The following is a 126,110-nucleotide window of genomic DNA, read 5'->3' as shown; positions in this document are numbered from 1 at the left end:
AAAAAATCTTTTTATTTCTGTATTTTGAAAAAAAAAAATCAAAATTTCTAATTTTTCTGAAAGCCAAATAAAATGTAGGAACACTGATTGAATTAGTTAATCAAGTTCTCACATATCACATTTCGAATTATCCCAGCCAACTAATCACATAAATGTTTTTTTTAAAGCTCTATCTGACACTTAAATTCTTTGCTAAAGTACCAAGGAAAACAAAATAATTCATTATATTGTTGGTTCTAAATTATGAAGTTTTTAAGCAGCATCAGATTTGCGTCAGTTTTGCCACGTTGAAGTGTGAAAATAAACTCGTTTGTTAAATTTGAAAACACTGTTGTCAAGATTCAAACATAAACAATTTCTCAACTCCCCAAGACAACTGCACCTACAGAGAAATCTACATCTTCTTAAGCTGTTTGTGGCCATATGTTTTTAGGCTTTATCTAGGCTGATTTTTCACTCATGTTTCCTTTTTTTAATTTAGTACCCACTACTATCAAAAATGCATATGAAGATTTTCTTCATTAGAAACTGAATTCCCAATTATTGCATATTATTTAAGATAACAACTGTGAAATTTTTTCACGGTTGCGGAAGTTTTCACTTCACCAACAAACAATCATATTTCATTTGCACTGGTCATGGTCCTTTGAGTTTTGATTGTGAAAAAACTCAATTGTTTCTAACTATTTCTAAGCTTCGTTCCTAATAAAGGGTGCTACAAAAAGCAAGAAATTTCTAGCTATCCAAAAGAACCAAGAGTGATAGAAGAGAAACTCTTTATTTGCAGCCTCTGAAAAGCTAAAATCGGCAATTTTAGTTGAATATATACTCCTTGATTTGGATATTATAAATGTACACAGATAACAGAGGTATCTACGCAGAGAGTACTTAGTTTTATTGAATTGTTAAAAAGTCCCTTTTTGCGTCACTCTTTAAAAGTCAGACATTTTTACTTTGACTGTTGTTTGTAATCTGTTTGTAATTGTATGTTTGTAATTGTGTGATTGTAATTGTGTAATTGTAATTGTGTAATTGTAATTGTTATCTTTAATTGTGTAATTGTTGTTTGTAATTGTGTAATTTTAATTGATTTTTGTATTTGTGTAATTTTAATTGCTGTTTGTAATTGTGTAATTGCAATTGTGTAATTGTTGTTTGTAATTGTGCAATTTTAATTGTTGTTTGTAATTGTGTAATTGTTGTTTGTAATTGTGTAATTTTTATTGTTGTTTGTAATTGTGTAATTGTAATTGTTGTTTGTAATTGTGTAATTTTAATTGTTGTTTGTAATTGTGTAATTGTTGTTTGTAATTGTGTAGTTTTAATTGTTGTTTGTAATTGTGTAATTGTAATTGTTGTTTGTAATTGTGGATCTTTGGACTGCTTCGCGTTCCGTCGAAAAAAAAGTCCCCGGAAGAATCCCGAAATATTTATGTTTTGACTTAAATTTATATTCCCTGTCAAACAGTTTGTGGTAACGAACTGTAAGTAAGGAGCGACCCGGCTCAATGGTAACCAAAACTCTAAAAAACGGAATTATGCATAAAAAAAGTCAGATTTTAATTCTGATTTCAAATATATAAGTTTCATCAAGTTTAATATTAACCATCAAAAGTTAAGCGCCTGAGAAAATTTGGCTGATTTTCGAAAAAAGGGGGAAAGACCCCCTAAAAGTTATAGGACCTTAACGAAATTCACACCATCATATTGAGCGTATCAGAGAACCCTACTGTAAAGGTTTCAAGCTCCTATCTACAAAAATGTGGAATTTTGCATTTTTTGCAAGAAGAAAGATGCGTGTTCATTTGTTTGTTTTTTTTTTTTTCCCAGGGGTAATTGTACTGAACTAGTGGTGCTGGAATATCGTAGGAGGGCTCATTGGAATTAAAACTAAAATTTCTATTGCCATTTTTAAGTGACCAAAAAAAATGGAGGGCAACTAGGCCCCCTCCCACGCTTATTTTTTTCCCAAAGTCACCCGATAGAAATTTTGAGATAGCCATTTTGTTCAGCATAGTCGAAAATCTAAAAAATATGTCTTTTACGATGACTTATTCCCCCAAACTTCCCAAGGGAAGGGCTGCAAGTTATGAACTTTGCCCATTGCTTACATATTGTATTGTTTATTGGGAAGTACCAATATATTTTCAGGAAGAATTTTCTTCGGGTGGGGGGGCTAGAGGAGGGGGCTACTCGGGAGAATCTTTCCGTGGAGGGGGTTTCTTTGGGGCAAGGGACATTTCTATGAAGGGGGCGCCAGATTTCCAAGCATTATTTAAAAAACGATCAGAAATTAAGTTAAAAAAAACCAGTTTTTTCAACTGAAAGTAAGAAGCAACATTAGAACTTAAAATGAACATAAATTATTACGTATATGAGGGGGTTCTCCCCCAAGTCAATACCACGCTCTTTACGCTACAGTTTTTTTTAGTACTTTCAAAAGAGCTATATATTCTAATTAAACGGCCTTTGTGATTAAGGGGTTTGTGAATTAAATTTTTTTAAACTTTTAACGTAAAGAGCGTGGTATTGACTAAGGGGAGAACCCCATCATATACGTAATATATAAAATATTCGTAATAAAAAAAAAACAATAAAAAAAACAAGTGATATGGCTCAATAGTAATCGGAACTTTTAAAAACGGAACTTTGATGTCAATAAATGTATCAAAAGAATGGGCTTATAATACTGATTATAAATACAGGAATTGTATTAAGTTTAGTATTGCTCATCAAAGGTTACGAGCCTGAGAAAATTTACCTTATTTTTTAAAGAGGGGGGAAACATCCCCTAAAAGTGGAAAATATTCAAAGAAAATCACACTGTCAGATTCAGCGTGTCAGAAAACCCTATAACATAGGTTTCAAGCTCATATCTGCAAAAATCTGCAACTGTGTATTTTTTGCCAGAAGAAAAATATACGAATATAGAAGTTCGTTACGTAAGTTAATTTCTAAATTACGTCAGAACCAAATTTAGAGACAGCCATTTAGCAAAAAAAAAGTAAATTTTTTATGCAAATTTTGTTTACTTATTCAATGCCGGCGAGCCAAAATAAAAGCTGCATTAACTAAAAAACGATCAGAAATTAAATAAAAAAAACAAGCTTTTTAAACTGAAAGTAAGGAGCGACATTAAAACTTAAAACGAACAGAAATTATACCGTATATGAAAGGGGCTGTGCCCTCCTCAACGCCTCGCTCTTTACGCTAAAGTTTTTATTGTTTAAAAAAAAGAGTTGTGAGAAAGTCAAACTTTAGCGTGAAGAGCGAGGCGTTGAGGAGGGCACAGCCCCTTTCATATATGGAATAATTTCTGTTCGTTTTAAGTTTTAATGTCGCTCCTTACTTTCAGTTTAAAAAACTTGTTTTTTTTATTTAATCTGAATAAAAAGACAATATTTTCTTATTTTTCCTTTACAATTATGAGCTGACAGTTGGTTTTAGATATTACAAATAGATAAGAAAATGCCTCCGTACTGAGTTTTAATGATTATGATTACAATTCTTGTAAGTTTACGAACATACAATGAATTTTTTCTAATTAAGTTGTACGCATTATGTTCTTTAAGTACCAAGGGCAGTGACAACAGAATCTGATTGCTTGCATTGGTTAAGCGAAGACTTAACCAGAAATTAGGAAAAATGGGAAATCCGATTTTTCTGATGACCAATCGGAAATCCGTTTTCAAGGAGGCACACTTGTGCCTCTATAAAGAGGCGACCCACCATAATGTTAAGCGATTTCAGGTCCTAGAGGTCGCAGAGAGACGGGGGTAATCGCATTTTGTGGCCCAAGCTCAAACTAAGAAACTTGCATAATTTCATCCTCCTCCGACTTTATCTTCATGGGTTAAACTGGGCCAGAAGTTTGTACCCTCCCACCATAGCCCCCCTTTAACGTTGACTGATAGGGCTGAAATATATAAGTTAAGCTTTACTAGAGCCCGAGAGCTTATCCTCGAAATTTCAGCTCAATCCGATCACTCCTTCCCTGTTTTCAAAAAACCAAATATAGGCACTTAAAATTCATTTCTTTTTTTTTCTTAGCCACGCCTACAGGGCACAGTTGGCAACGGATCCGGTTGAATGAGGGCTCATTCGAAGCAGAATTCGACCTGTTAGGGCCTTTTGATATTTTCAGACCTAAAAAATCATCCCCCGAATTTACATTTACGAAAAACCTTGTTTTCCCATATTAGCCCATGTTAATTTTTCCCACCACAACCCCCCTTTAACGTCGTCTGATCGGGCTGAAATTTAGAGGATAATCTTTCCTGGGGCCTGGAAGCTTATCCTCGAAATTTCAGCTCAATCTAATCACTCCTTCCCTGTTTTCCAAAAACCAAATATCAAGTTTTGCTTGCGTCAAAAAGATTCATCAAGTTACTAAAAAACAATTTCAATTATGTCTCTTTAGTGTAGCGGTGAGACTCGGCGCTGTCAGGCGGAAAACCCGAGTTCGATTCATCTTTAGATCAAACTTTTTATATACTGAATTTAAATTAAAAAAAAAAATCAGTTTCTTTTTTAAATTATTTGAAAAAAATTATGTTTTCTAAAGAGTTAAAGAGGCTGAGTTACAAGGTCGACCCTTAAAACACCCTCTCGAGAAAGAAAAGAATAATACACAATCATCTAACAGTTAGTCTAGCAATAGTAAGTAATAAACTGTACAAAAACGTGCAGAAATTATTTGAAAAAAACTACGTTTTCTAAAGAGTTAAAGAGGCTGAGTTACAAGGTCGAACCTTAAAACGTACAGGGATTAGGAGGCACAGTTGGGGGCTGCCGCCCCCTAACCCCCGCTTTTGCAGCCTTTAAATAAAAAAAGTTTTTTAAACTGAAAGTAAGGAGCGACATTAAATCTTAAAACGAACAGAAATTATTCCGTATATGAAAGAGGCTGTGCCCTCCTCAACGCCTCGCTCTTTACGCTAAAGTTTGACTTTCTCACAACTCTTTTTTTAAACAATAAAAACTTTAGCGTAAAGAGCGAGGCGTTGAGGACGGCACAGCCTCTTTCATATACGAAATAATTTCTGTTCGTTTTAAGATTTAATGTCGCTCCTTACTTTCAGTTTAAAAAACTTTTTTTTTTATTTAAAGGCTGCGAAAGCGGGGGTTTGGGGGCGGCAGCCCCCCAACTGTGCCTCCTAATCCCTGTACGTTTTAAGGTTCGACCTTGTAACTCAGCCTCTTTAACTCTTTAGAAAACGTAGTTTTTTTCAAATAATTTAATGAAAAGGACCCCAATTGACGCTTGCGGCAGTAGTTGGCTCCAAATTAAAAAAAAAAAAAAAAAGAAAAAAAAACTTGGGTAGAAAATCAGCAGAAATAGGATAAAAAAATATGGCACCAAACAGCGCAAGAAGGTGTAGCCTCCTTTTGAAGATATAGTTGCATTTACGAATTAATCAATTTGACTAATTCCACTAATTTGTTTGGCTGATTTTTGTGCACAGTTTAACGTGGCAACAGTGACGAAAATACGGTGCTACCCTTAAATTTAATAATTTGAAACAACCCAAAGGCAAATCTTAGAGAACCGTTGTTTTCAGGTAAGAATTTTTCGGGGATTGGGGAGGGGGGGATAATAGAAAAAGCTTATTATATTCTACAGTTTAATTAAGAAGTGCCTTGAAATTCAATATTTCCGAGAGGATTTGTGGACTAAGCGATCTAGTCGCTTAGCGCACAAAATAGGATGGTTCGTGCAAATTTGGAAGAAAGTATGAAACTTGGTCCACATATTCAGTTTGATATGCTCTTTCGAATGAGACTGGGACACAATCGATCCGACCACCCTAAGAGGGGAAACAGGGGGTAAAAGTCACCCAAGGGGGGAAAATGCGAAAAAGTTCCTTTTTGTCTATTTCAGCTTGGTATTTGGTGAGTATGTTCACTATTAGATTAAAACTGAAGGAAATTCCCGAAGAAAGTGTTTGGACTGTTCTACCGCCCTGGGGGGGGGGTTGAAATTGAACCAGCAGGGGAAACTGGGAAATGTTTGATTTTGCCATTTTTAACTCGGCATTCGGTTTTTATTCTCGGGTATTAGAAAAAAGAAGAAGAAAGTAATGGAAAGTTCTCGGAGTGCCCTAGTAACTTACGGCGGGATGGGGTGTAAGGGGGATGAAAATGGTCACGAAGGGCTTCAATTTTTATCTTTTTCTTAAAAAATTTTAAGATAGACGAACCATCCATCACTGGAGAGCAGCCTGTGGACGTAGAAGAAGATTGGTTGAATCATGTTGAAGTAGCGGAGAAACCGAACGGAAGTGCTTCTTTGCCGGTCTCGTGGGCTGCATTCCACTCCAATAGGCAATCGACGGTGGACAAGCCAAAAAGCATGATTGCACTGTTACCTATTTTTAAGGATCAAGCGCATTCAGGAGCGATGATACTTCACAATATGAATTTGGTTCAAACAGTTGTCTCGTATCTGAACCCAGGTCAGACTCCAGTTTTGACAGCTGATTAGCCATTCTATGCGCTGGCCAAACTGATACAGCGGAAATTTCAAGAAATACATCCGGAAGATTCATTTATCATCGTTTTCGGCGGCCTGTGCATAGAAATGGATATCCTGAAAGTGCTAGGAGACTGGATGAATGGATTTGAACGCGACGAGTATCTCGTCGAAGGTGATGTCACAGCAACAGGAAGCACTGATGCCATTTTTAAAGGGTCACAGGTCACTAGATCCCGTGATGTTGACTATGTAACTGCTTCAGTCCTTCATATCCTTAGGCACCGAGCATATGATGAGTATGCTGCGGAGAATAAAGAGAGCGACAATGAGGTGATATCTTTCAATGAGTGGTGTGAATCAAGAAAAGAATTCAGCGCTCAGTTTAGTTACTGGTCAACTGTACTTGATATTGAACTGATTTTGTTGATGTTCGTAAGATCCATCCGCCAGGCATATTTTATGCTTTATGTCGATGCTCTGCGAAAGATTCTGCCGTGGACCACACGAACTGTGCCAGATGGCTGTCGGTGCACGTTTGAGACATGATTGCCCTCAGTACACAGAACCCAGCGGTGTTTTTTGAGTTTAGGAAAAGAAACTTCAACGTTCGAAAGACATAACATACTTTTTCTTCCATGGCAACGGATCAAGCGCATGAAGAGATGAACGAGAAAATGAAAGGAACAGATGGTTTGATTGGACTCACCAAAACCTAGATGCTATGCTTCGATGGATCACATCAGGTCCTGATGTTCGAAGGGCCGTTGAGTAGACCCCGAAGCCGCGCCGAAAATCGGCGGCGCGCCTCCGAAAAAAACGGCGGCGTGCTGCCGAGCTTGCATCAGCGCGCTGACGCCGCCGCTGATTCTATCGGCGGTGGCGTCACTAAAACGCCACCGTTTTTTTTCTCTTTTTTGTTATCGATATCGACCTCCGGGCGTCAACTGTCATCCCGGCTAATCTGATTCTTAAAAATAAATACTGTCATCTTGGGCTCGCCATGTATATCGGTTCATAGGAAGGAGAAGAAGAAATTTTTCTTGAAACATAAATTCTACCTTCCACTTTAAAATTCTGTTCATTTTTCTTTCTGATTTTTCGGATGAAAAGAGTTAGGTAAAAGAGCATTAGGCAATTCAGGATGTTGTCATAGGCAGCGCAATTGAGATGTCTAAGTAAAGAACAATGTTGGCACAATGTATTATTTTTTTTTTTTTTTTCCATACCAGGGCAATTCGTATTGAAGGAGTTGTCGTCGAAACTTCAAAAAGGGCTCATTCGATTGGAAATTGGAATAACTTGTGCCCTTTTTAATAGTCGAAAGTGATTGGAAGGCAGGTAACATCCCTTTCACGCCCACCATTTCCCCAAACACATCCAATCAAAATTTTAAGATAGCCATTGTGTTCAGAGTAACTGATTTCCAGAAAGGAAATATTTTTTTTTGAGGAGGTTACTCCCCCACAACCCATAGGGCAAGGGTTTTGTAGTTATGCCCTGGAGGTATATAAGAACTATGTTGGCACAATGTATTATTTATTATTTTTTCCTTTAGACCAGGGCACTTCATATCGGAGAAGTTGTCGTAGAAACTTCGAAACGGGCTCATTCAATTAGAGATTGGAGTGGCTCGTGCCCATTCTAATGTTCAAAAGTGATTTGAAGGCAACTAACACCCCATTCACACCCACCATTTCCCGAAACACATACAATAAAAAATTTGAGATAGCCAGTTTGTTTAACGTAGTTGAAAGTTATGGAACTTAGGTCTTAGAGGATGACAACCACCCTTACAGCCCTTAGGGTAAGGGTTGTAATTTATGCCCTGGGGGCATATACGGTGTTTATAGAACGCGTTGTCGAAGAAACTCAAAAAGGGATCATTAGTTTGGAAATCGAAAAGCCTAGTGCCCTTTTTAATAGTCGAAAGTGATTGGAAGGCTTCACATTTTTATAGTAAAGATCGATGTGGGTATAATGTATCATTTTTTTGTTGTTGTTGTTGTTTAGACCAGGGCACTTCGTATCGAAGGAGTTGTCGTAGGAACTTCGAAAAGGGCTCATTCGATTGAAAATAGAAAGGGATGATGCCCTTTTTAATAGTCGAAAGTAATTGGAGGGAAAATAATCCCCCAACCCAGCCCCACCAACCCTTTGGCGTTTTGTTTTAAAATTAAAAGCTGCCGTAAGATTAAATAAAAATTCACAGTGTTTATGCTAATTCCCAATAAGGCATCTCAGTAGTATCCCAAGAACGACTTAGGGTATTATGTTCAAACTTTCAGGGCTTCTTCTGATCATAAATTTGACCAAATCAAAATAGCGTAAGTGTATCCAAGCTGTCAAAGAAAGTAAACAAATTTGTTTGCGAATGTTATCAAGTTTTCCATTTCAGGTCAATTAGAGGAGGTATGAAACTAAATTAAACACTATTATTTGTGTCCAGATTTTTATATGGGTCTATGTTGTTAAATTTTGCTGAAAATTGTTTTCCAGCATACAAATAGCAGGCAAAACTATAAATTCTTAAATAAACGAAAAGATTTAAAGTATGATTTTCTTTTTCCCTGAAAAGACTATGTCAATATAAAACGAACAGAAATTAATTAAAAAAACTGTTTCCAAAAAATAAGTTTTTTCAAAGAAAAGTAAAGAGCTCCATTAAACCAAAAATGAGCAAATTAAAGTCAAATAATCTACCAAGCGTGAAACTAACACAAATCAGCATCGATAAATAAATGAAACCCAAAACGAACAGAAATTACAATAGATAACCGAGTCAAACTCAAAACGAGCAGAAATTAACATAAGTTGGGCTCAAAACTCCTGTGCCTTCCCAAGGCCAGAACATAATTTGTACTTTACTGACAAAAATACAAATGAATATGCATTGTCAGTTTAATATACATATACTGATATTTAGTAATCAAAATGTTAACATTATTTGATTTATTAAAGTTATAAAAGTAAAAACATGTATATTTTTTCAGTAAAGTGCAAATTAAGTTCTGGCCTTGGGATGGCATAGGGGTTTTGAGCACAACTTGTGTTAATTTATGCTCGTTTCGAGTTTGACTCAGTGATTTACTGTAATTTTTGTTCATTTTGGGTTTCATTTATTTATCGATGCTGATTTGCAGTAGTTTCCCGCTTGGTAGATTATCTAGAGCTAGTATAGAAATATATCTATAGAAATGAATTACATTTTTTTGCACAGTTAGCAGAGCACACTGAAGTTGAAGTAGCCTTAAACTTTGACTTGAAACGTTATATACTAACCACTTCTTTCAGAATAGAATTTCGGAGGGTTATTCCGTGTTGATAAGAAAAGAGGGTAAAGGTGCAGTTTAGTTCCTCCATTAGTGTAGTGCGCAGGAGCCCTATGGTGAAGGTGCAAGTTTGTTCTCCCTTATAAAACAACTTATTTCAGCAGATACAAAGAAGAAGCCCATTTGCGGCATTCTGTGGGACCCCAAGGTCCAGTACTAGTCTCAGATCCCGCGAGTGGCAGTTTACGCTCGTCAAGTTCTGGCTGTATCGGCCACATGTGCCCCGGCTAACCGGCTTTTTAGCACGACAGGACTGATAGTGACTGCAAAAAGATCAATGGCTCCAGGCAGAGTGAACAAACTGACTTCTTCTACATCAATTGTAACTGAAGTGATATAACCGCTGATTTAAAAATTGTTGGAGTTGTTAAGCCATGGTATCTGATTTGTATACTGTGTTTTTTCGATGTTGTTAGTTGTTGTTTTTTTTTCACTTCCTTTACGTATGTATTTGATGAACAGGAGATGTTTGAACTTCAGACTTTGAAAGTTACACAGATCTTATCCCAAATAATTAATAAGCAGGAAATGACTGAGCGAAGTATTTTAAAGTGGCAATGCGATCATCAACATAAACACAATATTGGTTTCCCTAGGCCTAGTGATTAAAAACGAGAATTTTACTAGATCTGAATAAAAGTGAACATGAACACTTTCCGCACGGCCCAAAAAATTCCTTTTTTGTCATATTGTTCTTGTATGTTTTTAGCCAACCATTTAAAAATCCTTACTAAAATCGAGGTTGAACGTGCTTGGTGAAGTGGAATTTTTATTATTATTTTCAATAAGAAAAATCGGCGCGCCGTGGCGCGCCGCCCGTATAAAATCGGCGGCGCGCCGCCAAAAGAATTTAGGGGCGCCTGGCGGCACGCCGCCGCCGATACTGAATCACACATTCGCCGCCGTCATTTCGGCGTGGCACGGCTTCGGGGACTACCGTTGAGGAGTATGAAGACGAGAACCAGCCCACTCCCCCTGCACTGAACGACAGCGGATCCCTTAGGAAAACTGCAAAATCTGACCTATCAACTTGTTTAGAAGCATTGCTGGACATACCAACTACTATTCCTCAAGTCAGTGCAAAAGTATTCGATGAATCAGCCTTGGTTCATGCTTGCACCCAGCTCCTGCAAATGTTTCAAAGATTACGCGGAGAAGTTTTCTACCTTATATTCATAGCAAAAGAGCGACTGTCCGTAATATCTATATGATACGTGACAGGTGCATCAAAACTAACTTAGAGAATGGAGAAAGAGAAATGAGAGGTTTCGGAGAGGAATTCAACCTAAAAGAATTAACTCCTATCCCTCGGAACTGGGCTGATTTCCTCCGTACCAAAGAAAACCAAGAGCAACTGTTCTTTCTGTTAGCAGACCGCTTGGCAAGCATGAATTTGTTGAGAAAAGAAGTTTATAGCACAAAGGATTCTGATGTTGTGCCTTCGGTGTCAGCTGCTCGAGATGATTTGGTCCCTTGTGATCATGAAGAGACAGATACACGAATTATCCTCCACGTTCGCCACTGCTACCTATCTTGTCACGAACAAGTTATGATACGAACCGTAGATACAGATGTGCTCGTGTTAGCTGTGGCCGCTTGCTCACGCGTCCCACTTTTTGAGCTCGGGGCGGACTTTGGTGTGAAGCAGCAGCGCAGAACCATTCCAGCTCACAAAATTCATCATACGCTTGGCCCCCAAAAGTCAAAAGCTTTATCTGGTTTCCACGCGTTTACACACTGCGATACAGTATCTTCCTTTTCTGGCATTGGAAAGAAGAAAGTTTTTGATATCTGGAGAAGTTATCCCGATGCAGCTGACGCGTTCTTGGATTTGTCGTCTGTGTCGACTGCTACGAGACCGCGAACGTAAGGGCTACTGGAAAGATTTGTAGTTTTATGCTATGAATGGACAAGCGAAGTCCAGGGTGTTGACAAAGCGAGAAAAGTGCTTTTTGCCAAGGGACGGCAGATTGACTGCATCCCACCAACATCCGACGCCCTTCTTCAGCACACCAGACGTGCACACTTTCAGGCTGGCCGAATTTGGGCAGGAGCAGCTGACCCCATTCAGAATCCTCATTCCCTCTCTGAATTTGGATGGAAGCTCGTAAATGATGAGTGGCATCTTGTCTGGACGATGCTACCCGAGGCTTCCAAGGCGTGCAAAGAACTGGTCAAATGTGGCTGCAAAAAAACCTGCCAGCCACCATGCAAGTGCATGAAAGTTTCACTACTGTGCACTGATCTGTTTGCCTGTAATGGAGCGTGCTATAGATCTGACGTCAGCAACGAACAGGCTGCTGAACCAGGGCACCAACTGCGTACTACTTTTCTTCTTTTTTTTCTTATTTTTACCTCTTTTTCATTTCTTCCTTCAGTGATTAAAGTCATATCTTTGAATGAAAGTTATAGTAGTGCATTTGACTCTTAAAGGAGAGAAAACGAGGGGAGGGGGAGGCAGTCATAGTTTTGCATGTCACAGTTGTCATCCCCAGTTTCCTTTGTCCAGTGTTTGCCACCTACTCCTAGTAGAGTCAGCATGACCGCCACAGCCAAAATTGAAAAGAAACTCAGTTTGGCATTTTCCCCTGCCCTCTCCCCCTTTCAGTTTCCCCTCTTTCCCCTATCCAGAATTTAGAATGTAATACTGTACCACTCGATCTTAAGAATGCCTCCTGAAATGGCGAGAACAAACTTAGAAACAGCAGACCATAAATTTCCCTTCTTTAGTATTTCCCCCGGGGGAAATATTTACCCCTGTCACCCTCCTCCCGGAACACCCTCTGCACTTTCGCCATGGCATTAAATCAGTGACTATATAAGATCGAATAAATAAACCGAATACCAATTTGAAATAGGCAAAAACAAATATTTCCTGTTTCTCCCCTTTTAGGTGAATTCCTCCCCCACCCCACCCCTCCCTTTGATTGTGGGACACTCCAAGCACCTTTTCCATCACTTTGCTTCAATTTCTGTCTCATACCGAGTATACACACCGAATATCAAGCTGAAATAGTGAAAAAGAATTTTATTTTGCTTTTCCCGATTTTGGGTGACGTTTACCCCCTGTTTCCGCCTCTTAAGGTGGCTGGATCGCTTATGTTCCAGTCTTATTCGAAAGATCACATCAAACTGCCCCTGTGGACCAACTTTCACACTTTTCCAAATTTATACGAACCTTTGACTAAGTAACTAGAGTATAATCCAGGGGGCCAAAAACGTTTCTATTTTTATGGCCTTTGTACTTTATATGTTTTTTTTTTATTTATTAAGACCGCTATTTAAAATTAAGCAGAAGAATAGCAGCAAATAACATGTGGGGATAAGAAAGAAGAAGAAGAAAAAGGCATCATTATCAGCAGGTTATTAAAATAACGGTATTAACTACAATTTCAGATGACATGTTTCATACCAAATGATGTAGAGACACAAATGGTGCTAATTTCTCATGACATTGGAAGGGAAAAAAGCACAAGGAATACAGAGAACATCTAATTATTTTTTCATCTAAAATATTTTTGGTTTGATGTTGCGGTTCACAACCAAATATGAAAATTGTAGAATATATATTAAAAAAAAAAAAAAAAAAAAAACGGAATTCATGACATAAATGTTCGATTTTAAAATGTCATATGTTGATAATTTATTGATATTTCTAGCCTCTAGAAACCCAATAGTCTTGGCCTACAGGCTGGGGCACGTAACTAGGAATTTATAGCAACGATGAACGGTGGATGAATAACGACAATTACATTAAAGTATATAAAGATTTGTCCGCTCAGCTGGCTTGAAAATTACCCATGTTTCTTTATTTGCAACAAGTTCACGAATTTACCTTAAACTATAGTTCCACCAAAGCCATTGATGACACAGGGCAGAGAGGCTACAGAGCCTCTCCACTCTCCACTAAGCAGTGCCGCAGCGGCAACGTCTTTCCACTCCAGTACTATGGACGCCTCAGCCGTCCTTGGATCTTGGTCATTAGTTTGCCGTAAGATGTTTTTGGACGGTCTCGTCTTCCTTGGTTCTCTGGTATACGATCATAAGATCTCTAGGTAAGGCATTTTTGTTGCATACGAAGGACTTTTTACATTTTGCCTGGGACACGCGCATTTAACTACCTATAGACACATGAGCACACAAACAAAGAAGCCTGTGGCACCAGACATAAAAATGAGAAAATATTTGCATGAAGAGTCACTTTAATAATAGAAGCAGCAAATATAAAACTTAAAAAATTAGAAGAATAGCCTTCAAAATAGAGAGATCACACAATAGTTTTCCAATCACAAAGTTATCATAGGTGTAGTCCAATCTCACCAATGACACAAGATTTTTCATGACAGGCACGCACACACTATTTTGATAGGTGGCATGTAGCCACAGAGCCCCCCTCCTCCTAGTACATGCTCGTAAAAAAAATTTTTGGTTAGTTCATTACTTTTATTTTTTGACATTAACATATTTTTATAAACATGAGTATATTCTAGAAGTTCAGAAAATTCTGATAACAATCGCTACAGTTGGATAACTGGTTGTTGGAGCTCCGTAGGGGGGGGGGCTGAAAATTGAGGCTTTGAACATATTAGGTGGATGAGGAGTTTGCGCAGCTGTGCTGGCCTAAGGCAGTTTGGTGCTGCAATGAATTGTAAGCAGCAGTAGAAGTAGCTAAGCAGTTTACTTAGATGGGGTTTCTAAGAGTATTTTAAATTCACTAAGGGACAAATATTATTCTAAATGACTGCTAAAAAAAAAAAGCTGATCGATGGATTACTTCCTGAAAATCAGAGTGATGTGAAATATCAGAAACACATTTCCGGGTTATATTTCTTAAAATTTTGAGAGTAAGGAGGGAATAATAAGATAATTGGGGGTGCCCCCCCTCCTTCCCTCTCTAAGCAGCTAATCATATGAATACAATTTTCTATTTCCTATTTATAATACTCACTCACTAAATGGGGAGCTATCCACCGAACCTCCCCAACCACTTTTGCTCCACAGGACCCCAGATTCCCCAGCCCCATGTACTTAATAAGTTTAATGTGTTTATTACTTGTAAGCCTTCCACCATTTAGAATAATTTAAATTTACCCACAAATTAAATTATCTTGTTTTTGAGGGTAGGGGATTGCTTTTTTACAATAAACACCATAAAGATCTTACAGCCCTCCCCCTCCTTCTACTTATAAGGATTAAATGCTCAAGCGGAGACCTATTAACATAGGAAAAGAGAAAACCAACAGGTTCGGCGAAATCCTCCCGGATCGCAAGCTTTGGGTAGGCCAAAGGACTCAGGTCCAAGGACTAAAGCAAATCCTAAACAAAAATTTGAATTTTTTTAAATCAAGAATCATATTAGGAATACAAGATTCTTTGTATATCTGATATATTGTCTCGTACTCCCATACTAGTGGAAATTATTTTGAACGTCCCTCCTTGGTTTATTTTCTCAAGATAGAAGATAATTGCGTAAAATTGAGGAAAGAGGAGGGGGAGAGGTTTACTACAGAGGGCTTGAAAGCTTATTTTGGGGCAATTCAAAGTGCCAATTTGTTTATCATACATAATAGAAAGTAGGGCTCTGTGAAATAGGTGTTTCATGCTTAGCAGAGTCACTGAAGAGAAATTCAGGTCTATTTTTCACAATTTCCAGATTTGACAAACTTGCTCAGATCGGCAGTGTTGCCAAAAAGGAAGAATAAAATATTATTTAACCAAATGCACAAAATGCACATTGCGTACCAAAAAAAGTCATTCACATTCAAACTGTAGAGCGTTCGGGCCTTGAATTATAGTTGAACTACAGTCAAAAGCGATTTTACCTTCCCAAGTCACTACTGTGGTCGCTGTACCCTATTGTCTTGTGGTCCTTGACCAGCTCCTTTCACTGAGTGCATTCAGTGCATAGCCACATAATAGTAACATGTTTTTTCTTAATAGTAAAAACCTTTTTCTTAACAGTAACAACTTGTTTTTTAATAGTTACAAGTTTTTTCTTAATATTAACAAGTTTTTTCTTAATGGTAACAATGTTTTTTTTAATAATAACAAGTGTATTCTTAATAGTAACAATTTTTTTTATAATAACCAGTTTTTTTTAATATTAAAAAATTTTTTCTTAATGGTAACAATGTTTTTCTTAATAGAAAATTTTTTCTTAAAAGTAACAAGTTTTTTCTTAATAATAACAGTCTTTTCCTTAATAGTATGAAGTCTTTGTTAATAGTAACAAGTTTTTTCCTAATAGTATTAACTTTTTTTTAATAGTAACAAGTTTTTTCTTAATAGTAATAAGTTTTTCTTAATAGCAACAAGTTGTTCTTAATATCTTGGAAACTTCGCTTGTGAATTTTAGATTTTTTGACGCAAGTGGTCTCAGGGGACTTAAAAAGGACGCCAGGTAATTATTTCCCACTGGAGATTTTGCCTGGCAATTGCCTTACCTACAAAGGAGTAAGCATTCAACGTTCGGACCTTGCCAGAACTACAGTTGACTTGAGTGCATTCAAGTCAACTAATAATAAATTGTCAAGTTTCAGGGTCTGGATGCACTCAGTGAGAATATACTAATTGTTACCAGCACTACAAACTAAATAAGGTCACGAGAGAAAATGTTTAAAGTTCATCACTTCTAGATGAGGGATTTTTTAGATTCTGAGGCTTCTGGGGGAAAGCCCAAAATCCACTTGGGATTCCCTTAATGTCCCTTTCACGTTTTGCAAAGGCGGAAAATGAGGAAATACAATTTGCTATGAAGTAGTTGGCTCTGCCAAGTATGGCCAAATCCACTTGAGGAACAGGGTTGGGCATCCTGTGGACGGATACCTGAAAGTAGAGTAATAATAATAAAAAAAAAGTAAAATATCCCATTTTCTAGGACTATAGAAAAAAATTATTATTTTAAACACATGGAAAACTACAAAATTAAAGAAACTAGAATTAAAATGAAATACTGGCTTTTTGTTTAAGAGGGAACATTTGGCACTAAATTTGGTCACGAGGCGCCATTTAATTAATAATTTTTGACTTTCATCGTCAAATCCTTAAAATTCAGGATTTACTAAAGAGTAACGTTAGGCTTTTTAAGTGTCAAAAATAATTGTGGGGCTCAAACCTATTAAACCTTTTGTTCCCTACGTGGCAGTAAAATTATGTTTTGATACAATCTTTCGGGCGTCTAAGTGCCGCAGAATCAAGCATCTGTGGCCAGATGCCTAAAAATAGGATAATAATAAAAACACATCTCCTTTTCTACGACAAAATAAAAAAGAAAGATCAAGACTGCTAGGACAAGTTTTATAGGTGAGGTACGAATGTCTACATATATTCAATCTTTTCGGCTATCCACGTCGAACCAAATTAAATGCAAGATATCCTCGAATTGGGTTGTAAAATCAAAAGTACCCTGACACGAAAGAATAAACTTTCAAATGGGAATAAATCCATTTATTTAGGCAGTGTTAAAAAGGTACAAAAGTCCAGATATTTTGATCACATATACAGCGACCATCTTCAGTAGAAATACTAGAATAGTAAAATTGAAACTAGCATATTTATTTGCAACAAAATAAATAAATTTTCGGGTCATTCACAAAATAATATACTTCCGGATTATTCACTAGATTATTTTCAGAGAGAATTCATTGACAAAGTTCATTCAAAGTTCTTGATGTAAATTTTCTTCTTTAATCTTGCCCAAACGTAAAACAAATTTCCAATGAAAGTGTCAAAGCCTTCCGTGTCTTCTAATTGCAAACCAAATGTTGAGTTTATTGTTGTTTACTGGGTTGGTCTGATTTCCCCATATATACAACGTATTTTCGATGTAACACCTTTAATTGAGTGTTGTTTTCTTAGACCACACTGCCGTTCTATGACGAGCAAATAAACTTTCAAATGGGGATAAATCCATTTCTTTAGACAGTGAAAAAAGAGGTAGAAAAGTCCAGATTTTGTGAACGACCCGAGTAGTTATTTATTTTGTTGTATATAAATATGCTAGTTTATTTTTATTATTTTAGTATTTCTACTGAAGACGATCGCTTTATATGTGATCGAAATATCTGAACTTTTGTACCAGTTTTTTCACTGTGTAAATAAATGGATTTATCCCCATTTGAACGTTTATTTGTTCGTCTTAGAACGGCAGTGTGGTCCAAGAAAACAACACCTAATTTAAAGGTGTTACGTGGAAAATACCCTGACACAGATTGCATGAACCGATTCTGATCTATTAGTCGGATCTTAGCAGTGAATGTCTGTTACTCCAATAATGATAAGCAATACGTTGATGGACCTCATTCCTTACAGTTTACTCTTACTCATCAAAAGTTACGAGCCTGAAAAAATTTGCCTTATTTTCGAAAAAAAGGGGGGACATCCTAAAAGTGACAGAATCTTAATGAAAATCGCACTATCCAATTCAGCGTATCAGAAAACCATACTGTGGAGGTTTCAAGCTCCTATCTGTAAAAATGTGGAATTTTGTATTTTTTGCCAGAAGAAAGATCATGGATGCCTGTTTATTTGTTTTTTTTTGTTTGTTCGTTTTTTTTCCATGGGTGATCGTATCGACCTAGTGGTCCAAGAATATGGTGAGAGGGCTCATTCGAACGGAATTTAAAAGTCCTAATGCCCTTTTTAAGTGACAAAAAAAAATCGGAGGGCAACTAGGCACCCTCCCACGCTCATTTTTTTCTTGAGGTCACCTGCTCAAAATTTTGAGATTGCAATTTTTTTCAGCACAGTCGAAAATCTAATAACTATGTCTTTGAGGATGGCTTCGTCCTCCACGGTTCCCGGGGAAAGAGCTGCAAGTTATGAACTTTGCCCATTGTTTACGTATAGTACTGGTCATCGGGAAGTATACAGACGTTTTCAGGAGGATTTTCTCAGATGTGTGTGTGTGGGGGGGGGGGGGGGTGAAAGAGCGGGTTACGTGGGAAGATTTTTCCATGGAGGATGTTTTCATGAGGGAAGGAAAAATTTCTATAAAGGGGACGCCGGATTTCCCAGCATTATTTAAAAAATTATCAGAAATTGAATAAAAAAAACAAGTTTTTTCAACTGAAAGTAACAAGCGACGATAAAACTTAAAAAGAAACAGAAATGATGATGTATATAAGGTGGTTCACCTCCTAGTCAATACCTCACTCTTTACGCTAAAGATATTTTTAATACTTCCAAAAAGGCTATCTATCCTAATTAAACGGCCTTTGTGATTCAGGGGTTTGTGATTCGAACTTTAGCGTAAAGAGCGAGGTGTTGACTAGGTGGCGAACCCCATATACGTAATAATTTCTGTTCGTTTTAAGTTTTAATGTTGCTCCTTAGTCTCAGTTGAAAAAACTTGTTTTTTTCTAATTTAAGCAAAAATTAAATTCTCGGTTTCTTCTCATTCTTCAAGATATACATGGTTTTGAAATTTTTCCTTTAACCAATTTAAACAAATAGATGTCGTTTTCACCATCGAAGGTACTTTATACAAGAAGAAACATTTTCCTCTTACTTATATCATTTGGAAGCGATAATTGTTCCACAATGATAAGCGGGGAAAATGGTTTTGGTTTTCAAAGAACTTCCTCTGAATAAAGTTCCCTAAGAGTTTCTAATTGGATACATCTGGCACTCACTAGCACTCTGCGTAGAGATATAGCTAGCGTATTCCTATTTGGAGGAATTTCTTAAAAATGAGTTCCTATTTTTCTTCGGAGTGATAAAGACAAAGATCCTTTATGCATATGAATATGATTAATTTAATTAATAAATTAATTCGACTAGATTAAATTGATATTTAAAATTATAAACTAAAAAAAAAACAGTTAGTCCAGGAATTTTCACACTTTAAATTGGAGGAACTTAAATCTATGTAGCCCAATGTAGCCCAATTCTTCGGACTTAACAAGCTTAGTCCATTAAAAATAGCTTTGTGACCTTATAACTTAGACGCAAAATCAACACGCATACATCTATTGAGAATCAGCATAGATGACAATCGATGTGTTTGATAGAAAACAAAAAATACCCCTACGGACTTGAGTTACGGACAAGAGCTACGGACGTGAAATGTCATTCCGACTTTCACCGTCACGTTTTCCTCCCTACGAAGACAGCTTACAAGCTAAATAGTATATTAGACTAACTAAAAAGAATACCAGTAAAACTTCACTTAGGCTACAGAAATATATCATAATTCCTGGTGCAGTATTTCATTCGTCATGTGAACCACTGATTTTATTCATTTACTTTAATTACTAAATTAATTAGATTCCCTCAGCTCAATCAATAAAATTAATCAATCAATTTAAATCAACTGAGTCGGTCAATGTCAGCCAAAAAGACATCATAACTCCTTTGTGCAGTATTTCATTCTTCCTCTGAGCCACTGATTTCATTTCATTTAATTGATAAATTAATTAGATTTGCTAAATCTAATCAATTAAGTTAATCAATCAATTTGAATTAATCATAAATACATCATAACTCCTTTGTGCATTATTTCATTAGTCATCTGAACCAATAATTTTATTCGTCAAATTAAATCGATAAAAACAAATATTAGTCTTTTTTTTTAGCGAAAATTTAGCGATAAATACCTTGGATTATCTGAAACTTCCCTTTTCCCCCCGTTAATCAATTAATATCGAGAAGAAAAAAAGCTAATAGCCCGATAATTGTCAAGGACGTTTACTGAGATTGAAGATGGATTAAAAATAATTTTAATGACTCTATTTTATAGTTTTGGTCTATAAGACTTCGGGAAACAAGACACCCAAAAAGTCTAGACAATAGTAATAAAATACATAATAATTGGACAGATAATAGTACGTAATAACAGAAGTCTACATCTAAAAGTCTACTTAGTTATACTTTAATATCTTAACTTACTAAATGTTTTCACAATCAGAGTTTTTTTTATACTTTATTAAGCTTTAACCAGATTTCCTCAAAATAGATGTTTAGTTGTAATGGAATCAAGTTACTTAACTTCATCCTTTTAAATTATTTTCTCAATTTTCATAATTATGACGAGAAAGACGTCATTCAGTTTTAGGAAATTAAAGAGAGGAATTCTTTTCCAACTCAACATTTCGACTTAGCATGGCCTATTTCTTTCTATTTCTTTTTGTCTTCTGCAAAACGTGCAAAAGTATACTGACAATGTTTTGATCCGTTAAATTATTAACCACCGTCAAACACCGAGTTTCATTTTATTAAGTTTGACGAAAAGTATGTCATTCATTTTTAGTAATTGAAGGGAAAACTTTCCCTCAACTCATATTTTTGACTTACGTTTTATTTATTTTTTTTCTATTTTTTTTTCTGTCTTCCTCAAAAAGTCCAAAAGTACGTTGGCCATGTTTTAATGCTTCTAGTTGAGGAACCTTACAATCAGAAGAGTTTATTTTCGTGAAAGCACAGAATAAAATAAAAATGAAGTGAAAATATAAAATAAAATAAAAAATTTATATACACAAAATAATACACACACAATATATATATATATATATATATATATATATATATATATATATATATATATATATATATATATATATATATATATATATATATATATATATATATATATATATATATATATATATATATATATATATATATATATATATATATATATATATATATATATATATATATATATATATATATATATATATATATATATATATATACACATATATATATATTTAGAGAAATTTATATCACCATAATCATATTTAGTACGTTAATATTTGAATTTGTTTTCTATTCATGTGTTAATTTTATTTTTTCTTTCTTTACTCCGTCTTATCATATTATGTAAACAATTAGTGTTCGATAAACAAATAAAAAAAATAGATCAAGTTTCAACTATACTTAATTAATCTAGATTTTAATTAAAATTTAATGTTAAAATTAAAAACCAATAAATGTTTAATTCAAGAAGATATTAATTTGTATGGGTATCATGTTACTTACATTCATCCTTTTAAATTCTTTTTTCAACTTGTCTATCATATGATCTGAGTCAGATGCAACAAAAACACTTCTTGCGCTATAATCTTTAACAGCTTTTCGTGTTTGTTGCAAAATCGTCTCGTGAGATGGCAAGCACATTTCTTGCGTGGCTCTTCCGTATTCATTTCGATATCCTAAACACTGTGGAGCAGCGAATAAACTTGGAGTCGAATCAATATGTTCACAGGCACGCTCCTGAAAAAATACAAAAATGAAGCTCTAAGGACATTAAAATAGGAATATTTTTGCCCCCCCCCCTGGACCCATCTTAGGTTTATTCATTCCTGAAAATTGGGACTATAGCTGAAGCTCTAAGGACATAAAAATGGGCATATGTTTGCCCTCTCCTGGGCCGATCTTAGGTCGATTCATTCTTGAAAACCGGGATATCCAAAGAGTTTTCTTTTGGTTGTCTCAAAATCCTAAGGTCTTTGTGGGGAGTAATAAATTCTCGTCAGTATTGCCAAATCAAATCGTAAAAGTAAATAAACCAAGTCGAATCAATATGTTCACAGATGAAGAACAGGAAAATAGTAAATATCAATGTTGTATACATCTTACACGGGGGGAAAGGGGGGGGGGGAGAAACTCATCACAGCACAAAGTCGCCAGAGGTCAATATGGTAGCACAAAGCTGTGTTAGTTTTATGGCTATGTTTATCACCACTTCTTGAGCACCTAGTACCAGGTAGGTTTGAGCCGCATTTCTAAGTTTCTAGGCCCAATTTCATCCTAATCAATTAGATTTAAATAGACTTAAACCGGGCATAAAAACAGGAATCAGATAGGAAAGAAATATACCATTCTATTCCCCATTCAACGATTTTTTTAAAATAATAATCACGCCATTTCAATTACGCTGCACGAAGGTATGTTGTGTATCTTATTAGGCTTGTTAAAGATATATTAGCATAGAGATAGTTCCAAGGGGTTCTAGGGACGACTTTATCCATAACGCAGTTAGATGGAGGGGGAGATTGAGAATTAAACTTTGGATTGGGGGCCTTTTAATTAGGTGTAGATTTTGCTGAAATTTATACGAGTGTTTCGACTATCAACCTTACTTCCTTTAGGTGCACCTCCCTACTTTATTTAGGTGTACCTCCCTTACTCCCTTACGTAAGGGAGGGTGACCTCCCTTACTTCCTTTAGGCGCAGTTTCTGCGCCTGCACCTCCCTACTTTATTTAGGTGTACCTCCCTTACTCCCTTACGTAAGGGAGGGTGACCTCCCTTACTTCCTTTAGGCGCAGTTTCTACTTACGTTAATATGAATCTGTTCATCAAAAAAATTAGAAGCAATAAAAATTCAGTTCAATTCGACAAACTTATCAAGCAAAAAAGAGGAAAGGAAAACTGTCATCAAAATACAAGCCAGTCCCCTTGTTTCTCACAACTATAAGAAACAATTTCGGAATAATATCCTGATAACAACCAGATCACCCAGGAGAATATTTCACCGGAATTGGAAGACTACGGTCGGGACGGCCGGACCGTCGGAACAATACGGTCGGAGGCCTTAATTCCTGAAAATTAAGAAGAAAATAGGAAGTAATTAATAGAGGATCTTTAAGCATGACCCAAAGAGAGGGTCAAGACTCTGTACAAAATAAAGTTTTAGACTGAAACGTCATGATTTCAAGTAATTTCAAGGCTGTTTCTTGAGACATTTCTCAACGTTGCCACAAATTATTTCCACGGAAAACCTCTGAAAGTCTCTAAATACCTCCGCGGATTAATAAACTATCTTTATATCTAAACCAGGGGGGGGGGGCCCAAACTTCTTAGAATGGGGCCCAAATCCCACTCATTCAGAAGAAGAGAATTATTGTTGGACAAAAGTAAGTTTTAGGATGAAAAATGCAAAATGAGAATAGTTTCAATTTGGATTCCAGTAAAACGGTCCAATGCAGCCTCTAAATGCCTTCGGAGAAGAGAAAGGTCTGAAGTCTTCTGAGTCTTCACACCTTTTGAACATCCTAGTTAGATATAGACCCATTAAGTAAAACATATATGAGTCAGATATAGCAGGTAAGCTTAGGATAATTTTTTTTCTTTTTTTTTTACTAAACATTAGATGTTTTTAGATTCCCCCAAAGACAGTTAAAAAAAAGCGAAAAAAAAATTACTGGGACAAGATAAATTTTTATGATAAGAGAAATCTTTACGATATGATCGATCTATTAATAATACATCACTAACATCATTTTTCAATAACCACCAGAGAAACCCACAGGATTGAAATGACAGAATATTTTCAAAACTTTTGTTTCTTACAGAACGGGATACTTTACTTCTCAGGTCACGAAATATTCTAACGCCTTTGAAATTTATGCTAATCATGAAGATGAGTCACATTTTATTTTATTTTAAAATAATATTAGGCCACCTTTAACTCAACTAATGTGGCTGCTACTGTTCAAAAAATGACTAATTTTCTTTCGATAATGATCAATTTAATTGAAATCCAATATCAGTTGGAATTTTCTAAGCATTTCTTTTCTCAATTTCAAAACGATTTATGGTTCTTCTTGAACAGGACGGACAGATCAAGGTATGATTTATCCCAAATCGATAATTTATGCAAAGATCTAATCAACTCTTGGGTCGCGCTTAACTTTCTGTCTCTCTGTCTCTTACTCACTCACACACAAAGCCTAAGGAATAGCATGGTTGTTCAAGACTATTTCCTGATACCAAAACAATATACACTACCCAGTCTGGCCCATTGCGTAAATGAATCCCAATAAAAGCTCCTTTCGGGAGCGCATTTCGAATAAACTCTTCAGCTCTTTGATCAATGTCGTCACTCCATTCTAAATATCGGTGGAGCCTCCGGTTTTCTTCTTGCACAGGGAAGCTAGCAGGAGCTCCAGTAAAAGCCAAAACTAAAAATACAAAACCATACTGTTTACTTAAGATGGATTAAGCTTAAGATGGATTAGAATATTTGAATGACAAACGTAAGAGGGGGGGGGGGGGCTGGTACAAAGAGAATGATTAACTGAATAGAAGTGGATCTTCGAGGCTTGAACATGGTTGGAAAAATAATTAAAACGAAAAAAAAATCCAGAGTAATACATTATAGTAACTGGCGTAGTCTATGAAAATAACAAACATCGGGAGGATATAGCCAATTGGACAGGTCCGAATAGAAGTCTGGTGTAAACCAGAATTATATCTCTTCCGCCTTTATATGAGATTATTTTATCAGATTTTACTTTACGGATTTTACGTTGCAAATTATTGCAACGAAAAGTTGAACTGATATCCGGCTTAAACTATGCAAACGACGCTTGATTTATTAGAAACAGTTGAGGTATGTTACCGTGTTGATGACAGTCCTGCAAAGGTACATAACGATGTCTTGAAACAAACGAAATGGTCTCAAAGGACGAGCTGTCAATGGGATGAGCACTGTAGGGTGACGTTGGCAGATATAATAGCTAAAGTATAAGGTGTCTTCACTCAACTTAAACACGTTTGGTACAGCAAATAGATCGTGTGCAAGGTTAAGACTTGGGCATTGAGGCAACGGCAGTGGCGTCGTTTGGGAGGATCAAAAGGGCCTTGGAGGGTCAAAGAGGGTCAAGAGTAAAAGTTTGGGTGGGGGCAGCTGTCCCCGCCCAATAATTTGAAAAACCTGTGATTTATTAAGTAACTTTAAAAATGTTGCTCGTTTTAAGTTCAAGCTTCACTCTTTACTTCGAGATGTTTTTTTTTTTTTTAATTAACCCATGCTTGTTTTTTATATAAAAAGAAAAGAAAACGAGAAAAACTGGAATCCATTACGCTTCCTAATATTTTACAAACTAACATTTACTAACATTTACTTTGGAACAACTCAACGACAGCTAAAAAACAACTAGCATCATATCCAGTATTTATCTGGGTATGTATAAGGTGTAGCAGGTTTTATCCAGTATAATTACAAAAGAAGAATAAAAAAAAAACTACGACCAACAACATCAGCAATTAAAAAACGTATACAGCTTTAGAAGCAATAGATAACCACTTTATATCTTTCCAAAAGAATACTTTATGGTCTTGCGCTTCTAAGATAACTACTTTCAGAGGTAGCAGTCTAGCGTTGTCTATACAGTAGTAATAACCCATATGGAGTCATATGGCTTCATATAATTTTTTTTTCTTTTTCCCAGAGCCGCTTCATATAAAAGGAGTGGTCGTAGACAATTTGGATAGGGCTCACCATTGGAAATCGAAGGTTTTAGTGCCCCTTTTAAGTGTCAAAAAGTACCGAAGGACAACCAGCCCCCTCCATGCCCTGTTTAACTGCCCTCTCCGAAAAGACGTCTGATAACTATAAGACATCTGAAAACTTGAAAAGTCCAATAAATATACCTCTGGGGAAAATACCTCTTCGTGCTTTTGTTGCTTGATACCTCTGGGGATGACCTGCCCCCGCCCCGAAAAAAACCTTGGAAAAAGGGCTGTAACTTATGCAATTCGACCATTATTTACATATATCTTTTGTTATTGGGAAATTTTTCAGAGGGACTTTTCTTCGGGGGGGGGGGGAGGAGTCCTTTCATTATTTGAAAGACCGTCAGATGTTAAATCAAAAAAAAATTCCACTGAAAGCTAGGAGCAACATTAAAATTAAAACGAACAGAAATTATTCCGTATACGAGGAGGCTGCCTCTTCCTCCTCCCTCTCTCTATACGCTAAAGCTTGACCTTTGTAGGAAATAAGGTGAATAACAAATCAATTAAAAACTAACTATTGTTGCACTACTTTTTTTGTTTTTAATATGGCATTTTTATAGAGGCTTTAGCCTGAATTCTGAAGGAAGCAAATTACTTAGTAATATGATACTTTTTTTAGACTTAGCGATGGTGTAGGTAAAGTTTTGAGAGATGAACAGTGTGGTTTTAGGAAGTGCAGAGGATGCATCAACCAAACTTTCACTCTTAGATTAATAATTGAGAAGTTCCAGAGTCATCAACCACAATTGGTCTTCAGTTTTGTAGATTATGAGCAAGTGTTTGATTCAGCTGATAGAAGAGCTTTGGCGAAGGACCTATCCTCGTATACCAGACAAATAAATTAATGCGATTAGAGATTTGTAAGATAATAACACTGCTGCGGTTAAGGTAGGAAATGAGGTTAGTAGCTGGTTTCGTAATAAATTTATATGGATCATTTTGATGGATTTTGTCCAAAGGACTAGGAATAAGAGAAGGTGAAAAGGTGATGTTGGGAAACGAGAAGATCGATCAAGTGGACAGCATCACCTACCTAGGTAAATTTATTAGTAAAGACGGTGGGTGCAGTGAAGATGTTAAAGGTGAATAGTCTCATGGTATTTTTTCATAGTTGAAAAAAGCTTGGAAGATGGTCAAGTATGTTTCTGAAGCGTAGCCACTCTGAAAATGGAGAAAGATTTGCTAGATGTTTCGAAGAGAAACTGGCTGGCTATGGATTGTTTTCGGTACCTGGCTGACTGACCGTATCTCAAACAGTAAGCTGTACGAAAAATGTTGTTCAATTCTGCTTTCTAGGACTATAATGAGAGAAAGGTTGAGATTACTATGGCAAGTTTTTCGGATGAAAGAAGACAGGTTCCCAAAGATGGTGCTTGTCAGCCAACTATCTAGGACCAAACAAAAAGCAGGTCGAGAGGAAAAATTTAAGAAAATGGGAACTTTTTCGGAGGGTGTAAAGAGGGAGGCTTTGAATAGATTGGGATGAAAGAGAAGCGTGTGTAACTGGGTTGGCCTCGGACGGCTTGGTGCTGCAGTGAGTTTTAGTCGCAGCAGTAGATAGACAGTAATACGTATTATAAAGTAACAATATTAAAATAGTGAGTAATGTTTCATAGTTTATTTTTTAAGGAGTAACATTAATTTCAAGGAGTCAAACAAGCAATATTTTTGAGTCGACTCAGGTAAGGTGTTCCAAATAATAGGACAAAAAGTCAAGGGATTAAAATCGGATCTTATTTACAGAATGAGAGCCTTTTGAACAAAAATAATTTGAATAAGAAAAATGGTAAGTAGATTGATCAGTGACCAAAAATGAAGGACCTCTAAGGGCTTTTGATGATGTGGAGCTAAGGGAAGATTGATGCGGAGCTAAAGAATAGTGAAAGATGGACATGAAACAATAGAAACTGTTTCTAGATCGTATGTTCTTTCAAACATCTCATCATAACCAACGTCAAAGTACTGCGGGCAGATTCCTTATAACAATTATCTCATTTAATGTCAAGAAAAGATCCTTTTTAAATTTCTTTTTTGGGAAGATTACCATTGAGCTGAAAGGGAAATGAAGTATGGACATGAAATTATATAGACTTAATTCCTTTCAGATGTCTCATCTTAGCCTGCTTCAATGCCAACCGACAAATCAATTTATTTTTATTGTAAGCTCATCGCGCATAACAATTAGAATAAATTTAATGCATTTGGCTTATTTTAATTTTTCAAAGCCTGTGGTGGCCCAGTGCGTTGAGCTTTGATTGTCATTACAGAACTCAGGGTTCAATCCCAGCTACTACAAGCTTGAGCGACAGCAAGGCCGTATCCGGGGGGGTTACCCGATTTGACCCCCCCCCCACCCGAAATTTTTGACCGAGTCGAAAGTTAGTCTAAAAAATACCTGTAAATGTATTTTTACAGGTAAATACCTGTTAAAATCGGGTAACCCCCCCCCCGAACAAAATCCTGGATCCGCTCTTGAGCGACAGACTTCTAAATGTCCTTGTAAAAAAGACCCGGCAACTGAAATGCCAAAAATCGTGAAAACTCTATGCGCCATCAATGGCTTTGGTGAATCTTTATCCATCCTTTTTAAGTTTTCAATGAATATTTGTCACTTAAGATAAGAGTAGCCTACCTGGGTATTCTTCACTGGAGTATTTGTTCTTCCATGCATCGCCCATATTGTGATGTATGACATCATAGTTTAGCGGACCATAGAAGACTGACCGATCAAAATCCACATCAAATGTATCCCAAAATGGCCCAAAAGGATTGCCCTCCTTGGCATTGCAACTATCACTATCTGGATTGCCTCTAGGCATATAGCAAAATACTAAAAAAAAGTTAATAACTCAAAGATTATGCGAAAACGTCTCCATACTAACCCAGACAACAAGAGGAAGTTACTCAAAGACTATAGTAGTTAAAACTACTACTAGCAATGCTTTTCACTGTTTGCAAGGATCTCTGATGAAGAACGGTTCACCCTCATAATATCAATATGTAAATTCTAAGTAAGATGGTAAGTTACTATAATCGTCAGAACCTTATTTTTACCTTTAAGTACCAAGGACAGTGAAAATGAAATCTGAATGTTTTAATCCATTAAGTGGAAACTTGCACAACCATTTCTATGTTAAAAAATTAGGAAAACTTAGAATTCAATTTTCATCAATAAAAACATATGCAGCCATACATTTTTGGGTAGAAGCGAGTGCCAAATTAAAAAAAGAAACATGAGTAAAAAATTGGCAGAAAAAGCTAAAAACATAAGCCACCAAATAGCTTAAAAAGGTAAAGCTTTCCTCTTAAGGTGTAGTTATCTTTGTAAATTAAGAGGTTGTTAATGTTTGAATGTTTACTAACGAAGAGCGTTGTCATTATTAACTAATTAATTTTGTTTATTTGATTTCACGGTTCAAGATGGCAGCACTTGCTGAAATGTGGAACTGCCCTAAAGACTTCATAATTTCAAACAACCAACCGGACAATCTTAGAAAAATGCAGTGTTCAGTTCTGAATAGACCGACGATGGGTCCATGGGGTAAAAATATTTTGTTTTTGTGTCCCTCTTGCTTGAATTGAAACATGTCCTTGGTACTTGAATTCTTTGGATATGTATTAGACCCAAGGTTTTGCTCCGTCCATTAAACATTATTATGCTTGGACTTTTCTATTTCGCTCCCAATCAAAACAGAATTTCATAGAAAAAATAAACGGCAGCATTGATCGAATTCAACTAAAATATCCTTACGCCGGAATCATTTTATTAGGGGATAAAAATGGTTTACCTTTAGACTCAACTTGCCGTAATTTTAATCTCAAACAAATGGTAGATTTCCCAACGACGAAGGGAGGCACCCAACTAGATGTTATTTACACTAATATATAACAATTCTATAAAAAAAAAACAACTCTGCTTCCTGCACTCGGTGGTAGCTACCATTATTCAATTAAAATTATCCCAGATTTTGAGGCCAAACACAATTATAAGGTTACCGAAATTTGCTCCAGACCAGTAACAGATAAAGGCTTCTTGGAATTCGGAAATTGGATAACAAGCGAGACTTGGAGCGAAATTATAAATGCAGAAGATGTTAGTGACAGAGTCTTACGGCTCCATGGACTCCTAACTAAACACTACATTGGATCATTCCCGGTAGAAAAGACCAAAAAGTGTTCCACCGACAAACCGTTCTTCAATCATAACCTTAAAAAAATAATTCTGGAAAAAATTAAATGCCTTAAAGAAAGAAAAATTGTAGAGGCCAACAAATTAAGGAAAAGTTTAAAGAAGCAGCTTCGTAGGCTGCATCAAATTTCTACAAAATAAATCACTTACACAGTACCAATCCAAAAAATGGTGTGAGGAAATAAAACTTATTTGTGGCAAAGAACCTATACAACTAAACTTTACCCTAAATGAGCCTCCCATAAAAATTGCGAACAACTTAAACCGCCACCTTAGTTTGATTTCCCAACGTTATCTACCCCTGAATCCGGAAAGAGTTTCCTCCCAAACCTCTGAAGATAATTTACCAATAATCACAAAATCTGAGATTACAAATAAAATCCAAAAATTAAAAAGAACCAGTATCTGCCCCGTAGATATTCTGATCGCACTGGTAAAAGCTTTCTCCAATGAAATCTCAGAGCCACTAGTAGATATTGTCAACAAGGTCACAAAAACAGTCGAATTCCTAGTTCCTTGGAGACAAGGCTATTTAACACCAGTTCCTAAGAAGGTTACCGTGGTTTATTTTGACAGTTACACCCATAACATTAACACAACTTTTTCAAAGTTGTATGAGTCATTTTTGTCTGACTGGCTCAGGGTCTCCATTGCAGAAGGTATTGAAATCTGACAATTTAGAAACATCCCAAAAGTGTCAATGTCCCACTACCTAGTACATATGTATGACACAATACTGAAAAACCTAGAGACACCAAATACCTGGGCTAATCTCATCCCAGTTGACCTGGAAAGGCTTTCGATTATGTTGACTATTATGTTTTAGTTGATAAACTTCCCCCTGAATTCCAAATCGACCCCTCTCTGTTAAAAAATATCTCATCATTTTTAAGCCAACGATCTCAAGTGGTCAAATACATGAATACTTATTCAGAACCTCTACCAGTCTCTAACGGAATACCTCAAGGTAGTATAACTGGACCAATCCTATTCAGCGTTATGGTAAACAATTTGGCGGAAGATATCCCCTTACGATGGAAATTTGTGGATGATATGACTCTACTAGAGGTCGCCAGGAAAAATATAAAAAGTAGTCCACTAGAAATCCTTGAAGATGTTGCAACAGATGCCCTCAAAAACAAATGCATGTAAACCCATTGAAATCTACAATCCTAACAATCAATTTTCTAAGCACAACCCCCTCATTTACGTCTATTATTCCAAGTGAACTTATGACACAAAAAATAAAACTTCTAGGTGTAACTATAATTTCCGATCTTAAATGGGAAACCCAAATTTCAAACAAAACCAAGGTAGCCAATATTTCCCTAGTTTTCCTTAAGCAATTGGCAAAATATCAATGCCCTGCTTCTCATATTCTGAAATTTTACTTATCTTTCATTCGTCCAACTCTCGAATATGCTTGCCCTCTATGGCACTTCTCACTAAATAAAAATCAAACCAAAAGGTTGGACTCCTTCCAGAAAAGGGATTTAAAAATAATCGCACGGGAAGGGAAGTTGCATTACTCCTACCTCTTACAAAAGTTTAAAATCAAAACCCTGGAAAATAGACGACACGATCTGTTCCTCCGTTTCGGTGGTAATGCGAGAACCAACATCCTAACTGAAGACCTTTTCCCGCCATCCCATAATCCTGAACGGAAGCCTCTCCCGAGAGAGGCAAAAAATCCCATCCCCATTCTAGAACCTGTAAAAACTAAAAAAAAAAGATATTTATATAGCTTTATACCTTCACAAAAATCCTTAACACCTCCAATACCTCTTAATGAATCCTTTTTTTAACTCTTTTGACACTCTTGTTTTTTTTTGTTTTTTTATGACTTATTTTATTGTATGCCGTTTTATGACTAAATTTTTACCTTTAATGTAGGACCTGTTTGATATGACATTATTCTAGTTACTTTAATATTTTTCTTAATTGTTTAATTTCTATTTGTCTGTATTTTGTCGGTTTATATTTCTTAATGTTTTGTTGTCCCTGAACCTAATTTCATTGAAGTGCTTGTGATGGTTGTTGTTTGCTTCATTTTTTTTACACGAACTTATTTTCGGCGATGTATCGCGTGTGAAAAGTTTTAAAAATAAAGCCTTATTCTATTCTATTCTACTTGGAGATGCATTTTGTTGTTGAACTCCTGGGCAGTTTCTTTTAACAAAGCAAGTTATTAATTATAAGAATTTTTACTTGTTATATGCTTACTTCATATCGTAATAAGCGGCTGCTAGACAACTAAGTATGAACTATTCAAATTATTACACAAAATTATCGCAAATATCATTCTTATTAGAATTATACCAATGCATCCATTTACATATAGATCTATAGTAGGACAAAGGCCCGTAAACTTTTGGTTAGCGAGACTATCGCGCTTATCCAATCGTTTTAGATTTCCTGAATGCTTAGCCACTAACGCTAAAACCCTAAATTTTGACAAGCTATGGTACTATACAAGTATCAATGAACCACAAGTGAATGAATATCTATCAACAAGTGAAATGACATCAAATATTTTTGCAATTACCAGTTTTTTGCTGGTAATTGACCAAAGTGGGAAGAGATTTTGATTGCCATTCGTGATAAAACATAAAATCGCGAAGAAAGGAAGAAAACGAGGATAATTAACAGCCAGTGAAAAAATTGAAAAATTATGGAAATATTTCGGTCAAGACCTCCGCTTGACCGTCCTCTGAGCAAAATAATACTAATAAAAATATAAAAACCAAACCTTAAAATAAAAACACAAAGCTAAAATTGGACGACCCTTTCTTAGTAACGATGAAAGGGTTACTCTTTATATTTTTGTTTCACTGTCTAATAAAAGGACCTATCCCTATTTGGAATTCTTATTGATTTCGTCATAGAAAAGGCAGTGTGGTCATGCAGAAAAATACTGACGTCGTATATATGGGGATGACAGACTAACTTTAGAATCAGCAACATTTCATTTGCTATTAGAAGAACAAGAAGGTAAATATTGCACCTTCAGCATTATTTCATTTTAGATTAGAAGAATATTCAACGCAGTATTACAGAACTCAAGAACAGTTAGTGAACTTTCTAAGTCAGTGGACCGGTAACCTGCTTTGACCTAAAATTTTGAAGAAAATTGTACCACCTTTATTCAACGCAGCCTTAAAAAACTCAAGTACAGTTAGTGAACATTTTAAGTCAATAGACGGGTAACTTGCTTTGATCTTGATGTGATTATTTCATTTAGTATAAATACAGCTTGTTTTAATTTTGATATGTTAGTAACTCTACTGATGACGATGACGATCATCGAGATATTGAAAAAAAAATTCACTGTCTAATAAAAGGACCTATCCCTATTTGAAACTCTTATTAATTCCATTAATCAAACAGTTGAGGTTTAATTTAATATTTGAGTTAATAGGTGACATGGACTTTTGAGTTAATAGGTGACATGGACTTATAGTGACATGGACTTTCGCGCGACCACAAACCCTCAGAGGTTTTCTTCACGCGAAAGTGTTGTTTAGTTTATTTATTTATTTGTGAATGCGAAATAATTAAACTTATGAACTATTTATGTATTTTTATCAAAAAAAGGCTCGAGAATATTTTCTGAAAACCAGCACACTGACTTTTTCCGGCCTGAAAAAAAAAACGATCTAGATAGGTCACAACTATGTGAAATGCTGTCTAGCGCCTTAATTAAAACATTTTTCATGTAAATGACGTCACATCCATATGCATAAAAGAGGAATTTACATCATTTTTCACAGGGTGATTATATCGCTTTTGGTATCTATGACGCATGCAATATTATACAGCATGACGAATGAAGAAAAACAGCTAAAACAAAATGATGGAAAAAATGCCTGAAGTAATGAAGAACAAAAATAAAGCACAACGAAATATGTGCCTACAAGATATGTGACAACGAGCACCATAACAAATCACAAATAAAATCGCGAAAGAAAATTATGCACAACGAAACCTGCTGTTAGAAGACAAATTAAATTACAATGGAATGAAAAAACGCGTTATTTTAGCGTGACTAAAAAAAGAAGAAAGTAAAATTAATGTCGTTTGCGTCCCAGAAGAATATAAATCCTGTAAAAGCTATGATTTTGTGAAGGATAAACAAGAAGGAGGAACTAAATTCACGCAAGAATTTCGTTATTCAATTGAAATTATTGATTTCCTACCCTATGACTTAAAACTAAAGAATAACACAATAATTGTGATAATAAATAATTTAGATTTTTCAAAAGGTGTGTGCAATGGACCGTGCCTGATAGTTAGTGAATTATATAACAGCGCAACTAAAATAAAAATAATTACTAGGGATAAGACGAAAATTAAGTTTTTTGGTATCTATGATGTCATGCGAAATTATAGAAGATAATGGATGAATTCGAATAGCTAAAGCAAAAGGCATGGGAAAAATGTCTGTGGTAATGACGAAAGAAAATGAAGCACATGAAGCACAAAAAAAAATCTGCGGTTAGAAGACAGGCAACGACAAGCATTGCACCGAACTATTAAGGAAAATGACGCAGAACGAAATCTGTGGTTAGAAGACAAGCAACAGCAAGAATCACATCGAATCGCAAACAAAAATGACACGCAACGAAATCTACGGTTAGAGGGGAAACAACAGTGAGACTCACAAAAAATGAAAAATGAAAATGATGCACATTAAATTTATGCTTTAGAAGACTTGCAACAGCGAGCATCACAACGAGCCGCAACAAAAATATATATATATATATATATATATATATATATATATATATATATATATATATATATATATATATATATATATATATATATATATATATATATATATATATATATATATTTATTTTTTTTTTTATATATATTTATATATATATATATATATATATATATATATATATATATATATATATATATATATATATATATATATATATATATATATATATATATATATATATATATATATATATATATATATATATATATATATATATATATATATATATATATATATATATATATATATATATATATATGATTGTTTTCAAACACTAAATAAAAGTAAAATAGCTACAGCATCCGAATACCAAAGACACAATATGTGAGAGGGCACGCCCTCTAAGTATAAAAATTAATTGAAATGTACTACTTAGGGGAAAGGTAGCAAAAACAGGGTTTTTACGCAGTCCCACGAGCAAAGTTCCTGGTTCTCGGCAACCTCCCCCCCACCCTCTTCAAGAAAGAAAACGTAATCAAACACTTCTGAAGAATTAAGTTTTCACCTAATGATTCTATTACACAAGGCCGTAGAGCTATTCACACTAGGACAAGTTAAGAGTTTATATTGCATTTTGTAATCTTAGAGAGCTAATTTTGTCCATAACGTAATCGGTGTGAACTCGACCTCTGCTTAGAATTTTACGGTATGTTCATTTTACATTGTAAAAAGCAAGTAACGAAATTTCTGGATGAGCGATTAATAAATTTTGAAGATAAATTAATAAATTTTTGCTAGAAAGCCTTTCGCGCTTGATCAGAATTTGGATCTACATTTTCATTCAGATTCTTAGTTTTAAATAGTTTGCTTATTGTGATTGCTATTAATTTCGACGATGATTATGATGGTTTTACCATCATAATCATCATTTAAGACATACTGCGTCATTCATAATCCTGGCGTAAAAAGACTTGTTTAAGTGTGAAAGGGTATAACTAACACAACGTAACTTAACCACTTAGCATAAGAAATTACGTATTAAGTGTGACAGCCGTTTAAACCTTTAGCAAATCTACCCACCAGTTCTGTTCCCAGGGGGCCAAACTGTAGGCGCTATTTGCTCCATAAAATCTTCCATTGGCATAACCTTGTGGAAAGTTTCCAATGGCTCTATTTTGAAGTATGTTGTGAACGGAACTTGAACCTAGAAAAGATAGACACATATAGCTATATAGGAACGTATACTAATAATACCTATATTAATAAGATAGTGAGATGGGGAGTCAAATTTTGTCAAATTCAAATTCAAATTTTGTCAAATCAAAATTTGACAAAATTTGACAAAATTTGACAAAATTATATCTCGATGCACTCAATCGCAATTACGCAATATAACAACGCATAAAAGTTAATACGATTGGCTTCAAAAACTAGTTCTTTCCAGTTCAGAGACTGAATTGGTATATATATCTATATATATATATATATATATATATATATATATATATATATATATATATATATATATATATATATATATATATATATATATATATATATATATATATATATATATATATATATATATATATATACATATATATATATATACGGAAGTTTGACACAAAGTCAAATTTTGATTAAATTAATTAAAGGAAAATGAAGAGAATTCTAATAAATTTAATGTAATCTAGTTATATCAAATTTCATTTCAACATTTAGTTTCAGCCTTGTTGCTATTTATCCAATTGATCTGTTGGTTTTTGTTTATTTTAATTAAAAAAAACTTTTTCCACAAAATAAGTTTTTCAAAGAAAAGTAAAGAACTCCATTAAACCAAAAATGAGCAAAAATAAAATAAAATAATCTACCAAGCGTGAAACTACCACAAATCAGCATCAATAAATAAATGAAACCCAAAACGAACAGAAATCAGAGGCAACGCTGAAGCGTTGCCTATAGTAAAGGCCATACGGCTCCAATGTTTTATTATTTTTTTTTCCCAGAGGCACTTGATATGGAAGGGGTCGTCGTAGAAAATTCAAAGGGGGCTAATTCGATTTGAAATCGAGATTTCTAGTGCCCTTTTTAATAGTCAAAAATGATTGGAGGGCAACAAGCCCCCCCCCCCCCACGCCCATCATTCTCCCAAACACATCCAATCAAAATTTTGAGATACCCATTTTGTTCAGCGTAGTTGATTTCCAAATAGAAAATGCATTTTTGAGGAGGATACTCCCCCACAACCCTCAGGGCATAGGTTTAAAGTTATGCCCTGGGGGCATATAAGGTTTTTATAGAAGGAGTTGTCGTAGAAACTTCAAAACCGGCTCATTCGATTGGAAATTAAAGGACTAGTGCCCTTTTTAATAGTCGAAAGTGATTGGAGTGTAAGTAGCCCCCTCCCCCCCCACACACCGATCATTTCCCCAAACACATCCAATCAAAATTTTTAAATAGCCATTTTGTTCAGCGTAGTTGCAGATAGAAAATATATTTTTGAGGAGGACACTTCCCCACAACCCTCAGGGAAAGGGTTTTAAGTTATGCCCTGGGGGCATATAAGGTTTTTATAGAAGGCGTTGTCATAGAAACTTCAGAACAGGCTCATTCGATTGGAAATTAAAGGGCTAGTGCCCTTTTTAATAGTCGAAAGTGATTGGAGTGCAACTACCCCCCCCCCCCTCCCGACGCCCATCATTTCCCCAAACACATCCAATCAAAATTTTGAGATAGCCATTTTGTTCAGCGTAGTTGATTTCCAGATGGAAAATATGTTATTGAGGAGGACACTTCCCCAAAACCTTCAGGGCAAGAGTTTTAAGATATGACCTGGGGCTATATAAGGTTTTTATAGAAGGCGTTGTCGTAGAAACTTCAAAAAAGGCTCATTCGATTGGAAATTCAAACGGATAGTGCCCTTTTTAATAGTCGAAAGTGATTGGAGGGCAACTAGTCCCCCCCATGCCCATCATTCCCCCAAACACATCCAATCAAAATTTTTAGATAGCCATTTCGCTCAGCATAGTCGATTTCCAGATAGAAAATATATTTTTGAGGAGGACAATCCCCCACAACCCTCAGGGCAATGGTTGTAAGTTATGCGCTGGGGGCATATAAGATTTTTATAGAAGGCAATGTAGGAGAAAATTCAAAAATGGCTCAATTGATTAGAAATTCAAAGGGCTAGTGCTCTTTTTAATAGTAGGAAGTGATTGGATGGCAAATAACCCCCCCTCTCACGCCCACCTTTTCCCCAAACACATCCAATCTAAATTTTGAGAGAGCCATTTTATTAAACGTAGTTTTAAGTTCAGGAAATTAGGTCTTTGAGGATGACAACTCCCCCAGAGCCCTCAGGGCAAGAGTTGCAATTTAAGGATTCTCCGAATCCTTCCCCTTATTTCTTATGGAAGGGATGCTCGTATAAACTTTGAAGAGGTCTCATTTGACTGAAAATTGAAAGTTCTTCTTCACTTTTTAAGAGTCAAAAGAGACTGGAGGGTGACTATCCCCCCCCCCTCCTCAACACCCTTGCATCAGATAAAAATTTTGAGATAGACATTTTGTTAAAATAGTTCATAGTTCTGATAACGAAAAACTCCGGTGTCGACACAGCCCACCAGGGCCCGGGGGTTGGCGTTGTAAGTTATGCCCTGGGGCATAACTTGTTAAAAGGGGTTTATAACTTATGGGAAGGAGTTTTGTATGGGAAGAACACATAGGAAACCTATTATAATTATCCAATTATAAGGTTAAAATACATACTCTGAGATTGATGTAAAATTTCTTTGGCACACAAAATCCTTTTAAGGTCAATTCCAAACAGCCATGGTCCCTTCGTGTCAGGAAGTTAAATGGTCTAAACCCCCTTATTGGAGCTATTTTTTCAATCCATTCATTGTTGTCAATCGCTGTCCACAAGCTATACAAGCCGTCTATTGTTCATATATAAGGTTTTTATCAAAGAGGTAATCGTATAGACTATAAAAAAAGCCTCATTCGATTTAAATTGAAAGTTCTAGATCCGTTTTTTAAAGTCAAGAATAATTGGACAGTAAGCAACCTCCCCCCCATGCCATAAAAACTTGAAACCTTTTTCAATCAAAAACGAACAAAAATTGATTTTGAAAAAAATTCCGAAAATACGTTTTTCAAAGAAAAGTAAAGGCCATTTTAAACTTAAGCTCAGGAGATACGAATAACTATTAAAATTCAAACTCAAAACGACCAGAAATTACTATTAAAGAATAAATGAAACCCAAAATGAACAAAAGTTAAATAAACAATGATAGCAAAAAACATAAAACAAGTAATAATATAAATGAATAAATAGATCTTAAAGTGAGTAATCCTTAGATCGAATATGAAAATCAAGCTTAAAACGAAAACAAATATTTTGCTATTAAAGTATAAATGAAACTTAAAACGAACAGAAATAAAATAAACAATCAATGCGAACAAATATACAATATATATTAATGTAAATGAATAAATAAATCTTAAAACGAGTGAAACTTAAATTGAATATGCAAATCAAGTTTGAATCGAATAAAAATAACTACAAACCAGAGATTGGGTATCGCCTCACAGCAGAAGCCTAAAACCTATTGCGTCATTGGCGCTTTCTTGTACTTAAGGTTTTCTTTTGTACTTAATATTGAAAATAAATATTAAAATTACAGTAAAATATTGAAATGATGAGCCTTTAGCAATTAATATCATTATTCATCAAATATTCAGTCTAATTTATTAGTTCTTTTCAAGATTGGGCAAGACAAATATAGTTTTACTACAAACAAAATTTGTATACTGCCCCCTTCTTTAACTGTAAAAACCTAAAGCCTTCTGTGTCATTGGTGCTTCACTGAAAACGAATTACTCGTATATTACAAATTTATTATTTTCCAGTTCTTACAGTATTGAAAATAAAAATAAAATTACAGTGAAAAAAAAGTCTTGAACTGATGGATCTTTCAACAATTAATATCATTATATATCTAATATTCAATTTGATTTTTTTTATACTTTCCAGGACTGTTCAAGACTCATATAGTTTTGCCATTTTTTTTAACTCTGCCATTTTTTCTAACTAATCGTTTTGGTTTGTTATGAAAACATTCTATGGCTTCTAGGCATTTCTATCTGAGCGGAAAATTGCACCTCAAACTTTGTGGAACATGCATTTTCTTGCATGAAACACCAAAATATAATAAAATGTCAAGTTTCGGAGTGTTCCACCACTCGCAAGCAAGTGCCATTGGTATTTTTGAATCCGCAAGGTCAATTTAGGGGGTGGAGGGTAGGCTAATTCTCGTAACAGCCCCATTCCGTCGTGGTATGATTCACACTTTCAACACCTGGCGTCCGGACTATCATATAATCTACCAAGCATACAACTACCCCAAATCAGTATCAATAAATAAATGAAACCCAAAACGAACAAATATTAAAATAAATATTAGAGTCAAACTCAAAACGAGCATAAATTAATATGATTAGGGTTCAAAACCCCTATAAGTTTACTGAAAAAAAATGCGCATTGTCAATTTAATCTACATATGCTGATATTTATTCCCTAAAATCTTAATTAACGAAAGAATTGTTTCCAGTAAAGCGCCAATGACGCAGTAGGTTTTAGGCTTCTGCAGTGATGCGATACCCAAACTCTTGTTTGTAGTTATTTTTATTCGATTCTAACTTGATTTGCATATTCAATTCAAGTTTCAGTCGTTTTAAGATTTATTTATTCATTTACATTAATATATATTGTATGTTTGTTCGCATTGATTGTTATTTAATTTCTGTTCGGTTTAACTTTCATTTATACTTCAATAGGAAAATATTTTTTTTTGTTTTCAGCTTGATTTTCATATTCAATCTAAGCATTATTCGCTTTAAGGTCTATTTATTCATTTATATTATTACTTGTTGTATGTTTTTTGCTATGATTATTTATTTAATTTCTGTTCGTTTTGGGTTTCATTTATTCTTTAATAGCAATTTCTGGTCGTTTTGAGTTTAAATTTTAACAGGTATTTGTATCTCCTGAGCTTAATTTTAAAATGACCTTTACTTTTCTTCGAAAAACTTATTTTTGGAAACTTTTTTTTAATTAATTACAATAAATAACCGAGTCAAACTCAAAACGACCAGAAATTAACATGAGTACGGCTCAAAACCCCTATGCTTTCTAAAAGCCAGAACATAATTTGCACTTTATTGATAAAATATAATTGTTCAATGTTTTTACTTTTATAACTTTAATAAATAAAATAATATTAACATTTTTATTAACAAATATCAGTATATGTATATTAAACTGGAAATGCACATTCCATTTGTGTTTTTTTCAGTAAAGCACAAATTATGTTCTGGCCTTGGGAAGGCACATGGGTTTTGAGCCCTACTCATGTTAATTTCAGCTCGCTTTGAGCTTAACTCGGGTATTTATTGTAATTTCTGTTCGTTTTGGGTTTCATTTATTTATTTATGCCGATTAGTTTCATACTTGGTCGATTATTTGATTTTATTTTTGCTCATTTTTGGTTTAATGGAGTTATTCACTTTTCTTTGAAAAACGTATTTTGTGGAAAAGGTTTTTTTAATTAATTTCTATTCGTTTTATATTGACATAGTCTTTACAGGGAAAAACAAAATAATAGTTTAAATCTTTTCTTCTTTTTTTAAGACTTTATAGTTTGGCCTGCTATTTGTAAAACTTAAATAAATCAAATAATATTAACATTTTGATTACTAAATATCAGTATATGTATATTAAACTGACAATGGACATTCATATGTATTTTTTTTCAGTAAAGTGAACATTATGTTCTGGCCTTGGGAAGGAACAATAAAAACTTAAAGGCCCCCAGGGCATAACTCATAACCCTTGCCCTGAAGACTGTGGGGGGAGTTTCTTGCTCAAAGGTATAATTTCCTGAATTTAACTGCGTGGAACAAAATGGCTATCTCAAAATTTTGATTGGATGTGTTTGGGGAAATGGTGGGCGTGGAAAGGGCGTTAGTTGCCTTCCAATTACTTTCGACTATTAAAAAGGGCACAAGCCAGTAGAGAGCTATCTTATACCCCCACGAGTCACCCCTGATGCCACCTACAACTTTTTTTAACACCATATATTGGCACGAGAACCACGTGGTTTATGGTTTTTTTGCCAATGAGAATTTGAAAAACATGAATTTTGTCACATTTATGTATGTTTTCATGGATGGTTATGTGTGTGGTTCGATTTATTTGATGTTTTTCATGGATGTTTAATGGTTTTTGACAGTGAGAATTTGAAAAACAGGAACTATGTCACATTTATGGATGTCAACAGCAATTCATGTCTGTTTTATGGTTTTCTCAGTGAGAATGAAAAAACAGGAACTTTGTCACATTTATGGATGTCAACAGCAATTCATGTCTGTTTTATGGTTTTCTCACTTGTTGTTCGATTTATTTGATGTTTTTCATGTCTGTTATATGGATGATCCAGAAATAGTATTTGATGTTGTTGTTCAAGCCAAATGTTATGACTTTCCCGGAAACAGTTAGATCACGTGTTTCCTTCTCAGCCAATCAGCGAGTCGGATATATCCTCCTTCTCAGCCAATCAGAGACCTGCTTACATATGATTTTCCCCGTTACATAACAATTCGCCATTGAGATTTCGTATATAACGGGCATGCAATGTGATTAAATTATCAGAAAGTTCCAGAACACAATGGATAGAACACAAGAAATTATTGATGAACTTGAAGCCTTGGCAGCCACAATTAGCAATGTAAGTTCTGTTTTCATTTTTTTATTTTCAAAATAAAATTGTTTTCCGTGGTCACCCTCTACCATATTCGGGTAAACCCCCCCCCCCTATACAAACGTCCCTATATGATGTTTATACTCGATAAAAAGTGTAAAATATGCTTTTTTTTTGTTACGTAAACCCCATCCTTCCTTCCCCCTCTGTTTATGAACTTAATTCTGTTTTTGATAAATTCCGTATCTTATCTAAAAGCAACTGTCAACTTTCTGTCATTCCCTTAATATACTGTCCGCTATGGCTTGACTTACAGATTTCTCGCAACGATTTAAATATCTGATAATTACTGACACCCCTTTAAAGTACATCCGGCTTTGATAAATATACAAGAATTTGGATAGCGGCTTAACCAAAGGGTTTCTCGGAGAAAGTTAGTTTCGCGTGAAAAGAGACATTATTGTTAATTAACCTTGTGTGCTTACAGGCTTTGCGTAATTCTATGTGGTATGGAAGCATGGAAATGAGTTATTTTCCAAAATTAATTCCTAACAATATTTTTAGGACATTTGGTGGAAGGGGGGGGTTGGACAATGTCTCATGTCTAACACCTCCATTGTAAGGTGAAAACAAACTGTTTCTTCGCGTGAAAAGTAAGGGGAATGGGTTTAAGAAAAAGATACATTGCTTTATTCTGCTTAAATTGAATCGCATTTTTGCCATATCTTTCGGGGGGGGGTGGGTGTATTGGTCCTAGACTTGTCGAAGGGTTATTTTCAGTGGGGATTATTTTCTGTTGGCTGTTTTTTTCTGGGGGTGTGATAAATATATAATATAGGCAGGCTTTTGAAATGTACAGTGAGCCATATTTATAAGATTAAAAAGGACGCGACATCTTTCGGTGGGGGGGGAGGGGATATTTTTCCATGTCTTTTCTCAGGGATATTTTCCGTGGGGGTTATTTTCCGTGGTCTGATTTTCTGGGGGTGTGATAAATATACAAACTAGGCCGGCTTTTGAATGGCTCAGTGAGTCGTAATTCTTCTTTCTCAGATTCAAAAAAGGATGCAATTAGTATATTTCACGAAATTTTTTTTACGTATTGCTTTCTTAGTGATAAATGCCTTTTCTAGACAAAATTACATGGATGATGATACTAACTTTCTTTCTGTAAAAAAAAGGGGCAAATTATTTAGATACTAATTTTTTCTCTTCTTTTTAAGGTCAATTATGAAGAATGCATGCCCCCTCCATCCAAGAAAGCGAGGGTTAATAATGCGGACCCTGCGAAGGCTACTGTCCGGCAATATGGTAGCTGGCCGAAGCCTCCAAAACAAGTGCAATCATCTGTAAAAGAATGTAACGCCGCCGGCCCGTCCACCTTCCATCATACGTTGTCTGGGCCTTCAAGAGCTGCCCCACTTATGCAAGGTCAGGAAGTGGCCCTCCAACACGCACTACCCGGGCCATCTGGCACCAAAGTGCAGCCGGGATATAAAAATGTATGCATTTTTTCCTACCTTTCTATTTATTCATTTTTCAGTCTTTTTCAATCCCAATATAAACTTATCTCTGTGAGATATTAACCCCACACCCCCAACATTGTTTTAAATTTATCTCCCTCGGAGATATCTAAATGTAATTTTTTACAATGAAACCACTCTTTTCTCTGCTCCCCCCTCCCTCGGAGATATCTAAATGTAATTTTTTGCAAAGAAACCGCTCTTTTCTAATCTTTGCTATCGCTTCGATATCACATAAGTGAATATTTTTAGGTAATTTCTATTAATAATCACTGCCTTTGAAACTCAAAATGCTGTTTTTTCGAATCTTCGCTATTTTCTATGCATTCCCCCCCTATCTGTTTGACGTTATCTCATAAGTGAATATTTTTCAAGGGTAATTTCAATTAATTCTCAAAATTTGAAACTCGAAATCCCCTATTTTTCACAATTGATTACCATAAAGTTTCAAGAGAAGGAACTGAGTGAGATTATTCACATTTATCTATTTGTCACATATGGATCCCGTAATTTTTGCAAGGATATTTTAAAATAACTTTCAATCTTACAACCTTTTCCAATATTTTAGTAATGGAGAGACATTCCTGAATAAGAATTAACGGTTCTCGAATTTAATTGTACTGTGTTCCAGAGAATACTCTTGGAAACGGAACAGACACGCGATTAAAAATAATCTAGGCTCATTTAGAGTCATAAACAACCTGTACGGGGAGTAGGCAAAACGACTTATGCCGCCTAACACTCCGTTTTTCTGGGAATTTCTGTAAATACCCAGAGCCCGGAAGGCGCCGATGGGCCCGGGGAGTGCTGTGGGGGCAAGGTGCGGCAAGTGCCGGGGGGAAGCGCCATGATCCAGAGAAGCGCTACAGGGATGTGCCACGGGCCCGAGAAGCGCCACAGGGATGCGCCACGGGCCCGAGAAGTATCGCAGGACGCGATGCGTGGGCCGAGAAGCACCACAGGGATGCGCTGTGGCTCCGACAAGCGCCACCGATGGTCCGGGCAGCGCTGTGGGGCAAGGTGCGGGGGGACGCTGGGGGGAGCGCCGAAAAAAAAAAAATTAACACTTTGAAAATAAACGATCAAATTGTCGCCTTCTATGTCATATCTTAGATTAACTTCAGTTGAATTAACCAAATGTTATTAAGCAATAATAATCCTAATTTTAAAAACAGTAGGAGTGATTTGAACACTTTGAAAATAAGCAATTTTTTCACTTATAGGTTGGATGAGCATTGGTCCCATATTCGCCGTCCAGTGAACAAGGGGAAGAAGAGGAGGCACATGTGGAGTCCCCCAACAATTCCCTATGGGATGATTTACATCAAATTCCAGATAATATTGACGACTTTTTAGGTGATTTTTTAATTGTTTATAATTGAGCATTTGAGCTGTTAGAATTTATTCAAAACACATTGAAAATTTTAGTTGATTTTACCGGGTACTTAACAGGGAACCCTCCAACCTCCGATACCCTAACGACTCCACTTCGAACAACTGAAGTGGAGCATTCGCCAGATATTGTTGAACAGCTTGGGGGAGGGGATAACAGAATTTTAAACAGAATTTTAAATAATATAGTTGTTTTCACTGCAACGTTTGGTGACCCTTTTAATTCGCTTTTGTCTGGTAATTTTGTTTATGACCCTGTAGAAATTGTGCATGCCTATGTAGATAAAATTCGTGCACTACTGGAGAACCAAATTCAATTGTGGGGGAGGGAGTCAATTAAGGTTTCCATTGTTTTAAAGGTTTTTTATTTAAATGAGGGAAAAAGCGAGGTTTACTATCATTTTATACATTCCGAGATGCGTTTGGTTTATTCGAATTTAGAAAATTTTGAGGGTGCTTTCTTGGATTGGGTCGATCAAATTATAGCGCATCTTGAGAACTATAACGAAAAAGGAAGTGGCTCAGGAGTTTTATTTATTGAAAATTTAAGTGTAAATATTTGTAAAATTAAGAAAGATTTTATTTTAAGAGGGGGGACTGGTGGGGCTGAAAGGGATACAGTTTCAAATTATAATCCAGATCTAGAGGGTTGTAAAGGTGTCCAGAAGATCTGTTTTGAAACAGATCAAAAGTGTTTCCGATATGCTTTCCTCATCTCAGCATTCGAGCCTCTAGCTCGGGACGCTACCAAGAAGAATTTAGATCACTGGGCTATACATGGGAAGGAAGGGTCCAGTTTTCCAATTGTAGATTTTTCTTGTTTAGAGGGGAAATACCCAGTAACGCTAAGATCTATTGATATGTTTGAAAGGGCTAATGCTCATTTAAATATTGGCGTTACTGTGGTACAATACGAAACAGAATTTGAAGATGGGATTCATTCTAAAAAGAAGGGGGTGTTCGTCCCCGTTAGGGGCCCGTCAGTCAATTTGGTTCAACACTGGGTTTAGTTAATATACACGCCACCAAGTCAACCGAATGCAATCGGTCATTTTAACCCTATCGCTGACATTAGTAGAGTTCTGGGGGTTGGTAAGAAACAGGGGGCCCGTTTCTACTGTCGAACATGTCTTTCTAGATTTTGGACTGAACTAAAGTTACAAAATCATATGAGACACTGTAGACGGCAAGGATACCAGACAGTGGAAACGGTTTCAGGGGACAGGATAACTCTACGCTTCAAAATTTTCAAGACTACCCTCCTCCAGGGCAACAAATTATCTTTCGACTGTGAGGCTAAGCTGGTGGGGGGGAATGATCCACAATATCCAGACCGAGTCAAAGAACATCTGGCTACTTCAGTGTCCAACGCACAAGCGCAAAGAGACAGTTCTAACACCTTGCGGTTGTTAGAAATAGTTGAAACTTTGGATGAGGGACCTGAGTGCATAGACAAGGCATTGACTAAACTTATTGGCACGGCTAATGGTGCTATTTCTCGTTTGAGAAATACCCATTATACAATGGTGTTGTCTGCAGATGATCGTATCGCGATTAAAAATCAAAAAATATGTTGGGTTTGTAAGGGAGAGTTTGCAGAGGTAGGGGATAAGGGGACTAAAGGGAAACGTGGGGGGAGGGGGGAAGTTAGAGATCATAATCACTTGTGGCAGGAAATATCCGCGGGGGGTAGTAATTTTAGGGGGGTTGCGCATCAATCGTGTAATTTAAATGTTAGCCAGCAGTTTTTTATCCCTGTTTTTATTCATAATTATAATTATGACTTAAAATTTATTTTACAGGCACTGGCACGTATGCATAGGGAGGGAGGGGGGTAGATTGTCCATGGGTAAATAGTTCATTTATCTATAAGATATGTCCCAAATCAGCTGAGAAGTTATTGCTTCTCGAGATGAAATGGTAGGCAGTGGATAATGGGCATACGTTTTGGAATAAAATCAGGTTTTTAGATTCCTTTAGTTTTTTCCCCAAGGCTTTGAGTCAATTGATTCAAGTGCAAAAAAGCGAAAATTTTGATAGCTTTCCCTTGCTTAAACAGCACTTTCCAGACAGTGAAATGTATGACCTGTTGACCTGCAAAGGTATATATGCATACGATTATTACTGTTCTGGCGCACGCTTAAGTGAGGAGAAACTACATCCAATTGAGGCTTTTTACAATTCACTGACCAACAGTGAATGCAGAGCCGAGGAGTATGAGTTTGCCAAGAAGGTGTGGTCCAAGGGGGATTGTAAAAATGGGTGGGATTATTGTAGACTTTACTTGGCTAGTGACGTTCTAACTCTGTTGGATATAATCTGTAAGAACAGAGACCAGATCTATTCAGAGTTCGGGTTAGATATAGGCTATTATTTTTATACACCCCATATAGTAATGGATTTAATTTTAAAAATTAGCAGGGAGGAAATATGCCTAATCACTGATGTAGATCAGCACCTTTTTGTAGATCTTTCAATGAGGGGAGGGTACGTTTTTCATGGGGACCGTGTCTTATCAACCGATCCGAGTGGACAAAGCACCGGTGCAAAGTCAAATGCAGTGATCTTGGACATGAACTCGTTGTACCCCTCGGCAATGTCACACTACTCTTTGCCGTGTGGGAACTATCAATGGCTTGAGAATCCATGTGAGTTCCCCGAAATTACCACCGTCGAGGACAATGGGCCACAAGGATGGTTCTTTGAAGTTGATGGTCACATTCCGCTGGTGCTTCACGACTCAGTCAAAGATTTTGTCTTTCCGTATATTGCTTGGCTGATGAGCAGGGGCTCGGTGAGCCCATACAATCGATCATTGGTTGAGGAGATGGGGATTAACTGGACTCCCTCTACACCGAAACTGAGTGATGATTTGGACCGTCGTGAGACTCTCGTTGTTCATCATGTGCTTTTGCATTGGATGGTGAGCAACGGTTTCAAGATCACTAAAATACATAGGGTCCTGCAGTTCAATCAGCGACCCTACTTGAAAAGTTTATCGACACTTTTGTCGATAAACGCTCTAAGGCAAATTCAAAGGTGGAGAAGGAAATGTATAAGCTCATCCTAAATTCAGCGTTTGGCAAAATGTGTGAAAGCGTTCGCAATAGATCTTGCTGTGACATCGTGACTGACCCTCTAGAGTTTGCACGAATTATTGCCGACCCCAATTTTACATCATTTACGAGCATAGAGGCCGGCATGGTTCTTCTACACAGGCGAAAGAAAAATGTGGTACTAAACAAGAATATTGCAGGCGGCAGTTCAGTACTAGATATTTCAAAAAAGCTCATGTTGTCGTTTTTTTACAATGTGTGCAAGGTGCACTGGCCAAGGGAGGGGGAGGTTCAAGTTTACTATGGTGATACAGATTATCTGCTGTTAAAGGTAAATGGGGCTGAATTGGATTTATTGGGTGATTTGCAAAATGGGGTGCACATCAGCTCGCGGATGGATTTCACCCACTGGAATCCGTCACTCTACCCCGAGCTGGTGAAACGTCAAGCCCCCAACCAATTATTAATGTTAAAATCAGAGACGGGGAGTGATTTGATATCCAGGGGGGTGTTCCCGGGTCCCAAAGTCTATTGCGTGGAAACTCATAGTGGGGAAGAAAAGAAGGCGTGTAAAGGGGTGCCTACACATTTTGTAAAGAGCAATTTCAACCTGAGCGTGTATAGAGACTGTGTAGAAAGTAGCCTATTGCCAAGAGCACAAGTGCTTGCAATTCGCTCTCTAAAGTATAGAAATTATACTGTGAGAGTGGAAAAGAATGCAATGTCGTGTATATCCGACAAGGTCTATGTGCTCGAGAATGGTGTGACTGTTCTACCCCACGGCCACTATCGTATTTCAGACCGAGTTGAATGCATTGACTATCGCAATCAACTTGGTCTGGATAAATTAACCTAACCTGAACTAACCATCACTCAACCTCTACATAAATTAACCTAACTCAACTGTTCATCTAACCCAAGCACTAACCGCCACCACCACCACTAACCCAACCACTAACCTGCAGTGACGACAACTATTCTTTTTCGCCCCGCGGCTCCCGGGGGGGTCTCTTCCCGCGGCCGCCCAGGGGGGGGGGGGGTCCCGCCCGCAGCTCCCGGGGGGGGGGGGGGTCCCCGCCCGCGGCCGGCCGGCCTTCGGCCCCGCAGTCCCCGGGGGTGGGGGGACCCACCTTTAAATTCACTAATGTTCAACTGTGCTACTAGCAATTTCCAAGTGTGTGTGTGTATTTTCTGTTGTACAAAAAGTGTCAGGTATAGAAAAGTGTTTAAGTTGACAAAAAGTGTTGTACAGAAAAGTGTTGTTGATGATGGAAAAAAAGTGTGTTTTTTATTGTACAGAAAGTATTGTACAGAAAAGTTTTTTTAAAGACAATAAGTGCTTATTTATAAATTGTCATCATTAACCCGTGCTGTTCATGCTTAACAAATAGAGTTTTCATTTTGGCACCCGGAGAAATTTTCTCAATGGTTCTAATTGAACAAGAGTTATTATTATTTTTATCCATGTGCAGTTCATGTTGACTGCACAACTATTTATGTTCGTGCAGTGCCGAAATAAATGCCGCCATGAAATATTGTTTTTTTTTGTTGTTCTTGAATAGATAGATCTATGGGGAAAATTATTGCTACTACTTATTCATTGAGCACATATGATTTACAGTTAGTTGCATTCCGACTGTTGTCCCCAACAGCAGCATGTATCAATTTAAAACACCCTTCAGATCGTTTCTGTGTGGGCCCTCAATGTCGGGAAAACAACACTTTTAGCTAGAATAATTCAAAATTGCGATAAAAATGTTTTTGGAAAAACCGAAAAAAATCTACTATTGCTATAGTATTTGGCAGGAGTCCTATGATCAAATAAAAGCTATTGCCACAACCATACCAATACAATTCATACGAGGACTTGATGTTTTCAATAGTATTGAATCGAACTCGTGGTTGATTATTGATGATTTGGCTGAATCCATTGAACAGTTCTCACAGGAAATGCTACAACTGTTCACTGGTCGCTCTAACAGTTAGAGCATGTCCATTACTATGGTTATATTCTATCTTTATCACAAGAGCAAATTTACTAAACCATAAGCATAGACTTGACATATTCTGAGTCTAGATCGATACGTTAGGGAGTATCTATAACGCCTACAAATACAACAGAAGAACTAACATGTTGATAATCCCATTATATTTTCAGAATACACTCAAGTAACTATCATTCCCAACGGTTACAGTTTGCTGGATCTTAATCAGAGCACGCCCGAGGATCTACGTGTAGTCACCGACATTTTCAACAACGAAATTACAGTATATCTTCCGGTGAACAGTAGAAAAGACTATTAGTCGCCATTATGACACTGAAGAAACTACACGAACAACGGCATCTGTTTTCCGTTTTAAGTACTTCAAAACCGTTGCTTAGGAAGGCTATACTCAAACATGGGGTTGACAATGATTTCATTAATCTAATATCTGAACTTTTTTTAATTTTAACTGCGGGCATTTTACAACTGCCAGACGTTTTTACAAAACAGAAAACCAACAATGGTCCCACTGTACGCGCATGGGCTTGTAAAAACAAGGGTAAAAAATTAAAATCAACACGACTCCTTCAAGCAGGTAGTAGCTTTTTCACACTTTTACTACCAATAATTGCAAGACTTGTAAACAGTTTTTTATAGAGAGAGAATGGTAAAACCCTATAAATTGACACCATTTGAACTTGTCCTCTCGCCCATCTAACATTTTGAAGACAATCTAAGCAAATTCATTAACGATGAGAATATTGCCGATGACAAAAAACTGCTTTTACTTCAAGATGCAGTGCGACGTGTGGAAAAGGTTAAACCTTATCTGGAGAGCCCCGTCGCCGACCCCCCTAAATAGGACAAATCTCCTCAAGATTATGCAGCAGCACTGCAATCAAAGCAGACGAACTTGAATTGGCTTGTCTCGAAAGTTGGAAACATTTTGCCATTCACCTATAAAGAACAGAGTAAAAGAGTATTATCTTATCTCATGTTGGAAACTGACGATCAAGTTCAAGTCGAGAGCACAGGGAAACAAATTATAATTCAGGGAAAAAGTTATAATCTAGTTGATTTAATTTGTGATATGGTGACGAATCATAAAGGACTCTTATCCTTTGACGATAATCTATACACCTTTCAATATGCAATAAACTTTCCCAAAAGTCTTATTGGCAATAAGCAAATTCTAAACAAACTAAGAGAATATAGTCCTCCTCCTCCTCCAACACCATTTAAAAAAGAAGAAGATTCAATATTTGAAGATACTATCAGTAGCAGAAATGATTTTACAACACCTGTGGCTGCTAGTCAAAAGCGAAGACGAATTGATTCGCCCAACAGTGTGCACAATGGGAGTGGACATTACACTACGTCTTTACGCTCGAAATGGATGAAGTTTTGAAAGGTGTCTATGAAAATATTGGCGAAGCGGGGCGTTTAATTTCCCCCAAAACGCTTTCCAAAGTCTCCGGCACCACCACATTGAAAAATGCAAAAGAGTATCTAGAAAATGAAGCGAGTTACACACTACATCGGAATCACAGGCTTCGCAGTAAACAATATCGACAAACTAAAGCCTTTTTCCCTCTGCATATAATACAAATGGATCTTTTGATTTTAGACGCAGTTCAACGGTGTCACAATACACCCTACAAATATATTCTAGTGGCAATCAGTATCTTTAGTCGCTATGCATATGCAATTGCACTACAGTCAAAGAGAGGTGTTTATGTTGCTAGGGCCATTGAAAGTTTTCTAGAACAGGACTCATATATAAAAATTCAATCGGATCGTGGCAGCGAATTTGTTAATCCCCATGTGCAAAAGGTTCTTTTGAAATATAATACAACACTTTATCATAGTCACAGCCCGATAAAGGCTGCACTGGCTGAACGATTAATAAGAACGATTCGTCTATTAATTTCAAGATATTGCACATTGAAAAATACATCGGCTTTTATTCATTATTTAGATAAAATCATGCAGATATATAATCAACGACCTCATCGACCCCTGTCCAACTCACGCCCTTAGTGTGTTAACTACAATGACAATGTATTTGACGATTTTCTAAAGCAATACTCCGAGGGTGAAAAAGGGAAAAAAAAAGAAGAAATTCAATGTTGGTGATACTGTTCGAATTAATAGAACCACCAATATTTTTGAAAAGGGGAATTATTTATGGAGCACCGAACTTTTTAACGTGTCCAAAATCCGGGACACCATACCCATAACTTATCGACTGCGAGACACCAAAGATGATAAGATTCTCGGCGGCTTTTATGAATATGAACTGCAAAAAGTTAGAAACACTAGTGAAATTTATCAAATTGAACAGATATTCAAGAGTCGTACACGTCATGTTAAGAGACATTTGCTTGGTCGCTGGATAGGATACAACTCGGATTATGATTTTTGGATCGGTGTTGAATACATTGTCAAGGCCCAATAATTTCTATGTAACTTTCATTTCCAATATCTCCGATCCTCTTTACAATGATCTGAATAAAACAAGTGATTTTGGACAAAACTTTCCCCCAAGATTAATTTTGATAGAAAGTATGAAGTGGCTCTTGTCGACTGTATTCTTAAAAATACTTATGATATCCTGAGAAAGGATCGTAATTATGAAATAAAAATTAGACCCTATGATTGGCCACCACCACCAGGTGATCAAGAACAAATTCAAAGAATCAGTTGGTTGGATTATCCATATATTAAATTACCCTACGAGGAACTCACCTGTATGAATGATTTATGTCGTACTATCAATAAAAGAATTTCCGCTCGTAAAAAAGGAGCTTTTCATTTCAACTATTCAAAGGAGGAGGGCAAGATCTACATTAGTTCACCTATTGCCCGTGAAAAGGTTATTCTCAATGATAATCTAAAGGATGTTCTTGGCTTTAAGCTCAATATAATCAATGGTAAAAGTGCCGGAAACACTAATTTCATTTTCGCTGACTACCCGAATGCCTTCTCCACGGACAACTGTATATTTCTCTAAGCTTCATTTGTGGAAAAATCTCGTGTTGGTAATTCAAATGTTCACCTCCTACGAGTTCTTGAACGAAAAAACAATCAAGAACATATTCATCACTACAATATAAAGCATCTTCAGTATATCCCCGTAAACACTTCCTATTTGGAACTCTGTCAGTTAACACTAAGAACTGAATTGGGTGATCCAATAGCAATTTCAAAAGGTTTGGCTGTGATTACATGCCATTTTCGACCCATCGTTCAACAGCAAGATGTCTAATAAAAAAGTGGTACTCACTTGTCCTGATATTGACTGCTATGTTAATACTCTTGGCCCAAGACAACAGGGCAATGGAATGGACTACTACAAAGGTCGCACGTCAATGTCTGGCTACGGTCTTGGTAGCTGGTTTGCTAAGCTGTTTTGCTCTTCACTACCAATGGCTAGAATATATCTTGTATCGGCTGCAACAGATTTTGCATCCTCTAAGCTATATATTTCGGTCTCTAGCAAGGATTTTAAAAAAAGTGCTACGGAAAATCTTAGGTCCAGTGCACACACCCTTTGCGAGAGATTAAAACAAAATGGTAAAGGCTTAAAAAGGTCAAGAAACAACGCATCCCTCATCAGTCTCCGCTCAGGTCGGACACGTAAGACATCCCTTTTGTCAAAGAAAAGAAGGAAAAAGCCGATACGTAGTGTAACCAAAAGTCCCAGGAAGAATAGAATTGTCATATCGAAACTAGATTTCTTCTCCTAAAATGTCCTACCTACCGCATAAGGATTCCCAACCTTCAATCACCGCCTCATTGAATCTATTCAATGCTGAAAATGTTGATGTGAGTGTCAAGCATGGATACTATGAACATTTCTATCCACAACAACCCCTCTCCGATTAAATCCACTTTCAAATTTATTCCAATGAAGACTACTTTATGGACATGTCTTCAACATTTATAGATTTGCAAAAGAAAGTCCGGAAATCCGATAATGCAATGCCAATTCGGGGTGATGGGATATCCTATGAAAATTGTATACTACATAATTTATTTCATCAAATCAGTGTCTACATCAATGGCACGCTGGTGAGCACAAGCAATAATCTCTCAAATTATCCAAGCTATATGCAATTCATGCTGATGACACCCAAGTCATACAAGGAATTAAGAGGCACCTCCAATGGTTATGAATATATTACTAATACTGATAGTACAGATGCACTTAAAAATGCTACAACTAGTGAATTACTTCTAGTTGGAAAAATATATAATGAAATATTTAATATACCCCAATGGCTGCCGCCCAATGTTAAAGTGGATATAAAACTATCGCTTGCACCCTCCAATTTTATATTGAGAAAGGAACTTGCTACCAATCCCAATGTAAGTCTATCCCTAACCACGGCAATAATTCATGTACGCAAACAGCAGTTTATGAGTTCTGTTGCTTTGGCCGTGGAAAAACTGAGAGTCACTGGCAACAACATTAAACTACTTGTTCCTCATACAATCACCAATCAGCGTCATATTGCCATGGGGTCACGCAACTTCACCAATTCATCCTTTAACAATGGTGAAATTCCATCAAAATGGGCTTTGGCATTTGTAAAAAGCGCCAGTGCAATAGGATCATGGACTGAATGCCCACATAAATTCGAGATGTTTGGACTTTCATCTCTTGTGTTCAAAGTAAACGGCATCCCACTCTACAATCTATTTTTTGATAAATTTTATAGAAAATTGTTCGAGTTGACCATGCAAAACCTAGATCACGACTCTCAACTATTTTAAAATGGTATAACCGAAGATATGTTTGCTAAAACACATGGTATCATTGTACTGGATTTGTCGGGCACACCGGATCTGAGTATAGTACGTACGGGGAGTGTGCGTTTAGAGTGTACATTTGCCGACCCATTGGCTGAGAGTATTGCCCTAATCTCACTAAATCAATATGAAACCTATTGGGAAATCACTCCCGAAGGCAGTGTTCTACTAGACTTGGCGCCATGAACACCAGTCAAATAATCAGTGTATTTAATATGGACCCCTACATGTCCCAGTAAAAATCCTATTGTCTGCCCTCGGACTATCTTGGAAAAATTCAAAGTGTAAACAATACTTTGATTTTTGTTAATAGCAGTCCGTCGACTGTGCTGACGGATCATTGGCTATGCATCTTTCAAACAATGAAGACGATTGAATTTTTTGATCCTCTTGGTCTACCCTATACATTCTACACACCCCACATCAGCAACTATATTGAGAGCAGTGGGAAAACTATTATTCAAAATTGAAAGAGGGTGCAGGATCTAACGACTAAAAGCTGTGGCTTCCATGCACTACTATATTTTGTGTTCCGATGTCGTGGCTATACTTACAAGCAGTTTCTCCACATTTATAGTGACAATCCACGTCTCAATGACTTGCTAGTGGAAAATATCCTCTCAGACCTATATAGTATTGATTTCAGTGCCCTAAGAGTAAAGTGCTTAAAAAATGTTTGTGAATTTGTTTATTAATAAAATGTATATATATACAACAATGTCTTTAAATCTACACTTTAGATTTCTTCATCTTCGATGTATAGGCAACTGTTGTGAACCACTAATGCTGGTAAATCATTTGGATTCACTGTATATTGATCTTGACTGACTGCAAAGTCAGGGTCACATTGTCTACAGTACAATGAAACTTCACTCTTGTCATATCTCTTCGCATAGTCAATGCTACTATTTGCATTCATATTATGAAATTCACGAGTTTCAATCTGTCTATTTGATGCAATATCACATACAGTGTTTTCAAATGGTGAATCACATTCGGTAAATGCCAAATAAAAATCACTTAGTTTATAGTCATAACAGGTGGTGTCGTCACAGCGGTGATGTAAAAACCAAATTGTTTTGTTACCCCAACAGTTGAATCGTAGACCTGATTCTTCTTCCCTGAATAATTTAAATCCACGACGATACCAATCTCGTAGAAATAAACTGAAATCACGTTTGGGATTCTTTCCAATCATAGCGGGGTAAGTATTCTCCCACTGATCACATTTATCATAGTGACAATTGGAGCACAGGTGCCCTCTAGGATGAGAGTCACACACGTCCTCAAGACATGAATTACATCCTTTATTTTGTACTGCATAGCCTCTATGTAATTTACAAGGATTACATAATTTACACTTTTCACTATAGTCATCAATAATTGTACAATTCTCACATTGATTCCAACTGCCAAGAGTGTACATGCACAATGGACATATATGGAACATTTTTTGGTTTCCGATGTCAACTCACTCACAGCTAAAACGAAACTGATCCTCGTCGTTCGATAAATTCACCGAGAGAGAAATGGTGGGAGAGAGGAGTAGCTCTGTGACGTTACCCCCTTCGAATGATGGGGGAGCCATCTAAATTGAATCCATTGGTAATATTTTCAAAAGTATATCCACAATATTATTCTGCTTTTTTTCAATTAATATATCAATAAATTGAGTATAAGCATTTGAATCACATTTTAAAAGTTTCATACAATAGTCCAATGGGGGAGAATCACTCCTCATTATATTGTCAAGTATTCCCCGACAAGAGAATATCCTGCGTTTAAGAGATAACTCGAGAAAATTGTAATCGAAAATCAAATGTTTTTCCATAAACACTAGATTTTATATAATTCTCTCTCTATCAAATTAATTAATTTTTCGATCATTTAACTCCAATTGCTGACCCTATACTGACACTGATTCGTAATACCTAACAAGAAAAGAAAGAGAACATTTTCGATTTCGAAACAATTTTATTGAATAATTATAACAACAACAACAACTTCAATAATATAGAACATGTACAATTAACTATTCTGTTTATTGTCTTCAATATGTTTCACCAATGCACTTAAAGCACATTGAAGTCTATTCACATGTGCTATATCAACTTTAGCGGCGAAACATAATTGATCCTCCATTTTAAATTTGCTCAAGGATATCACATATCTTGCATATACTGCATCCCAGTCCAGACAAAGCCGTGATCCTTTCGTGATTTCCACCGCAATGTTTGGTGCTCTTATACTATTATCATCAATTCCACTATCAACTTCTAATAGGGTAAACATTCCACTCATTGCCATCAACACAAAAATATATCCAAATGAGTAAAGTCAAACTGTTCTTCTTCTCACTCCTTGAATTCTAATCACAGACTAATAAAAATATAACAAAAATCCTGTCCTTATATCCACACCGCCGCTAATATGTAAGCAGGCCTCTGATTGGCTGAGAAGGGGGATGTATCCGACTCTCTGATTGGCTGAGAAGGAAACATGTGACCTAACTGTTTCCGGGAAACTCCTAACATTTGGATTGAACAACAACATCAAATACTATTTCTGGATCATCCATATAACAGACATGAAAAACATCAAATAAATCGAACAACAAGTGAGAAAGCCATAAAACAGACATGAATTGCTGTTGACATCCATAAATGTGACAAAGTTCCTGTTTTTTCATTCTCACTGAGAAAACCATAAAACAGACATGAATTGCTGTTGACATCCATAAATGTGACAAAGTTCCTGTTTTTCAAATTCTCACTGTCAAAAACCATTAAACATCCATGAAAAACATCAAATAAATCGAACCACACACATAACCATCCATGAAAACATACATAACTGTGACAAAATTCCTGTTTTTCAAATTCTCATTGACAAAAAAAACATAAACCACGTGGGTCTCGTGCCAATATATGGTGTTAAAAAAAGTTGTAGGTGGCAGCAGGGGTGAATCGTGGGGGTATAAGATAGCTCTCTACTCAAGCCATTTCAATTTCTAATCAAATGAGCCCTTTTTGAAGTTTCTACGACAACGCGTTCTATAAAAACTTTATATGCCCCCAATGCATAACTTACAACCCCTGTCCTGAGGGTTGTGAGGGGGTTGTCATCCTCACAGACATACGTGTGAGGGGGGTTAGTTACCGTCCAATCACTTTAAACTATTAAAAACGGCACTAGCCCTTTGAATTTCCAATTGAATGATCCCATATAGAAGTTTTTACGTCAACTCTATCATTAAAAACCTTATATGCCCCCAGGGCATAACTTACAGCCCTTGCCCTGAGCTTTCAACTACGTTGAACAAAATGGCTATCTCTAAACTTTGATTGAACATATTTGGATAAATGGTGGGCGTGAGAGGGGGATAATCACTCTCCACTCACTGTCGACTATTAAAAAGGGCAATGTAAATTTCCAAACAAATGAGCCCCTTTTGAAATTTCTACAATAACTTTCTATATAAACCTTATATGCCCCCAGGGCATAGCCTACAACCCTTGCACTGAGAGCTCTGATGGGGTTATCATCCTAAAAGACCTAATTTACAGAACTTTCGACTACGTTGAACAAAATAGATATTTCAAAATTTTTATTGGATGTGTTTGGGGAAATGGTGGGCGTGAGAGGGAGGTTAGTCGCCCTTCAATCACTTTCGATTATTCAAAGGCCACAAGCCCTTTCAATTTTCAATTTAATGAGCCCTTTTTGATGTTTTTACAACATCGTTTTCTATAAGAACCTTACATGCTCCCAGGGCATAACTTACGACCCTTGCCCTGAGGGTTCCGGGGGGGGATGGGTTGTCATCCTTAAAGACCTAATTTTCAAAACTTTCAACTGCGTTGAATAAAATGGCTATCTAAAAATTTTGATTGTATCTGTTTGGGGAAAAGGTGGGCGTGAGAGAGGGGTTAGTTACTCTCAAATCACTTTCGACTATTAAAAAGGGAACTAGTCCTTTGAATTTCCAATCGAATGGGCCGTTTTTCAAGTTTCTACGACAAAGATTTCAATAAAAACCTTATATGCCCCCAGGGCATAACTTAATACCCTTCCCCTGAAGACTGTGGGGGGAGTGTCCAGCTCAAAGGTATAATTTCCTGAACTTTAAACTAAGTGGAACAAAATGGCAATCTAAAAATTATGATTGAATGTATTTGGGCAAACGGTGGGCGTGGAAGGGGTGTTAGTTGCCTACCAATCACTTTTGACTATTAAAAATAGCACTAGCTATTTCAATTTCCCATCGAATGAGCCCTTTTGAAGTTTCTACGACGACGCGTTCTATATAAACCGAATATGCCCCCAGGGCATAACTTACAACCCTTGCCCCGAGGGCAGTGGGGGGGGGGGGTGTCCTCCTCAAAAACATAATTTCTATCTGGAAATCCACAACACTGAATAAAATCGCTATCTAAAAATTTTGATAGAATGTGTTTGGGGAAAAGGTGGGCGAGAGAGGGGGGCTAGTTGCCCTCAAATCACTTTCGACTATTAAAAAGGGCACTAGACCTTTGAATTTTAAATTGAATGAGCCCTTTTTCAAGTTTCTACAACAAAGATTTCAATAAAAACTTATATGGCATAACTTATAACCCTTACCCTGAAGACTGTGAGGGGAGAGTCATGCTCAAAGGTATAATTTCCTGAACTTTAACTGCATGGAACAAAATGGCTATCTCAAAAATTTGATTGGATGTGTTTGGAGAAATGGTGGGCATGGAAGGGATGTTAGTTGCCTTCCACTTACTTTTGGCAGTAGCCATTTCAATTTCTAATCGAATGAGTCCTTGTTGAAGTTTCAACGACAACGCGTTCTATAAAAACTTTATATGCCCCCAGGGCATAACTTACAACCCTTGTCCTGAGGGTTGTGGGAGAGTGTCCTCCTCAAAAACACATTTTCTAACTGGAAATCAACTACGCTGAACAAAATAGCTATCTCACAATTTTGATTGGATGTGTTTGGGGGAATGATGGGCGTCGCAGCGGGGCTAGTTGCCCTCCAATCACTTTTGACTATTAAAAAGGGCACTAGCCCTTTGAATTTCCAGTCGAATGAGCTTTTATTGAAGTTTTCTACGACAAATCCTTCTATAAAACCTTATATGCCCCCAGGGCATAACTTAAAACCCTTGCCCTGATGGTTGTGGGGGAGTGTCCTCCTCAAAAACATATTTTCTATCTGGAAATCAACTACGCTGAACATAATGGCTATCTCAAAATTTTGATTTGATGTGTTTGGCGGAATGAAGGGCGGGGGGGGGGGCTAGTTGCACTCAAATCACTTTCGACTATTAAAAAGAGTACTAGCCCTTTGAATTTCCAATCGAATGAGCCTGTTTTGAAGTTTCTACGACAACGCCTTCTATAAAAACCTTATATACCCCCATGACATAACTTAAAACCCTTGCCCCGAGGGTTGTGGGGAAGTGTCCTCCTCAAAAACATATTTTCTATCTGGAAATCATCTACGCTTACCAAAATGGCCATCTATAAATTTTATTGCATTTGTTTGGAGAGATGATACGTCTGGGGGGGGGGGCTAGTTGCCCTCCAATCCCTTTGACTATTAGATAGGGCACTAGTCATTCCAATTTCCAATCAAATGAGCCCTTTTTGAAGTTTCTACGACGACTCCTTCGATACGAAGTGCCCGGGTATGGAAAAAAAAACATTGCGCCCAAATTGTTCTTTACTTAGGCAGCGCTAGCGCGCTGCCTATAATTATATTACTCTATTGGGCGTTCTCCGATCTACCTACTATTCGGCTTTAAATTTTTCAGTTATTCCTCGTATTCTTTTTTCTTGCTTTTCTTTGACTTTCTTCAATTTCCATTATCCTTCTTATTCATTATCCTTGTTTAAAGTAGCATTTTATGAACGAGAATTTTTTTTTATTTATGTTCAGGATTAATTTTCTTCGGACTCCGTAAGCCCTTCTTGCAAAATATTTATTTTTCTGTGTATTTTAGCAATGCATCGGCTTTTTTCGTTTTTCGTTTACTGTATTATGCTTAAAAATGTCCTAAAAAAAGATAATAAATGTCCTAAAAAAAGCTAAAAGATAATAAATTTACACACCACTTGGAATAAAAATACTTAAGATTCCAAATACGAAAGATAAAAACATTTACTGAGTGAATTTTTGGAATCTTGTTATGATCTAATCACATTGAAATCTACCTAGCACTTCAGCCCTTCCCAAAACTTAGCATTAACTAATAATCCAGGTGATCAGTTAAGCTCCATTTTCATTGTGGCTTTTCCATCCAAATTCGGCCAAGTGAAAACAATTTTTGTTCTGGAGATTTGCCTTTTCTTGAAGAAAGAAATTTCAAATTCGTTTTATTTGCCATTTGAACCTTAAAAAGCACCAACTGAGTCTGGATGAGCAGAAATCGCCGTCAAAAAGCACGGGCAACTTTGCCTGAGAAAGCCATAATGAATATGTGGCTTTGTTTTGTTCGTTTTCGCAACAACTATATGAACCAGTGGCGTTTTACACAGTGAGCATGACAAAACCCACAGTTTGTCAGCTGTTTTACCCAGGGTTCCCACATATACGATTATTCGTATGCAAACGATTATTCGGCCAGATATGCGAATATCGCAGCTGTGTGCAAATCTTGGTTAAAATCTTTTCGATTTTCCAAAATATCGTACAATTTCATGAATCTCAACTTCTCCAATAACTTTGATCAATAAACCGCATCAAATCAACAGGCAGGGCAAAATCAAAATGGATATTGAAAAATTCATTTTGTCAGTTAAAAATTATAGAATACTATACTCAAAAGCTGATTAAGTCCATAATAATAGGTGGCTTGCAACGAAAACATGGGCTAAAATCCCAGAAGAAGTTGGAGTTGAAGCTAAGATTAGTAGGTCAATTTAGATGGCTAGGCTTAATTGGGATAACATAGGTCAGTTTATTTTGTTTTGAGTAGTATAGCCTGGGCTCCGCAAAAAAACTGGCCTTGATTGGGCATAGCAGTAGGAAAAGGGGTACCAGCCCTGATTACACTGCGTGCTGCCATCTACAATTGAGTCTAACGCTGACGGAATATAATTTATTCAAGGATTATCGATCGAGTCTAATGGGGTCAAGGTCAATTGATTTGTTGTTGTTTGTCTAGGTGTAATGACTCCGAGGGGAAGTTTTCACATGCACATTAACGGTAAGAGATGTATTGATATATGACTCGAAGGGGAAGTTGATTTCCGAGAAATTGATTTACATAATCGGTGGGGGAATGTATTGATCCACGAAAGGGGAATTAAGAAACATTATGGCTTCTTTGATCTTTAGGTCTGAGGGATAAACGGTCTTTAATGACAGAGATAAATTAATATTCTATCTTTAAATATGGCTTTTCCGATCTTCAGGTCAGAGTGATAAATTAATATTCTATCGAAACCCTAATAATGTAGGTAGGAACATCTTAGAGATGAAGAGATTAACGCGGGAATTTTTTCCGGAGAATTTCAGATGTGACAACGCAGGGATGCCGAAACAAAGGAACATGCAGAAATTAGGTTTAGGGAATTGTTTGGGCGAAACCGTTTGAGACAGTTTAGAGGATTATTTGGGCGAAACAGTTTGAGACATTTTAGAAGATGATTTGGGTTGTAACTCTGTGGTCGTTATAATACACAAGTTCCATTTGAACAATGTTGTGAGGTCCCCATACCCCAACCCCAAAGGGCCCCCAAATCCCCCCCGGGGCCCCAAACGGCCCCCAGGCCCCTAACTGCCCCCCAACTGCCCCTGGGGCCCCACATTTTTTAAAATACTTTGTTGAATCAATTTGTTTGCACGTCTGGGTTGATGTTTCAAAGTTCAAGAATTTGTCTTTGTTGGTTTTTATGTCTAAAGAGCCTGTCTTTCTCTGTTTGCATGTCTGAATCTATTTGTTTACATGTCTGGGTTGGTGTTTGCAAGTCCAAGAATTTGTCTTTGTTGGTTTGAATGTTTAAAGCGTCTGTCTTTCTCTGTTTGTGTGTCTGATTCTATTGGTTTGCATGTCTGGGTTGGTGTTTGCAAGTCCAAGAATTTGTCTTTGTTGGTTTGAATGTCTAAAGTGCCTGTCTTTCTCGGTTTGTTTGTCTGAATCTATTTGTTTGCATGTCTGGGCTGGTGTTTGCAAGTCTAAGAATTTGTATGTGTTGGTTTGAATGTCTAAAATGTCTGTCTTTCTCTGTTTGTGTGTTTGATTCTTTTTGTTTGCATGTCTGGGTTAATGTTTGCAAGTCCAAGAATTTGTCTTTGTTGGTTTGAATGTCTAAAGTGTCTGTCTTTTTCTGTTTGTGTGTTTGATTCTATTTGTTTGCATGCCTAGATGGTGTTTACAAGTCCAAGAATTTGTCTTTGTTGGTTTGAATATCTAAAGTGCCAGTCTTTCTCTGTTTGTGTATCTGATTCTATTTGTTTGCATGTCTGGGTTGGTGTTTGCAAGTCCAAGAATTTGTTTTTGTTGGTTTGAATGTCTAAAATGTCTGTCTTTCTCTGTTTGTCTGTTTGATTCTATTTGTTTGCATGTCTGGGTTAATGTTTGCAAGTCCAAGAATTTGTCTTTGTTGGTTTGAATGTCTAAAGTGTCTGTCTTTCTCTGTTTAGGAGTTTGAATCTATTTGTTTGCATGTCTGGGTCGATTTTTGCTAGTCCAAAAATTTGTCTTTGTTGGTTTTAATGTCTAAAGTGTCTATCCTTCTCTGTTTGTGTGCCTGATTCTATTTGTCTGCATGTCTGGGCTGTTGTTTGGAAGTCCAAGTATTTGTCTTCATTGGTTTTAATGTCCAAAGTGCCTGTCTTTTTCTGTTTGTGTGTCTGATTCTATTTATTTGCATGTCTGGGTTGGTGTTTGCAAGTCCAATAATTTGTCTTTAATGGTTTGAATGTCTAAAGTGTGTGTCTTTCTCTGTTTGTGTGTCTCATTCTATATGGTTGCATGTCTGGGTTGGTTTTTGCAAGTCCAAGAATTTGTCTTTGATGGTTTGAATGTCTAAAGTGTCTGTCTTTCTCTGTTGGTGTGTCTGATTCTATTTGCTTGCATGTCTGGGTTGGTGCTTTCAAATCCAAGTATCTGTCTTTGTTGGTTTGAATGTCTAAAGTGTCTGTCTTTCTCTGTTTGGGTGTCTAATTCTATTTGTTTACATGTCTGGGTTGGTGTTTGCAAGTCCAAGTATTTGTCTTTGTTGGTTTAAATGTCTAAAGTGTCTGTCTTTCTCTGTTTGTATGTTTGATTCTATTTGTTTGCATGTCTGGGTTGGTGTTTGCAAGTTCAACTATTTGTCTTTGTTGGTTTGAATGTCTAAACTGTCTGTCTTTCTCTGTTTGTGTGTCTGATTCTATTTGTTTGCATGTCTGGGTTGGTGTTTGTAAGTACAACTATTTGTCTTTCTTGATTCGAATATCTAAAGTGTCTTTCCTTCACTGTTTGTTTGTCTGATTCTATTTGATTGCATGTCTGGGTTGATGTTTGCAAGTCCAAGAATTTGTCTTTGTTGGTTTGATTGTCTTAAGTGTCTGTCTTTCTCTGTTTGTGTGTCTGATTCTATTTGTTTGCATGTCTGGGTTGGTGTTTGCAAGTCCAAGAATTTGTCATTGTTGTTTTGAATGTCAAAAGTGTCTATCTTTCTCTGTTTGTGTGTCTGACTCTATTTGTTTACATGTCTGGGTTAGTGTTTGCAAGTCCAAGTATTTGCCTTTGTTGGTTTGAACGTCTAGTGTCTGTCTTTCTCTGTCTGTATGTCTGATTCTATTTTTTTGCATGTCTGGATTGGTGTTTGCAAGTCTAAGAATTTGTCATTGTTGGTTTGAATGTTTAAAGTGTCTGTCTTTCTCTGTTTGTGTGTCTGATTCTATTTGTTTGCATGTCTGGGTTGGTGTTTGCAAGTCCAAGTATTTATCTTTGTTGATCTGAATGTCTAAAGTGTCTGGCTTTCTTTGTTTGTGCGTCTTATTCTATTTGTTTGCATGTCTGGGTTGGTGTCTACAAGTCTAAGAATTTGTCTTTGTTGGTTTGAATGTCTAAAGTATCTGTCTTTCTCTGTTTGTGTGTCTGATTCTATTTGTTTGCATATCTGGGTTGGTGTCAACAAGTCCAAGAATTTGTCTTTGTTGGTTTGAATGTCTAAAGTGTCTGTCTTTCTCTGTTTGTGTGTCTGATTCTATTTGTTTGCATGTCTGGGTTCGTGTCTACAAGTCTAAGTATTTGTCTTTGTTGGTTTGAATGTCTAAAGTGTCTGTCTTTCTCTGTTTGTGTGTCTGATTCTATTTGTTTGCATGTCTAGGTTGGTCTTTGCAAGTCCAAGAATTTGTCTTTGTTTGTTTGAATGTCTAAAGAGTTAGTCTTTCTCTGTTTGTGTGTCTGATTCTACTTGTTTGCATGTCTGGGTTAGTGTTTGCAAGTCCACTGAGCGTGGCGCGCCATGCGAAGTTAACCTAATTGAACCAAAAGCGAATGCAGTTACTTGACAAAAAGGGTGGTATTGTAGGTTGGCTGCAGGTGCCCGGGTTACGTAAAAATCTGTTGTGCTGCCATCTATACCTTAATTGAAGTAGATGGCAGCACTTGAGTCACTAGGCAAAGCATCAAAATACAGGTCACTTCTTTTAGATTGGGGCAAAAGAATGGCATTAATATCACCAAGTCACAATCCAATTTAATCCCTGATTAGTCACTCTTAGCAGAAGTATCCTGAGACATTAGCAAACACCCGCGAAGTAAGATAGGGCAGAAATGTTCTTATGATTGCATGGCATATAGACATTGATGAAGACCATATTACCACACTTTATTGCCAGTAAATTATGATCAGAAGAGATAAGCTCAGGCTCCTGAGTTAGGCGAACTAAAGTTGCAATGCCCCCAGAGGACCGCACGTTTTTTTCAGCTTCACGTACAAATGAGTGGTGGGTGGGTGACCGTTTAAGAGTATCTGTATTGGCTCTAGTAGAAAATGTTCCCGTTGGAAAACTATATCATAATCAAGAAGCTCATCAATAAGAAGATCTTAATCTTTGGTTCCGTTAATATTAAGTGAAACAAAGCGAAATCTATTGCCACTAGTAATCATTTTTTATCCTTATTCAGAGCATTTTTTTAACACTAAGCATCTGAGACTGTAGGAAACATGATTTCCTCCCCAGTTGGCGCAATTCGGGCTTTCAGTACAAGGATTATCACGTATGTTACAATGTCCAGCGGCGCATCGTGAACACTTTTGATTAGTCGATGGGAGTGGGCAATTACCAACAATATGGTTCGGCGATAGACAACGGAGGTAACAACATCTAGGAGGTAATTTCTAGAAAGATCTAATTTTAAAAAGCTCGTATCAAAACACAAACCATCATTTATAGCTTTATTTACGGCAGCATCGTCAAGAAATTCAAGGCGGTAGGATCTGGAACTTCCAATTTTAGTTGGATCAACAAGACCAGGAATCATACTAATAAGCTCTGATTTTAGCACACCAGCAGGGATGTCACTCATAATACCAAGCACTTTTTGATTAAGGACATTAGTGGACACATTAAGTTGACTAGTTGCAGCGGCGGCAAGAGAAACGGCTGAGGCTTCATCTCAGTTATGAACTACCAACCTTTCTTGACAAGATGGGGTCTCACACATTCAATACCGTCATAACCGTCCAGAGTATCAAGGGTCTTTTTGTATTCTATAAGACTTTTAAGATTGGTAGGTGGATTTTCAGAATAACAGAATAGGATGGTTTCGAAGAGACAGAACGCTGTTGCATTAACGACGGAGGACATCCAATTTTTGCAGTCAGAAGAGTTCTCACACACTCATACAAAGAGCGTAACTCATAAAAACAGGAGTTTACACGGCAACTCAACCCACAAAAAGCATCGGCAGGAATGAGTGGTACTTCACTAGGGTGGTGGATAACAAAGACTGGCAGACCAAAATCATCAGTATCAAACTTTGTAATAGTATCGATAATATCAGAGACAATATTAATAAAAGCATTTGTACCCTCTCTCTTTGGCTGAAGGCAAAACTGGAAGATTTGTCTCCTCGCTTCAGAAGCCTGGGCGAGTGTAAAAAAATCAGACATATGTTTTTTCATAATATCTGGAGAAAAGCTTTTTTCAATACAGTTTTGGACAATATTCAGAACAGAACTATAAACGAGCAATCCAGGGGTCCACTCCATAAGAACCAAATGCTGAGTAAATACAGAATGAAGAAACCTAGGAACAAGGGAAGGGTAAGGATCCCCTCAACAGCTACCCGAAATTTACGGGTAACTTAATACCGGCAGGTACAATACGTCGCTTGCGGGAGGTTCCTTCCCCTCTTCTGCTAGTTCGCAGCACGCTTCATAACGATATGAAATCAAAAATGGCGCTATAAAAGTTGATAAAATAGATGACGTGCCAATTTACCCGAAAAAAGATGACCTTGGTGAAAATACCCGAAGAAAAAAGCCTATTCCAATAACTGGAGAGGGTCTTACAAACACTACTTAGAAAAAATGTATCTTTAGAGTGTAAACAACAATAGGAAAAAAAAACTCAAAATAATTTAGAAACTTTTTCCTGGCAACACAAAGAAGCAAACTCAGCAACAATAACAATGAACAACTTGAGACATTTTACAATTCATCAATAATAATAATAATAATAATAATAATTTATTTATAACCAACAGCACAAACAATGTGATAAAAAGTTGAGTAAAGAGAAAAAAGAAGAAGAATAAACACACACAGCACTTAAAGTAAAATAAACAAATAAAAAGAACATTCAGTTAAACAAAAGAATAATAATAATATATTTCTTACCACTTACAAAAGGGAAAAAGTGGAAAACTTACAAAAGGGACTTAGCCTGGCGCGCCACGCTAAGTGAACCTAAATTAACCTAACGTGAATGCAGTTACTTGACAAAAAGGGTGGTATTGTAGGTTGGCTGCAGGTGCCCGGGTGAAGGAAAAATCAGTTGAGCTACCATCTATACCTTAATTGAAATGGATGGTAGCACTTGAGTCACTAGGCAAAGCATCAAAATACAGGTCACTTCTTTTAGATTGGGCCAAAAGAATGGCATTAATATCACCAAGTCACAATCCAATTTAATCCCTGATTAGTCACTCTTAGCAGAAGTATCCTGAGACATTAGCAAACACCCGCGAAGTAAGATAGGGCAGAAATGTTCTTATGATTGCATGGCATATAGACATTGATGAAGACCATATTACCACACTTTATTGCCAGTAAATTATGATCAGAAGAGATAAGCTCAGGCTCCTGAGCGAGGCGAACTAAAGTTGCAATGCCCCCAGAGGACCGCACGTTTTTTTCAGCTTCACGTACAAATGAGTGGTGGGTGGGTGACCGTTTAAGAGTATCTGTATTGGCTCTAGTAGAAAATGTTCCTGTTGGAAAACTATATCATAATCAAGAAGCTCATCAATAAGAAGATCTTAATCTTTGGTTCCGTTAATATTAAGTGAAACAAAGCGAAATCTATTGCCACTAGTAATCATTTTTTATCCTTATTCAGAGCATTTTTTAACACTAAGCATCTGAGACTGTAGGAAACATGATTTCCTCCCCAGTTGGCGCAATTCGGGCTTTCAGTACAAGGATTATCACGTATGTTACAATGTCCAGCGGCGCATCGTGAACACTTTTGATTAGTCGATGGGAGTGGGCAATTACCAACAATATGGTTCGGCGATAGACAACGGAGGTAACAACATCTAGGAGGTAATTTCTAGAAAGATCTAATTTTAAAAAGCTCGTATCAAAACACAAACCATCATTTATAGCTTTATTTACGGCAGCATCGTCAAGAAATTCAAGGCGGTAGGATCTGGAACTTCCAATTTTAGTTGCATCAACAAGACCAGGAATTATACTAATAAGCTCTGATTTTACCACACCAGCAGGGATGTCACTCAAAATACCACGAACTTTTTGATTAAGGACATGAGTGGACACATTAAGCTGACTAGTTGCAGTGGCGGCAAGGGAGTCTGATGAGGCTTTATCTCGGGTATGAACTACCCATCTTTCTTGACAAGATCGGATCTCACACATCCGATGCCGTCATGACCGTCCAGGGTCTCTTTGCGCTCAATAGGATCTTTGAGATTAGTAGTTGGGTTTTTTAGAATAACTTCCTAGGACGGTTTCGAAGAGACAGGACGCTGTTGCATTAACGACGGAGGACATCCAATTTTTGCAGTCAGAAGAGTTCTCACACACTCATACAAAGAGCGTAACTCATAAAAACAGGAGTTTACACGGCAACTCAACCCACAAAAAGCATCGGCAGGAATGAGTGGTACTTCACTAGGGTGGTGGATAACAAAGACTGGCAGACCAAAATCATCAGTATCAAACTTTGTAATAGTATCGATAATATCAGAGACAATATTAATAAAAGCATTTGTACCCTCTCTCTTTGGCTGAAGGCAAAACTGGAAGATTTGTCTCCTCGCTTCAGAAGCCTGGGCGAGTGTAAAAAAATCAGACATATGTTTTTTCATAATATCTGGAGAAAAGCTTTTTTCAATACAGTTTTGGACAATATTCAGAACAGAACTATAAACGAGCAATCCAGGGGTCCACTCCATAAGAACCAAATGCTGAGTAAATACAGAATGAAGAAACCTAGGAACAAGGGAAGGGTAAGGATCCCCTCAACAGCTACCCGAAATTTACGGGTAACTTAATACCGGCAGGTACAATACGTCGCTTGCGGGAGGTTCCTTCCCCTCTTCTGCTAGTTCGCAGCACGCTTCATAACGATATGAAATCAAAAATGGCGCTATAAAAGTTGATAAAATAGATGACGTGCCAATTTACCCGAAAAAAGATGACCTTGGTGAAAATACCCGAAGAAAAAGCCTATTCCAATAACTGGAGAGGGTCTTACAAACACTACTTAGAAAAAATGTATCTTTAGAGTGTAAACAACAATAGGAAAAAAAAACTCAAAATAATTTAGAAACTTTTTCCTGGCAACACAAAGAAGCAAACTCAGCAACAATAACAATGAACAACTTGAGACATTTTACAATTCATCAATAATAATAATAATAATAATAATAATTTATTTATAACCAACAGCACAAACAATGTAATAAAAAGTTGAGTAAAGAGAAAAAAGAAGAAGAATAAACACACACAGCACTTAAAGTAAAATAAACGAATAAAAAGAACATTCAGTTAAACAAACGAATAATAATAATATATTTCTTACCACTTACAAAAGGGAAAAAAGTGAAGTACCAAGAAAGAAAACAAAAAATACACAAAAAAGAAACAACGAATTAGCTAAACAGGCGGATAAGACGATGGTTAGGACCAAGATGGATTGGTGCATCACTAAATAATTTCGAACTTAATTTTTCCACTGAAAGAACAATATCTGTTGCCTGATTGCCGGACTCATTAACCTCCGGTTCCGGAATGATCGCAGTAAATAAAGCAAAAACTTGCAATAGCGATAGTAATCCGTCTTGCCCCTTTTTACGTCACCTTTGTTCAGAAGGATATATACACCAGAGCAAAATAACGCGGAATGGTCGCAAAGACTCGAGTACCAGCTTTGTTAGCGCTTGTCACCGGAAATGTCCACGATTTCCAACAATTTTAGAACATCCCACTTTAAGCTTATTCTTAACATCACGAATTGTCTGAAACCGAAAAGAACTTAGTGAATTGCAGACAGAGATCCCGAGCCATCGAAAAGAGGTGACTTGAGGTATAGAAAAAGAGCTGCAATCCAAAGGATGAGACGAACTAATCCCATTAAAAATAAGATATCCACATTGCAAATGAACTTGCAAATGCAGCGGCGACGGATCGGACAGAACGCGCTAAACCAAACTCAGTTCGGCTAATAAGAAGTGAGTCGTCAGCATAAGCTAAGTATGATACGTCTGTGAATCCCGTAAGGCAAAAAATACGTATACCAGATAAAACATGTTCAATAGAAGCAATAAAGATATGGGGAGAGAGAACTCCCCCCTGCCTAACTCCACACTTAACTGGTATATGTCCGAAAAAATCCCCAATTCCTGACTTTAATCTTAGATATGAATTTGAATACTAAAACTTTAGAACAAGAATCACAGACGCATTTACACCGAGTTGACTAAGATCATAGAATGCTTGGGCATGGCAAATACTATCGAGTGCTTTAGATATATCAAGGGTACAAAAATGAAGACTATAACTATTTCGAGTGGCTTCCTTAATAAGCTGCACTAAAATACGGTGAGCATGTTGACAACTCAAATCTGACCTGAATCCAAACTGGTTAGCCTCACAATTTGCAAATTCATCAATGTGTGGAAGCAATACAAATAATTTACCTAGAGTACAGGCAACAGTAATAGGCCTATGCGAATTACATGAATGTAGATCTTTTCCTTTTTTTAGTATAGAAGTAACGCTTCCACATAAAAATGAATCAGGGACAATAGACCTAGAAAGGCACATTTGAAATAATAACTGGAGATGCGATTCAAGTTCAGTGGAACGCGGATCAAGATGAGCCGCACAAATACTATCAAGGTCACAAGCCTTTGACTTCAACCGTCGAAGAGATTTCACAATATTAGATTTTTCAACAGGAATAATATGTCCTTGGCTCACCCTATTAGGAAGAACCTTTGCCTGTAAAGCAGAAAAACGGCTATGAACAGCATATTAATCCCGCAAAAGAACCGTGTATAGTGATTAATCCACGACAATCTTGGAACAATATCACTGGAGAAAGAATCTTTGAGTTTTGACGCATTCAACACACTTTTCCACTGTTTACCGTTAGATGGGAACTCAGCTCCCAAAAACCGAACTGCACGAAGATGACACTTATAAGCCAATTTTGTTTTCTGCTTGATGCTAAAAACTTGCCCACTAGAAGTTCTATCGCAAGCAATCCACAACTTTAACCAAAACTTGGCTTGGTTCTTAACTTTCTTAAGTCCCAGATCACACTTCCAAAAAGACTTGCGGGTGTTAAGTCACAAGCGAATAAACGAAACCGCCATTGCTTCAGCTTGTTTAATTGAAGAGATGATATTTCTATAGTAAGCATTTAGCTGAGCACGGACATCACTGACGAAATAACAGGCACCAAGATGATGAAAAGGCACAGATATATTGGATAGCAGCAAAGCTAGAGTCGAAAGATAGAGTGACCAATTTGCAATACCCCAATCACGTTTGCAAGTCCATCTTTGAGGCTTAGGAGGAGCACTGCAGCTGATGGTAGAGCTAATATATCGATCAAAAATAAGAAGGAGGTGGTCATAGTCTCTCTCCTCATCGTCGACATGAACATCAGAGGAATGAAGAAGGGGCAAACACACACAATGTTCTAAATAAGAAACTGCACCACTATTATGGATACATGAGAAGCTGAAATCTTTATTTATAATCCTATGCGCAGCTGGTACAGCATTTAGCAGGGTCTCAGAACGACTGGATGGTAACTGAATGTTGCAATTCAGATCACCGGCAAGTAGCCATGAGTAGACAAGACATTGGATGCCACTAATTAGACCTTGTAGCTTATCACAAGACTTGGCAAAGCTCGAGAACGACTGTACCGACTTTTTATCATGCGGCAGGTAAGTATTTATTAGGACAGTGTCACCAAGTCTTACAGCTAGGAATTGCTCAGATGAGTGGTAGCACACCGGGGATAAATCTGCAAGAGTCCGTCTTATATAACACGCGAGGCCGCCAGAAGGCCTACCCCGAGTCCGTCTAGCGTTGGTACTAAACACAATGTGATCACGATTCCTTCGCAAAAAGTTCACGCTACAGGCAGTAAGCAATTGTTCCTGCAGGAAAAGGACATCAAGACGGATCAACTTTTCTTCCAGGCTTGACACTTTATCTTTAGTCCCATTAATGCTAATCAAACACACAAAGATTTTGCGACAGTTCATTTATGAAGGCGCCCAGTAACGTTCTTAACAAGAGCTTGGAGACGGGGACAGCGAAAACTAAATGCCACATGATCACCTCCACAATTTACACATTTTATGGGATTTGTAAAATTGGTTTCCTTGCAGTACTCATGAGGACTGGAGCATCTGGAACATTTATGGGAGGTACTGGGACAGTTAGCAATTAGATGCTCAGGAGACTGGCATTTTCTACAGCATCTTGGGATTTTCTGAAATTCATAGACACGGATCAGTTTATATTCAACTTTCAGTCCCAATCTAAGAGCGGAAATAAAAGATCCTTGATCACTAAAAGCAATTTTGACACACCGTGAATTGCCAATCCGGGTGAATGAATGAACAACTTGAGTGGTCGAGGATATATCATACAAATACCGAAAATATAGTACTTTAGTAACAAAATTATGGAAACTACAGCAGAAAACTATACAAATTAGGGCGTCCAGAACATACTATAATAAGCACCTAACCTAACAAAAATACCAACCCTACATATTAAATATTTAATCAAAATATATCTGCAAACTAGTTTATCTCTCTCACCCTAAGCTGATTATCTCCGAGTGCACACAGAGATACAGAGAGAAACCGGTTTCATTACAGTAAGAAAACAAAGTGTGGTCGGTATAATTAACAAGTACCAAAATATCAAATAGAAATTTTTTTTTTTCGACGTAACACCTTTACTTAGGTGTTATTTTCTTAGACCACTCTGCGTTCTATGACGAACAAATAAACTTTCAAATGGGGATAAATCCGTTTATTTAGACAGTGACAAAATAGGTACAGAAGTCCAGATATTTCGATCACATATACAGCGATCGTCTTCAGTAGAAATACTAAAATAATAAAATTGCAACTAGCATACTTATATACAACAAAATAAATAACTTTTCGGGTCATTCACAAAATAATGAACTTCTGCATTATTCACTAGATTATTTTCAGAGAGAGTTCATTGATGAAGTTCATTCAAAGTTCTTGATGTAAATTTTCTTCTTTGATCTTGCCCAAACATAAAACAAATTTCCAAGGAAGGTGACAAAGCATTCCATGTCTTCAAATTGCAAACGAAATGTTGAGTTTATTGTTGTTTACTGGGTTGGTCTGATTTCCCCATATATACAACGTATTTTCGATGTAACACCTTTAATTGAGTGTTGTTTTCTTAGACCACACTGCCGTTCTATGACGAGCAAATAAACTTTCAAATGGGGATAAATCCATTTATTTAGACAGTGAAAAAACAGATACCCTCTCCCCATAGAAAAAAACACTAAAACTGAACATTTCGAATACATTTATAAAAATAAAATTTACTGGGAAAAAATTACGACCCCTTTCCTAATTAAAATGTTTATAGGTTTCACCTCTCCCTATGAGAAAATATGGAGAGGGCCAAAAAGGGGGAGGGAAATAGACTGCAAGAGACTTAGAAGGCTCAAGAAATACTTACTGATTTTGGCTCTCCATATCTGTATTCTACCCATGGTGGAAGGGCAAGTGTCCTATCAAGAGCTTTTGAAAATGCCAAGGATCCAAGAAAGTGGTCAGCCTGGTTTCCAAACCGTCCTGAAATATAAAGTTTTATCACTTAGTTTTCATTGAAACTACCCAAGTACCTCTTTAAAATAATATACTGTATATGAAGATGCAGCTATTTTGCAAAAATTTTCATTTTATTATAATGTTATCTTTTGTTAATTACATAAGATCCTAAATATTCCAACTTCCTTTCAAATGAGCCCTTAAACAGCTTTCTATGATGTTCCAGTGCACGTCAATAGGACACGTCAATGCTACCCGTGCAAAAAAGCGATGTTCTTTGATTTACAAGGTAGGGCGGCTGCAAGTTTTCTCTATAGGAGTTTTGGCAATGCTGATTCTAATGGTCACCTTTTCATTGTCGATCCAAAGTCATATTCGATGGATTTTTCAAAATTCCCATTAATTTGTTTTCAAACTAGCCTTTCACTATTACGACTAATTGAAATCACAGTTACCATTCCTGAATTAACTACAAATGGTAATTTTTTCTCACTAGAAAGTTTCTTTTTTAAATGCGTTTTTAAATTTTTGGCTACAATGGGCCTCGGGTTGTTCTTTACTAGATTGCAGTTATCACTGCAACCATGATTAATATGACGTAGTTTCTGGTTGAAATCTACCATATATGACATCATTCAAGTGTTATTTCCTTGTATATGAAGACGCGTGTTTTTGTCAATTTTTTCTAATATAATGTTTTATTGCTTACAAAAAAGCACGTAGATATAGCAATTTCGCTTTGAATGAGCTCAAACATTTCTCTGTGATGCTTCAGCGCCCCACTAGCGACGACAGAAAAAAAAGAATCAAAAGAATGAAAAAGAGTAGACATCACTGCTTCTCATGCAAAAAAGTAATATTCCTTGTTATTCAAGATTAATTAAAAAACTTTTTCCACAAATTATGTTTTGCAAAGAAAAGTAAAGAACTCCATTAAACCAAAAAAGAGCCCTTAATCTCATGTTTCCTACCCCTTGGACATGAGTTTCTGGAACTCCTAATAAGTCCAGTTCGACACGTCTGAAATATTCAGTCAAAATATCGATGCGATAGTTGTTTTTTAACGTCGTAACATTCCAAGTTGCAATTTTCACATTCTCTAAGTCATTGAAATTATTTTGGTTTCAGGAAAAACAATGGTCACAGAACCAGTGAAGGACGAGAACCAGCACATCTTATCAGGTCTACACAGAACCGCTTAAGCCAGCTTCGACCCGGAGAGCAAGAAGTATCTGGGACCTCCAGCTGAATAAAGGCTTTGTGCAATCCTGAGCTCATACTGGTAACGACACGGGTTCCAGCACTTGGCGATGCACTTCTATAAACAAAAGTCGAAATCCTGCAAAGAGAATATCAAGCCTATCACCTCCGATTTATTATATATTCAGGCCTACAAATAGAATGCTACTACGGGGAGGCAACGCATAGTAGGTAAATTAGCTAGGAAGGGGTTTTCCAGCCGGAAAACGCAATCAAAGCAGACCAAACCCAGAAAATTTGTCCATTAATCAGAATCCCATGCAAATACTGTATCGATTACTAGGCTATAATGTCCTCGAGGGGTACCACTTTCCAAGTAGGAATAGAGTTGACCGCAAGGTCCTCAGTATTGTAGGTACCCCGACAGGGTCGAGAAAGCCATTTGCAGAGGCCGTTATCAATATATCTGGATCTTACACCCTGCCGCAGTTACCCTCCAATAGTGGATGCTCCCACAACGGTGTTCTGCATCAACATGTAATTTAACCCATTGCTTGAAGGTTTATAACTCACATGACATGTGCACACGCCACTGAGCCCCGCCCGAACGCACATAGGCCCGCCTGTATTTACAGCCCTTGGGCAAGCGTTCCCCAATTTTTATTATGGACCCCCAGGGACTATGTCCCCATTGGACCACACCTCCTACGAAGGAGCCCTATATATCTGTAGTGTGTTCCCCTATCCGCCGCCCGAGGACGTGCCAAGTGACGTGGAGAAGGCTCCTACTGAGCAGAAGACATGCAAAAATAAGAAATTAGAGAAATATATTACTTCAAATACTTCAAACATAGGGAGATTGGGGGAAACCAAGAACTAAAATGGACACAGCCCAGAAAATACCACCAATAGAAATATTTTGTAGATTACAAAGCAAGGATTTATTAACATAATGTTTCAACTAGAAGAGGCTGAAGACAAGATAAATTTCGGGTTAAAAGATGCGAAGCAAATACTAGTTTACTAGCTAAGCCAGCAAGTTTCCTTTTGGTGCACCTTTCAATGCTCTTCCAAATATACTAATCACTAGAGTTGCAAACTTGCAAGCGCCACCTGGCCATCCACAATGCGGTTTCATAGCCCCACTATGTTAAATACAACATTTTACTAATATTACGGGTATGCATTATTTTTTGTGCATATTTCTGGCAGCAGTAGGGTACATGGCCTTTTCTGAACTAAACACTATAAAAACAAAATAGTAGTGTCATCATTCAACTGTTCATTCGACAGTGTTTTGATATATAATAGTAACTACCATGGCAACTGCTCCTTCCCCGCCCCCCTAATATGGCCAAATAGAGCTCAAGGCAATATACGAAACATTGCAAATTTTCTTTCTCACATAGGTATTATTTTGTATTATAGACCAACAGTTGATGAGAAATAAGTACAAAAACAATATGACCAACGGGACCAGCAAAGCTTTGCGAATATTCTAGGGCTACATCTAGTCTTATTAGGAGGGGGCGTTCATTGAAATTTCATTGTCATAGAAGCAATAACAATATTTGGAAACATTGTTCAATGGGGAATGGTACTACTTTTTGGTTATTATAGTGTTTACGAGACTGTTACCTTATTTCTCATCAGCAATTGAAGTGAATTACAAAATAACGTCAAAATGTTAAAGAGGAAATCACAGCTCATAGTCATAAAATAAGCAGTTAGCATCCTATTATTTATACCTTATCAACCTATACAGCACTTAGCAGCTCTTTTTTCAGCACGAGCCCTACTCCAAGGCTATGTACCTCCTGCCTGAGTAAATAAACTCTATATCACCTAATTTCATGTTTCTATCCCTTGGATATGAGTTTCTGAAACTTCTAGTAAGTCCAGCTCCCCAAACTTCCCCTAAACAATTTCCCCATATGTGAAACAACGATTGTATTTTAAAGTTCGAAAGAAATTGACGAATAAGATTAGGATTATTAACTTACTTGTAGGGCGTTGATGGATAATTAATATCCAGATAATGCGAATAATGTGAACAAAAGCAACTGTTTGAATATTTGTGTTTAGGTGTCTCCATTTCAGTCAGCGCAAAAAGTGTTAAGGGCATCTTGGGAGGGGAGGAGGGATTTTATACCTTAAACCTTCACCAAATTTTAATCAACAGATTAGTACACATCAACAACTAAGGGTACACAGTGTAGTAATGCATACAGGACACATACACAAACAGACATACATTCGATTTTATTTATGCAGATATGACATTATACTATGTGAGAGGTCATGGCATGATGCTAAATCAGGTAAATACAATTTTGGCATCAAAAGCTCTAATTTAAAACTATGTTTGTGACTGATTAAAAAGAAGAAGCCATATCAGAGGCAACGCTGTAGCGTTGCCTATAGTAAAGGCCGTACGGCTCCAATGTTTTATTATTTATTTATTTTTTTCCAGAGGCACTTCATATGGAAGGGGTCGTCGTAGAAGCTTCAAAGTGGGCTAATTTGATTGGAAATGAAGAGTTCTAGTGCCCTTTTTAATAGTAAAAAATGATTGGAGGGCAACTAGCCCCCCCCCACGCCCATCATTCCCCCACACACATCCAATCAAACTTGTGAGATAGCCATTTTGTTCAGCGTAGTTGATTTCCAGATAGAAAATATGTTTTTGAGGAGGACACTCCTCTACAACCCGCAGGGCAAGGGTTTTAAGCTATGCCATGGGGGCATATAAGGTTTTAATAGAGGGCGTTGTCGTAGAAACTTCAAAAAAGACTCAATCGATTGGAAATTAAAAAGCTCGTACCCTTTGTAATAGTCGAAATTGATTGGAGTGTAAGTAGCCCCCCTCCCCTCCACGCCCAACATTTCCCCAAACACATCCAATCAAAATTTTGAGATAACCATTTTGTTCAGCGTAGTTGATTTCCAGATAGAAAATATATTTTTAAGGAGGATACTCCCCCCAACCCTCAGGGCAAGGGTTTTAAGTTATGCCCTGGGGGCATATAAGGTTTTTATAGAAGGCATTGTCGTAGAAACTTCAAAACATGCTCATTCGATTGGAAATTAAAGGGCTAGTGCCCTTTTTAATAGTCGAAAGTTATTGGAGTTTAACTAGCCCCTTCTCCCTCACGCCCATCATTTCCCCAAACACATCCAATCAAAATTTTCAGATAGCCATTTTGTTCAGCGTAGTTGATTTCCAGATAGAAAATACATTTTTGAGGAGGACACTCCCCCACAACCCTCAGGGCAAGGGTTTTTAGTTATGCCCTGGGGGCTCATTCGATTGGAAATTAAAGGGCTAGTGCCCTTTTTAATAGTCGGAAGTGATTGGAGTGCAACTAGCCCCCCCCCCCCACGCCAATCATTTCCCCAAACACATCCAATCAAAATTTTGAGATAGCCATTTTGTTCAGCGTGGATGATTTCAAGATAGAAAATATGTTTTTGAGGAGGATACTCCCCCAGAACCTTCAGGGCAAGGGTTATAAGATATGCCCAGGGGGCATATAAGGTTTTTATAGAAGGTGTTGTCATAGAAACTTCAAAAAATGCTCATTCGATTGGAAATTCAAAGTGATAGTGCCCTTTTTAATAGTCGAAAGTGATTAAAGGGCAACTAGCCCCCCTCCCCTACGCCCATCATTTCCCCAAACACATCCAATCAAAATTTTAGAGATAGCCATTTTGTTCAACGTTGTTGATTTCCACATAGAAATCATGTTTTTGAGGAGGACAACTCCCAAAACCATCAGGGCAGGGGTTTTAAGTTATTCCATGGGGGCATATAAAGTTTTTATATAAGGCTTTGTCATAGAAACTTCAAAAAAGGCTCATTCGATTGGAAATTCAAAGAGATAGTGCCCTTTTTAATAGTCAAAAGTGATTGGAGGGCAACTAGCCCTCCACCCGTACGCCCATCATTCCCCCAAACACATCCAATCAAAATTTTGAGATAGCCAATTTTGTTCAACATAATAGATATCCAGATTGAATAGGCATATGAGAATAGGACACTCCCGCAGAACCCCCGAGGCAAGGGATTTCAGCTAAGACAACTGGGAAAAAAAGGTTTTTATAGTCGGTGCTTTTGGCGCAACATCTATAAGAGCTCAATCAATTGGAAATTAAAGGGCTAGTGCCCTTTTTTAATAGTCGAAAGTGATTGGAGGGCAACTAGCCCCCCCCCCCCCCACGCCCATCATTTCCCCAAACACATCCAATCAAACTTTTGAGATAGCCATTTTGTTCAGTGTAGTTGATTTCCAGATAGAAAATAGGTTTTTGAGGAGGACACTGCCCCACAACCCTCAGGGCAAGAGTTTTAAGTTATGCCCTGGGGGCATATAAGGTTTTAATAGAAGGCGTTGTCGTAGAAACTTCAAAAAAGGCACATTCAATTGGAAATTCAAAGGGTTATTGCCCTTTTTAATAGTTGAAAGCGATTGGCGGGCAACTAGCCCCCCCCCCCCCCCACGTCCATCATTCCCCCAAACACATCCAATCAAAATTTTAGAGATAGCCATTTTGTTCAGCGTAGTTGATTTCCAGATAGAAAATATTTTTTTGAGGAGGACAATCCCCCACAACCCTCAGGGCAAGGGTTTTAAGTTTAGTGTTTCGATTCAAGTGTTTGAATCTAATAAAAATAAGTGCAAACAAGATCTTCTGAATCGTATCATTTCGGAAGCCTAATAACTACGGCGTCAGTGAGGCTTTACTAAAATAGGCAATATTGAAAATCTGATGTTTTGTACTTAACATTGAAAATAAATAATAAAATTACAGCTACATTTTGAACTAATGAACTTTTAGCAATTAGTATTATTATGCAATAAATCTTCAGTTTAATTCATTAGTTCTTTTCAAGATTGGTCAAGACAAATATAGTTTAACTACAAGCTAAATTTGGATACTGCCCCCTTCTGCATCATTGGTGCTTCACTGAAAATGAATTACTCATATATTACAAATTTGTTATTTTCTAGTTCTTACAGCATTGAAAATGAAAATAAAAATTACAGTGAAAAAAAACTTGAACTGATTGATCTTTCAACAATTAATATCATTATATATCTAATATTCATTTTGATTTTGTTTATACTTTCCAAGACTGTTCAAGACTCATATAGTTTTGCCATTTTTTTTAACTCTGCCATTTTTTGTAACTAATTGTGTTAGTTTGTTATGAAAACATTCTATGGCTTCTAGGCATTTCTATTTGAGCGGAAAACTGCACCTCAAACTTTGTGGAACATGCATTTTCTTGCATGAAACACCAAAATATAATAAAATGTCAATTTTCGGAGTGTTCCACCACTCGCAAGCAAGTACCATTGGTATTTTTGAATCCGCATGGTCAATTTAGGGGGTGGAGGGTAGGCTAATTCTCGTAACAGCCCCATTCCGTCGTGGTATGGTTCACATTTTCAACACCTATCGTCCGGACTATCATATAATCTACCAAGCATACAACTACCCCAAATCCGTATCAATAAATATATGAAACCCAAAACGAACAAAAATTAAAATAAATATTAGAGTCAAACTCAAAACGAGCATAAATTAATATGAGTAGGGTTCAAAACCCTATGCTTTCTAAAAGCCAGAACATAATTTGTACTTCACTGAAAAAAAATTCAAATGTGTTTTCTGAGACATAATGGGCATTGTCAATTTAATATACATATGCTGATAGTTATTCCCTAAAATCTTAATTAATTTTTTGATTTCTTAAAGTTACAAAAGTGAAAATATTTCAAAGAATTGTTTTCAGTAAAGCACCAATGACGCAGTAGGTTTTAGGCTTCTGCAGTGAGACGATACCCAAACTCTTGTTTGTAGTTATTTTTATTCGATTCAAACTTGATTTGCATATTCAATTTAAGTTTCACTCGTTTTAAGATTTAATTATTCATTTACATTACTATGTATTTTATGTTTGTTCGCATTGACTGTTTATTTAATTTCTGTTCGTTTTAAGTTTCATTTATACTTTAATAGCAAAATATTTAGTTTCGTTTTAAGCTTGATTTTCATATTCAATCTAAGCATTACTCGCTTTAAGATCTATTTATTCATTTATATTATTACTCGTTGTATGTTTTTTGCTATGATTGTTTATTTAATTTCTGTTCGTTTTGGGTTTCCTTTATCCTTTAATAGTAATTTCTGGTCGTTTTGAGTTTGAATTTTAAAAGGTATTTGTATATCCTGAGCTTAAGATTAAAATGGCCTTTAATTTTCTTTGAAAAACATATTTTTCGGAAAGTTTTTTTTTAATTAATTTGGAGAAAAGACAGCTTCTAAATGTTCTACAAACCAAACAAAATATAAAAAGAAAGATCAAACTAACCAATAAAGCGTGATTGTTTGAAAGGATTGAGCGTAAACCTGTGATTTTCAAAAATAAATCTCTGAAGACTTTTAAAAATAAAGTTCAGTTGCTTCTGTGTGTTGCTGGCATATTGTATATGTAAGTATTAATTGTTTAGTGTGTTAAAAGAATTATTCGGTGAGAAAAAAAAAACTGTTTTCCTACTTCAGTAATTAAGACAGATAAGAACTTGAACAAGGCCTTGATCTTACTCACCTACCCAATCACCTAGGAAAAACAGTACAACCAAACATCAACCAAAATCAACCGATCAACCAAGGGTCAAACTAGGGTCCATGTACTTGCAACAATGTCATTAGTAAATGTAAGCTATCATAAACTTAAAAGCAAAGCACCTCAAACCTAATGAAATATTACCAAGTGATCACCTTCCACAAGGTCTCGTCAGAGGAATTAATACTTGCCTATATGGGTTTCGGCACATTAAATTCCGTACCCGGACAAAGTGGCGCGCCTACCATAAGCTCTTTATGGTATCCCTGTGATAGGTGCAGCTTGTAAAACATTTATTTGATTGTTCCTTTCTTTTTCTTGTAAAATATTAATTTAATTGTTTCTTTCTTTTTCTTCATACTGGCCCTAGACCCATTTGCTGTTTCCAGATTTATTTCTTTGTTTTTAAGAGCTTTTCCATAAATGCAGCTGATGCGTGACTGTATTGAGCCAGGAGTTACAGAAGCTTATGAGATAAAATTGGTCAAAATAACCACCAGTTCCTTAAAACATCAGAATTTTTTGTTTAATGATACATCATAATAAAACCAACAGTCCCTGAAAATTCAAAGAAAACTAATTTCTAGGATATTTTTACCTAACAAAGAGTTCAAACAATCAATTAACTGCTGATTTCAACCATTTAATCCTAAAAAGTAAAAACTTTGTCACATAAAACTACAAGATAGCCATGCAATTTAACCTGTGGAAAAAAAATTAAAATGCATTAGCTTCAATGGGCAGGCCTTTATGTAGTGGCGCCTTTATTCTTCAGCTTCCAAGGGAAAGTGGTGCACTTTATTCATTAGCTTCCACGGGCAAACCTTTATGCAGTGGTGCCCTTTATTCTTAAGCATTCCAATATTCACTGCATAATTCATTTATTACGAAAAAAGACATACAATGTCTAAATTAGACATTGTTTAGTATGTTTATGCCAAGTTTTAACATTAGTCATTTATTGTATGTCGTTTCCCAAATAACTGATCATTGAGCCCTTTGGGATATTGTTTTTGTTATTGTTATTTTGTGGAAATAAATGGAACTTGAACTTGGACAGGAATTAACAAGAAGAGTTGTATTTTTTTTTAATATAAGTTGAAGGCAACATAAAAACCCAAAACAAACAAAAATCAGTCTCAATACATAAGGAGTGGCTATCCCACCATTCCCACATCCCTACTCTTTGAATTCCAAGTAACTCAACGGGTTATAAGGAACTATAGAAAGCATAATGGGCAAAACTCTGCTCAATGGACTCTTCTAAAGGAAACGTTATAATAACAAAAGAGAAGTTCTATTGAATTCCCTAATCAACACTCTTTCCAAACATAATGGTTGTTATAACAAAAGTGTCCCCCCTCCCCAATGCAGCCAGTCAGCCCTAATGCAATGCAGCAATAAGCTATATACAAAACAACAAGAGAGAACTATAACAATAAAATTCTTACTTTGAAATATGGAGAAAGTTTCTATTAATCAGAATTCCATGTTTCCTTCCATTTCTATCCATTTATTTAGATAATATATTTATAAATAATATATTTATCAAACTTTTCTCACTGTTCTATGGTACTGATTGGGATAAGAACATAATTACCCAATAATGATAAGATATATGATAATTCAAGCAATGAATAACAATGGGAAATATGTTATTGAGAAGTATATAGTACTATGAAGTATGCTGAAGTATAGAATGAGGTCAGGCAAAGGCAAAATCGTTAGTAACCATTATGCTTGGGAGTAGTGCTTAAGGGGGTTGAATAGTACAATTCGTTTTTAGTTATAGTGTTTCCTTCAGACGAGCCCTTAGACTAAAGAGTTACCAAATAATGCAGCCTAGATCTCAAAATTTAAGGAGCAACAGCTTGGGGCCTTCTTATGTACATACAGACAGTAGCATATATTGCATAAGCTATAAATTCTTAGATAACATTATAACATGGATTAATGAACACTAAACACAAGTGTATATATGTGTAATTTTCTGGGAGAAGGGGAGGAGCAAGCTTGAAAAGATTTTTCTAGGGAGGGGAAGGTTGAGAACAGTTTCTTCCCCCAAAAGATTTCAAATATTACAAGATTTAGGGCTTCGTAAATATTTTTGTTTTTTAAGAAGGGGGATAGGTTATATGCCCAGTTTACATTCTTCCCCTAAAAGGGCCTATTCTCAAACATGTCAATAGCATTTGACTGAACTAAATTGGAATTCTAGATTCCAAATCCTAGATTATTTGGAATTGGAATTATGGAATTATGGAATTGGAAAAGATTAATTGGAATTCAATATTTTCTATGTTTCTTAATGGGTACTGATAAAATAGGGAGAGTTCTACAAAGGTAGGCTAATACAAATAGTGGCCAAAGGATCTTTTAAGAATCAACATATTCAAAGTGAACGAAAAGGTTAAGTCCAAATCCACATTTGAAAGAAGCCCTTAAAAATTCAGAAAGCTACTTAAAACAATTATAAATATTTACTGACTTTATTCCTAAAAGTGCATTACTTCATTTTACCTCCAGCCCCTATGGGAGTAACATATAGAACACAATTTATATTACCAATATATTTTACAGTAGCACAGTTTTTTTTTCTTCTTTATTACTAATTAAACAAAAAAAATCTAGAAAATGAAGTTTTTAATGATTGGAGTAGCTAGTGCCCTTTTTAATAGTCAAAAGTGAATGGAGGGCAATTAGCACATCCAATCAAAAATTTTGAGATAGCCATTTTGTTCAGCGTAGTTGATTTCCAGATAGAAAATATGTTTTTGAGGAGGAAACTCCCCCACAACCCTCAGTGCAAGGGTTTTAAATTATGCCCTGAGGTCATATAAAAACGATATTGGTACAATGTACCATTTATTTTTTTTTCCTTTAGAGCAGGGCACTTCGTATCGAAGAAGTTGTCCTAAAAACTTCGAAAAAGGCTCACTCAATTGGAAATTGGAGTGGCTTGTGTCCTTTTTAATAGTTGAAAATGATTGGATGGCAACTAGCCCCCCCCCCCCACGCCCATCATTCCCCCAAACACAGCCGATCAAAATTTTGAGATAGTCAATTTGGTCAGCATAGTTGATTCCAGATAGAAAATATGTTCTTGAGGAGACAACCAATATGTTTTGAGGATGACAACCCCTCAAAGCCCTCAGGGCAAGGGTTGTAAGTTATGCCCTGGGGATACATAAGGTTTTTTATAGCGAAAGTAATTGGAAGGCAACTAACACCCCTTCCATGCCCACCATTTCCCCAAACACATCCAATCACAATTTTGAGATAGCCATTTTGTTCCACGCAATTTAAAGTTCAGAAAATTATACCTTTGAGCAGGACATCCCCCCGAAGTCTTCAGTGCAATGGTTATAAGTTACGCCCTGGGGACATATAAGTTTTTATTGAAATCTTTGTTGTAGAAACCTGAAAAAGGGCTCATTCGATTGTAAAATCCAAAGTTCTAGTGCCCTTTTTAATATTCGAAAGTAATTTGAGCAGAACTAGACCCCCACTTACAACCAGCTTTTCCCCGAAATTGTCCTGTCGAAATTTCTAGACCGTCATTTTGTTCAATTCAGTTGATTTAAAAATGAAATCGTGTTTTTGAAAAGCACACTCCCCCACAGTTGTCGGGGTAAGTGCTGTAATTTATTCCCTGTAAACAGATAAGGTTTTTATAGAAAGCTTTGTCGTAAAAACCTCAAAAAGGGCTCATTCGATTGGAAATTGAAACGGCTACTGCCCTTTGTAATAGTCGAAAGTGATTGGAAGGCAACTAACACCCTTTCCACGCCCACCATTTTCCCAAACATATCCAATCAGAATTTTGAGATAGCCATTTTGTTCCACGCAGTTTAAAGTTCAGGAAATTATACCTTTGACCATGACACTCCCCCCATAGTCTTCAGGGCAAGGGTTATAAGTTATGCCCTGGGGGCATATAAGGTTTTTATTGAAATCTTTGTCATAGAAACTTGAAAAAGGGCTCATTCGATTGACAATTCAAAGGGCTAGTGCCCTTTTAATAGTTGAAAGTGATTTGAGGGCAACTACCTCTCTCGCCCACCTTTTCCCCAAACACATCCAATCAAAATTTTAGATAGTCATTTTATTCAACGTAGTTGAAAGTTTTGAAAATTAGGTCTTTAAGGATGACAACCTATCCCTCCACAACCCTCAGGGCAAGGGTTGTAAGTCATGCCCTGGGAGCATGTAAGGTTTTTATAGAAAGCGATGTTGTAAAAACATCAAAAGGGGCTCGTTCAATTGAAAATTGAAAGGGCTAGTGCCCTTTTAATAGGCAAAAGTGACTCAAGGGCAACTAACTCCCTCTCACGCCCACCATTTCCCCAAACACATCCAATCAAAATTTTGAAATATCCATTTTGTTCAACGGAGTCGAAAGTTCTTGAAATTAGGTTTTTTAGAATGATAACCCCCTTAAAGTCTTCAGTTCAAGGGCTTTAATTTATGCCATCGTTACATATGAGATTTATATAGAGAATTGATGTAGAAATTTAAAAACGGCTGCAGTGGTACGGAAATTGAGATACCCCCTTTTAATAATTGATAGTGACTGGAGTGTAATTAACCCCCCTCTCACGCCCACCACTTCCCCAAACACATTCAATCAAAGTTTAGAGATAGCCATTTAATTCAACGTAGTTGAAAGTTCTGCAAATTATGTATTTAAGGATGACAAACCCCCCAGAGTTCCCAGGGCGAAGGTTGCAAGTTAAGATTAAATCAAAATGCACTGTGTTAATACTAATTCTCAATAAGGCATCTCAGCGGTATCCCAAGAAAGAATGAGGTTATTGTATTCAAACTTTCGGGGCTACTTCTGCTCTTAAAATTTAACCAAATCAAAATAGCGTAAGTGTATGCAAGCTACCAAAGAAAGTAAATAGATTTTTTTGCGAATGGTATCAAGTTTACTATTCCAGGTCAACTAGAGAAGGTATGAAACAAAATTAAACACTACTATTTGTGTCCAGATTTTTAAAAGGGTTCATGTTGTTAAAATTGCTGAAAAATTTTCTCCAGCATACAAATAGCAGGCCAAACTATAAAGTCTTAAAAAAAAGATTTAAACTATTATTTTACTTTCCCTGAAAAGACTATGTCAATATAAAACGAACAGAAATTAATCAAAAAAGACTTTTTTCCGCAAAACAAGTTTTTCAAAGAAAAGTGAAAAACTCCATTAAGGCAAAAACGAGAAAAAATATAACCATATAATCCACCAATCATGAAATTACCACGAATCAGCATCTATAAATAAATGAAACCTAAAACGAACAGAAATTACAATAAGCAATCGAGTCAAACTCAAAACGAGCAGAAATAATTAGGGCTCAAAACCCCTATGCCTTCCAAAGGCCAAAACATAATTTGCACTTTACTGAAAAAAAATACAAATGGAATGTGTATTGTCAGTTGAATATACACACACTGATATTTGTTAATCAAAATGTTAATATTATTTGATTTATTAAAGTTATAAAAGTAAAAACATTTATATTTTTTCAGTAAAGTGCACGCCCTCTCCCCCTATCCATAAACCTTAAAAATCTATTGCAGCATTTAATTTTTATTGAAAACTATATGCATTTTGAAAAGTGTAGCCTACTTTAATTTTTTATAAAATCAATGAAAAACAAAATCACTATAATAATCAAGATTACTGGAAAGAGCTAATGAAATAAACTAAATGTTTAATATCTAAATATATAAAAGAAAATTAATCCCTGGAAACTCAGCAATTCAAAATCTTAACTCACAGTAATTTTTAAATTTTTCAATGCTTTAATTATAAAAAAACAATGATTGATTTATATTTTGTCTTCTGTAAATTGCAAATGACACAACAGACTTTAGAGGGTTCACAGTTAGAAGGGGCAGTAGCCAAAACTCCTCTTTGTAGTAATTTCTCTTCGTTTTAGGGTCAACTTGAGTATTCATTTAATTTTTATTAGTTTTAGGTTTTAGCCATTCATCTATATCAGTATCTGTTATCTCTATCTTTGATTTGATTATTTATTTTAATTCCTGTTCGTTTTGGATTTCAATTATGCTTAGACATTAATTTCTGGTTATTTTTAGGTCGTTTTTGACTGCCAAAGTTGTATTACTGGTTAATATAATGAATTTTTATTTTTATTTTTGGCTTAAAAAATAAAACATCTAATTTTCATTCAAGTTACTAAATTACATAAGGTGACCTGTGTGTTTGCTCTGATTGCATTGAAAATAATTATTGCATGAATTTCATTCAAATTGAAATCAAGGTTTGGAATGGCTATTGAACTTATATTTTTATTCAGCAGCAATTTCTAGATAATATATTCAAAAGAATCCTCCTGGGAAACGGTTCAAGAGATTACATACAAATGAAAGTAGAATAAGAAAATAAATATATAGCAGAGGTGTCACTTAGCTCTCTTTATTTCTGCCCCTTGAAACTCTTTTATTTGTGACTTTCACACGAGGCAAATAATAATAAATAACTAATAGCAGTCAAAAAGGAATTATTTTATTTTAGTTTTTTATATTCCAAACAAGTACATTAAAATTGAAAGTAGAGAAATATCAGTTCAATGCAAAACCACAGTTTCTTAGAGAAAATTAAGACCTCTCTGAAATTAATAATAATGGCAGGCACAATTTGTGAGTTAAACTTGAAGAGGTAATAGCAACTGTGAACAAATAAAAAGAAAATAAGTAGTAGAAGCAATGTCAGGAGATTATGCCTAACTATGAATATCAAATTAAAAGTAACTATCAGTTCAACAGGAAGAATATTCAACAAACAATATAAACTCTTTGAGAGAACTTAATGGGTAAAGATGCTGAAGAAAGAAGAATACTTTTTAGAATACAAAATACTTTATTTTCTTGCCTCTGAAGTGGAATTAAGTGGAATCTGAAAATATTCAAGCAAATAGGTGGACAGTAATTTTGAGCAATAGGCTGCTCAAAGTAAGGTGTTTTGGAAAACTGATACAAACACTCCTTGAGTTTATGTCCCATCACACTTGGCCTATTCAGCAAATTTAATTGGTTGTTCTACACTAAAGATGGCTTGTAGTATTAGATAAGACAAGAAGAAGAAGATATATCCATAGCCTTTACTATTAACCACCATCTTCTTTAAATCTTCATTAAAACACCATCTTCTAAGCCCCCTAGCTCAAATCCCTATCAGAAGGAATCACCAATCCAACAAGCCTTCTTGTCCGGTGAGATGAGGTCAGCCTGGCCCTCCCTCCCAAGAAGAAACAAACCAGAAACACTACCAGGAATCAATCCCTTAACCAACAAACAGGATGCACAACCAAAAATGCAATCCCCAAATATATGCTTATTCTTAACTACAGAAAACAAAAATTATTGCAGAATTGGCAAAAATCTACATCCCAAATGATATGCTCATTCAAGCAAAAAAAGATCTTGCTTTACTTTTAACAAAGCTGAACATTGATACACAGTCATATGAAGAATAAATCAACGACACAACATTTATCAATACTCCAATGGAATGTACGATCACTCACAGAAAATAAGCTAAATGAACTAATATCATTTATGAATAATAATTCGATTAGTATTGCTTGCCGCCTGGAAACTCATTTAACCCAAAATCAACAAGTTAAGTCTCTGAGATATACTATCCTGAGAAAGGATAGACCTTCAGAGAGAAATGGAGGTGGGGTAGCTTTATTAGTTAATAATAATATAAAATTTTGTGGCATCAATTTTACTGATTTTGAAAATGATGTTGATGTGATTGGTACCAGTGTTTGGATGAATAATTTAAAAACCTACATAATAAGCTTTTATAACCCTAATGGTCAAACTACAGATGCCAAGGATTTCTTTAATTATATAACTAATTCTAATATGTTAAATAATATCATTATTTGTGGTGATTTCAATGCCCACCGCCTTTTTTGGGGGAATAAACCAGCAAATAAAACTGATAAATTTATTGAGCATATGACTTCAAATAATGATAAATTAGCTGTTGCTAAACCTACAGACCTGAATAATCATGTCAACCCCAAAAGTGGCAAAGTCTCAACAATTGACCTACAAATTGTGTCATTAAATTTCTCTAAAAAAATTTACATAAATAGAATGGATGGTCTATGTACAGACCTCATTGCTTTAGTTTGCTCCCTAAATGAACCTGCTGAAACTTCATCTCATACCTCCAAATATATTAACACTAAAGCAAATTTGTCTATGTTCCAAAATAAGCTAAATGATGAAATTACAAGTTTCACCCAAAGTTCATGCATTTCTAACACAACAGTTGACACACATGCTGAAGCCTTGACATCTTTACTAATAAATGCAGCTAATCGTGCTATCCCCAGGACAGCACCTAAGAAAATATTCCCTAGAAAAATTCATAAAGCATGGTGGACAAATGAGTGCCTAAATAAATGGAGGATAAAAAAGGCAGCTAGGACAGAATTCATAAAAAAAAACCATCACCTTCTACATATATAAAAAAATTACAAGCAGAATCTAATCTAAAAAGGACTATAATAGATGCCAAATATAAATACTGGAATAATTTTGCAAATAATCTCTCCAGAGAAACGCAAGAGCCAATTATACACAAAGTCATAAGCCACATCTCTGGGAAAAAGACCTCCCCCAACCAACTCCTTTATGAGCTTATACATAATAATACCCATTATGACAATGATAATGAAAAGGCTAACCTATTTGCAACTCTTTTTGTTAATAAGCTAACATCAAATAATCAAAGCAAACTGTCCAGAATTCCTATGAACCCAAGTTACCAACCACGCCCAAGATCTGAGTACATAACTAACCCATTTTCAATCCAGGAATTGAATAATGCAATACTTCATATTAGGACCAAAACTAGCAGCAGCTATGACAATATACACCCTACATGGATAAAGAATCTCACACCTTCATACAAACAAGAACTGCTAAATAGTTATAATCACGCTTGGGCATCTTCTATGTTCCCCAATATATGGAAATGTTTGTCCCTCCTACCAATCCTAAAGAAAAATGAACCAAAAGATAACCTTGAGTCTCATAGGCCCATAATGATTACACCTGTGATGGGGAAAATAATGGAGAAAATGATTTATCACAGACTCCGCTGGTTTGTTGAAAAAAATAATATGATCCCACACACTCAAACTGGATTCAGGAGATACCACTCCTCAACAGATGCTTTCATTTTGCTAACAAATGCAATAAATGAATCTTTCTCAAAAGATAAAATCCTAGTGGCAGCTTTCCTAGATTTTAAAGGGGCATATGACAATGTGAACCACCAAATCCTTTTAAATAAACTTGCAAACCTTGGAGTACCCCCTAAGCTAGTATCTTTTATTAAATCCTTCATAGAAGTGCAAAGTTTCATTGTTTGTGTTGGTTCAGCCTCTTCACCTCAAAAGACAATATCCAAAGGCCTACCTCAGGGAGCAGTCCTCAGTTGCCTCCTATTTGCCCTATATCTCTGGGACAGGAACCTACCCCACACAAATCTACAATATGCTGATGATCTGGTGCTATGGTCATCTGGCAACACCTTTCAGATAGCACAGTCAAATCTGCAAAAGTAACTTTTCCAGTTTGAAAAATTCTCTCAACATTCAGATTTACCTATTGCACCCACCAAGTCAAAAATAATCCAATTTCACCGGAAGCGAAACCATGTTAATGAAAAACTAACTCTAAATAAAACAACTATTCCAGAAGATAATCATATTAATTACCTAGGTCTCATGCTTGACCAAAAACTCAATTTCCAACTCCACATTTCAAACACAATAAAAAAATGCTATAGAAAAGCAAATATACTAAAGAGACTTCTTTCCACACCCTGGGTTTGTAAGGAGAAAACCTTACTCCAGTTTTATAAATCACATATAAGACCCCATATTGACTATGGGCTCATCGTCTATGGTGCATGTGCAAAGACCCATATGCAAAAAATTGAAACAACACAAAATGATATAATACGTCTCATATTTGGTCTTAGGAAACCCACAAACACCAAGTTTCTGCTTATGGAGAGTGGATTAACAACAATAAGGGAGAGACGTAGCTTTCTCTTGACAAAACATCTTACAAAAATTGAATCAAATAGCTCACACACATTACATAATTTGTTAAGAAATCCAGCCATGTATAGAGGCATTGCAGATGAGTATGCCAATATTCAAAAGAAGTTCCCTGTACCAGCAAATTCTATTGCACCTACTTTCCCCCAATCCCCTCCATGGAATTGGTCATTTCCCATAATAAATACTGGATTTTCAAATTTGAATAAAGATTTAACCCCCATTGCTTTTGTCCAGAAAAAATTTGCAGAACTTAATACAATTACTTATAAAAATCACTTCCAAATATTTGTTGATGGGTCAAAAACGAATGAGAAGGTTGCAAGTGGTGTTTTCCTTCCTCACCTGAAAATTGCAATGGGCGAGAGATTATTTAATAATTTATCTATAATATCTGCTGAGTTAAATGCCATAATCATGGCATTAGAACACCTTAAACAAAACCAACCTTTGATTGCGAATTCGAATAATATTATCATCTATTCCGACTCTCTATCAAGCCTTGAGTTGCTGGCCTCAGCTCCCCAATATAAGTTGGACATTGACACTTATCATTGTCTCAGTTTTATTGATACTCTTACTTGGAGCGGCATACAAAGTTATTTTCAGTACATTCCTAGCCACTCTGGCATAAGTGGTAATCATCAGGTTGGTGAAATAGCAAAAAATGCTATAAATATTGACCAGCCAAGTGGGATACCAATCCCAATTAGAGATATTTACCGATGGAGGCTATCAGATATTAATTTTAATAAGACTAATCCTATCCTTTCCCCCTTTCCCAATAAGTATCTTTCTAAAATTTATCATACAATTCGTTCTGGAACAAATGGACTAAATTTCCTTGCATTCTCATATAGGCTCTCTAATTCAAGTGGTTAAATTCCCATGTCCCCTCTTTGCAGGCATTGTAATATGAATAATGAAACAACTGACCATTGCCTATTTGAATGTAATATGCTGATGTCTGCACAACATACCTTGCTTTGTAAACTGTTAAAATGCTTCAAACACCACAAAATCTCACTATCAGCCAAGAGCCTAGCCAACTATACCTGCACACAGAGCACAGAAATCGATATCTATCATCTTATATTTGAACTCCTTGAGTCAAAAGATCTACTGAAAGATACCTGAAAATATCTAATAAATTTGAGACAACCAAGACAGTAGCTCTGTAGCCCACAGAGTGAAGCAAAAAGAAGAGGGCTAAATAGTACCAACTGAATAGCCCGCCTGCAGTGAATTAGAAGAAGATTAACCTTATGAACTTATCCTATATAAGGACCATTACAAAAAGACTGAAAATCAATGAAAAGAAGGACTGGATATTCATAACTTTGATAAATATGCCAGGCCATAAAAGCATATCACAGCACATCTTTGCTTGTGAGTTCAAATTCAAATTTACTTTATTTTTCCCTTAATATTCTTGTTAACAACAAAAATGACAGCGGAAGTCAAACAATTTAAAAACACTTACAAAATTAAATTATTCAAACTTGATTTATTTACAATTTTTCAGGGTCAACATTGTAGCGTTTTACGAAATATGGACCAAATGACTTCAGGTAGCGCTCGGATGAGTGGATCGGCGGTCGTTCCAGCTTTGCTGCGTTTTTCGTTATTTCTCTAAGCCTCGTAAAATGCTGAGTTTGGCGCGCCTCAAAATCCGGAAGTAGATCACGGTGTGTTTCAGAGTCGAGGATTTTTCGACCAAAGTCCATAACCAGTGTGTACCTTCTCTTTTTGAGGGACTCCAACTTCAGAACTTTGAGGCTCATCTCATAGTCAACGTAACTACCCCCCAGTATTATTTTGCAGGCCCTTTTCTGCAATCCTTCAATTTTGTCGCTTTGATCTATGGTCAGTGCGCTGTGCCACACTGGGCAGGCATATTCAGTGAGCGGTCTAATGTAGCATTTGTAGCATACAACCATGATCTCAGTTTTCATCCCAAAAGGCGAAGGTAGGCAAAAGATCTTAGGAGGAAGGCAGTCTTCGAGACGTTTGACGATACGTGGGTATTCCATTTCAGATCGACATCCAGGTGGACACCCAGGATCTTCACCGTTTTTACAGCCTTCGGCCCACCGCATGGCGGGTCTGGAACTGGCCATTTAAGGAAATTAACCCTAAATAGGACTGTTTTTATCTGGCTGAGTGTAAGTTTCACTTGATCTGCTTCATCCTCGGTTTTTCATATTACTGTTAGGATTGGGTATGTCTGTATGCTCTGTGAGAGAAGTGTAAGGAGGAGGGTGGAGATATCGTCAGCAAATTTGTAGCGTTCCATAATTTTGCGCAAAAGTTTGATGATCACAATAAAGAAGGCTAAAGGGCCTAACTTCGACCCTTGTGCTGCACCGCAGGTCAGCTCCCTGATGTTTGACGTTTCGCCATTGGGAAATTGTACTTTCTGTTTGCGGGTCGTCATGAAACTGCCAACCATTCGCAAGATAATTTGTCTTGCTCCAAGGTAAGTTGCCTCCCCGATAACAACTGAGTGGTCGAGTAAGTCGAACGCTTTCACGAAGTCCGCGATGATGCAGTCAATATAAGCACCGTCAATCTCCAGATGCTCCAGGATGTCTTTGATGAGGTGGATCAGGTAATGCACAGTACTATGACCTGGACGAAAGCCGTACTGCCGAGGATCAAGATTTTCACTAATATCTTCGAAAAGCCATTTGAAGACAATTCCTTCCAAGAGTTTTGAGAAAATCGATGTCTTTGAGATGGGTCTTAAGTCATTTGCAGATTCGACGGATGATTTTTTCGGTATAGGAATGACCACAGCAGTTTTGAATCGTGTCGGGAAGGTGCCCTCACTCAGGCATTGGTTTACTACGGCAGTAAACGGTACCGCAAGCTCGTTGCTAAATGCTTTGATCAGTTTGATCGGCAGTTCTCCAGGAAATGAGGCCTTGAATGCGTCCAATTTTAAGAAAGCGGTCTGGATGGTTTCTGCTTCATTGACAGGGATTTCAGTAATGCTTGGAAGGTTGGGAATTGATGTAAGACCGGGTTACTTTGTAAAGATTGTAGCAAAGTGGTCTTTAATCGCGTTAGCGGTAAGTTTCTCCCCTTTTTCGTTTCTTAGTTCAACGTTTTTCTGCTTTTGGCCAAGAATGTTCTGAACCGTGCTATGAAATTTTTTAGAATCGGAAGATAGAATGTTCTGTACAGTCAAGCGGTCGTGCTGCTTCCTTGCATACTTTATCTTTCTCACCACTATATTTTGCAACTTGTTGGACTCTGCTCTGTTAGAGTTGTACAAACCATCCCGCCTTATATCTGGCGTGATCCCGGGTTTCGTTTCATTTCCTACTACCCGTTTCTTTTCAGGAAAATGCTCTTCGAACATTTTCTGAAGTTGGTCGCAGAAGGCATTTGTCATGTCTTCAGCGGACGGTAGTCTGTAAATAGGATTCCAGTTCTGCAATGTTAGCTTTCTCTTGAAGGCGGGGATTTGTTCATACCTGATCAGTCGATAGGTTACTGTTTGTTTAATTACCTATCGCTGTGACGAATACGTCGGTCTCCAGGTCACTGTTAGGAAATCACTTAAGCCAATGCTTACTGTGATTACTAGCTTGTTGTAGTATTGTTGGTTATTGAAGACCTTGTCAAGTAGGTTACTGCCGCGGGTTGGAGACTTCACCACTTGTTTCAGTGATAGGCTGGACTCTAGCCAGGAAGGCTTAATATCATTGAAGTCTCCTTATATCACAATACCAGCAAAGGGATATTTACTCCGGAAGTGGTCGACGGAGTAGTGTAGGTAGTTGACTAGAGTCTTCCGGAATGGGGCTTTAGGTGGGTAGTAGACGACTCCAAAGATTAGGGATGACACTCCCCTTGGTAGGAAGCGCGGTCTTACCCAGTCCCATAGCACTTCGAGTTCTGGGGATTTGGGTATTGGAGGATCGAGTATTCGGCTGGGCGTATCGTTTCGGCAGATAAGACCAACTCCTCCACCGTGGCTGATTTCTTCTTTTTTTTTCGTTTGCTGGCTTCCGAGGTAATATGTATGCATTGTAGCCATCGAGGCTGAGTATACTGCTATTTGTAAGCCAAGTTTCGGTAAGACAGGCCACATCGATCTGTTTACCTCGCATTAAGATGTCCAGTTCATCGATTATGTTTGTTATTGACCGGACGTTCGACAGCAATATAGAGGGAAATTCTGGATTCCGCTTTAATCTTGATTTCCTTTTTACAGGATCAGAGGTTAGGGTCCTTACCGCGTGACAGTTACTTGTCTGTACTGGCGGAGGGACTTTCTTGTGATACGTCATCCAGGACTGATGTTCATTATCACTTGGTAGGTATGAAGGAGCGTTTGCTGTTTGTGGTAGAGTTGAAGTTAGACTTGGAGGTGGAGGGTTCAGGCGGTAATGGCTGAATATGGATCGTTGTAGCAGGTCGTGTTTTTCTGTTTCTACACCAGCGTTTATAGCAGAGTGGTGGGAGATACGGTAGGTCGGTAAGTATGGGTGTGATTTGTTCTGGAAGTCCTTTGTTCTTGGCAAATACGATTTGGATGGTGGTGATTGGGTTTTGTGTTCTTTATACCACTCGTTCTTCTCTCTCCTGGTCCTCCTCTCTTCTGGTTGACGGTTGAGAGTCTTAAGAAGGTCCATGGTTTTGATGATTCTGGTTGATGGTTGGTGTTTGCTATGCCACAGAATCCACTGTTGTAGAAAACGTAAGTCCGGAAGTGATTGTAGTTGTTGACTGTCGGTTTTTGAACTTGTTTGTTCCGTGTTCGTTCTCGTTTTCTGGTGGTTTAGTGCTGGTTTGATTGGGTGAAAGAAGTTGCATCGTTGTCCTTTGATACAACGCCCGTCCGCAAATCTCTTACATTTTTCAGGATGCAGTTTTTTTGCATTTTGCTGACTTGGCGTCTTGACAACCATCTTGAAGTGATGTTCACAAACTGGAGGAGTCTCAACGAGATGAGAGAAACGACACTGGTTGCCCCATCTGCAGTGACCTTTTTTAAAATAAATGCACTCAGTTTGCGTATTTTGGAATGTTTTGACAGGTTGACTGAGTACAATGACTGATCTGTCTTGTTCTGCTCCCCTCGTGCCTTCTTCAATGTCAGGATTTCTGAGTGGAACTTGGCCTGAGTTGCTGGGTTCTTCTGCTGCTGTTGCTCCTGGAGTCGGACTGACTAATCGCAGGACATTTCGGACAATAATAGTCTCATGAGGATCAGTCATCGTACTCGCATTCTTCTTTTCAGGCTGGACCAATGATCGGTTTTCAAGTTGCGATTGATTGTTCTTTAGAAGCATTTCCGTCATTTCAAGTATTTGTTGCTTATATACCGTGTTGGAAGCAGAAAGCTGCGCAATCAGCGCTCTTTGATCGAGATCGGTCTGATTACTCTCCTCATTTCTTCCTGTAAGAGTGTTAATCATTGCAAATTCCAGAGTCTTCTGGGTTACGAACGGAGGTATCAACATTAAGACAAGAGCAGTTGAAGTTTGCTATGACCGGGACACCGTTTTTGAAAGGCGGTTCCGCGAGTTGAGTATCGAACTTTGGTGGGTGGTGAATAACGGACGATAAGAGACGGTTTTCGTCCGCTAAAGCCGGTTTCCTTGAACGGGCCTGTAGAACCTCGTAGGGCGTTGTTCCTGCGTCATCTCACAACATCGAACTTGCTGCCAGAGGGGAGGCTCTTGGACATTCAAACGTGTTATAGTGGGCAAGGTAAGCGTTTTCAGTTTCCCTTCTGCCGCTTTCCACGAACGGGGTCGACGGCCGTAGTATTTCTTTCTCCCAGAAACGGGAAAAACTCGAATCAAAATTTGAATCACTGACAGGAAAGACATTTATCGTCTGATTTGCTTTTGTTAATTTCGTGTGCTGCCGTCTATCAAGTCCGTGAAGGTCAAGCGCTGTGATTCAACTTTCCTCAGTAGATGGTACTAGCGTCTCGGAGAGAGAGCACCTCGTTACTGCTGTGCTAGTTTCGAATTTTTCGGACTGCTTTTCTCGTCCCTTTTCAAATGCTGAACAATTTGAGAAAGTAGTTACCTTAGTTTGAGTTTTTACGCCGGATGTGGGTTGACGCGGGTTTTCAGAATTCAAATTGTCCATTACTGCATCATTAGCGGTGGATATAATTGATTGGCAGGTAGATTGCGTCGCTGCTTTCTTCACACTCCTGGTTTTCCGCACGTCCTTCTTCATAGCAGGAGTTACTCCTTCTGGTTCACCTTTCGGGGAACACGCAACACAAGTCCATTTAGGATTCGGCATATAACTCTTTGTGAGTCTAATTCCTGCACGAAAGGCGTGAGTCCATTCCTTACATTTTGCTACATTCCACGGAGTTCGAGGTCACATGTTTGTGGCAAGACACACATAGCCACTTAGGTTTGACTCCTGTTTTCTTCAGGGTAGACTTCGCTGTTGCTGCTTTCGTCATTAAGAGTCAGGTTACTTATGGTCAGCGATGTACGGGGGGGGGGGGGGGGGTTGGCTATGCACCAGATTTGCACCAGATCCAAGAGGGGGGCTGTCTTGGTGTTTTGATGCACCAATGCCACCTTATTTTTGAAAACAGTGCACAATCGGTGACCTTATAGAAAGATCTATCACAAAACGCATTGACCTATTGATCGAACGCAGTCAAACCCCCTAAAAAAACCAGGAGCAAGAGAAACAACAGGATCCAAAGATCACCGAGAGCAAGAGAAGCATGGTGATCTGCTCACCTGTTCCCGGCACTTTACGACTAATTAACCGGCATGTACCAATACAGCACTTCCGGCAGATTCTCTCTTCTCTTCTGCTTGGTCCCAAGCAATCCACGCAGTCCACAGGATTTCACTAATTCAGAAGAAACATATACACAGGTGGCAACAAAGATAGTGCTATATGAAGATAGCACAATAAATGGCGTGCCAATCTATATGAAAAAAAAGATGGCGCTAGTGAGAATAACCAGAGAGAAAAACCTATACTAAGAACTATAGAAGGTCCCTCAAAAACTACTCAACTAAAAATCTATAATTAGAATTTACAAATCAATATGGAAATAACCTCAAAGTAATGCAGAAGCTTTATCCCATTAAGGGCAAAGATGCAAACTCAGCTACAATAACTCTGTATAAAACATAGATGGCGTTTTGAGAGTTGAAATGATTCAATGATCAATTGGTAAAGCCACCAGAACTGGATTTAGTTTACAAATCTGTAGCCAGCAAACACCCAAAAGAAAGCACAATTCAACTTTGAAGATCCTACTTTTAACTTCCCCAAATGTTGGTACCTAAATTTGCCAAACAGCTGGGTCTTAGAATTCTACCAACCCATAACAAAGGCCATGATTGACCTCCCAGAAAATCTGGATACCAAAAATACATAAGCTATAGAGTACTGGGGACACATACTAAACCTGAAGAATGGTGCTTATACTGGCTCTTCTGCTTAGTAATGTTGAAACCAAGAGACTATTCAGTGAATTTTGAAAACATCAAAACTGGCCATCATAGCAAACTTGAGCAACCAATGACTGCAAGTCTACTAGAATGCAGATAAAGAATGAAGAGAGCCACATCCATGATTGTGGATTCTTAGACACTAGAAATAGTAAAGACTAATGCTATCTGAGAAGACAAAGCTTTAATAGTGCCTCAGTACTAGTATCTTTCTTTAATAGTTAGTTTGTTAAGAAATAAAACAGAACATTCATCAATATTTCATCTTAACAATCATGTTCTTGCTTTATCAAATGCTATTAAGACTGCCAATTAGACTGCGTGAATGGCAACTGAATATAAATCCAAGTTTGTATGATGGCATCTATGTTCAAAATGAGAGATAAAGGTTGCATATTATGGGAGTCCTGCTTCAGTAATTGTCATCTTGAAGACACTAGCAAGTTGGCACTTGTGACAGACATAACCTTGATTCTTTTGTTTTGCTTTGTATTTTAGCAGTAATTCAGATTGGGTCAATCCCTAAAAACTGGCAAAAAAAAATTGTTTTTGTGGGTGTAGCCACAAGATCGTTTGCATGAACACAAAAATTCAATAGATAAGTCCCTGAGATTGGAAAATAAAATGACAACTTTGATTCCACTTTGGCCCTTCATATATTCGACAATCTTACACATCTTGATCTTTTTAAGGAGGCAACTTTAATATCTACTGTAAATGACCTACCGCAATCTTTTAAAGAGGTAATTGAGATAAAAAAATATATATAAACAGAAATTTGCCTATAAATAGAGACATTGGAGATATTTCATTAAGCCCAATTTATAACAATTTAATACTAAAAGACTCAATTAATATTTGCACCCAGTCAAATTTAAGAGAAACTATTTGCATATATAAAGTATTGCTTGGCGAAACCTTCTTGCTCAATCTCTTTGGTAAATCCTTTTTTCATTGATCTCGGCTTCGTCTTTCATTCAGTTTCTATGCGCATCTTGTTGAGTAAAATCCAACAGGTTAGATTTTTGTTGTTTTTTCTTTTTTGTGTAGCACCGAGGACAACTCGGCGGAGGTCCTTGTCAAAATATTTGCTTGTTCTTAGTCTTCCTGTTTGACACTGACAAAATCCTTGTTTTCCCACCCATTTTTGATGTTATTTTTCTTTTATTATATCCTTTCCTCTCTTAGCTTCATATGTCATGTATAGCCAGTGTGGTCTTAGAATTTATTAATTTAAAAAAAAATTTCCACATAGTTTTCCAAAGAAAAGCAAAGAACTCCATTAAACAAAAAAATGAGCAAAAATAAAATCAAATAAACTACCAAGCGTGAAACTACCAAAAATCAGCATCAGCATTTCATTTATTCTTTAATAGTAATTTCTGGTCGTTTTGAGTTTGAATTTTAACAGGTATTTGTATCTCCTGAGCTTAAGCTTAACATGGCCTTTACTTTTCTTTTAAAAACTTATTTTTCGGAAAGTTTTTTTTTAATTAACCATCTAGAAAAGGTATGAAAATAAATTAAACAATACTATTTGTGTCCAGATTTTTAAAAGGGTTTATGTTGTTAAAAACAGCTGAAAATTTTTCTCCAGCATACAAATAGCAGGCCAAACTATAAAGTCTTAAAAAAATGAAAAGATTTAAAGTATTAATATTCTTTTTCTCTGAAAAGACTATGTCAATATAAAATGAACAGAAAATTATTAAAAAAAACTTTTTCATATATTTGATAAATAAATGAAACCCAAAACGAGCAGAAATTACAATAAATAACCAAGTCAAACTCAAAACGAGAAGAAATTAACATAAGTTGGGCTCAAAACCCCATTGCCTTCCCAAGGCCATAAAATAATTTGCAATTTACTGAAAAAAATACAAATGAATATGCGTTGTCAGTTTAACATACATATACTGATATTTAGTAATCAAAATGTTAATTTTATTTGATTTATTAAAGTTATAAAAGCAAAACAATTATACTTAATTCAGTAAATTACAAATTATGTTCTGGCCTTGGGAAGGCATTGGCGTTTTCAGCTCAACTTATGTTAATTTCTGCTCGTTTTGAGTTTTACTCGGTTATTTATTGTAATTTTTGTTCGTTTTGGGTTTCATTTATTTATCATATATATATGGAAAAGTTTTTTTTAATAATTTTCTGTTCATTTTATATTGACATAGTCTTTTCAGAGAAAAAGAATATTAATACTTTAAATCTTTTCGTTTTTTTACGACTTTATAGTTTGGCCTGCTATTTGTATGCTGGAGAAAAATTTTTAGCTATTTTTAACAACATAAACCCTTTTAAAAATCTGAACACAAATAGTATTGTTTAATTTAGTTTCATACCTTTTCTAGATGATTAATTAAAAAAAACTTTCCGAAACACAATTTTGTCAAAGAAAAGTAAAGGACATTTGACGCTTTAGCTCAGCAAATAAAAATACCTTTTAAAATTAAAACTCAAATTGACCAGAAATGACTATTAAAGAAACAATGAAACCCACAACGAACAGAAACTAGATACACAATCATAGCAAAAAACATACAACAAGTAATAATATAAATGAAATAGATCTTAAAGCGAGTAATGCTTAGATTGAATATGAAAATCAAGCTTAAAACGAAAACAAATGTTTTGCTATTAAAGTATAAATGAAACTTCAAACCAACAGAAATTAAATAAACAATCAATGCGAACAAACATTCAATATATATTAATTTAAATGAATAAATAAATCTTAAAATTAGTGAAACTTAAAAAGATTATGCAAATCCAGTTTGGATCGAATAAAAATAAATACAAACAAAAGTTCGTGTATCACCTCACTGTAGAAGCTTAAAACCTACTGCATCATTGGCGCTTTACTGAAAACGAATTATATTACAAATGTTTTATTTTGTGCTTAATATTGAAAATAAATATTAAAATTAAAGTAAAATTTTGAACTGATGAGCTTTTAGCAATTAATATCATTATGCATCAAGTTTCATTTACTGTAATTTTAATATTTATTTTCAATATTAAGTACAAAAGAAAACATTTGTAATATAATTCGTTTTCAGTAAAGCGCCAATGACACAGTAGGTTTTAGGCTTCTGCAGTGAGGCGATACCCAAACTAATGCCTATCTCAAAATTTTGATTGGATGTGTTGGGAGAAATGATGGGCGTGGGGGGGGGCTAGTTGCAGTCCAATCACTTTCGACTATTAAAAAGGGCACTAACCCTTTAATTTCCAATTGATTGAGCCTGTTTTGAAGTTTCAATGACAACGCCTTCTATAAGATCCTTATATGCCCCCAGGGCATAACTTAAAACCCTTGCCCTGAGGGTTGTGGGGGAGTATCCTCCTCAAAAATATATTTTCTATCTGAAAATCCAATACATTGAACAAAATGGCTATCTTGAAATTTTGATTGGGTGTGTTTGGGGGAATAATGGGCGTGCGGGGGGGGGGGGAGGAGCGGGGCTAGTTGCCCTCCAATCACTTTCGACTATTAAAAATGGCACTAACCCTTTAATTTCCAATTGATTGAGCCTGTTTTGAAGTTTCAACGACAACGCCTTCTACAATAACCTTATATGCCCCCAGGGCATAACTTAAAACCCTTGCCTTGAGGGTTGTGGGGGAGTGTCCTCCTCAATAATATATTTTCCATCTGGAAATCAACTACACTGAACAAAATGGCTATCTCGAAATTTTGATTGGGTGTGTATTGGAGAATAATGGGCGTGCGGGGGGGGGCTAGTTGCCCTCCAATCACTTTCGACTATTAAAAAGGGCACTAACCCTTTAATTTCCAATTGATTGAGCCTGTTTTGAAGTTTCAACGACAACGCCTTCTATAAGAACCTTATATGGCCCCAGGGCATAACTTAAAACCCTTGCCCTGAGGGTTGTGGGGGAGTGTCCTCCTAAAAAATATATTTTCTATCTGGAAATCAAATACACTGAACAAAATGGCTATCTCTAAATTTTGATTGGGTGTGTCTGGGGGAATAATGGGCGTGCGGGGGGGGCTAGTTGCCCTCCAATCACTTTCGACTAATAAAAAGGGCACTAGCTTATTGAATTTCCAATTGAATGAGCCTTTTTTGAAGTTTCTACAACAACGACTTTTATAACAACCTTATATGCCCCCAGGGCATAACTTAAAAACCGTGCCTTGAGGGTTCTGGGGTATTTTCCTCCTCAAAAACTTATTTCCTATTTGGAAATAAACCATGTTGAACAAAAAGGCAATCTCAACTTTTGGATTGGCTGTGTTTGGGGGAAGGATGGCCGTGGGGGGGGGCTAGTTACACTCCAATCACTTTCGATTATTAAAAAGGGAACTAGTCCTTTAATTTTCAATCGATTGAGCCCGTTTTGAAGTTTCTACGACAACGCCTTCTATAAAAACCTTATATGCCCCCAGGGCATAACTTAAATTCCTTGCCCTGAGGGTTGTGGGGGAGTGTCCTCCTCAAAAATATATTTTCTATCTGGAAATCAACTACGCTGAACAAAATGGCTATCTCAAAATTTTGATTGGATGTGTTTGGGGGAATGGTGGGCGTGGGGGGGGGGGGGCTAGTTGTCCTCCAATCATTTTCAACTATTAAAAAGGGCACTAGAACTCTCGATTTCCAATCGAATGAACCCTCTTTGAAGTTTCTACGACAACCCCTTCCGTATGAAGTGCCTCTGGGAAAAAAATAAATAAATAATAATAAATAATAAAACATTGGAGCTGTATGGCCTTTACTATAGGCAACACTACAGCGTTGCCTGTGATCTGATATGGAAAACTTGATACCATTTACAAAAAAAAATATGTTTACTTTCTTTGATAGCTTCGATACACTTACACTATTTTGATTTGGTTAAATTTTAAAAGCAGAAGTAGCCGCAGAAGTTTGAACATAATACCCTCAGTCGTTCTTGGGATACTGCTGAGATGCCTTATTGGGAATTAGCATTAACACAGCGCACTTTGATTTAATCTTAAGGCAACATTTAGTTTTTTAAACATAATGGTAAAATGGGAGGGTGGGCATAGGAGGGGGATTAGTAGCCCTCCAATCACTTTTGACTACTAAAAAGGGCATAAGCCCTTTCTATTTTCAATCGAATGAGCCCTTTTAGAAGTCCCTATGACATCTCCTTCAATACAAAGTGCCCTGGTCTAAACAGCAACAACAACAAAAAATAATACATAAATACCCACATAGATCTTTACTATAAAAATATCAAGTCTTCCTATCACTTTCAACTATTAAAAATGGCACTAGGCCTTTCGATTTCCAATCCAATGAGCCCTTTTTGAGTTTCTACAACAATGCTTTCTAAAAACACCTTATATGCCCCCAGGGCATAAATTACAACCCTTACCCTAGGGGCTGTTAGGGTGGTTGTCATCCTCTAAGACCTAATTTCCAGAACTTTCAACTATGTTAAACAAAATGGCTATCTCGAAATTTTGATTGGATGTGTTTGGGAAAATGGTGGGAATGAGAGGGAGGTTAGTCGCTCTCCAATAACTTACAATTATTAAAAAAGGCAACCCTTTCAATTTCCAATCAAATGAGCCCTTTTGCAGTTTCTATGACAATGCTTTCAATAAAAAGCTTATATGCCCCCGGGCATAATTACAACCCTTGCCCGGAGCACTGGGGGGGGGGGGTTGTCATCCAAAAAGACCTAATTTCTAGGACTTTCAACTACGTTTAACAAAATGGCTATCTGAAAATTTTGACTGGATGTGTTTGGAGAAATGGTGGGCATGAGACTGGTGTTAGTTACACTCCAATCACTTTCGATTATTAAAAAGGGCACTAGCCCTCTCAATTTCCAATTGAATGAACCCATATTGAAGTTTTTATGACAACTCTATCTGTAAAAACTTTATATGCCCCCAGGGCAAAACTTACTACCTTTGCCCTGGGAGCTCTGGGGGGTTTGTCATCCTTAAATACATAATTTCCAGAACTTTTAACTATGTTGAACAAAACGGCTATCTATAAACTTTGATTGAATGTTCTTGGGGAAGTGGTGGGCGTGAGAGCGGAGTTAATTACTCTCCACTCACTTTCGACTATTAAAAAGGACAATTTCAATTTCCAAGCAAACAAGCCCTTTTTGAAATTTCTACAACAACTTTCTATATAAACCTTATATGACCCCAGGGCATAACCTACAACCCTTGCACTGAGGGCTTTGACAAGGTTATCACCCTAAAAGACCTAATTTCCAGAACTTTCAACTATGTTGAACAAAATGGATATCTCAAATTTTTGATTGGATGTGTTTGGAAAAATTGTGGGCATGAGAGGGGGGTTAGTTGCCCTTCAATCACCTTCGACTATATAAAGGGCACTAGCCCTTTCAATTTCCAATTGAATAAGCCCTTTTTGAAGTTTCTACAATATTGCTTTATATAAAAACCTTATTTGCCACCAGGGCATAACTTACAACCCTTGCCCTGAGGGCTGAGGGGGTTTCATCCTTAAAGACCTAATTTCCAGAACTTTCAACTACGTTGAATAAAATTGCTATCTCAAAATTTTGATTGGATGTCTGGGGAGAAGGTGGGCGTGAGAGGGGGGTTAGGTGCCCTCCCATCACTTTTGACTATTAAAAAGGGCAATAGCCCTTTGAATTTCCAGTCGAATGAGCCCTTTTTCAAGTCTCTACAACACAGATTTTAAAAAAAACTTATATGCCCACAGGGCATAACTTATAACCCTTGCCCTGAAGACTATGGGGGGAGTGTCCTGCCCAAAGGTAAAATTTCCTGAATTTTAAACTGCGTGGAACAAAATGGCTATCTCAAAATTTTGATTGGATGTGTTTGGGGAAATGGTGGGCGTGGAAGGGGTGTTAGTTGCCTTCCAATCACTTTTGACTATTAAAAAGGGCACTAGCCATTTCAATTTCAAATCAAATGAGACCTTTTTGAAGTTTCTATGACAACGCTTTCTATAAGAACCTTATATGCCCCCAGGGGCATAACTTATAACCCTTTCCCTGAGGGCTGTGGGGGGGGGGGGGGGGGTCATCCTCAAAGACTTAATTTCCAGAACCTAAAACTATGTTGGACAAAATGGCTATCTCAAAATTTTGATTGGATGTGTTTGGGGAAAAAGTGGTTGTGAGAGGGGTGCTAGTTGCCCTCCAATCACTTTTGACTATTAAAAACGCCACTAGCCCTTTGAATTTCCAATAGAGTGAGCCTTTTTTGAAGTTTCTACAACAACGCTTTCTATAAAAACCTTATATGCCCCCAGGGCATAACTTACAACCCTTGCCCTGAGGGCTGTGGGGGAGTGTCCTTCTCAAAAACATAATATCTATCTTGAAATCAACTATGCTGATCAAAATGGCTATCTCAAAATTTTGATTGGGTGTGTTTTGGGAAATGGTGGGTGTGGAAGGGGTGTTAGTTGCCTTCCAATTACATTTGACTATTAAAAAGGGCACAAGCCACTTCAATATCCAACTGAATGAGCCCTTTTAGAAGTTTCTATGACAACTCGTTTGATACAAAGTGCCCTGGTCTAAAGGAAAAAAATAATAAATAATACATTGTGCCAACATTGTCCTTATATGCCCCCAGGGCATAACTTAAAACCCTTGCCCTGAGGGTTGTGGGGGAGTGTCCTCCTCAAAAACATTATCTGGAAATCAACTATGCTGAACAAAATGACTATCTCAAACTTATGATTGGATGTGTTTAGGGAAATGCTGGGCGTGGAAGGGGTATTAGTTGCCTTCAAAACACTTTTGACTATTAAAAAGGGCACAAGTCACTCCAATTTTCTATCAAATGAGCCCTTTCTGAAGTTTCTATGACAATTCCTTCAATACAAAGTGCCCTGGTCTAAAACGAAGAAAAAAAAATAAATAAATAATACATTGTGCCAACATTGTTCTTTACTTAGGCAGCACTATTGCACTACCTATGATTTATGTCAAGCTTACAGGGACCATTGGACCAATATTGTTTTATATTTTTTAAATCGTGTTAAAAAACATGCAAATCTTATTTGTCATTTCAATTTTTTAGAAATTTACAAAAGACATCAAATTCTTCCACCTTCTTTATGTTTCAATCTACATTTAGGCACATAATCTGAAAGTCTGTTTATCCAAGGTTTCAAAACTTTAACACATATTTTAAAAGACCATAGATTCAAACAATACATCCTTAGTAATAAATATTTAATTTCAAATCTTTATTATATCAAACTTTATCTGTTCAGAATTTTCACCAAATTTTACATATGTAACAAAGGTCTTCCAACATGTTTTCCATTTTAGCAAAAACTTACTTATTGGAAAAATTCTCAAAACTGGAATTTCAACAGTTTCAACAAACACAGATTTTCCTTCCTAGATTTTGTCCTGGCCCTTCTTTGAAAAATCTATCCTCTAAGGATTTCACATCCAAGGAGCTAAGTATTCTTTCAAAAGGACCAAAATTTGCAATGGCTCAAACAACCATAAATACATCAGAAATATTACAGGCATGGAGTCTGCTATTCTTAACTCTCATGGAGAGGTTGAAAATCCAGACCTACTCAGATGTGAAATTGTAAAAGAGTATTCTTGATTATAGGCCATCTTTGTTGCTTTCAACTCAGTCAAAAGAAGAAATTAAAATTCTCCAAAATTAAAAAAAAGACAATAGCACAGTAATTACAAGAGCAGACAAAGGAAACACAGTAGTAATTATGAATTCTGCATATTATGAAATGAAAGCAAATACTCTTTTAATGGATAAAAATACTTACAAAGAAATAAAAAGTGATCCCACAGACAAATACACACAACAGTTGAGAAAATAAAAAGGAATTTTAAAAGACAGTAGACTAATTACCTCTCAAATGTACCAAAAATTCTACCTCAAAGGATCTTTGGCCCCAAAGTTTTATGGTCTGCCTAAAATCCATAAGAAAGATATTCCATTACATCCTATTATAGCATGTTATAGTTCTCCAGCTACAGGTGTGGGAAAGTTCTTGGCCACCAGTTTTAAGCCTCTTTTAAGCACACAGAAATCTTGCACACAAAATTCCATAGATCTTGTTGAGAAGTTAAAATTTCAAAGTACAACAGAAAAAACTATCTTATCTAGTTTTGATGCAGTTTCTATGTACACTTCATGCAATTTCCATAAATGTGAGCAGGCCTTACAAAGAAAATTAAAGGAAAATTCTGCTTGGTCAGATTACAAAACTTTGGAAATTGACACAATAATTACACTCATTTGTCTTTGTAACAAGTCATCTTTGTATTTTAAGTTCCAAGACAATTTTTCCTTCAAATCATGGGCGTATCCATGGGCACTGTCTTATCTCCTTATTTGGCAAATTTTTACATGGATTTCATATAACAATCTGCTTTGAATAGTTTCCAGGTAAAACCCTCTCTGGTTTCGTTTCATTGATGATATCCTTTCTGTTGGGGATCATGGACAGGACTCTCTTAGGGATATTTTGGCACATTTAAACTCTTTTGATTCGAATCTCCAGTTAACAATGGAACTAGAAGCTTCAGGAAAGCTGCCTTTTTTGGATGTTTTGATCATAAAAAATACTCCCAGCCTTGAATTTTCTGTATACAGAAAGCCAACCCATAATAATTGATATCTACATTTCTTGTCAAGTCACCCTCCTTCTGTGAAAAGAGGGGTAATAATCTCTTTAGTTGACAGAGTTTTTAAACTCTGTTGACTTAATCATGTAAATTCTGAATTAAAATATATCAAAGATATCCTGTTGTGTAATGGCTACCCAATAAACCTTATTGAAAACATCATAGATAGATGATTAAAAAAGATAAAACAAGAAAATAGGGAACCTGAATCCCCCTTGATTCAGTTATTATGGCAACTGAGAAAAAAACTTTCACCACTTTACCATACATTTCAAAACTTACCAATAAACTTGGAAAAATTTTAAGTAAACACATTCTCTCTGTTTCTTTCAAAAATTGAACATTTTTTCAACTCAGGAAAAGATAAAACTGACCATGTACTGGGTAGTGGTGTCTACAGAGTTCCATGTTCAAGTGGGAAATCTTACATTGGTAGGACCCATTAACAACTTGGTGAATGTTTGCATGAACACAAAATTTCAATGGATAAGTACCTGAGATTGGAAAATAAAAATGACAACTTTGATTCCACTTTGGCCCTTCATATATTCAAAAATCATACACATCTTGTTCTTTTTGAGGAGGCAACTTTAATATCTACTATAAATGGCCTAGAGTAATGTTTTAAAGAGGTAGGTGAGATAAAAAAAAATATATAAACAGAAATTTGGCTATAAACAGAGACACCAGAGATATTTCATCAAGCCCAATATATAACAATTTAATGCTACAAAACTCAATTAATATTTGCACCCAGTCAAATTTAAGAAAAACTATTTGCATATCTAATGGAAACCAAAATTACAGACAAGCAAAGAGTATTGCTAGGTAAAACATTCTTGCTCAATCTCTTTGGTAAATCCTTTTTTCATTGATTTTGGTTAGGTCTTTCCTTCAGTCTCTATTTGCATCTTGTTGAGTAAACTTTAAAAGGTTAGATTTTTGTTGTTTTTCTTTTTGTCTAGCACTGAGGACAGCTTGGCAGAGATCCTTGTCAAAATATTTGCTTGCTCTTTGTCTTCATGTTTTGCCACTGGCTGAAAAAATCCTCGTTTTCTTTCCCTTTTTTTATTTTATTTTTCTTTTATTATTTCCTTTCCTCTCTTAGCTTCATATGTTATAAAAGACATCAAATGATCTTCTCACATTCATCCTAGGTAAATTATAGGGCCACCTAGAAATTTAGCAAAATATGATTGAATAGCCTAACTGGAAAAACAAGGAAAGTGGTGAAAATAAAGGTGCTCCCTCAGGACAATATGTTAACTAGGCTAGGATGACTTTGCATATGATGAAGTAAGAATTGTCTTTTTAATAATACTTACTTAATAATGGGTACTGGTCCAAAATTTAAACCCAAAATATGGGAAGATTATTTAAAGAAATTTAGAAGTTCTTTTCTCTTTCTGATTGATCCCCTTAGGCCAAAATATAAATTTTAGGCTAGGCTTATCTAATTACCAGCGAAACAAATTACTCACCCATACATGGACAATACAAAACATATCCTGATGTATCAATATTGTAAATTTTGCTTGAGCTTGAAGTCTCAAGCGAGGATAATAAAGTAAAGCACCAAATTAGTTCCCAAATCATTTTTTCAACGTTTTCTTTTTTTAAATATATTTAATTTAGCTACTCCCATCTATAATATTTACTATGCATCATTTTAGAGACCGTTTTCAAAGCTGGGCCATTGAAATGTTTTTCATGCTATGTGGCCGTATTTATTCAAACCAGCATATTTAATCCAAAGGGACAGTGGCACAATTTCATGAAAATTCAAGGAGTGCAACAATTTTTCCTGATCAAAAAATAAAGGTAGAAATAAAAGGTTTGTTGAAATGTAGGGGGACATTAGACATCCAGAATGTCAAAATTTGCATTTATTACCGGAGTAGAGGGAAGTAAAATATACCCATAGAAGAACCCAATTGTCGCTGGTGCTCCAGCCAAATATTATTTCTGTATCCACCTCTGGACGGTGGCATTTTTTTTAATGATAAAACCAATAAAAAGTCTTTTAAAATAAAAAGGGAATTTATATCTACCAACAACTCCTCCCCATCCGTCAACTGCTAGGACATTATAGAGATAGACAAAATATGGAGGCAAGATTGTAACAATTTTGCTTTAGCCTTAAATCCAGAGTCACGCCAATTTTTGTGACGAAATTTTAGAATTACCGGAAAAAAAATAGCGAGAATCTTAACTTTCTGTCATTTATCTATTTCTGTAACTTCCAAGTAGGGAGTCCTTCTGAATGAAAATGTATTTTATGTGGTTGGTGGAAATACTCACTATAGAAGTTAAAGCTCATCCAATATTCCTCTATATGCTGCGTAATGGCTTGGCTAAGTCCATTTCTAATATGATTGTCTGTACTTTAAAATTTTAGAATATTTTCCTAGGAAAAAAAGTCGTTTTTGTGGATAAGATATGCAATGGTCTAAAGAGCGCTGAACGAAAGCACAACAATTTTTGTTTATTTTCTTAAGCTCTTTGTTTTCAAATCTAATAGATTAGGCAGTCATTCAGAATTCCATTCATTCTTTTTCCCTTAACTATTCTATTTTATCGTTTAAAGAGGGATTTAATCATTGCGTTTGATTTATTCCGTCATTGAACAACGACTCTTGGCGAATAGAACTTTTGGTGAAGATTTTACGTTACCTTAACTTAGCCTCAAAATATATTTCTAAAAAAAAAGTCTAAAAATCTTTAAAAAGGTTACAAAGCATGAAAATAAAAAAAAAACTTAATGAAAAGAAACTGATGGTATTTGATTGGACTAATAAATAAAATTATTTTGATGGCTTTTGTACTATAGAAGACAGCAAAGGCTATTGGAGAACATGAAATAAAACGAGAAGGCAAGACTATTGCAAGTTACGGTAATTGTTCAAGTTACCGTATTGTTCATACGGTAACAGTCATTGTTTCTGAAACCTGGGTGCTTTGAAAGGCTGAGAAAGATATGTTCATTTGTTTCCAGGAATTATTTAAGAATAGTCATATGTACCAGTTTGGCTCACCGTATTTCAATTAATAGGCTGTACGAAACGTGTGCTTCGACTCCTTATTCTACACATATAAAAAAGGCTAAGATGGCTAGGCCACGTTTTAACAATGACAGATTGCCAAAAATTGATCTGTTTGGCCATTCACCCTGTGTCAAACGATAAGAAGGTAGTTCCCGAATGAGAAGGAAGAGGTAATAAAAAGGTTTTAAAGAAAAATGCAACTTCACGGGAGGGGTAGAGTAAAGCTTTGAACAATCGGAGGTGAAGGAGGAGCATGCACAGCAGTGTTGGCCTCAGGTGACTTGCTACTACAGCAGGTAGTTATTGATAGTAGTGGTGCTTTTAATGTCATGTAAAATAAAAAATACTCCTCGAAGTGCAAATCGCTTTCAGTAAAGCGTTAATCAAGTTCCGGCCTTTAGAGGGTTTAGAGGAGAGGTAGCCTTACCCTTGTTTGTGATAATTTCTGTTCCTTTTAAGACTGAATTGATTATTTCTGCTCGTTTTAGGACTCATCCATAGCAAAATCTGCTATTTTGTTGTTCGATGTTATTATTCCTCTTAATATCTGTACGTTTTTGGCTTCATTTATTCAACCTGAGAGATTTCAGTTCGTGTTTAGTTCAAGTTATTAAATGTTATATATTCTACTTGTCTTAGATTTTAATAAGGCTTTTTACTTTTCTTCGATAAATGTCCCTTTTGGCACACATTTTTTTTTTTAAACTGTCGAATACTAAAAGTTAGAATTTTGACAAAGAACATAATTTGTACTTCCTACAAAAGAAACTTATTTAGCCATACGAACTTGGATGAGATTTTTTTTCTGCTTTGAATAATTTTGAACAAAGATTGACATATTCAAAAGATATTTGACCCTTGATTAAGCCCTTTAGATTAGAAGAAAAGAACCGCAAAGTAAACAAGGTCCAGAAAACAAAATTTGAACCTAAATTGGTAATAATTTAGGCTTATAACACAGAACTTAATATCTGTACGTTTTTGGCTTTATTTATTCAACCTTAGATATCTCATTTCGCTTTCGGTTCAATTTTTAATTGATATATATTCTATTTGTATTATTTTTTAATAAGGATTTTTACTTTTCATCGGTCAATTTTCCAATTTTCACGAATTTTTTTTCAAACCTCCGAATCCATACTTAGGTATTTCTGAAAATGACAGTAATATATAGGTAATTTAAGATACGTAAATTTATACAACCGAAAATGTCAGAGACGTCATTTAAGATTTTAATAATTTTTAAAAACAGTTGACATATTCTAAATATATATGCCCTTGATTAAGCTCTTGGGACTAGAAGAAAAGAACCAAAAAGTAAACAAGGTCCAGAAAACGAAATTTGAACCTAAATTGGTAATAAATCAGGCTTATAACACCAAACTTAATATCTGTACGTTTTTGGCTTCATTTATTCAACCTGAGAGATTTCAGTTCGTGTTTAGTTCAAGTTTTTAAGTGTTATATATTTCAATTTTCTTAGATTTTAATACGGCTTTTTACTTTCTTCGAAAATGTCCCTTTCGGCACACATTTTTTTTCAAACTGCTGTACCCTAAAAGTTAGAATTCTGTCAAAGAAAATAATTTTTAGTTCCATTATAAAAGAAGCATATTTAGCTGCACGAACTGAGATGAGATTTTATTTATGCTTTGAATAATTTTGAACAACAATTGACATATTCTCAAGATATTTGACCCTTGATTAAACCCTTTAGATTAGAAGAAAAGAACCACAAAGTAAACAAGGTCCAGAAAACGAAATTTGAGCCTAAATTGGTAATAATTCAGGCTTATAATACCATACTTAATATCTGTACGTTTTTGGCTTCATTTATTCATCCTGAGAGATTACAGATCGTGTTTAGTTCAAGTTTTTAAATTGAATATATTCCAATTTTCTTAGACTTTAATACGTCTTTTTACTTTCTTCGAAAATGTCTCTTTCAGCACACATTTTTTTTTTAAACTGTCGAACCCTAAAAGTTAGAATTTTGTCAAAGAACATAATTTGTAGTTCCTACAAAAGAAACTTATTTAGCCATACGAACTTGGATGAATTTTTATTTCAACTTTGACTAAATTTGAACAACAATTGACATCTGCTGAGGATCTTTGACCCTTGATTAAACCCCTTAGATGATAAAAAAAGAACTGCAACTAAACCACTACTAAAAGAACAAACTTTAAGCCAAAATTTTTAATAAATTTGTCTGTTAATTTAGTACCTGATCTCTGTATGTTCTTGAATTTATTTATTCATACGTAGGTATCACACATCACTTTTGTTTCAAGTTTTTAAATGTAATATATTCTAATTGTGTTATACTTTAATACTGCTTAATACTTTCTTCAACAATGCGAATTTCGGCAAAAATTTTTTTTTTTAAACTGTTGTATCCTAAAATATAGAATTTTGTCAAAGAACATAATTTGTAGTTCCTATAAAAGAAACTTATTTAGCCGTATGAACTTGTATGAGATTTTTTTTCTGCTTTTAATAAATTTGAACAACTATTGACATCTTCTCAAGATATTTGAACATTTATTTAGCCCTTTGGATGATAAGAAAGGAACCAAAAAAGCAAACCAGGTACAAAAAACGAAATTTGAACCTAAATTGGTAATAAATCAGGATTATAACAATAATATTAATATATGTACGTGTTTTACTTCATATCTTCAACAGGTGAGATTTCAGCTCGTTTTTAGTTCAATTGTTAAATGATATATATTCGTCTTGTCTTAGATTTTAATAAGGCTTTTTACTTTTCTTCGAAAAATGCCTCTTTCGGCAAACATTTTTTTTTTAAACCGCTGTGTACTAAAAGTTATAATTTTTTCAAAGACTATAATTTGTAGTTCATACAAAAGAAATAATTTTATACACACGAAAATGTCAGAGACTTTATATATGCTTTTAATATTATTGAAGAACAGTTGACATATTATAAAGATACTTGAACATTGATTTTACCCCGGAGATGATAAAGAAAGAACCGAAAAGTAAACAGGACCCAAAAATCAAAATTTAAACCTAAATTGGTAATAATTCAGGCTTATAACACCGAACTTAATATCTGTACGTTTTTGGCTTTATTTATTTATCCTGAGAGATCTCACATCTTGTTTAGTTCAAGTTTTTAAATGTTATATATTCCAATTTTCTTAGACTTTAATACAGGTTTTTACTTTCTTCGAAAATGCCTCTTTCAGCACACATTTTTTTTTTTAACTGTCGAACACTAAAAGTTAGAATTTTGTCAAAGAACATAATTTGTAGTTCCTACAAAAGAAACTAATTTAGCTATACGAACTTGGATGAATTTTTATTTCAACTTTGACTAAATTTGAACAACAATTGACATCTGCGAAAGATATTTGACCCTTGATTAAGCTCCTGAGATTATAAGAAAAGAACCAAAAAGTCAACAAGGTCCAGAAAACGAAATTTAAACCTAAATTGGTAATAATTCAGGCTTATAACACCAAACTTAATATCTGTACGTTTTTGGCTTTATTTATTCAACCTGAGAGATTTCAGATCGTGTTTGGTTCAAGTTTTTAAGTGTTATATATTCCACTTTTCTTAGATTTTAATAAGGATTTTTACTTTCTTCGAAAATTTCTCTTTTGGCACACATTTTTTTTCAAACTGCTGAACCCTAAAAGTTAGAATTTTGTCAAAGAAAATAATTTGTAGTTCCTATAAAAGAAGCAAATTTAGCTGCATGAACTTAGATGAGATTTTATTTCTGCTTTGAATAAATTTGAAGAACAATTTCCATCTTCAAAAGATATTTGAACATTGATTAAACCCTTGAGATTAGAAGAAAAGAACAGCAAAGTAAACAAGATTCAAAAAACAAACTTTGAACCAAAATTGTTAATAAATTTGTCTGTTAATATAGTAACTAAGCTACGTAAATTCTTTTCTTTATTTAGTCATCATGATATATTAATGTTCGGTTTTGTTTAAATCTTTTACATGTAATATATTCTAATTTTGTTATACTTTATTATGTCTTATTACTTAGTAGGACAAGTCTTCTGTCAGAAAGAATTTTTTTTTTAAACTTCCGTACACTAAAAGTTATAATTTTCTCAAAGAACATAATGTTTAGTTCCTATAAAAGAAATATATTTATCCATAAGACCATAGAAGAATTTTTATTTCAGCTTTGAATAATTTTGAAGAATAATTGACATATTCTTAAAATCCTTGACCCTTGATTATACCCTGGGGATGAGAAGGAAGGACCAAAAAAGTAAATAAGGTTCAGAAAACGAAATTTGAACCTAAATTGGTAATAAATTAGGATTATAACACCATACTTTATATCTGTATGTTTTTGGCTTTATTTATTCAACCTGAGGGATTTCAGTTCGTGTTAGGTTCAAGTTATTAAATGTTATATATTCTACTTGTCTTAGATTTTAATAAGGCTTTTTACTTTCTTCGAAAATGTCTCTTTTGGCACACATTTTTTTTTTAACTGTCGAATCCTAAAAGTTAGAATTTTGTCAAAGAACATAATTTGTAGTTCCTATAAAAGAAACTTATTTATCCATACGAACTTGGATGAATTTTTATTTCAACTTTGAATAAATTTGAACAACAATTGACATCTGCTAAAGACCTTTGACCCTTGATTAAGCTCTTGAGATTAGAAGAAAAGAACAAAAAAGTAAACAAGGTCCAGAAAACGAAATTTGAACCTAAATTGGTAATAATTCAGGCTTATAACACCAAACTTAATATCTGTACGTTTTTGGCTTCATTTATTCAACCTGAGAGATTTCAGTTCGTGTTTAGTTCAATTTATTAAATTTTATATATTCTACTTGTCTTAGATTTTAATAAGTCTTTTTACTTTCTTGGACAATGTCTCTTTTGGCACAAATTTTTTTTTTTAAACCGTTTAATCCTAAAAGTTAGAATGTTGTCAAAGAACATAATTTGTAGTTCCTACAAAAGAAATTTATTTAGCCATATGAACTTAGAAGAGACTTTATTTCTGCTTTGAATAAATTTGAACAAATATTGACATCTTCGTAAGATATTTGACCCTTGATTATACCCCTTAGATTATAAAAAAAGAACAGCAAAGAAAACAAGGTCCAAAAAACAAAATTTAAACCAAAATTGGTAATCAATCAGTCTGATAATACAGTACCTAACATCTGTATGTTTTTGTCTTTATTTATTCAACCTGAGAGATTTCAGATCGTGTTTAGTTCAAGTTATTAAATGTTATATATTCTACTTGTCTTAGATTTTAATAAGGCTTTTTACTTTCTTCGAAAATGTGTCTTTTGGCAAAAATTTTTTTTTTAAACTGTTGAATCCTAAAAGTTAGAATTTTGTCAAAGAACATAATTTGTAGTTCCTACAAAAGAAACTTATTTAGCCATACGAACTTGGATGAATTTTAATTTCAACTTTGACTAAATTTGAACAACAATTGACATCTGCTAAAGATCTTTGACCCTTGATTAAGCTCTTGGGATTAGAAGAAAAGAACCGAAAAGTAAACAAGGTCCAAAAAACGAAATTTGAACCTAAATTGGTAATAATTCAGGCTTATAACACCAAACTTAATATCTGTACGTTTTTGGCTTTATTTATTCAACCTGAGAGATTTCAGTTCGTGTTTAGTTCAAGTTATTAAATGTTATATATTCTACTTGTCTTAGATTTTAATAAGGCTTTTTAATTTCTTCGAAAATGTCTCTAGCAGCAAACAATTTTTTTTTTAGTCGCTGAACAATTCCATTTAGATTGCTGAAAAAGACAGTAATGTGTACTTAATATAAGATAAGTAATTTTATATGCATAACCATATCAGAATTTTTTTTTATGATTTTGATAATTATTAAGAACAATTGACATATTAGCACGATATTTGAAAATTTATTTAGCTATTGGGATTATAAGAAAAGAAACAAAAAGTAAAAAGGGTCCAGAAAACAAACTTTAAACATAAATTGGTAATAATTCAGGCTTATAACAATAAACTTAATATCTGTACGTTTTTTACTTCATTTCTTCAAACGTTGAGATTTCATCTCGATTTCATTACAATTGTTAAGTTTTATATCTTATATTTTTATTATTTTTTAATAAGTATTTTGACAGTTCATTAAAAAAGTTCCATATTTTCATGCGTTTTTTTTCAATCTGCTGAACAATAAAATTTGTATTTCTTTCAATTAAAGTAATGTATAGTTAATTCAAAAGAAGTAAATTTGTACGCATAAACTTGGATGAGATGTTATTTATGCTTTGACTAATTTTGAAGAAAGATTGACATATTCACAAGATATTTGACTCTTGATTAAACCCCTGAGATTAGAAAAAAGGAACCAAAAAGTAAACAAGGTCCAAAAAACAAAAATTTGAACCAAAATTGTTAATAATTTATGCTTTTAATACAATACCTGGTATCTGTACTTTCTTGGCTTTATTTATTAATCCTGAGATATTTCACTTCGTTTTCAGTTCAAGTTATTAATTGATATATATTCTACTTGTGTTAGACTTTAATAAGGCTTTTTACTTTCTTTCGAAAATGTCTCTTTTGGCACACATTTTTTTTTTAACTGTCGAAACCTAAAATATAGAATTTTGTCAAAGAACATAATTTGTAGTTCCTACAAAAGAAACTTATTTAGCCGTAAGAAATTGGATGAATTTTTATTTCAACTTTGAATAAATTTGAACAACAATTGACATCTGCTAAAGACCCTTGACCCTTGATTAAGCTCTGGAGATTAGAAGAAAAGAACAGCAAAGTAAACAAGATCCAAAGAAGAAAATTTAAACCTAAATTGGTAATAAATCAGGCTGATAATACAATACCTAATATCTGTACGTTTTTGGTTTTATTTATTTAACCTGAGATATTACACATCATGTTTGGTTCAAGTTTTTAAGTTTTATATATTCCACTTTTCTTAGACTTTAATACGGCTTTTTACTTTGTTCGAAAATGCCTCTTTTGGCACACATTTTTTTAAAAACTGTCGAATCCTAAAAGTTAGAATTTTTTCAAAGAACATAATTTGTAGTTCCTATAAAAGAAACTTATTTAGCTATACGAACTTGGATGAATTTTTATTTCAACTTTGACTAAATTTGAACAACAATTGACATCTGCTAAAGACATTTGACCCTTGATTAAGCTCTTGGGATTAGAAGAAAAGAACCACAAAGTAAACAAGGTCCAGAAAACGAAATTTGAACCTAAATTGGTAATAATTCAGGCTTATAATACAGTACTTAATATCTGTACGTTTTTGGCTTTATTTATTCAACCTGAGAGATTTCAGATCGTGTTCGGTTCAAGTTTTTAAGTGATATATATTCCACTTGTCTTAGATTTTAATAAGGCTTTTTACTTTTCTTCGAAAAATGTCCCTTTTGGCACACATTTTTTTTTAAACTGTTGAATCCTAAAAGTTAGAATTTTGTCAAATACCATAATTTATAGTTCCTATAAAAGAAGCATATTTATCTGCACGAACACAGATGAGATTTCTTTTATGCTTTGAATAAATTTGAAGAACAATTATTCTCAAGATATTTGAACATTGATTATACCCCTTAGATGATAAAAAAAGAACAGCAGCAAAAACAAGATTCAAAAAAGAAAATTTAAACCTAAATTGGTAATAAATCAGTCTGTTAATACCGAACTTAACATCTGTACATTTTTGGCTTCATTTATTCAACCTGAGAGATTTCAGTTCGTGTTTAGTTCAAGTTTTTAAATGTTATTTAGTCCAAGTTTCTTATACTTTAATACGTCTTATTATTGAGTTCTACATTGCCTCTTTCGTAACAAATTTTTTTTTTTAACCTCTTTACAATAATATTTATAATTTTTTAAAAGAACGAAAAGTTTCTTTACTACAAAAGAAACATTTTTATATGCATGACCATAGAAGAGATTTTATTTCAACTTTGACTAAATTTGAACAACAATTGACATCTGCTAAAGACCTTTGACGCTTGATTAAGCTCTTGAGATTAGAAGAAAAGAACCAAAAAGTAAACAAGGTCCAGAAAACGAAATTTGAACCTAAATTGGTAATAATTCAGGCTTATAACACCAAACTTAAGATCCGTACGTTCTTGGCTTCATTTATTCAACCTGAGAGATTTCAGTTCGTGTTTAGTTCAAGTTATTAAATGTTATATATTCTACTTGTCTTATATTTTAATAAGGCTTTTTACTTTATTCGAAAATGTCTCTTTTTGAACACATTTTTTTTTAAACTTTCGAATCTTAAAAGTTAGAATTTTGTCAAAGAACATAATTTGTAGTTCCTACAAAAGAAATTTATTTAGCCATACGAACTTGGATGAATTTTTATTTCAACTTTGACTAAATTTGAACAACAATTGACATCTGCGAAAGACCTTTGACCCTTGATTAAGCTCTTGGGATTAGAAAAAAAGAACCAAAAAGTAAACAAGGTCCAGAAAACGAAATTTAAACCTAAATTGGTAATAATTCAGGCTTATAACAATAACCTTAATATATGTAAGTTTTTTATTTCATTTCTTCAAACGGTGAGATTTCAGCTCGTTTTTAGTTCAATTGTTAAGTGATATATCTTCTATTTGTCTTAGTTTTTAATAATTCTTTTTACTTTTCATTAAAAAATTTCCCTATTGGCATACATTTTTTTTTTAAACTGTCGAATCCTAAAAGTTAGAATGTTGTCAAAGAACATAATTTGTAGTTCCTTTAAAAGAAGTATATTTAGCCGCATGAACTTGGATGAAATTTTATTTCAGCTTTGAATAAATTTGAAGAACTATTGACATATTAAAAAAATATTTGACTCTTGATTATACCCCTTAGATTAGAAAAAACCAAAAAGTAAACAAGATCCAAAAAACAAAATTTGAAACAAAATTTGTAATAAATCAGTCTGTTAATATAGTACTTGACATCTGTATTTTCTTGGCTTTATTTATTTATCCTGAGATATTACAGATCATGTTTGGTTCAAGTTTTTAAATTTAATATATTTCAATTTTCTTAGACTTTAATAAGGCTTTTTACTTTCTTCGAAAATGTCTCTTTCTGCACACATTTTTTTTCAAACTGCTGAACCCTAAAAGTTAGAATGCTGTCAAACACTATAATTTGTAGTTACTTTAAAAGAAGTATATTTAGCTGCATGAAATTGGATGAGATTTTTTTTCTGCTTTGAATAAATTTGAACAACAATTGACATATTATCAAAATATTTGAATATTGATTTAACCCCTTAGATTATAAAAAAAGAACAGCAGAGAAAACAATATCCAAAGATGAAAATTTGAAAAAAAATAGGTAATAAATCAGTATTTTAATATAGTACTAGACATCTGGACGTGTTTGGCTTTATTTATTCATACTGAGATATCACAGATCGCTTTCGTTTCAATTTTTTAAATTTTATATAGTACAATTTTCTTATACTTTAATACATGTTATTACTGTCTTCAACATTGCGTATGTCAGAACGAATTTTTTTTTTTAACCTCCTTTCCATACAATATATACTTATTTAAAACACCGAAATGTTTATTTACTATAAGTTAAGCAATTTAATATGCATGAAAAGATCTTAGATTTATCTTATGATGTTAATCAATTTGAACAAAAATTCTGCTCACGATATTTGACAATTTATTCAACCCCTTAGATGATAAAAAAAGAACAGCAGCAAAAACAAGATTCAAAGAAGAAAAATTAAACCTAAATTGTTAATAAATCAGTCTGATAATATAGAACCTGACATCTGTACATTTTTTGCTTTATTTATTTATCCTGAGATATTTCACATCGTGTTTAGTTCAAGCTTTTAAGTGATATATATTTCACTTGTCTTAGACTTTAATAAAGCTTTTTACTTTCTTCGAAAATGCCCCTTTCGGCACAAATTTTTTTTCAAACTGCTGAACCCTAAAAGTTAGAATGTTGTCAAAGAAAATAATTTGTAGTTCCTATAAAAGAAGTAAATTTTTCTGCATGAGCTTAGCTGAGATGTTTTTTCTGCTTTGAATAATTTTGAACAACAATTGAAATATTAGAAAAATATGTGACTATTGATTCTACCCCTTAGATGATAAAAAAAGAACCAAAAAGTAAACAAGATTCAAAGAAGGAACTTTAAAACTAAATTGTTAATAAATCAGTCTGATAATATAGTACCTGATATCTGTAAATTTTTGGTTTCATTTATTCATACTGAGATATTACACATCGCGTTTGGTTCAAGCTTTTAAGTGTTATATATTTCAATTTTCTTAGACTTTAATAAGGGTTTTTACTTTCTTTGAAAATGCCTCTTTCGGCACACATTTTTTTTCAAACTGCTGAATCCTAAAAGTTGGATTTCTGTCAAAGAAAATAATTTATAGTTCCATTATAAAAGAAGCATATTTAGCTGCATGAGCTTAGATGAGATTTTTTTTCTGCTTTGAATAAATTTTAAGAACGATTGACATCTTCTCAAGATATTTTACCAGTTATTTAACCCCTTAGATTATAATAAAGGAACAGCAAAGTAAACAAGATCCAGAAAACGAAATTTGAACCTAAATTGGTAATAAATCAGGCTTATAACACCAAACTTAATATCTGTACGTTTTTGGCTTCATTTATTCAACCTGAGAGATTTCAGATCGTGTTTAGTTCAAGTTTTTAAGTGTTATATATTCTACTTGTCTTAGATTTTAATAAGGCTTTTTACTTTCTTCGAAAATGTGTCTTTTGGCACACATTTTTTTTCAAACTGCTGAACCCTAAAAGTTAGAATTCTTTCAAACAAAATAATTTATAGTTCCTATAAAAGAAGTATATTTTGCTGCATGAACTTAGATGAGATTTTTTTTCTGCTTTGAATAAATTTGAACAAAAATTGACATATTCTCACGACATTTGAACCTTGATTATACCACTTAGATTATAAAAAAAGAACAGCAGCGTAAACAAGATTCAAAGATGGAAATTTGAACCTAAATTGGTAATAAATTAGTCTTTTAATATAGAACCTAACATCTGTATTTTTTTGGCTTTATTTATTCATCCTGAGATATCACACATCGCGTTTGGTTCAAGTTTTTAAATGTAATATATTTCAATTTTCTTAGACTTTAATACGGGTTTTTACTTTCTTCGAAAATGTCTCTTTCGGCACACATTTTTTTTCAAACCGCTGAACCCTAAAAGTTAGAATTCTGTCAAAGACCGTAATTTATAGTTCCTATAAAAGAAGCATATTTATCTGCACAAACATAGATGAGATGTTATTTATGCTTTGAATAATTTTGAAGAACGATTGCAATATGCACACGATATTTGAACCTTGATTAAACCCCTTAGATTAGAAAAAAAGATCTAAAAAGTAAACAAGGTCCAGAAAACAAAATTTGAACCAAAATTGGTAATAATTCAGGCTAATAACACAAAACTTAATATCTGTATTTTTTTGGCTTCATTTATTCAACCTGAGAGATCTCAGTTCGTTTTTGGTTCAAGCTATTAAATTTTATATATTCTACTTGTCTTAGATTTTAATAAGTCTTTTTATTTTGTTGGACAATGTCTCTTTTTGCAAAAATTTTTTTTTAAACTTTTGTACCCTAAAATTTATAAATCTGTCAAAGACCATAATGTATAGTTACTATAAAAGAAGTATTTTTATCTGCACGACCTTAGATGAGACTTCTTTTCTGCTTTGAATAATTTTGAAGAAAAATTGACATATTCTAAAGATATATGACCATTTATTAAACCCTTTAGATTATAAAAAAAGAACAGCAACGAAAACACTATACAAAGAACAAAATTTGAACCTATATTTGTAATAAATCAGTCTGATAATACAGTACCTGATATCTGTATGTTCTTGGCTTCATTTATTAATCCTGAGATATCACACATCGTGTTTGGTTCAAGTTTTTAAATTTTATATATTCCAATTTTCTTAGACTTTAATAAGGCTTTTTACTTTCTTTGAAAATGCCTCTTTCGGCACACATTTTTTTTAAACTGTCAATCCTAAAAGTTAGACATTTTGTCAAAAGAACATACATTTGTAGTTCCTTGACAAATTGAAACTCATTTAGACTATGACGAAACTTGGAACCAAAAAGTAAACAAGGTCCAGATAAACGAAATTTGAACCTAAATTGGTAATAAATCAGGCTTATAATACCATACCTAATATCTGTACGTTTTTGGCTTTATTTATTTAACCTGAGATATTTCACATCGTGTTCAGTTCAAGTTTTTAAATGTTATATATTCCAATTTTCTTAGATTTTAATACAGCTTTTTACTTTCTTCGAAAATGTCTCTTTTAGCACACATTTTTTTTTTTAAACTGTGGAATCCTAAAATATATAATTTTTTCAAAGAACATAGTTTTTAGTTCATAAAAGAGAAATTTATTTAGCCACACGAGCTGGGCTGAATTTTCATTTCAACTTTGACTAAATTTAACCAACAATTGACACCTGCTGAAGACCTTTGACCCTTGATTAAGCTCTTTGGATTAGAAGAAAAGATCTAAAAAGTAAACAAGGTCCAGAAAATAAAATTTGAACCTAAATTGGTAATAATTCAGGCTTATAACACAGAACTTAATATCTGTATTTTTTTGGCTTTATTTATTCATCCTGAGAGATTTCAGATCGTGTTCGGTTCAAGTTTTTAAGTGTTATATATTCCACTTTTCTTAGATTTTAATAAGGCTTTTTACTTTCTTCGAAAATGTCTCTTTTGGCACACATTTTTTTTTTAAACTGTCGAATCATAAAAGTTAGAATTTTGTCAAAGAACATAATTTTTATTTCATACAAAAGAAACTTATTTAGCCACACGAACTTGGATGAATTTTAATTTCTACTTTGACTAAATTTGAACAACAATTGACATCTGCTAAGGACCTTTGACCCTTGAT

At 35.6% G+C, this 126,110-nt stretch overlaps 1 protein-coding gene across 1 annotated transcript; it reads right to left on the bottom strand.

Annotated features, from left to right (window-relative positions):
* Positions 1 to 13,994: 13,994 nt before the first annotated feature.
* Positions 13,995 to 111,710, bottom strand: O-fut1 (O-fucosyltransferase 1). Its single transcript, XM_089104613.1, has 7 exons — positions 111,580 to 111,710; positions 74,944 to 75,059; positions 36,050 to 36,173; positions 28,681 to 28,878; positions 24,537 to 24,709; positions 21,784 to 22,017; positions 13,995 to 16,629 (listed from the first exon to the last, which is right to left on the bottom strand). The coding sequence occupies exons 1-7, from the start codon at positions 111,692 to 111,694 to the stop codon at positions 16,420 to 16,422; spliced, it is 1,170 nt and encodes a 389-aa protein (XP_088960739.1). The 5' UTR covers positions 111,695 to 111,710; the 3' UTR covers positions 13,995 to 16,419.
* Between the last annotated feature and the right edge of the window lie 14,400 nt (positions 111,711 to 126,110).

This window comes from Artemia sp. Qi Xiang Cuo, chromosome 18, assembly GCF_049724085.1.
Source record: "Artemia sp. Qi Xiang Cuo chromosome 18, ASM4972408v1, whole genome shotgun sequence".
Classification (NCBI taxonomy): Eukaryota; Metazoa; Arthropoda; class Branchiopoda; order Anostraca; family Artemiidae; genus Artemia; species Artemia sp. Qi Xiang Cuo.
The sequence above is the reverse complement of the archived record's forward strand: the minus strand, read 5'-3'. Positions and strand labels throughout refer to the sequence as shown.

Bases quoted from the DNA above. Each gene is read 5' to 3' on its own strand.
- O-fut1 (XM_089104613.1), bottom strand. From the start codon at position 111,694: ATGATTTGGGAACTAATTTGGTGCTTTACTTTATTATCCTCGCTTGAG. The intron at 28,879-36,049 runs GTGGGTAGATTT...ACTTTTTTTTAG, and splicing joins GCCCCCTGGGAACAGAACTG to TATTTTGCTATATGCCTAGA. The intron at 24,710-28,680 runs GTAGGCTACTCT...TTGTATTTTTAG, and splicing joins CTCCAGTGAAGAATACCCAG to TTTTGGCTTTTACTGGAGCT.